The sequence below is a fragment of the Schistocerca americana genome, chromosome 3, assembly GCF_021461395.2.
Source record: "Schistocerca americana isolate TAMUIC-IGC-003095 chromosome 3, iqSchAmer2.1, whole genome shotgun sequence".
Classification (NCBI taxonomy): Eukaryota; Metazoa; Arthropoda; class Insecta; order Orthoptera; family Acrididae; genus Schistocerca; species Schistocerca americana.
In genome coordinates, this window is record NC_060121.1 from 893,230,700 (window position 1) to 893,374,878 (window position 144,179).

The 144,179-nt window shown below is 39.9% G+C and overlaps 1 protein-coding gene across 1 annotated transcript; it reads right to left on the bottom strand.

Moving 5' to 3' along the window:
* Window positions 1–8,056: 8,056 nt before the first annotated feature.
* LOC124606905 (putative sodium-coupled neutral amino acid transporter 10) lies at window positions 8,057–87,297 on the bottom strand. The gene is made up of 13 exons (XM_047139008.1): window positions 87,164–87,297; window positions 86,964–87,081; window positions 85,149–85,322; window positions 73,113–73,219; window positions 64,233–64,354; window positions 61,513–61,661; window positions 60,754–60,890; window positions 59,533–59,763; window positions 43,981–44,146; window positions 30,815–31,158; window positions 20,476–20,778; window positions 15,115–15,688; window positions 8,057–9,460 (listed from the first exon to the last, which is right to left on the bottom strand). Exons 1-13 carry the CDS (start codon window positions 87,248–87,250, stop codon window positions 8,667–8,669), a joined length of 3,306 nt encoding a protein of 1,101 aa, XP_046994964.1. The 5' UTR covers window positions 87,251–87,297; the 3' UTR covers window positions 8,057–8,666.
* Between the last annotated feature and the right edge of the window lie 56,882 nt (window positions 87,298–144,179).

Genomic DNA, 144,179 nt, shown 5'->3' on the forward strand with positions numbered 1-144,179 from the left:
CTTTTGTGATGAAACAATTTTGGAAGACCAAATTCAGTATTACAGCTTTTTCTCTATCATCTTCAGTTTCAATGCCAGTATGGTCATTAAGTGACTGAATACATAATTTCAAACTGCTTACTGAATTAAACTGAAGAGGGTCTTTCCTGTTCCTTCCTCAGAACATACATCCACATCATCATCTTCAACACTGAATAATGACTGTTGAGTACTAAGAAACTTGTATCCAGTCACTGTTGCTAAGCAAAAACATTTTACTATCTTTTTAACAGTCCTTATAGTATCTCCAGTCATAGATGCTACCATAGCCTATGTTCACTGATATCCTTCTCGACGTTAACTGAGTTAACTGATTCAACAAGTACAGGTTTTGCTGTTACTAGGAGGTCTGAGTCATTGTTCTCACAAGTTATCCGTCAACTCATACTAATTTTCGGACAAGACATTCAGAATAATGTCACATGACTCTTGCAAGATAAAGTCTCCCTCCATTACAATAGCATGACCAATAAACTTATTCATGAAATTCTGCAAATACTCTCTGAAGCACTGTGTCACTACAGCGGTCTGTAAAATGCTTAGTTTCACAGAGATTATTTCACACTCAGAACCTCTATTAGACTCACTAGAACTTATTGAATTCTTTACTGAAATAAATAGGCCACCACAACTGATGTCTAAACTATCCTTACAATAAATATACCAATCTGAATTTAGGATTTCGTTGCTGTTTCCAGTTTCACTGTACATTTTGTTCCTAGTACTACCTGGACATTATTACCTAATAAGTGATATTAATTCTGTAATTTACCATGGATCCTTCTGCAGTTTACTGATATCTTCTCTATTTCCAGTCTGCAGGGAAAAAACATTCTTTGAGAATAATCTGCCTCATTTATCTTCGATTTTGGCAGATAGTTCATCAATTCCAAAGGGACGCACTGATTCCAAGGAGATGTGTGCACCACATGTATCCCACTACGCTAGTATCCACTTCCTGTATGCAGTGCACACCTGACTTATTAAAGGTGCTCTCAATTCTCCATGTGACAGAGGAGATCAAGACCATAACAGTGAGGCTGTTGGTACCATTGTTGCAACCAACTTGCTCTACCCCCTCCCCCCCCCCCTTCCCAACAAGATCATAGTTTGCTTTCAGCAAGATACCTGACATGTGCGAAGCATCACATCTAGCAGGTAACTTCTGCAACAGACTAAGCCTCTACCTCCCACCCGTCATCCACCCTTCCTTCCATCTCCCCATCTTCCTCCTCTCACTAACTCTACCTCACACAACGCGTAATAACCTTAGTTGGACTTCAGTCTCTGGACAATGTAGCTGTAGTGCACTCTCTCAAGAAGCTATGCTGACTGAATAACATTTATTTAACTGAAGCTGACTAACTATCTTCAATAGTTTCATGTTCTCATTCTAAATTGTATCAAGACTACTTCATGTGTACACAGGGTATGGCAGTAAAAGATGACAACATTTATTTTCGCAATACTATCATTTTATTTAAGAAGTCTTTGGCACAGATAAAGTATGTGTACATCTAACAGAAAACAACATCCAAAATACACAATTTTTCTAAGTCAAACTTCTAACATCCAGCAGCTAAGTTACGCACTGAAGAGATCATGAACCAAGAGAAATGGGAAAATATGCACATAACATTACAATTACACAATATATTTAATTATACATAGTAGGCAATTTTACGTTTTAAAAAAGCAGTCTCTCATTTTTCTCGCAGTTTAAATCATCGTCACACATATACAATAATCCATTTATACCCTACATAACACTGGAAAAAGTATCTTACAAATCTAAATTAACATCTTTAGAGCTCCTTCAGCATTACAAATCTGTTATTAAAAAATCTGCATTCTGATTCCAAAAACGAATTTTTTTAGTTGGATTCTCTTTACCCATCATAAAAAATGTTGTTCCGTAAACCTTTGATCTATATACAAAAGAAAAATAGTTATTTCCTCATAAAACGACAAAATATTTCTATTCTCTCAATATAATCTGCATATTTTAAAATTTGCATAATATTACTGCCAGTTTCTTGTGAAATTAATGGCGGCACTGATAACACAGAAAAAAATAATCTAGTCACATTTTTCCCACATTACCATCTTCCCCAAATAACTTATATATTTGAAAAACTAATTTCGTAAGTCAGTCCTCAAAACTCATACAGGAAATACTTTAGTGGCAGTCTTAATAGTCCACTATATATAGCAACAATCAGTCTTAGAACTACTTTGCAGCAAAGAATCTTGTCACGTGATGGAATGTTTGATTGTATTTGTAACAATACTTTAAAACTCTCACCGACAGTTACTGATACTGTCAGCGCTTTAATATAGCACAATCTGTGCTAAGGTACACGATATCATTCTTCCTTTTAACACCTTGTTCACATTATTTCATACTTCTCACTAAAATCTAAACATGTGTCAACATTATCAGACACAAGAAAAATTGTGCAAAGGTTTGCAATCACAGTTAGTTTCCATTTCTGAACAACTGTAAATGAAATTGCAAACAAAAGAAACAGTTTGTACAACTGAGTAGAAACAAAGTCAAGAAAATTACTTTTTGAGTCACTAAAAGCTAGTTTACACTTAAAAACATAAAGTAAAATTTTAAATTCTGCAACTATCCCTTTCTTTCAATCTTTCAGCAAGATAATAAGTAAAAAGGGAAAAAATGGATACAATGTATAAGATGGTTAAGCTGGTAAATAGCTGCAACAATAATTAAAACAAAACAAAAAATTAAATGACAAGGAATGGGGAAAACATGGGGAAAATATACATAGAAGAGAGGAAAGTAGTAAGAAAATATGCAGATAAAATCAAGAGACAAATATAGCTGAGAGTGATACCATGAAAAGACATACAGAAATGAGTCAGTTTAAAATTATACAGCTGAAGGTAAACAGACCTAGACAAAAAAAGATGAATTTGTGATGTTAATACTCAGACTGTCCACTGATTATTAAGATTTTCATCATTATAGAGAGCTAAGGGTGACATGGTAGTGAGATCATTTGAATGTTGCTGTGTCTATTAACTCTTAACTATTTAATTATGGCTGAACCACTACAGAATGTAAGCAGATATCTCATGTGAGTGTCTTTGGTGATCTATTTAATGTCAACAACATTGATTCTATTGGTAATGCAAGAGGATATTTTGCAAAAGACAATGTCACACTGCTTTGAAACAATGAGAAGGAAGGGCAGGAGAGTAATGTCGCAGAAAATGATGTGAGAAGTTAACGTTGGAAATATGTTAAACAGTCCATCTTTTGCTGAATCATTCTGCACTGAGACAGAAGAGTCTCAACTCAAGCTATGATAGGATAAGAATTACAATTCAATCAATATGCCATGTTTTGCCCATGGGATCCGGTACCAAGAATGAAGAACATAATTATGTTTGTGATTTTAAGATACCCCTGACCTTACTGAATGTTAACTTTATCCTTATTTTAGACATAAATTAATACCAGAATGTTCACTTATAATAAATTAGCTAGAGCCATATGTTTCATAGATAACAAAGACACTAATTCAAAGGACCTTTTCAATCTTCCTCTAAGGATAAACATGAACCACCACTCATAATGCTTATGATTAGTACTAGTGATGCTGAAAACAAAAGCAGCATTGAGAGTGATGTGAGGGGCAATGGTATAACCATGAGTCTTAGAAGTTGATGCTCTATAAGCACCAGTCACATTGTCAAGTGTCATCTGCATTATCAATGCCAACTCATATTAATCACGTCAGCTAAATAGCAAAGTACCAATGTGGAATTAATCATTAATGCCACTAGTAGATAATCTATGGGACTAAGTCTATGCTTCACAGACACATTGTTTTAGGATTTGATGCAACACTAATTCGTAATACCAGATACCATGCAGGAATTTCTCAGCTTATGGTGAAACATACTGCTGGTAATGGCTCACACTTACTAACAATAACTGTAGATCTTTAACCAAACAGGTTTGCCCCTACCAGCATATGAGACTGTGTGTCAGGACATTCATGTAACAGGCAAAGTGAATAGTAGAAACCAATACTTAGATTCTCTACTTATAGGTCAGTTTGTTTTAATGTACCACAGGAAGTTTTGTTATAATTTTCACATGTTGGGTAAAGTGTTTTAGATTTGTTTACTTCCATTTAATTACTGTGTAACAGTAGAAGTTAATTTGACAATACTGTCTGCAATTTTAGAATATTATTGTTAAAAAATGAAATTCTGATTTGTAGATTTGGGTTCATGCAGATTCAGTGAAGTAAATAAAAACAAATGTTATCAACATACTGTTACAGAAGGGAATTAACTTCCTTGAGGACTGCTGAAACATAATCAACCAGGACAGGGCCTACAGGCAAGCAGATGACTATAGAGAGAAAGGATTTCTAAATTTCCAAAATAGTTCCTTCCTCACAAGGAACAGGCAGATAAAAAACATGAAAAACTGTATAATGTGACGTGTAGAAAGTTGTTCCAAATACCTCATCTGGAGAGACATGAGGTGCAGCACTTACCTCACTGACTTTAACAAAGCACTATTTATGTATACAAGATGCTAAGGATCAGGGGCATGAATGTTTCTCCCTCAAAATGGAAATCAAGTCAGGTGTAAGAACAATTTGCATTCCTCTCCTAGCGCATCATGCAAATTAGATTAGAAATTTTAACTGTGGGCAAAGTGCGCAACCTAAAACCTGAAAAGAGGGACTTCCACAGATGAAGAAGATCCATTTAGAATTCAGTAAGTTCCTCAGAAATGTTATCATGACCTATAACAGCCTATAAAGTAATTACACTGGGCGAGAAGTATGGAAATTATTTATGCATACTATAAGCAAACTGTAGTCAACAAACACCAGTCATCTATCTTTTTTTCTTTATGCATCTTCATATAAATCTTTCACGCACTACCATGTTATTATTGAAGTCTGATAATACTGCAACATGGTTAGAATAAACATCTCTCCCACTGCATTGAGCTATGAAGGCCTATGCTGAAATATGACTCAAATAAACAACCTTGCCACAGCAACAGCTACTAAAAGCTGACTTCTTCCCATACTTCACAGTATGTCTCATAACCATCCGAACTTGTGCAGCAAAGAGCTAAGAGGCTGACTAATACACTGTGTCTGAGCAGTCCATTTATTTCACAGTTTTGGTTAATTATGAGTAGTAAATAACATAATCTACACAGTTAGCCATTAGCACCATAAAACAACATATAGTTTTGATAATGGTGGGGAGCACTGCAGTTAATTTACTGGGCTGTTCAAATGAAGCTGCATTAAAAAGAAGTAGAGAATATATGACAGCAAAGAGACAGCTAAATAGCACAGATGATAAGGCACCCAAATGTTAAAAATCTATATAATGATGATTATATATACACACCTAAAAATAATCCAGCAATACAAAATATGCAACAAACAGCCTCTGCTGCATAATTCAGATTGCCTTATGAGGGAGGGAGAGAGAGAGAGAGAGAGAGGGGGGGGGCAGGGGGGGGGGGGGTGGATTCACTGAACAGATACACTTAGTGAGTGGCCCAAAACCACCACAATGTAATTAGCCATCAACAAGCAAGCTATATATTCTCAGTAACTTCATCTACTGGTACAGTATCAACAAAACAACATATCATCACAGTATAATTTCCTAAATAATTCTATGCTGACAGTTTGAGAAACTTTTGCATATTGAAGGGGGTGGGGGGGGGGTGGGCGGGGGGGGGGGGGGAATCACACACAGTTTGACATGAATAATAATCCCTAGAGTGCAGTACTTAAAATGAGGAAGTAAGGGAGAATTACACTACCTACTGAAAGGGATGAATAGTCTTCTAAGTACAGAATATGTACTGAAATTAAGATGGATGAAAGTACTAAGAAGAAGCACAAATTAGATTCGCAACAAACTTTCAATCAAAATTTTGGATCACGAATAGAAAAAGTAAAAGAATTCTGACATCTTAGGAGCAATGAGGACATAAGAAGCTAACTAGCACAGGCAAAGAGAGCATTCCTTGCCAAAATATGTCTACTGGTACAAAACAATGGCCTTAATTTGAAACAGAAATATTCGAGAAAGTACGTCAGAAACACACCACTGTATGGATGTGAATCATGGAATGTCAGTAAACAGGAAGAGAAGAGAATCTAAGCGTCTGAGATGTTGAGGATGGAGTGATCAGAAACGAGGTAGGTTTTCCACGGAATTGAGGGAAAAGCAACATGCAGAAAACACCAACAGAATAGATAGAATGATACGGCACGTATTAAGACACCAGGAAATAATTTCCATGGAACTGGAGGTAGTAGCAGAGGCCAAAAATTGTAGGAAAAGGGAGAGATTAGAATACACACAACAAATAATTGAGAATGTGGCTTGTAAGTGCTATTTTGAGATGGAGAAACTGACACGGGAGAGGAAATCATGTTGGGCTACATCAAACCAGTCCAAAGATAGATAAAAAAAGAGGAAGAAGCAGTACACAAAGGAAAAAGGAGAGACAAGAATGAAAAATTTGCTAACAAGTATAAAATTATTCTAAAAACAGACATTATTAACACTGTTACTTTCATTAATTCCTCAAATATAAGACTTCATTACTAATGCCAATATTTCATAATTTATCACAATCAAAATGCAATTTAATATGTCATGGCTTATTATTCAAGTGGTCACTGGCTTATTGGACAAGTAGTAAGCTAGGATTTCTTCAAAAAATTGACCACCATGTTTAACAAAAATGGAAACATCCAGAAAGTATAGATCACACATGAAAATGAAAAAGGATAGCATTATAAATATTTCTATTTACCAAATTTGGCAAAATTAATTTAAAATCAGAAAACACAATAAAAAAATGTAAAAAGAAAACACAAAATGTGAGTGACAATACATCACTAGCAAGAATTTTAAAAACCAAAAGAAAGGAACTTTTATAACAAGAGCAAGAGATGAAGATGAGCTCTAATGACAGAACTATGGTAAGATAAATAAATTTTAAAGAAAAGAGGTAAATAAGAAAAGCTTAGAAGTGTAATACAGAGAGCTGAATGACAACCTTAAATTTTGTGGGTGATTCAGTCTACAGATTTAAGACCTGATCGTGAGTCATAAAAACAGTATTTCTGTTAGTAAATTCCATACGCCCACCACAGCTGGTGGGTAAGCAGTTATTACTTAAAGGAACACTCCACAAAGTCATTATCACAAAATCCGGTGTGGCACATTTTCTTGATACACCTGCATCTCTGAAACATGAGTACAGTACCAAGGAGTTTAAGGTACACACAGAAAAGTCTGTTGTACACTGTTGTCACAGGTCAGCTATGCTGTTGAAAGCACCACTGTTTGGATGACTCAAATTGAAACTGCAGGGTGGCTACAGGATAATCATTTCAAGCGAAACTTTTCAGGCATTTCTACAATGAGTTACAACATTTCTGCATCCATACAAAGAGTCAACATTACCTAAAGTTACTCATCAGCTTTCGAATTATTTTGTGACTTCTGGCCAGTTTTCAATGACAGGTTTCAAGTATTTCATTTTATAGCAGCAATGGAACTGCTTCAAACAGTTAATCACTGCGCAAACAGAAATATGTGAGCATTACACATAGAAAGAATTTGTCTCAAAAATACATAGCTAAAAACACAGATTGTTACATGTATAAACACCTCTTCCTGGCAAGCTATCAAGTCACCTTTTAATTAATAACCAAAACTTTACGTACTGGAAGTCCTACCATCTTATAAATGTTGTTTGGTACAGAATTTATGCATCAAAACTCTTATGACAACACCAAAAGGACTGCAATTTCAATTCAATTATAAAAATATACATACTGGTCTAGGCTACTGACCTGATATGTTAGTCTATGTTCTTATAAATTTTGATGGACATTTTGTAATGTAACGCAATAATTCAATGAATGCGACATATTACTATGTTTTTAAAAAGAAAAAAAAGGTGTATATTACTTACAGAAAATACCAAAAACCAATAACTAATTATACTAAGCCCAGAAACTGTCACAAGGTTGCACATATGTTTTCACAGCTGAAATGTTTCGGTCTTGGCAAATGGTCAAAGGCCAGTTTTAATTGTGCATTACATCACAATACCTAAGTACATAATGGGTTTCAGCCACAGGTGTTTCAATACTCGATGGAGATCCTCTTATACAAAATGAGTAAATTGCAGTAGGCTAGGGTAATTGACTAGATTTTCTTTTATCAACAGAGATACTGAAATAAGTGCCCACATTTACGCACTTGGGGGGAGGGGGATACAACTAATTACACCATCATAAATACCTGCTATACAGTAACTGCAACAATAATTGCATACACCATTGCTTAGAATGACAAAAGTCTTTATGGACCTACAGGCCACACACGGCAGGTGTGATATGTCATTATTTGGACAATTTTTGACAGGATAGAGCAGTCTGAAAATGGCATCAACGTATTCTCGGTCATGAAATCACGTGGCCAATTTCATCAACACAGGGAAGTTGCACTGCCACATTTACATACACAAATTTTGCTTTTTCCTCAGAACTCGCGAACACACAAGCAAACATTGTCCTTTATGTGTTGTCTTCTGCCTCATCATCTTTAGCAGACTTCAGATCGCGGGACAGTGGCTTAACACCGGCAGCTGATAGACGGTCATCTGAGTCGACAATTGAAGGAGGAAGACTGACATCAGGAGGTGACAGGTGCTGTGGGGCCTTTATCTCAAAAGGAGCACCCGTGACCTTCTCTGCTTCTACGGCAACATCTGTGTAGCTCCTCATGTGTTGGGGAGCCCCAGTTACACTGCTGATTCCCAACTCTGAGACAGATCTCAGATTAAAATCTCTTGTTACCATATCACTTGACAATACAAGATTACTAGAGTTATCTGCTACCTTCCTTACTACTTCCTCTTCCATTTCTGGTGACTTTATACTCAAAATCTTGTTATCTTTTACAACAGATTCTCTGGACGGATCTTTCGGAACAGAGACATCCTCCACCACTGCAGGCTTTGCACTGTTTTCTGTCGCACTAAGTAATGTGGAAGAATTGTCCCTTTTGTTGGGAGCAATGTGAGGCAGATACATTGAAGACCCATTGTTTTCTGGCTGCTTTACACTGGCTTCTGCCAACACTGTGCCGCCTGACTGTTGAAGATGAGAGCTGGCTGCTTTCTCTGCAATGTCGCAGTTCCCTTCTTCAGCGGCCGCCTCCGTCTCCCGTTTCTCCCTAGCGTGTGCCTCTGCTACTTGCTCTTGTGGTGAGCCAGCTTCTTCTTGTGTCTGTTTTCCTGCACTGTCCTTTTTGCCTGATTTAACATTGCCCTTCAAGCGATCCAAAAGTACAGTGCCTGATGAAACTTCTGCAACACAAATTTAATGCCACACAATACAATACATCTGAAAGTTAAGAGTCTCTTTAACAAAAGTGAACTAGTAATACATAACATAAAAAAACAACTCTATTAATACAAATATAATGAAACAGCAAATTAGTTATTGTCTTACTACTTAGAAAGAAACCAGGGACGAGGGGGTGGGGGGTGGAGCAACGGTAACGCATTTAAATAGCATAAATATCATGAAGGTTAAGAGTTGTTCAAATGTTCTGCTTTATATCAAACATGGCAAATTTTCTTTTGAGTGTTAAGTTTTACACGAGTAAAGTGGAAGGCAAGTCATCATTTCTCATATGTCATAAAATTCCAACACAATATTGAGAGAGACTCATAAAAACCACTTCATCTGCATCATACATTTAGGTAACAGAAGTAATTGGATAGTAATATGCACTTTAGACATAGCGGTAGTAACCCATACACAAGGTATAAAAGGGCAGTGCACTGGCAGAGTTAGACGCATGGGGCATTCCATTTCAGAAATCGTTAAGGAATTCGAGGAGATACAAACAAAGTGTCAAGAGTGTGTCGAGAATACCAAATTTCGGGCATTAACTCTCACCACGGACAATGCAGTGACTGGCAGCCTTCACTTAACGACCGAGAATATCAGTGTTACGTACAGTTTTGAGCACTAACAGACAAGCCACATTGCATGAAATAATCACAAAAATCAACGTGGGATGTAAGACAGCTGGCTGTTTTTGTGCAGTGAAATCTGGCATTAATGGGCTATGGCAGCAGACAACCAACACGTGTGCCTTTGCTAACAGCATGACATCACCTGCAATGCCTCTGCTGGGCTCGTGACCATACCGATTGACCCTATATGACTGAAAAACTGTGGCCTAGTCAGATGAGTCCTTGAGTCCTGATTTCAGTTGGTAAGAGCTGAGGGAAGGGTTCGAGTGTGGTGCAGAACCCATGAAGCTATAGATCCAAGTTGTCAACAAGGCACTGTGCAATCTGGTGGTGGCTCCACAATGGAGTGGGCTGTGTTTACATGGAACAGACTGGGTCCGCTCGATGTTTGGCTACTTACAAACCATTTGCAGCCATTCATCGACATCATGTAATTATGGATGACAATGTGCCATGTCGCCAGACCGCAACTATTCATCACTTGTTTGAAGAAAGTTCTGGACAATTTGAGTTATTGGTAAGGCCACCAAGATTGTGAAACATGAATCCCAGCAAAAATTTATGGTAATTAATTGAGAGGTCAGTTCGTGCACATTAAGCTGCAATGGCAACACTTTCACAATTGTGGATGGCTATTGAGGCAACATAGCTCAATATTTCTGCTACATTGAGATGCTGCGCTATGTCAGGCAGAAGCAGATTCAACAAGATATTAGGAGGTATCCCACAACTTTTGTCACCTCTGTGCTTATTGTCTCCTATTTTCAACTGGTCTCATTCACAGGGTGTCAGTTAAGCAAATATAAAACATCAATGATAGTGCTATGTAGATGTACGATGTGCACCCCAAAAATACAATACAATACTGTCTTGCAGGAAGTAAGTATGATCATCAATTCAGACAGGACCGAACTAATGCTGGAAACACACACTGCCTCAGTATGTGGAAGCAATTGTGCTTTCACCCACAGTTGCAATCCACATAAAAATGCTCAAAGTGTGGTTTCACTATGCGTCCAGATTTTAAAGATGTTATCAATGGGTGGAGACCAAACCATTAACATTAGTAGTGTGGAAACAGTTAAACTAGGTTCAAACATGCATTCCCAATATCTTTAACAATTGCCAGAAATCAAGCTACTCATCCAGAATATGAGTGAGGCTGATGAAGATGTTACAGTAGTATGCCATGAATTTGGGAATGTAGCCTAAGCAAAATGACACATGAGGAATTAGATAAAGCAATATAAATGTGAAACAGATCAATAATAAGGCATCTGGGGATGGCAGCATGTTTGCGAAACATGCAGGTGATGACATAATTAGTAAATACTGACTGACATGGCAGACTCTTTTCATTAATCTTTACCATGTGACTATTAAATACAAAACATTATCAAATGAAACAAAAACTTCAGTCAGTCTACAAATTCTTCCTTTTGTATCACATTGCCAGTTTTCTGTTACCGGTCTTAATCCTTACTAGTTCATCTTCAGAGTTACAGTATTTACGTGTGGAGTACACTTCACACAATGTGGCACTGTGGACAGAAACATTGCTAGCACTGTGGTCAGAAACATTGCTGTGTGGATAGAAATCACATTTGTGCTGCACTGGACGCGGTTTTAACAAGCACATACCATTATAATCATCATCCTAAACACTGAAATACAGGTAAAGTAGGCTCAAGCTTACCAATTCGTATTTTCTAGAACTCATGGCAAGCAGGTTACTAATTTTCTTCTAAGAAATTATTTGCAAAATGACGTACATGTCATTTGACATAGCACATTACCCAAAGCGAGCTTTTATGGCTCCACAATACAAAGCTAGTTACTCTAAAGTAGATACCCTAAAATATCCAAAATACCAGCTGAAATTGAAATGCTGCTTTTTGTTCACTAATCGTACAAAAGTGGGGGAAGGAGCGTCTATTTTCGTCAAAATTCGCAGCTATTTATTTGTTTCTAAATGATTAGACACACAAATTTGAAAGGTTGTCATGCTAAATGAGTGAAGACAAAGGCTTAGTTCTTTGAAATTAGCAGTTTAAAAAGTGCTGAGTGGGAACTTGTTGCCTGAAATGTTTGCTTTGCAACAACTTCAACATCTTTTTGTCCCAAAACAGCCTTTGTTTTTTCATCTGGCTGTGTTTAAGCTTTCAAAAATGATTGTTCTTTTAAAAAGCAGCACCATTTTCCTGCCAGCAAATTGAATGCATCTCTGATTTAAGGTGTTTCTGAACAATATTTGTTATATCCCGCTCAATTCAATGATTACAAAATCTGCAAACTATTAATTTCAACATTTCATTGTCATTCATAGACATGTGACCCATGCTTGACCATGCTACAGGCAGGAACTGACTGCATGGTAACTCTGTTTTAATGTTATGGGAAGAACTTAGGCACAGTGAAAAAATGTTACAGATTCTGTTTTCCAATCACTATGGTGCAGAGAGTGGGCACTATAAGCTATAGTGGTTGGTTGTTTTTGGGGAAGGAGACCAGACAGCGTGGTCATCGGTATCATCGGATTAGGGAAGGATGGGGAAGGAAGTCGGCCGTGCCCTTTCAGAGGGACCAACCCCGGCATTTGCCTGGAGTGATTTAGGGAAACCACGGAAAACCTAAATCAGGATGGCCGGACACGGGATTGAACCGTCGTCCTCCCAAATGCGAGTCCAGTGTCTAACCACTGCGCCACCTCGCTCGGTAAGCTATAGTGGCAGATGGCTGAGAGTGTAAGTAAACTTGAATTTTGACTGACACATGGGAGACAAGCAGTGCAGAGAAACAAGTCACAAGGATTGCCGATCTCTTCTGGTGTTGTAATGGTTGTAAATTTGTGACGGATTGCGATTAATCGCTTAACTTATTTCAAAATAAGAACAGAAAACAGCATGCAATGCCGAACATAAAGCATTCGGGAACAGCTGCTGCACAACTGCTTGTTGAGGTTAGCAGATTATTGTTGAACAATGTAGTTCAAGCCCAACCTTTAGTGGTATTCGATCCAACCACAGTTCAAAAGATACACCACGTATTTTGCCACATAAAAGTGTTCCCATTGTAACATCTTTTGAGTTTTAGCTAAAGACAAACATACATGTTTTTTGCAAGCGGCATACTATGTTGCATTATGCAGTCTGTATTTTAAATAGACCATTTCTGTATTTTAAATAGACCATTCAACCGGCATGGCAGAAGCATTGCACCAGATCACAGAGTACATTAAGATGTTGTTGCATTTGTACATTTTTTTTTTTACAAACTGTTTATAATGCACATTATCTTTCCAAATTGGGCTTCGCCACATGATGTACAATACCAGAACTGGAAACTGGTTAAATTTTCGACATTTATATGCAGAAAATAAAGCCATTTCAAACTATATCTGATAAAATAGTTCATCTGGATACAATTTGCTGTGAAATAGTGAGTATTAAGTAATTTCACGTTTCCGCATTTTGAGGCAAGCTCTCTTACTGAGTCCCCCTTGGAATCTTTCCGAATTTAATACTTTCCTTCTGATAATATTTGTTTCTGGGTCTAACGTTTTAATGTTGCGTTATTTCTAAATATTTTTCAGGTTCTTGTTAATTTATTTTCTCCCCGAGATACTGGAAGAACTCATCTGTCAGCCTAATGTCATTCACACTGCATAAAATATCCAAAAAATATCAGTATAGAAAATGACAGATTGCTATTTACCATAAACAAGACATGTTAAGTTGCAGAATGGCACAATTTAAAAACACTCGCACAACTTTTGGCAACAGCCTTCATCACCAAAAGAGAAACCATTCATACATACAATCAACCACACTTTGCGTACACATGACTGCTAACTCTGGAAGCTTGAGCCAGAATGCAAATATTACGTGTGATGCAAGCAACAATCTGGAGGTGTTGCGACGGGGAAGGGTAGTAGTGTATGGTGTGTGTGTGTGTGTGTGTGTGTGTGTGTGTGTGTGTGTGTGTGGAGCGGGGGAGCGGGGGTGGGGGGGGCTGTTTGGCAGTGACTTCCATCCCCTCTGTCCTATCTTCTCCTCGCCACCCTCTTCGTTTGCCGCCCTCTGCCAATGTGCACCCGCCCGTCTTTCCCTACTCCTCTCCTTTTTTTCCCCATCTCCCTGCACCACAACCTCATGAAACTGCATGTGCTAGCATTATAGCCCTCACAAAAAGAGAGCAAAAGTGGATTCCAGAAGTTACAGATAGGGGGAGATTGAACAATTTAAAAGGAGCTGTACAAACAACTGAATCTTACGGTCCCACTACAACCATTCATAGCTTATCTGCACACCGTGGCAACACGCCATAAGGGAAAAAACTACAACCTAACAATTTTACAATATTCCAATGCACCTGGGAGAAGCGTAATAAAATGAAGGCTGCCTGGTGCCACTATGATGAGGAAAGTACTGTCACTTTTCACTGGGAGTGGTCCTGCACTCAGTTGACTGGCAAACATTGGTAATGCATGACACAAATGCATTCAGAGGTGCTATGTACAATTTATCTCTCACCTGAACCACACACATAGTTATTTAATTTAGAGGAGTATCTGAAGTTTCACGCAGAGGTGCTATGTACAATTTATCTCTTACCTGCACCACGCAGTTATTTAATTTAGAGGAGTATCTGAAGTTTCAGGCAGTCCTCCTTCAGAAGTGCTCTATCCAAAAGCTGAAATATTTCTAGCATTCTCTTTCACTGTGCCTGTATGTGGTGAGTAGCACCCTACCCTTTCTGTATTATTGTTATTCCGTCCTGTACTTTCCGGTGTTTACTTAAGAAGTCAAAATTTTAAAGTTTTTTTTTTTTTTTTGAGCAGAAACTTAAGAATATATTAAAAAATTAAGAATGCAAAATTTCCTCATGGTTAAGAGCCATGGAACTGAAACACTCGAACCTTATGTGTGAACTAGTGAGTGGGTTTAGTTATTAGCTGACAGCTATAACCTGCTCACCTGCTGCATTCTTCTGGACGACGCTATCGGCAGGCACAGGTCGCACCGCCTTCCTGCTGTACACAATGTCTGCCAAAGACGGCACCTGCACTCCCCCTGGATGCGCGCTTGGAATCTGGGGTGACTTCTCCTCCTCGTTATGTTTCGCTGCTCCAGCACTTCCCTGTTTCTGTCCTTCACCCTGTGCCTTTGCCACAACTACTTTCGATTTAGTCTCTAGACTTTTTTGATTTGCTGTGTTTCGATTGACAGCTCCTGCCTGTGCAATTCCACTTTCTGCTGCTATCTGTTTTGGTGCATTTATAGCACTGGCTTGCGAGGGCTTAACAACATTGAGAGCCTTCTGGTTTGGGCTTTTCACTGATTCTGCTTGCAGTGGGTTTGCTATGGATTGTGCAGCTTTATTGTTTAATTCTACTTCATGCAAAGTACGTTTCATACCAACATCAACAGATTTCACCATATTTGACTGAGCATTAGATTCCTTAATTGTTTCATCTGCGGATGGCTTACTCTTTTTACTTAGTTTTTCAGTAATATTCTTGGTTTGATCTTTTGGAGAGTTACCTTCGCCCTGCAAGAGAAAGTACAATCAGATATTAGCCATAAACTACATCAAAAATAAATTCTTTTGAGAAAACTACAAAATTATCAGACATAATCGTTGACTAGTATTTACCATCAGGAGGCAATATTTCAGTATTTCCAATAGGCACAAACACAAAGTCTTTAAAAAGCAGAGAGAGAGAGAGGGGGGGAAAGAGAGAGAGAAGGTTCTAACACACATACCTTAACAGCTACGCTCATCTTTACTACTATGAAACCAGTACACACAGCTCTTACAGAAAGCACTTTAGAGCTCATGTTTATGTTTACTGTTTTTTTCCCCCTTGTTTTGGTTCATACTACCACTTATCAAAAAATAGAAAGCAAACAGCTTGCTGCAAAAGAGGTGTGTTTCACAGCAATAAAGATAAACAAATGCTCATAGCTCTTTTAAAGCCCATGTTTACTGAACATTTTTGTCTTGTTCTGGTCCATACTACCAAGTCACAAAATGTGGAATACTTTCTTTTAGCACCCTGTATAAATGTATGACACAGACCTTGCTTTGGATCTGTATTTTGGCACTTTACCACTGGTCCACACAAATTACCACTATACTGATTTATAGTAGTGTTTATAATAACTGTACCCACTTAAATTGGAAAGAGATTCACTAGTCTGAAAAAAATCTGCTGCGTCCTCATTTCTAGTAGAGAGCGACTGTTTTATATCTCGCTGGTAGCTTAATATGTAGCTGACTGCACAGGTGATTTCTTTAAAGAACATTGGTAGCTATGCCTGTAACAGGTGAGGCTTGTTTACAGTGAACTTCTACTTTCCATACAGCTTTACAGAAAACACTGCTATTTGCCATGTAGCTAATATAAATCTTTGCATTTAGCTGATAATATAATTTATAAAAGGAATTCCTAATGAGGTAAGTTTTTTATTTCCTTCTGAATCAGTAGGGGTTAACAATTTCTTGTTCTGTGTTAGACAGGAACCTAATTAGTACCTTTGCACTAGAGTAGAGAAGTCCACTCAGAAAATTAAACAATCACAAGTCTGGTTTTATTATCAATAAAAAAATCCATCAACAAGCAATATTTAGGACACACAACATCTTTAAAGAAGTTTCTGCATGATTTTCAGTTAGCTAATTTACAAAACATTCTTAATATTTGCTTCTATGAATTGGCACTTTGTTTTAGATACACTGCCCCAAAAGATAATTTCATCAGGCAACAGGGAGCCTATACCTTCATATTTGGGTCAACTTCTAACAGCAAAACAGGCTGAAATGAACTTCTTGATTAGTTTATTTGTGTTGATTCTATTTTAACTTCTTCTCCAGCTGGGCTGCAGGTATTTGTAGACACAGTGGCTCATTTAGTCTATGATCATTAACATTTACTTCCCAAGCTCGCACAACGTTTTTGCTTCTTTGAAATTGCTCGTCTTTGTGAGATTTAGACTTAAAGTGTTTCCTGTGATGCAATTATAAGCTTATTTAGCTATCCCCTGAGATGTGTCTGGTGAGGGCGAGTTTGGAACCTTGATTAGTATGCTTGTGTCATCAGTTTTTGAACTGTCATTTAAAGTCACTGGAAGATCATTTGTAAGTTAAGAACAAGACTGGACCCAATACTGATACTTGAGAGACCCTAACTGCTACACACCACCATTCTTAGAATGATAATTACATTCGTGTGATACAAATACTATCTATCAAGGTGGTTTTCAATATGAAGGTAAGACCCAATTCATGCATGAGCATGTAATTTATGCCATAAAACTTTAGTCTCACAAGTAGAATTTTGTGATCCAAACAATCAAAGTCTTTGCCAAAGACAGAGAATATTTCAACAGGACTTTTTTTTCTCATTTAGTTCTACCACAACTTTATTTGTGGGGTCTAGTATGACCTTCTCTGGAAAGAAACTCCGTGTTCACTTATCGCCATCTCCATCATTTTCGCATCCCTGTAGGGATCAAAAATGGGACTGAAATACAGTGCAACAATACCAGAACACAGATTTCAGAATTTCAGGCATCATCATGTTATGAATCTTGTTCAATCAATGAGTGACTCAACACACAATTTCAACCTGTTAACTGATATTGCTTGTGATCAAATGAATAAATAAAATTCTTCTTTCAAACTCACCGAATGATAATTACATAGTCAGCTTTAGATTGAAATTTCCTGGCAGATTAAAACAGTGCGCAGCACTTGGATTCATACCCATACCTTGTCTTTTTCAAATAATGCTGAGCTATCAATCAGCAGCATAATATCCCACACTCAAACTTTAAATATGCCTATTTCTCTCTCCTATTTCCCAAGCTTCTCAGAAATTCTTCTGTATAGCTAATGGAACTAGCACTCCTGGAAGAAATGAGAGCACAGAGAAACAGTTTAACTACAGCCTAAGGGGTTATTTCTAGAACGAATCTTTATCCTGCAATTGACTCTACGAGGAAAATTCAAATCTGTGCACTCAGAGCTGGGCTAAAAGTTTGTTCTGGATGCCTTTAGGTTAATTCTGATTAACACCTCCAATGTAGCACCTAGGGTTTGTGACATCAATATGAGATGTGCCAACAAAGTTATGAGACAGTGCAGCTCCTACTGCACACTCATAGAATGAAGTTGAAATTGGAATGCAGTTCACCTTGATACCACCAGAACTGCATCGCACTCTAGCATTGTCATCTTGGCTGACTTAAAAGTCAAGCAGGACATTGTAACCCCAAATCCCTTGAGCAATTAAGAAATAACAACTAACAATTTTTTTAATGTTAATGAAGGTGCTTTTTAACGGTAGAAACAGAATGAGAGTTTCACTCTGCAGTGGAGTGTGCGCTGATATGAAACTTCCTGGCAGATTAAAACTGTGTGCCAGACCGAGACTCGAACTCGGGACCTTTGCCTTTTGTGGGCAAGTTCTCTACCACCTGAGCTACCCAAGCATGACTCGCGCCCTGTCCTCACAGCTTTACTTCCACCAGTACCTCGTCTCCTACTTTCCAAACTTCACAGAAGCTTTCCTGCGAACATTTCTGGAAACATCCCCCAGGCTGTGGCTAAGCCATGTCTCCGCAATATCCTTTCTTCTAGGAGTGCTAGTTCTGCAAGGTTCTCAGGTGAGCTTCTGTGAAGTTTGGAAAATAGGGGACAAGGTACTGGCGGAAATAAAGCCGTGCTTGGATAGCTCAGGCTTGCATGCGAAAGGCAAAGGTCCCGAGTTCGAGTCTCGGTCCGGCGCACAGTTTTAATCCTCCAGGAAGTTTCATATCAGCGCACACTCTGCTGCAGAGTGAAAATCTCATTCTGCATACGAGGTGTGATCAAAAAGTAGAGGTAATTTTTAATTTTGCAGGCTTTATACAACTGATTTTCATTTTTTTGTTTATGATGGTACACATGTTCCTGATTTAAGTTTGCATTTTCAGCTGTTTTGAATATTTAGTTTATTGTTAACAGTAGAAAGGGTTATACATGTTTTCAACTACTCAGCAAATTTTTACTTTCAAAAAAGATGGACCAAAGAATTTGCATTAAATTTTGCTTCAAAAATGGAATAACGTGCAGAATAGCATTCGAAATAGACTGTGGCTTTTGGCAAATCTACTATGAGTAAGACAAGAGTTTATGAGTGGTATTAATGTTTTAAGGAGGGTTACAATGACACTGAAGACGACAACCACCCTGAACACCCTAGCACATCAATTACTGATGACAATGTGGAAAAAGTAAAGAAAATAGCTCTGGAAAATGACTGAATGAACATCAGAGAGGTTTCTGACTATGTCAGGATATCCTCTGGCTCATGCCAAGCAATTTTTTTCGCGTCAAACATGTAGCATCAAAGTTTGATCTGAAAATGTTGAATTTTGACCAAAAACGACATGGAATAGACATCATTCAGGAATTTCTAAATGCAGATGACAAAATCAAGAACTCCTTTAGAAGGTTATAAGAGGTTACAAAACATGGTTATACAGGTATGACATTGAAACCAAGGCCCAATCATCCAAATGAAAACTGCTGAAGAGCCAAGATTGAAAAAATAAAAAATTGACAAGTTGGATCACATGTGAAGGTTCTTCCCACTGTTTTCTTCAATTATAAAGGGATAGTGCATCATGAGTCCCTGCCTTATGGTCATACAGCCAATAAGTAATAGTACCTGAAAGTTATGTGCCGTTTGCATGAAGCAGTCACAAGAAAACTACTAAAATTGTGTCAAAACAACTCATTGAAATTTCATCACATAAACACTCCTGCTCACACATCAATGCTCGTTCATGATTTCTTGGCGAAAAACAAAACCGTTATGTTGCCTCAGCCCCCACATTCACTGGACATGCCCCCCCCCCCCCCCCCCCCCCCCCCCCCCGTGACTTCTTTCTATTCCCAAAACAAGACAACCATGAAAGGACATCTTTTTGCCACCACTGATGAGATAAATACAGAATCGCTGAAGGAGCTGAACACCTTAATGAAAAGTGAGTTCCACAAGTGCTTCCAAGATTAGAAAAAGTTCTGGCACAAGTGTATTATAACTGAGGGGTTTATTTTGAAGGGGACAAAACTGATGTGATGCATAAATAAAGATTATTTAAGAGAAACAAAAATTACCCTTGCTTTCTCATCACACTTCACATGCAATAGTGTACAGATAGGAAAGAGAATATGTTGAAGGGGAAAAGAGTTAATTTTTACTTTGCTGGCAATAAATCACGCATCTGACACCAGTGTTACTACTTGATCGGCATGCCCCACACACAGCAGACACCACTGGTACGCACCGCGGCTTGCAGCTTCTCATGCTGCTGCTTCATCTCGTGCAGGATGTGCTTCTGCTCACGCAGCAGCTGCTCTTGTTCCTGCTTGTGGCGAGCCAATGTCTCCAGCAGCTCCGCCTCCTTCCGCTCCTTCTCCGAGTCAGCCTGCCTCTGCGCCTCCGCCAGCTCGCTGTCCTCCTTGCGGATGGCGTCCTCCGCCACTCGCTGCCGTTGTGGACTTTCCTCATGTTTATCCTGCACCTTGACTGCAGCTTCTGCCCGCACCTGCCCCTGTCCTGGGTCTCCAGCTACCGCTACTGCTTCTGCCTATAAATTGAAATTTGTTAACAAAAATGATTTACAATGAGAATCAAATACCAGCTCTTCAGAGCTAAGAAATGCCAAGACTTTACTACCTAGACTATATGTTAATTTTTAAATGAAGACCACTATGGAGAAATGGGCATAAGTCCATGCAAATAAATTTTGCACTAGGTCTATTTCCAATAAATTTGTCACAGAAATTAATACATCAATAACCTACTTTTAGTTTCGATAGTACACAGATATGTGAGTAATTGTACATCCTTTAGTTGTTATCTGAGCATTTTTATAATAAATATGAATCATGGTGGAAACTAGCTGAAATGATCCTATTCAGGAGCCAAAGAGGTAAAATCAAACTACATGAACAAAAACACATCTTCTTCATGGTAGGGTATTAAATATTTATAAAAATATGAAAATAATTAATTTTCTTGCTTACCACAAATCGCTTAAAATTATTTAGTATTTTGAAAGTCTGGATGAGCTAAGTGTAGAGATGGTGAGGGCAGCAGGAAAGGTGGGGATACAATGGCTATATCGAGTAATGAAAATTGTGTGGAGAGAGAAGATGATCGCACGAGACTGGAAGAAGGGAATAATTGTCCTGATCTTCAAGAAGGGAAATAGAAAAGAGTGAAAGAACTATCGGGGGATAACATTGATGAGTCATTGTGCAAAGATTTTTGAGAAAATTTTGGAAGCACGAATTCGGACAAAATTAGGAGGGATGAGAGAAGTGCAACATGGCTTCAGAACAGGAAGGTCCAAGGCAGATCTAATTTTTGCTGTAAGACAACTGCACGAACAGCCCTATGAATATGGAATAGATCTACTAATGAACTTCCTCGACATCGAAAAAGCATATGATAGTGTAGGTAGGATCAAAGTGTGGAGAGCCCTGGAGAACAGAGGAGTAGCAAAATAGATTATTTGGAGGATAAGGAAATGTACTATAGAAGTGTGAGCCATGTGAAAGTGGGAGGACAGAGATCAGCTTAGATTGAACAGAAGAATGGTTGCAGCAGGAAAGTGCATTTTCACCATTACTCTTCATTGTAGTGATGGATGATATAATGAGTACAGTAGCACAAGTAACTGGTGAAAGGAAGATGAAAGCTATGGTGTTTGCAGATGATCTGATGATTTGGGGGAATAAGGAGGAGGAAGTACAAGAGCAGTTGGACGTATAGGAATGAACAGTACAAGAATAACGGATGCAACAAGAATGAAGGAGAGAGGAACAACTGGAATAACAATTGGTGGGGAACGTTTGAGGAGAGTGGAGAGTTTCAAGTACTTAGGAAGCCTGATACAGGAGGATGGAAAAAACGACAGAGAAATAAACGAGCAGGTGAGAAAAGCAGAAGCATTTCGAAAGAGTGTCAGAAGCCTGATATGGAGCAAGGATGTACCCCAAATCAGTAAAAAGGTTATATACCGGTCATACTATGTCCCGATCCTGACGTATGCACCTGAAACCTGGGTTATGAAAGGAAGAAAGAAAAGCAAAGTACAAGCTAGTGAGATGAAATTCTTGAGGAACAGTATTGGATTGACAAAGATAGACAGGTTAAGAAATGAGAGGATCAGAGAGTTAATGAAGGTGGAACCATTACAGGAGGAGATAGAGAAATCAAGGCTGATACGGTATGGACATGTTAAGCAAATGGAGGAGGATACACAAGATGAAACTGGAAGGAAAGAGGCCAAAAGGAAGACCGAGAGACAGATGGCCGAAAGGAGTGGAGGAATGCGTCTAGAAGAAAAGAAAAGACTGGACTAAGATGAAGATGGAGAGATGGCGGCAAGACAGAAGACAATGGAAAGGCCTATGTTCCAAACAGACCTGGCCAGAGGCTGGAAATTGTCCAACATGTTGAGTATTTTGAAAGTCACAATACATCATCATATAGTACTGAAGAGAATACATCATTTACATGGTGGTGGCACATAGTAGTTTTGGGCTTTGGAGGGGCAAATCTGTAAGTCAATGAGCTGATCTTGAGAATCTGAATAATAAGCACTCTCTGTTGAGCCTAATAAAATGGCGGTAGCAATCAGAAAACACTGAAAGTGTATGATTCTTACTTTGGTATGCATTCTGAGGAAGTAACATTCTCCTTTTTAGATTATTTCATCAGTTTCTTCCTGAGACTTCTGATTCTTTGTTGTTATTAGAGAAGCTATCTGTGGTCCAAAACAAAATAACAAACACAAAGTAACTGAGCATATCATTTAAGATTACACAATGGAAACTCCAGGTTGGAATATCAACTATATCAGGAAAAGGGAAGATTGCTAGTCACCATAAGGATGACCCATTGAGTTCCAGACAGGCACAACAAAAAGACTGTTACACATTATAGCTTTCTTGGACACATGAGATGTGCTTGCTCATGTGAATGTGTGTGTGTGTGTGTGTGTGTGTGTGTGTGTGTGTGTGTGTGTGTTTTCTTTGTCAGGAAAGCATTGGCCAAAAGCTATACAGTGCAATAGTCTTTTTCACAGTGCCTCTATTGTGGCTAGCAATCTTATCCTTTTCCTACAATTGGGACAGAAATGAGAGTGAAACAGTTGCCTGTCTAACTATGTTCAGTTTGGCCAACTCAAATTAAAAAAGATTCCGCTGTTGGTATGATGCTGTGTCACAGTTATGAACGTATGTCTTTATTCTTCCGTTTTGCCAGCACACATGTATTAAAACAGTCATATTATCTGTTACTTGACACTTTCATCGCTGAAGCATTTGTGCACTGTAATACACAGAACTTAAGCTCCACAAATGTAGCATAAAAAGAGTCTGACATACAAGTAGCCTCACCTCCTTTTTCTCTCCTGGTCTTCACACAGCCTTCTCACTACTTAAAATTTTGTATATTCTTGTCTTTTTCTGTGATGTTAACATAGTTATGTTTCATATTATAACAGAGTGCACATGTGGAGAAGAGAAAAACATTCCCGGATTCTTCCAGGTTAAAAATACACTATATGCTGTGTGAAAGTACATTTTTTTCCATGTTAAGTGATAATGTACTTTCCCGTGTAGCTGTAATACTTATCAATGCTAAAGGTTTGATACACCAGCAGAGAACTTCTTGGCACTTTAGGAAATTAAACCCATCAAAACCCAATGCAAACCCAGCAAAATCCAATGCATTTTGGAAAGATCATTGTTGTGCAGCAACATGTACACCACATATTTTTGTATCATGAAAGTCTACATACGAATTCCACCAAATACAGCATGGTAGCTTCAGAGGCACTGAAATCAAAATTGCACTGTGTGATGCACTTTTGTCTGCCAATTGTAGCTAAGTCATGTGATCTTCCCAACCAATGACAGCACATATTCAGAATATAGGATGGTGCAGTCAGCCAATAGCAACATCACTGTTAAGTAGCGCGAACACACAAATAGGAAAAGTTAATGGTTTAAATTAATATACAAACAGTATAGCTACAAGAAAAGCTAAGCTTTTACATATAATATTGATCTTTTTTTTTAGCATGTGTTACCCTTTAAGATATATCAAAAACAAATGTGCCTGTATAATAAAGCATGTAAATTTCTGGTTACGAATTATGAATTATTTAGGAACAAAGGAGGTGACTCCCCGAAAGACTGAACCATTGCGTCATCAACAGATACACTGTACCTGAACTGAATTATGATTCTGGGTAATTTTCATCATGAATGCATACAATGAGTATCTGATGGAGGAATATATCTACGACTACATAATACTTCGCAAACCACTGTACAGTGCATGGCAGAGGATACTTTGTTTCAATGCTAGTTGTTAGCCACTTGTGGCTGCAGCAATGGATAAACAGTTTCTCATATACATCTGTACAAAACCATAATCCACCTTATTCTGTGGCAGCAGAATTATTCTACAGTCCATCGCAATGTTAGCTCTTTCAATTTTCCCAACACCAGTCCACAAAAGATCATTTTCTTCTTTCCAACATTTCCCATCTAAGCTCACAGAGTATTTCCATAACAGTCTCACACAGATTGAATCGACCAGTAAAATATCCAGCAGCACTTCCCTGAACTGTTTCGAAGTCTTCCTTTAATTCAACCTGGTGTGGAACACAGACGCACTAGCAGTAGGCCTACTCAAGAATGGGTCACACGAGCATTCTGTACATCACGTAGTTCCAGCTCAAGAGCTCACCCATGGGTGGCAGTCGGCAAAGCTATGCAAACAGTTGGTGGATGGGCAGCCAAACAACCAAGCCATAGCCTATGTGACCGTACTAGCCAAGTGGCTCAAACATGTGCAGAATGTGCACAATAGGGTCACTTGACTATCTGGTGGGCTAACGGGCACCATGCCACATGGGCCGGCTTTGGAACAGCCTACTGTACATGATCTTCTTCATACACTTTCCTCGAACTATTCAAACAAACTGAAGTCCACAATTTACATTTCCTGCAATTCACTTTGTGTGTTCATTCTACACTACATCATTTCACAACATTACACACAGATAGTTACCTAATGTGACTGACTCATGCAGTATGTGATAAATATTATATTTGAACAATAAGGAATGTTTCTCCTACCCATCCTATATGTATGATGAAAAGGAAAAAGACAATGGTCATAAATACCAAGCTTACCTGGAAAGTAAAGATAAAAAGCACAGAAAATATTTCTGATGGATCATAGTTCCGCATTTATTTCATTTACGTGGTCAACTTAAAAAGCACTCAATCAGCACAGATGTCCATACATCCTGTAAGATTTTTTATGCCAACACCTTAAATGTGTCCTACTTGACTTCTCAACCAATTTTACAATCTTACCTCATGACCACCACCACCACCACCGTACGCAAAAGTTTTCCACCAACATCCTTCCTCAACATAAGAAAAGATGCTATCTATTTGGTGTGTTATTTGGATATCAGAATGGATGCACAAAATGTCCCACCTATACCATTGCAATTGATCCTAGGTGGCACTATGGAGACAAAGTAAATAAAATCACGGTGCACAATTCCAGTTGCCACAATCTGTCAGCAAAATGTCGCATTTTGGATTTTTTTGTGTAGAGCTCAAAGAACACTGTGGTCATTTTTCCTGTTGTTCAAAAATGTTCCTGCAATATTACTAAAAACATCGCCACCATTCAATTCCATTTTTATGGATCCATATCTCAACTGGTAAAAACAGAACCCTTACAGGATCACTTTAAAAATCTATCTGCCTGCCCCCTTTACTGCCCCTTTTACTCAGGAACAGGTAGAGGCATCAATTTGAAATTTATGTCGAATACCAAGGTCTAGGGTCATTTAGGGTGTAAAAAATCATGCTTCTATGTCAATGCAATTAAAAGATACGGCCATTTATGTCAATTATCTTGATACTAGCAAACCTACTCATAAAACAACTATACTTAAACTATCTAATACATAATTTAGTTTTTACGAAACCCTGAGTGAGTGTCCTACTTACACTTGTCCATTTCTATCTTTCTTTTCTTTTTTCCAAAACATGTCATGATTACAGCTTTGAGGAAGTGTAGTTATTTCAAAGGATCATGACTCTTCCCTTTGTTTTATGTGTGTGAGATATACTCTAAGACAAAAAAGAATGACACACCATCGACGAATTATCCCAATGAGATGCAAACTGGTAGACGTGATGTACGTGCAGAAAGGCAAATTAATACAATTTCAGGAAAGTTTGATGATTTGAGCAAGTCAATAACACTTTAGTCTACCTCTGGCCCTTATGCAAGCAGTTATCGACCTGAGATTGATTGACATCATTTTTGGATGTCCTCCTGAGAGACATCGTGCCAAATTGTTTGACTGGTTCATTAGATCATCAAAATCATGAGCTGGTGGGAAGGTCATGCCCATAATGCTGCAAACGTTTTCAATTGAGGAGAGATCCGGTGGCCTTACTGGCCAAGGTAGGGTTTGGCAGGTACGTAGAGAAGCAGCAGAAATTCTCCCCATGTGCAGCCGGGTGTTATTTGCTGAAATAAGTCCAGGATGGCTTGTTATGAAGGGCAACAAAACAGGACACAGAATATTGTCAACATTCTGCTGTGCAGTAAGGGTGGCATGGATGTCAGCCAAATTGGACCTGCTATGAAAAGAAATTACACCCCAGACCAACACTCCTGGCTGTCGGGCTGGCATCCCTCTGCTGTCCAAGATATCTCCAGACACACTTTCAGCCTGGAATCTCACTGACTGGAGTACAATTGTGTTCAGTGATGAGCCCTGTTTAGACCTGAGCCCCAATGGCCAGCAAAGACATTCCTCCATGTTCTGCCAATATAACACTGTCTTCAGTTCAACTTCAACACAACATTTTCTATATGATCGGTTCCATTTCTAATTGTACCTAACTGTAATCCCCAGACAGAATGTAAATAATTTAAGAGTACTTGTGCTTTTCTGAGCTACGCAAATGGGATATATCCTTGCTTCAACTTCTTGCTCACACTATGCTTGTTTGCCCTCTTCTATGACTGTTGCTGTGTAGTTCAAGTTCATTACCAGGTAGTACTGACAGAGGACATTCAAAAAGCTCAACAATGAGCAGTTCATTACACGCTATTAGTATTTAAAGGGAGAGTGTGTCACGGATATGATAAGCATGTTGAGATGGTGTGACCTTTCTTTCTGCGTGCACCACTCGACTATAGCGTTGCACATGACGCATCATCATGTGTTGGGATAGTTGGGATCAGGGTAGGTTGCAGATGGGATGGTGTGCATATCACAAGATATGCTTACCCAAACACAGAATTTACGTGTAAATTCTGGGACTACTTGACCTTCTGCCACCTCGAACACGCGATATTTTAAAGATATGTGAGAGAGAGAGCCTATTTACTGCACAAAACATGTCAGTGTGTGTAGGATTACCGTTTATCGCGGGAAGGCAGGAGCTGCGTCAGACGAGCAGCACCGACAAGTGTTTGCCAGTCGCACCTTGGAAGTTGTATTAAAAGGACAAGAAGTGTCTGTGCATTATTCTGTGGTTTTTAGTACTGTGATTATTGTAAAAAAAGACAAACGAACAATTAACTGCTCAATGGAGTATGGCAGATGCCTAAAGTCATGTTCCCCTAATTCTTTTGAGCAATGTGTTGTAAAATTAGCACATCACCAAACCACAGGTTATCTATTTTCTTCCTTCTTCAGTTTACTGCAATTTAATAATTTCAGAAAGTCAACATTTTATTTTAGTGTCCAACTTGATTCCTTGAATCAGGTGTCCATTTTGCCGTGTATAATATACATTTTGTAATATTTTTTTTTTGTATTTAATTTAATTTTGATAGTATAGTCATGAGTTAAAAAGTTGTTCAGCAATTTATTTATTTATTTATTTTCATGATTATTTTTGCAATGAATGTTTTTACTGATTTTTTTAAAAGTAATCATCAATAAGATGAGTAAGAATAGTTGTTCTTCACAGAGTCTTACGAAAGTCTGTTAAACTGAGTAGTTGTTCCGCACTGAGTTGTTTCTATAACAACTTCTACTTTTTTTTCAAATTTTTCCATTTCTATAACAACCTTCCTGTCTTTTTTAAAAGTATTATTAACATCTTTAAATGAGGTAGGTTATGCATGAGTGGGATGAAGACAACACTTGCACAAAAGTTGCCCAGTGCAAATCCAATGTTTACTTCATCACCATCACTCATCACAACACAACTACTGAATGCAAGCATAGCTGCGCGTAACAGCTAGTCTGTAATAAAACCACTTTGCAGTAATAAGTGGATATCACATTTTAAAAGAGATTAGTCACAAAAGTTTACAAAGATATAGCAATTCAAAATTATAGCAGAACTGATCTTCGAGTCAGTTGTGCTGGGACCACCGTAAGCATCAGACACAATAGAGTTGAAGGGTGGCCTACTTCAGAGTTGGATCAAATAACTGAAATGTTTTGCTGGGACCACCGTAAGCATCAGACACAATAGAGTTGAAGGGCGGCCTATTTCAGAGTTGGATCAAATAACTGAAATGTTTAACTTCAGACAGTTCGGTCTTTAATACGTGCGCAAGTCCAGTGTAGGATCTTGTATGGCTTTTGAGCACTGCAATGATGATGATGATTCTGGGTATTTTGTGATTTACCATGGATCAGTACAGGATGCAATGCAGAATAAAAATATTGTGCACAAAAAAGTAATATATTATGCACTGTAGAAAAACTGCTTATCAGTCAAAGACATACATGAAAGTCATTTGAGAACAACAACATGTCCCAGAACAACGAAACAGATGTCACACAGTAAGTGGCAAGAATAGGGTAACATGGCAGTTTCAGCAGAAAGTGTTGAGAAGTACATGTAATAACTGTGGGTGGTACCAGGAACATTAGATACGGCATACATTCTCCTCGCGGATCACACTCGCGCAGTGATACCTGAACGCGCGAGGTATTATAACGAGTGTACAGACCTCCAATTAGTCAGTCTGCATCAGTCTGCATTAGTCTGTACCAGTCTGCAGTCAAGTTTCAGTCTGCGCCTAATAACATTATCATATTCCTGTACATAGTCATGAAGATAAATGAATAGTCACTTTGTCAAGTATCAGAGATCTGTGAGAATAAGATTAACGTACCAAGACCAAAGGAACTTCAGACTGTCAATTGCAAACAGCATCCAGAACCAAGTTAAGTTATTTCTATCCTTTTTATTATTTTAATAAATGTGTGTGAAAATTAATCAAGTTCTGCTTAAAGTTGGTCACCATCAATCTGCTACTCTAAGCGTACAAGTGGCATTTCTATCATCTGACCTAACGGCAGAAGATAAACACGCCACAATAAGACCACAAGACATATTACTGACACTCGCCTATTTCGCTAGAGCGACAAGTCAAATAATCTGATGGTGTGTGTACCGAAGGTCTTACAGTACACTATCGAAGACAGCTAGTTTTCACTGTGGTGAAACAATTGCATGAAATTCCAAGCCACAATTTTCTCCTCCAAGTATCAAAATACTTTGTTTCCTTCCATTTACAGATGGGGAAATGATAATCATGATAAAATAAGACAGATCAGTATTCACACAGAATGATTTGAGTTGTTCTTATTCCTACACAGTATTCAAAAGTGGAACGGTAAAGATATAGTTTAAAAGCGGCTTTGTACATCCTCTGCCAAGCATTTAAGTGCTAACTGCAAACAAACATGCATACTAATAAGGAATAATGAAAATTAGCCAAGTCCTTCTCACAGGAACCAATCTGGCATTAGCCTAAAGCAATTTAGGGAAACCACGGAAAACCTTACTGGATAACTAATGTCTTTTGCCTGCCCAATAAAGCAAGAGCATTATTGGGAGGCATCAAAGATTACCTCGGTTTGCGCAAGGCAGACCTATATCAGGTTATTCGTCAATGCGAAAAGACACATTGGAGAAACAGTGCACACCATCGAAGTTCTTTGTTGAGAACACCAGAGGCACACATGACTTACATATCTCCTGCCCAGACTTCCAAATACTGGGACAACGTCATTAGAGAGGCCACAGAAATTCCCACCAGGGTTGATCTCATCAACTGAAATTGTGGCTATAATCTTAGCAAGGCTTGGGATCCAGCAATGAGTTTAATTAAGAAGACTGCCGACAAACAAAATGATCTGGTGACTACGGCTGACAGAGCACCTGCATCAAAGCAACCACAGACACCAACACTACCGTGTCTGCGACTGCCGACACACAACTGTGGGCATGGACTGCAGTAAGAATGGTTCACGAGAGGGGGGGGGATATAAGTCGATCAGTGCCCTCAGGAGCTCAGTTCATCAGTGCACCTGACAATGGCGACAGTCTGATCCCCAAAATATTGTGCCTGTCGGACCCTGTGAATTGCCAGTACACCAGTGGACTGTTCGATCGGCAAATATGCAGGGAAAAACTGAAGAATCACATTTAAAATTTTGTTCTCTGAAATGTAAACTCAGTGTTTTACAACTGCATAACCTCACTCAGTGTAAATTTAAGGCATTTGGCTTATCCGCCAGCACGCAATACCTTTGGCGGTTCCTCAACTGCTGCTGCTGGTGCCACATCCATGTGGACAGCTGCCACTGGTGCGGCTTCCTCTTTTGGCGCTCCAGCTGTCACTGCCTTCAGAGGCGCTGCAACCGGCACCTCTGCTGGTGCAGCAGGTGGCTCGACGGGCACCGGAGGCTCCTGGCGGGCTCCGGGCACTGGCGGCTCCCGGCGCACTTCAGCCGCTGGAGGTCCTGCCTCGACAGCCGGCTGCTTCGCATCTGGAACCACCAGCTCCTCGGGAGGTTTCTTATTGTTGACAGCAGCTGCCGGATCCACAGCAGCCTGTGCCTTTGCCAGTGTGTCTGCCACCTCACCTGCAACTGATCAGAGTCATTGAAAATAACAAATATGTAACAGCCAATAGTACACAATTTTGTTAACCCTATACAGGAATCTATATAAAGTATTGATCAATTTGTTAGTGCTCCACTGCAAGTTAACTTTGTGGTGATGGATTTCATACATTGCAGAGCTTTAGGAAGTAATAAAATTTAATTGCGAGTAGCGGTTAGTTTTCTTTCTTAGTTACCAAGCTCAGCATTAAATTTATGCTGTTTCTCTCTCTCTCTCTCTTTCTCAATGCAATGTCAGAAGACAGTGTTAATGATTGATGGTCACACATAATGCTATGATCTTGTCTTATTTACTGGCTATTAGAGTATGCTTGGAAGGAAAGTTTGTGGCTAAGTATTACATTTCTGGTTCAATCTGTCCTATAATTGTGCCTGTCTGCAACCTGACATGTCTTTTTTACTGTAAGTAGCAATCCTACATTGCAGACAGAGAATTTTGTTATAGGTAATACAGACCACAAAGTTATTGCACGAGCTCTTCGAATGGCACTTCCATTGGACTATTAAATTGACTGGGAGACAAAAACACATCAAGGGTGCCCATCCGGCTTGTCCCTTAAGTACAAGGGGGCTTGTGGGACCTCCCAGAACATCCCCATCTGCTGACTTTAACTGGCTGCCTGCCTGTCTGTCTGTCTTTCTGTCTTTGCTGGTGACCAAGGGCCCTCTTTTATATACACAATACAGGCCCTTAAATTGAAATGTATTACACATCATCAATTATTTTGCACCTTCAAAATCTGTGATATGTATAACACATACTTCATTATTTTTTGTATTCTTTCCAAACATGAGATGGCTTGCAAATTAATGAAACAATTTTCTGGAGTAGAGCAGACAAATATGACACTGAAATTTACAAAATTTCAAGCTTACAGAATAGAACATTTCTTCCTCTAGAGCTATGAGGCGAGATGAGAGGGATAATGTGTAAAATGTTGGAGAAAGATGCGAGAGACACAAAATTTGTGCAGAACTCTTATGTATTAGAGACATAAGTACAGTTTACAATGAAATGAAATCTGCCAATATCTCCCTCCACGGCCCCCTCCCCCTTTCCTCTTCTATTACCTATTAGTATATTGTCAGTAACAATGAGAATGGAAGATTGGTGTCCCATCAATGAGGATGTCATTTACAGACTGGGTAAAACACTAGACTGGGGAATGATGTGGAGGGCAACCGGTAGTGTATCTTTCAAAGGAACCATCCTGGCATTTGCTATATTCCGTTAATAGAAACCATGGAGAGCCAATATCTGGATGGCTGTGCAATCCCTTGAAACACTCTCGTCCCAACAAGAGTCCCACATCTTAACCATTGTGCCTCCTAACTTGGGCACCATCAGTTTATTGCAGTCTAATATTTGTATAAAATATTTCAGAGGCTAGACATGTTGAAATGCATCAGTCACTAAGAAAACGTGTATTACAAGAACACATACACTCTAATTATGCTGATAAATAATTTGCTAAACTACAGTAATCTTTTACTCATTGTGCGATTTCTTCTTTTGTAAAGTGGATTTCCTATCAAAAAATTTGGGTGTTTTTGGGTGTTTTATGTCGCTAATTATGTAGCTTAGTATTTTGTATCTGCTAGAGGATTTCCTTTCCATACCTCATGATTATCTGATCTCATCACATCATCTTTTCAATAGTTTTCAAAATGACTGAACATCGAAATTAATAATACACAGTTCAGAAATCAATTTTTATATAATCTTGTACTAGTCCTTATTCACAGTCTAGGAACATGTCCATGTACTTTAATCAGTGTAACTTGTTTTTACACCAAATATTGAAACAATTTTTTGTTAATTTTTTTTCAGTGTTATTGAAAATGACTGATACATCAAAATTAGTTATGTCAGTGAATTATTTTACGCAAGCATTTGATTCCAATAAATCTTATTGTTAACCATGATATACAATCTTGTGTGTCCGCACTGTGCTTGAATCTGATCACTAACTTAATTTTCCTAATCCACATGCCTCTGGTCCCCCTATGCCTTAAGTTCACACATTCTGGCAAGAATGCTGCATCCCACGTTGTAGTTCCTCTGTTCTCACACCTAAGGGGATGCTAAAAGATGCATTACACTTCTATAAGGACTTGCACAGCAAAATGGCAACATATGCTTGCAGAAGATAAGAAAATATGAAAGGACCAGGACTGTTCAGGGATTACGTGAGAAAGACATTAATTATACTGACACAGGTGATACAGCAGACTAATGGGTAAAGGGGGGGGGGGGGGGATTTCCCTTTCATCCTCATTCACTGGTCCCACTCTTTCTCTTTTAACTTCACTCTCTGAACGACTTCCCAGTTTAAACCAACATGAGTCCCATTTCGAGAAAACTTCCTTTTCTTCTTCCATATGAAGGAACACTTGCTCCATAGTTTAATTTGAACTTAGTCACATCTGCTTAAGGTTGTCTACATTTTATTATGTGTGATTGTAATGTTGACAGTATGACACTTTCAAGTACAATCAATTTGTGCTGTTGCACAGTGTAACTTTATGAGTTACTGGTGGTACATGTGGTGTCACCGCCAGACACCACACTTGCTAGGTGGTAGCTTAAATCGGCCGCGGTCCATTTAGTACATGTCGGACCCGCGTGTCGCCACTGTGTGATCGCAGACCTAGCGCCACCACAAGGCAGGTCTCGATATACGATAGAGCACTCGCCCCAGTTGTACGACGACATTGCTAGTGACAATACGGAAGAAGCCTTCCTCTCATTTGCCGAGAGACAGTTAGAATAGCCTTCTGCTAAGTCCATGGCTACGACCTAGCAAGGCGCCAATTGTAACAGTGCATGTATCTTACGAGTCTCATTTGTATAGTCAAGAGAGATGTATCACAAGGAGTGAATAAAGTTAAGTATATTCCAGCTACGTACTTTTCTTGCTACCATTCAACAGTTATCCTGTTCCAGAATTCACGCCCGTCTGCGTTAGATAGCGTGCCTATCGGCCCCCTCAAAATAACACTGTGTCGGCACTTCTGTCGACACATCAGTACAAACTATAGCTTATTACATTATATTTTACAAAACAAGAAAAACTACTAATATTACAGATATAATAGTTCCACACATTGTTGCTTGCATGCTCTCTGCTGGTAAGTTGATGTATTTCCAGCATTACTTTAATTGTTGCTTTATTTTGGAGTTTCTTTACAGACATTAATCCAAATTATGACACCCATTATTAGTCATGATCATCAAGTGCACAGGATAGATTTCTGAGCAGTCCACCACACATAGTAACAACTTCAGAGGAGTATTGTAGAAAAACAGCATAGATCAAGAAATGCTGAAAGCCTACAAAACAGGTGAGATGTTTATTAATCTGAAACCAACAATCACATCTCACTGAAACTCTTCAGGTGCATACTATTTGGCATATGCAATCTAATCGTGGTGCACTGAAAGTAAACAAGCATGAGAGACACTAACAAAACCATAAGGTTTTAGACTGAAACGTCCCAGAGGGCTATGCGCTGATGATGCATCTATTCAGGCACGACTCACTAACTGCCCTCATAAATTCACTTCCATCAGTACATCTCTGCTACTTTCTAAACTTCACGGAAGCTCTCCTGCATTCCTTGCTGGACTAGCATTCCTGCAAGAAATGGCATTTTGGAGAAATACGTTGAGGGCCATCAGATCGCTCACTGGGGCAGACGCATGTTGTCAGCTACCTGCAAAGGGGCATTATTTTACTGCATTAAAGCCTCATTCTGTAGCATGCACACAGCCTTTCTCACTGATAATGGCACATCATTAAACCTACATCTTTATCATTGTTCCACAATTTACATCTAAGTGGTTGGCAGAATGTTTAGAGAACCACTTTCAGACTATTTCTCGACCATTCCACTCTCAAACAATACGCGGAGAAAATGAACATCTGAATCTTTCTGTGCAAATTCCAATTTCTCTTATTTTATTACAATGGGCATTTCTGCCTACAACAAAATCTTTTCCCATTCACATTGTAGGACTGTCGGTATTTTTAAAAATATCAGGAATCCGATAAATCAATATGTAAAAAAATATTATTATCGTCAACCGATGTATCGAAAAAGGTATCAATATATCAATATACTGACGGAAAAAATATCAACCTAACTGCCTACAGAAATATAACCTGCACATCTAAATATACTGCTGGTTTTAGAGCTGTATATTTAATTACTGATTTATAATCAGATATTCTGTACATCAACAAGCTAGCAGCCTGTGTCTCCCTCTCAAGGCAAGAATTGAAAGGAAAACAATGCATGCCCACACTTGGCAATAACCACTTAGCCAACAATGGTAACTTCATGTACGTGGCACGGTAAAAGATGGGTCTGTCGTTAGGTTTTGTCACATATCGAAACTGTCTGGAACACCTTATGTCGACTTCCTTGTTTTTACATTTCTACCATTGCCAGTGACCTAGCTGTTGTAGCGTCAAAATTGTGTACTTAAGCTAAATGTTGCAGTTTCTGTTGGTAGTGGCGAGTGCCGATTACGTCAGCATTTTGCCTCACTCATCTCCACCCACCGTAAAGACCAGTCTTGTCATTTAGATTTGTGTCCATCTTTTCAGTAGCTGTTTTTGAAAAATGTTAATGTGAAAAAACATTAAAAGCAGCTCTTTCTTTTTTTTTTTTTTTTAAAAAAGAAAATGGAACTGGATTGCTATTTCTTCACCACCTAAGTATGACCTGTCTGCCCATCCCTGCCCACCTCTATCCAAATGCACTTGAGGCCTAGGGGCTTGTTAGCAGAATCAGTCTTTGACCTGGCAGTGGAGTGTACATAGTTACACGACATTAAGGATGTGTCCTACATGAGCAACAGTCCTACGTGAGCGACAGAAGCGAGACAGCTTCAGGCGACAAAACACAACCGCAGATGTAGTTAAGGAAGTGTCCTACGTGAGTGACATCTGTATTGCTGCCTGTCTCCCGCTGCAACTGACAACGTTTGAATTCAAATGTGTTTGAATCTTGCCGCTGCAGCATGTGCGACAGAGAGCGACAGCCACATGTCTTCTCAGCAAAGCCGTGGAGTGGATGCGACGGCAACTATGAATTACTTAACATCCGATTTTAAGAAAACTATTCGGTAAAAAAATTTGATTCTTCCTCAACCTATAGCTTGATATCTTTAAAAGAAAAAGGTCTGAATTTATTTTTGTTATTCGTCATAGTTACTGTGCTGCGCGAAGTTGAGTACATGGCTGCACAAAATTTGTAAGAATTTGCAGAGGTAAAATCACACTGTGTAGACTTTCCATATAGTTCATTTAAGGCCATACGTTATTGCATATGAAATGTAACCAATATATCTAAATTGTATTTAAAGTTTGAGACTGGAATGATATCTCTTTTAATTCTTGAGGTATTGGTTGTTATATCCGTGGATGGGATGCTTGCGGTGCATCCAAACCTTTCCTGCGCTTCAGGAATCAAGGGTCGGAAAAATTGTCGTATCTCATGAAAGGTTCAAGATATCAAAACGACGAATTTTGGAAATGACAGCACGCAGAAAGGACTATTTTATCATATGATTAACACTTGATACATTTTTGCAAATGCGTGAGCAGAGCGAAACAAGACTCCCTATAACTTACACCATGAGGTTTTGTCCAAATTTTCATAGTCAAACCAAAGGGGGAGAAACAGGTAAACGGGGTATCAAAGCGACCAGCTTGAGGTCTAGTTTGGCATGAAAATATTTAACTGCTTGAAAGTAATCAGGGTAATTAATGAAAACTTAATTAATAAGCTGAGGAAAAATTGAAATATTTCACGAAAAGCTGCTGCCAAGCTATGTAAATGAAGTGTCAAAAATTTCATCTGTTCAAGACCTACCTATTTTGCACATAAAAAGATACACTGGTGCAGTATTTAAATGTCAACAAGGCTTCCTTCGAATCAAGTACGTTAGGAAGGCAAACGAGGAGTCAGTAATATCATGCTTTCTGAATAAAACTTGAAATTAAAAAATGAAAGAAATCAGTCAAATATTTTATGAAATGATTTGTGTAAAAGAACTAAGTAGATCGGAGAAATGTTCTACGTGCCTTTGAATGATGCTCAAAACATGAACAAAAAATGAGTTTCACCAAACTTACAGACTATTTAGAGTAATTGAAACGCTTAGCCTCAACACTGACTGCTGATGAATTACGTTCGTAACATCAAATATCTGTAAAATTTCATGGTTCATTTTAATTTATTAAGAATTAAATGTGTGTGATATACTGGGATTGGTGTGAAGATCAAGTTCTTTGGCAAGATCTTAAAAATATGCTCAGTGATGCAGCGTAAACAGTATACATAAAACTTAGTATACAGAATTGTAACTGAGTCAGTAAAAAAGTAAGAATGACCCGGAATCGAACCCAGAAGCTTTTCCCAAAACTTCTCATGAACTGCATACACTACCCCTACACCACAGCTAGCTTTTGATCATTGGTAACAATCTGTGTACTTATATTTGTATTTAGCATAGTTAGCCATGTAGTAGTCATTCCTCCGCATTTATTGGCTGTTAAAAGTTCTTGTTCATGTAAAAAAACATTTGCATTTAATGTATTGATGAGATAGTCGAATGCTCCTCTGCTCATTCACGTGTATTCGAAGATTCTTCCCTTTGTAAATTTCATGCACAGCATTCCTTTTCACTTTATTTTCTTAAGTAAACCTAATTCTGTAGCCTTACTCTCCAGCTACAGTATTCTACAGGTTAGGGACGCTGATTTATAGTAACAGCTGGTTTGCTCTAACCAGCCATCTTGTAGCACGACACGGTCGCTTGCATGCAGTACACCCAAGCTTTTCGCCCGATGCTGCTGCTTGTGGAGTGTCACGTATCCAGAAGTTGCTCACTTCTGTTGCTCACGTAGGACACAGCCTAAGACTCTGCCTCAACCAGCGATTTCTAGTACTGGCGACAGAAAAATCTGTTCATCTACATCTACATCTACATTGATACTCTGCAAGCCACCCAACGGTGTGTGGCGGAGGGCACTTTACGTGCCACTGTCATTACCTCCCTTTCCTGTTCCAGTCGCGTATGGTTCGCGGGAAGAACGACTGTCTGAAAGCCTTCGTGCGTGCTCTAATCTCTCTAATTTTACATTCGTGATCTCCTCGGGAGGTATAAGTAGGGGGAAGCAATATATTCGATACCTCATCCAGAAACGCACCCTCTCGAAACCTGGCGAGCAAGCTACACCGCGATGCAGAGCGCCTCTCTTGCAGAGTCTGCCACTTGAGTTTATTAAACATCTCCGTAACGCTATCACGGTTACCAAATAACCCTGTGACGAAACGCGCCGCTCTTCTTTGGATCTTCTCTATCTCCTCCGTCAGACCGATCTGGTACGGATCCCACACTGATGAGCAATACTCAAGTATAGGTCGAACGAGTGTTTTGTAAGCCACCTCCTTTGTTGATGGACTACATTTTCTAAGCACTCTCCCAATGAATCTCAACCTGGTACCCGCCTTACCAACAATTAATTTTATATGATCATTCCACTTCAAATCGTTCCGCACGCATACTCCCAGATATTTTACAGAAGTAACTGCTACCAGTGTTTGTTCCGCTATCATATAATCATACAATAAAGGATCCTTCTTTCTATGTATTCGCAATACATTACATTTGTCTATGTTAAGGGTCAGTTGCCACTCCCTGCACCAAGTGCCTATCCGCTGCAGATCTTCCTGCATTTCGCTACAATTTTCTAATGCTGCAACTTCTCTGTATACTACAGCATCATCCGCGAAAAGCCGCATGGAACTTCCGACACTACCTACTAGGTCATTTATATATATTGTGAAAAGCAATGGTCCCATAACACTCCCCTGTGGCACGCCAGAGGTTACTTTAACGTCTGTAGACGTCTCTCCATTGATAACAACATGCTGTGTTCTGTTTGCTAAAAACTCTTCAATCCAGCCACACAGCTGGTCTGATATTCCGTAGGCTCTTACTTTGTTTATCAGGCGACAGTGCGGAACTGTATCGAACGCCTTCCGGAAGTCAAGAAAAATAGCATCTACCTGGGAGCCTGTATCTAATATTTTCTGGGTCTCATGAACAAATAAAGCGAGTTGGGTCTCACACGATCGCTGTTTCCAGAATCCATGTTGATTCCTACATAGTAGATTCTGGGTTTCCAGAAATGACATGATACGCGAGCAAAAAACATGTTCTAAAATTCTACAAGAGATCGACGTAAGAGATATAGGTCTATAGTTTTGCGCATCTGCTCGACGACCCTTCTGAAGACTGGGACTATCTGTGCTCTTTTCCAATCATTTGGAACCCTCCGTTCCTCTAGAGACTTGCGGTACACGGCTGTTAGAAGGGGGGCAAGTTCTTTCGCGTACTCTGTGTAGAATCGAATTGGTATCCCGTCAGGTCCAGTGGACTTTCCTCTATTGAGTGATTCCAGTTGCTTTTCTATTCCTTGGACACTTATTTCGATGTCAGCCATTTTTTCGTTTGTGCGAGGATTTAGAGAAGGAACTGCAGTGCGGTCTTCTTCTGTGAAACAGCTTTGGAAAAAGGTTTTTAGTATTTCAGCTTTACGCGTGTCATCCTCTGTTTCAATGCCATCATCATCCCGTAGTGTCTGGATATGTTGTTTAGAGCCACTTACTGATTTAACGTAAGACCAGAACTTCCTAGGATTTTCTGTCAAGTCGGTACATAGAATTTTACTTTCGAATTCAATGAACGCTTCACGCATAGCCCTCCTTACGCTAACTTTGACATCGTTTAGCTTCTGTTTGTCTGAGAGGTTTTGGCTGCGTTTAAACTTGGAGTGGAGTTCTCTTTGCTTTCGCAGTAGTTTCCTAACTTTGTTGTTGTACCACGGTGGGTTTTTTTCTGTCCCTCACAGTTTTACTCGGCACGTACCTGTCTAAAACGCATTTTACGATTGCCTTGAACTTTTTCCATAAACACTCAACATTGTCAGTGTCGGAACAGAAATTTTCGTTTTGATCTGTTAGGCAGTCTGAAATCTGCCTTCTATTACTCTTGCTAAACAGATAAACCTTCCTCCCTTTTTTTATATTCCTATTAACTTCCATATTCAGGGATGCTGCAACGGCCTTATGATCACTGATTCCCTGTTCTGTACATACAGAGTCGAAAAGTTCGGGTCTGTTTGTTATCAGTAGGTCCAAGATGTTATCTCCACGAGTCGGTTCTCTGTTTAATAGCTCGAGGTAATTTTCGGATAGTGCACTCAGTATAATGTCACTCGATGCTCTGTCCCTACCACTCGTCCTAAACATCTGAGTGTCCCAGTCTATATCTGGTAAATTGAAATCTCCACCTAAGACTATAACATGCTGAGAAAATTTATGTGAAATGTATTCCAAATTTTCTCTCAGTTGTTCTGCCACTAATGCTGCTGAGTCGGGAGGTCGGTAAAAGGAGCCAATTATTAACCTAGTTCGGTTGTTTAGTGTAACCTCCACCCATAATAATTCACAGGAACTATCCACTTCTACTTCACTACAGGATAAACTACTACTAACAGCGACGAACACTCCACCACCGGTTGCATGCAATCTATCCTTTCTAAACACCGTCTGTACCTTTGTAAAAATTTCGGCAGAATTTATCTCTGGCTTAAGCCAGCTTTCTGTACCTATAACGATTTCAGCTTCGGTGCTTTCTATCAGCGCTTGAAGTTCCGGTACTTTACCAACGCAGCTTCGACAGTTGACAATTACAATACCGATTGCTGCTTGGTCCCCGCATGTCCTGACTTTGCCCCGCACCCGTTGAGGCTGTTGCCCTTTCTGTACTTGCCCAAGGCCATCTAACCTAAAAAACCGCCCAGCCCACGCCACACAACCCCTGCTACCCGTGTAGCCGCTTGTTGCGTGTAGTGGACTCCTGACCTATCCAGCGGAACCCGAAACCCCACCACTCTATGGCGCAAGTCGAGGAATCTGCAGCCCACATGGTCGCAGAACCGTTTCAGCCTCTGATTCAGACCCTCCACTCGGCTCTGTACCAAAGGTCCGCAGTCAGTCCTGTCGACGATGCTGCAGATGGTGAGCTCTGCTTTCATCCCGCTAGCGAGACTGGCAGTCTTCACCAAATCAGATAGCCGCCGGAAGCCAGAGAGGATTTCCTCCGATCCATAGCGACACACATCATTGGTGCCGACATGAGCGACCACCTGCAGATGGGTGCACCCTGTACCCTTCATGGCATCCGGAAGGACCCTTTCCACATCTGGAATTACTCCCCCCAGTATGCACATGGAGTGCACATTGGTTTTCTTCCCCTCTCTTGCTGCCATTTCCCTAAGGGGCCCCATTACGCGCCTGACGTTGGTGCTCCCAACTACCAGTAAGCCCACCCTCTGCAACTGCCCGGATCTTGCAGACTGAGGGGCAACCTCTGGAACAGGACAAGCAGCCATGTCAGGCCGAAGATCAGTATCAGCCTGAGACAGAGCCTGAAACCGGTTCGTCAGACAAACTGGAGAGGCTTTCCGTTCAGCCCTCCGGAATGTCTTTTGCCCCCTGCCACACCTTGAAACGACCTGTTGCAGAAAATCTGGAAGCTAAACCCACAGTGATAAATAAGTCATTAAATTAAATGAATTTCCCAACAGATATCATTGAAACTTCTTGTGTGATCACTCTTTTGCTTCGAGTGAGAAGTAAACAACACAAACATCATTATTGGGTTCATCCAACAAAAAATCAAAGATTGTTGAAAGGGCAGACCTACTCTAAAAGAAACTCATTCATGAAACAATGTGTGTGCAACCACAGAATAAGTCATGCTCAAAGGCTGCTAGAATGTACTTTTGACATTTTGGCCAATAACTGGCACACCTTTCACCATCCAAACAAAGTTAACAGACGACACTGCAAAATCATGTTGTGTAGTTCATAACTTTGTCAGAAGAAAAGATGGGAGTGTCTGCTGGAAGGAGTCTCTTGTCTTGGTTACGGGCTGACTTTTCAGGTACTGAAGTGAGAGACTATTTTGCAAATTACTTCAGTTCACCTACGGCTTGGCACTACAACAGCCTCTAACCAGTGGGACATGAATTCATTCATTAGATAACAAATATAAAATAACAATGCTCTTAATAGCAACATATGAATTATTGTAACTATACATGTCTTCTTTATTTTGGGTTGCAATATTTTTATAACAACAAATTTGTTTATTTATTTAAACTTACCTTTAGTTTTCTTATCTTCTGTTGTCAGTTCATTTCTGTTTTGAATCATTTGTGTACAACCTTCAGCCCACAGTTCATTCTTGAAATTAGTATCATTAAATTCTTTTAATTGTTTGTTGTAAAGATCTGGTCTCTTCTTAGTTTTAATAAGTAACTCCGTAGCAGTCACTGTTAATATACGTTCATCACATCCAGTAGATTCCTTGTCAGACATTTTAAAAAAGCAAAAATAGCGGAAAAATCAGGAAAGATGATGAACAAAACAGTACAAGCCAGCTTCAAGACACGGCTACATTATCACAAGTGGGTGATTGTCTGTGCCTGATCATGCGACTCATTCAGCAAAGTGATAGTCACATTGCAGCTAAAACAGGACATGTTGTAACTTTTTAATCACTAAGATTGCTTAGCTGCAAGTGTGTGCACTTGCATTGGAAACAAAGACTTACATTATTATGACTGAAAAATTACACAACTAGAAATTGCTAGTGGAGAGCAAACCTAATTCTTGAAAAGATATGTGAAAAATTGATGTTTCTGATCGTAATACAAGTTTCTAACAAAGTAGAGTACTTATTTCCACAGACCTGTAGCCACTTTCAACCTGCACTGCATAACTGATATAACCAAAGACAAATGCAGGTCCCAGTTCCAGAAGAAACTTGATAAAAGGAAGGGATCAGTTGATAGGACACATTCAGGGACATCAAAAACTCGTCAATTTAATAATGTAGGGGAGGGGGGAGGAGAGGGAGGGAGGGGTGGTGGTGGTGGTGGTGGTGGTGGTGGTTAGTGTTTAACGTCCCGTCGACAACGAGGTCATTAGAGACGGAGCGCAAGCTCGGGTTAGGGAAGGATTGGGAAGGAAATCGGCCGTGCCCTTTCAAAGGAACCATCTCGGCATTCGCCTGAAACGATTTAGGGAAATCACGGAAAACCTAAATCAGGATGGCTGGAGACGGGATTGAACCGTCGTCCTCCCGAATGCGAGGGAGGGAGGGGGGGAGGGAGAGAGAGGAGTAGTAGTAGTAGTAGTAGGGGGGGGGGGGGGGACACAGGAAGACAAAGTGTACAGAGATATCAAGGTACAAATACAGTAAAGAGGTTCAAAAGGATGCAGGATGCGTAAGTTATTCAAAGGTGAGAGATTTGCACATAGTGTAGTAGTGAGGAGAGCTATATCAAACCAGTCTTTAGACTGAACATCTCAGCAGCAGAAGCAGCAAGGTTAGCAGCAGCCATTATACCTCCCGAGGAGATCACGAATGTAAAATTAGAGAGATTAGAGCGCGCACGGAGGCTTTCAGACAGTCGTTCTTCCCGCGAACCATACACGACGGGAACAGGAAAGGGAGGTAATGACAGTGGCACGTAAAGTGCCCTCCGCCACACACCGTTGGGTGGCTTGCGGAGTATAAATGTAGATGTAGATGTAGATGTATTAGTAAAAATCTTAGTGAGTTTCAGGAAAGATTAAAAATATAAATAAGCCATGTAAATTAGTATTAAAATAATAAAAACACAGAAATAAACTCACTATTTTTGCCAAGAAGCTTATTTTTGATAACTCCAGATTGTCCTTCATGAAGAAGTTTCCCTGACTCCAGTGGCACATCCAACTTGGTCGAAGCTGCCTCTGATGCTGAATACAATGTAGCATAGGTACCAAGGAAGAGAATAAGCACCCCTGTAAACAGTACTGCCTGAAAACCACAGCATTCACAATTAAAATCTGTAAAAGGCAAATCAGTCAAACATGTACCATCATCAAGTAATCTGCATCTCCATTTACAATACGAAATGCAACAAAAGCTGAAATTGTTCAAGTAGGCACAGTTTTAGGATTCTGTTAAAATTTTTACAACTACTCGAGCGACCTTATTCGTGGAAACGGTGAGAGCAATGCTAACTAGCTGCTGTTATAGAAAGGGTGAATAACAGAACCACATTTCATCATTAAGGATTCAGTCAAAACCCTATGACTGGTGTTTACTGATAACCAGAATTTCCAGTAATGATATTTTTGCTTTTATTTAAGGAGACCACCACTTTTAATATGAGAAAAATGCCATTCATTCGAAGTAGCAGTAGCCAGTTACCACTGTTCTCACAATAAGATGACATGCTTGTTGTAAATTATTTAATTGTTTCCCATACATCACACTGCATTCCCACCTTCCTCCCCTTTGTCTCCATCCCTTATTCCTGGTAATCACATTCACCAGCCTCTATATTTTTGTCCATATACCATAGTATTGTGAATCAGTGTTCACTTTATGCACTTTTTTTCATTTTTATATTAATGAACTTTTAATCTTTGAATACAATTTAATATAAAAAACTTTAACTAATATCTGATCATATTGTGTAGCACAATATGTTTAGGTCAGTCAAACAGTGGGATTAAGGAGTTATACCCATGTGTTTACAGTCTAAAACATTCAGTACATCATTACATACTATTTCTTCTTTTCTAACCATACAACATTGAAGTATCACAACAAGACGATTCTGCAGCATCCAACAAAGATGCAATTGTGATGTAGGCGACTTGGTATAATCGATATATACCACAACGCCAAGGATTTTACATCTTTGAAGTAACTGGCACTGTAATAATATTAAGGTTGTCCATAGAGGGCACAGCTATCACACATCGTAATTCACTGTTTTTATTCAAAATATAAATAAGTTGTAGATACAACTATTATCTGTTAATCAGATATTTAAATGAATCAATTTTATGTTATTAGTGTATTTCCTACTTTTATACTTTGACGAAGGCGTCATATTATGAACGCTGATTGGCAGTTACGAAGTAGTGTGACAGGAAGTAGGCGGAGCCTCTGCATATTTAAGCTCATGCTTAGCACTCATAACCATCAGTTGACTGCACAGCAGCAAGGAGAGCTCCACCTACCAACCCAAAGGAGCCAATGGGTATAACTAATTTTATTTTATTTTGTTAAAAAATTTTGACATCATTAGACTTTTTCATTCATTTAAAGATTGGTATCTAGTATTTCTTAAAATTTATTCACAGGTCTGATGATGGTTTTATAGAAAAAACCGAAACCGGTTACTCATTAAAACAGACATAACGTGATCAAGACTGAACTTTAATCTAAATATAACAATTAATTGGTCACTGAATTCCAAAAATGTTTACCAAAATCTTCAAATCATCCTATACCTTTGCAAATAATAGCCATCGTGCAACTACAGGCTCTCATTGGTGTGTGGACTGTCTAGTCAGTCTTAAGTTGTCTGATAATGTCCAAGAAAGCTGAAATATACCTCACAATAAAATATAAATAGCTATTGTGGAACATCAATATCATGCATTTCAGTTTTTAATATAGCTAAGTAATAATGGCATATTCTATTTGGAAACCAAAGTTAGTCTCCCTGAAATTGGCATGCAGATTCTTTTCTCTTATACTCAGTAATTCAAAATTGATACCTCCATTTATGAAGATGATTATGTCATAATATATTTAAAAACAAAGATGATGTGACTTACCGTACGAAAGCGCTGGCAGGTCGATAGAAACACAAACAGACACATACATACACACAAAATTCAAGCTTTCGCAACAAACTGTTGCCTCATCAGGAAAGAGGGAAGGAGAGGGAAGGACGAAAGGAAGTGGGTTTTAAGGGAGAGGGTAAGGAGTCATTCCAATCCCGGGAGCGGAAAGACTTACCTTAGGGGGAAAAAGGACGGGTATACACTCGCACACACACACACACACACACACATATCCATCCACACATATACAAACATCTTGCTTGTGTCTGTATATGTGTGGTGAATATGTGTGTGTGTGCGCGAGTGTATACCCGTCCTTTTTCCCCCTAAGGTAAGTTTTTCCGCTCCCGGGATTGGAATGACTCCTTACCCTCTCCCTTAAAACCCACTTCCTTTCGTCTTTCCCTCTCCTTCCCTCTTTCCTGATGAGGCAACAGTTTGTTGCGAAAGCTTGAATTTTGTGTGTATGTATGTGTCTGTTTGTGTTTCTATCGACCTGCCAGCGCTTTCGTATGGTAAGTCACAGCATCTTTGTTTTTAAATATATTTTTCCCACGTGGAATGTTTCCCTCTATTATATTGATTATGTCATAACATATACTCATTGGCTGCTTTTACTGTAGTTGAAGCATTGCTGTTTTATATATTTAGATTTTCTTTTTCTGATTTATGAATGACACATAAACATGGTGGCATTACAAACGTAAGTTAAATTACAGCTGTGATGCAGCTTTAGTAGTCACCAGTAACAGTACAGCTATAAGAGAAAGGACAAATGGGAGACACATGACACTACATGCAAAAACAAGTGAGAAACTACACAAGAATCAAATGTGGTCAGTTGCTCAATACAAACAGAGAAATGTCCAAATTGATGGCCTCACAAAAAGCATAAACACTACTGCTTGTTTTTTATTTGTAATAAACCTAAAGAAGTTCCTGTGGTGAATGTTGGGCAGCAAATATAATGAATGCTAAGTAGCAGTATAAATACCTTAGGCTTCACTCAATGTTGCTACACAAAGAGGCTAAGCAGCTGACAGGTCTGTGACAACATGCAAAAGTACGTATAATTTCACATTTCGGCACAATGGGCTGGAAAAAGTGCCAGCTGTGCGAATAAGAGTTCGTTACAGAAGAGAGTCTGGCAGCTGTGTATCATCCTTCATCTTGTGGGCTCTTATCGATGCTCCTAGAAGCTTCTCTAAGATTCAGGAACACATGTGAAAGTGAGAGTGCCTTCAAATAGCAACTGAGTTTGTTTTCAACTAGGGAGGGGGAAATGGAATACAAAATAAGTGCTTTCATGCATAGTACCAATAAGGATACCAGAACAAGAGCAGTAGCAACAGCTAGTCATCAGCAGTGAACAACAGTCATCATCAGAAGCCATTGCCACCATCGCAAAATGAAGTTTTGATTGCCAACAAGTAACAACAGCTTAAGTTCAGTCCATAGTGCTTGATAATGCTTGACATCCATCTATCCACAAGAGGAGGTGGAGATTCCCACTTGCCTCTAAATGTTATTTAGAATTACAAGGTTGAGTACATGGGTGCAAACATTATCTATAACATCACCATTTGATTAAAATAAGTGGAAAAGTTAACCTCATGACACTTGTTTCCAGAGAAGTCACAGAACTGTAAATCAGTTGCAAAAACAATAAATAGATTGCAGTTCTTAGCTGAACCGTGACTTGTGCATTCTATGAGCAATCAACCAGAGAAGAGTATATGTAAGGCAGAACAGAGCACTTAACAATATGCATTCAGGAATCATGGCAGGCAAGGGAACAGATAGCAACTCCCTTCTGATTAATTATGAAATTGCTTTTGTTACCCAACATTTTCATTCTTAAGTCTTTCTTAACCTTGTCATCAACAGTACATGAGAAAACTTTCTCCTTCTCATTCATTACACTCTGCTTTGGTAGTTAAATCAGCCTACAGCTGCTCAATCTTGACCTATATCAAGATGCAGTTATGGATTATCACTACACCCCATTGGCAATACCAGTTGTTATGAATGTTTCACTACTACAACAACTAATAATAATGAAATGAAATGAGCGTATGGCATTGTTGACCAAGAGGCCCCATGCGGGGGAGTTCGGCTGCCGTATTGCAAGTCCTTTTTTTAGTTGACGCCACTTCAGCAACTTGCGGGTCAATGACGATGAAATGGTGATGAAGGACACACAACACCCAGTCCCTTGCCGGGAATCAAACCCAGGCCCCTGTGTGGACACTAATAATAATGATTTGGTGTGGCTCTACGGCCTGGAGCAAATCTTTCTATTGGACACCACTTCGGTGTCTTGGATGTCCTTAATCTATTCCGGTTATCCAACCGGGAAAAGAGGATCTACAGTTCAACATGGAATTCGAACCATATGTCATTTCTGGAGACTCTTCACATCATGGAGAGATGAAGGTTACATTAAAACACAGACCAAAAAATCTGTTGTCTGATCAGGATTCAATCCCATGACCTCTCGGTTTGCAGACAAGCACCTCATCACTAGACTACCAGGTCAGACATTTCACTTACTGTTCTGCACACCAAACAGTGAACAAGACGAATTAGTTATCACAGAGAACTGTCATCAAGGGACTGTGACATAGAACGGAGGTCACTGAATCCATGCTAGGAGGAGACTATAATGTTATGGTCAGATAGGAATGTCTTCCAGACTCTTTAGACTGTCAACTGTTTATAATTGTCATTAATAGACAAATAGTGTATTTACAATCGAGAAAAATAAGCCTCATATCTGTCCGAGTGTGTGGTTTGGTATTTGAGATGTTTGTTTCCTAGATCTGTATATTCCATGTTAGAAAATTAATGTTGAGAATTACATGCCTATGGCAGAAACACTGAATTCAGCCTATTGGCAGCAAACAAGACAATATGTATGTGGACTTCACACACAATGCTGCATTACCCCATTTAGCCTAACTGAGCACCTGAAATAAGTCAAGTTGACAGCCCTGCAAGAAGGTTTTTTTTTTAGACCCACTGGATTTTTCCCTTTCAGAATACCTTTTGCAAAAATAATACTCCACAAAACATCATTTGAATCCACTGGCATCCAAGATTATGAAGGATTGATAGCAAGTCTTCAAATGAAGCACTTGTGAAACTGAATTCTCAACATCCAGTGACATATGGCACTGTACAACACTATTGTTTATTTTGAGAGATGTATATGGGGCCTGAAGATGGCGTAGTGGAATGCCGAAACTGGTAGTTGACAAAATTAAATAAAACAAAATTGCAGAATTTCACTGATGTTGACAATTAATCGTAGCTCGTGTCATGAGGTCTCCCCAGCCAGTGACAGCAGATATCACTGTTAAGTAGTGCGAACAAACAAATAGGAAAAGTTAATGGTTTAAATTAATATGCAAATAGTATGGCTACAAGCAAAGCTAAGATTTCACAAATAATATTGGTCCTTTTTACATGTGTTACCCTTTAGGATATATCAAACACAAATATGCTAGTAAAATTTTACATACTGACAGAAATGGCTGGTCTTCTGGGCCCAAAATTTTTCTAAGTGGCTGAGCCTCAAAGTGTTAAGTTTTGAACGCGAGGTAAACGATCTGCTATTTAAGAAAATCATCGGACCTTCTCACACATAATGTAATTCACCTTGTGTAAAAGGAAATTACTTTGAAAGTAACACTTCTCAAACCATCATTTGCAATACTTCCCAACGACCTGTTACAAACAAGTCCATTTGAACAGTTATCAGGGTGACAGAAAACAGGTGTTACTGTGCAAGCATAACTACAGTAATGTAGGAAGCCCGTGCTTGGTGTTTTCTCCGTTCATATGCCTTTCGTCGCATTTTCGTTCGGAACTTTGTGTGTAGTGGGGCATCATGTGACCATGTGCAGCACTGCAGCATGTTGTTTGTTTGGAGGGGATTTACAGAGTTAGTGCACTTAGGGCAATTATTTTATCATATCCTATATGGATAAAGAGTGCAAAATAAGAAAGCAGTCCTTGAATAATATTCATTTCGAAACTAGACTATACACCTCAAGGTACCTTAATATTTTCCCTTGTTGTGGCTTTAATATAGATCTTTTTTCATTCATGCTCTGCAGTACTGTTTCCTAACATTTCCCATCAGGTTTACATCCACACAGCACTGCAAAAAGCTAGTAAGCACGAATACAAATTTCTTACAAAAAAAAACTGTTGTTTGTATATGCCAGAACTAAGGGCATTAAAAATATAAGTTTTTCACGACTTTTTCAAATGGTATAAAAAATCAACAAGGTTTCTGTGAAGCCAAGAAACTGTATAACTGGCAGTTTATATTCTAATCCAGGGTAAATATAAAGCCTTGTGGGGAGTTATAATGATACAACACAGTGTGCCGCCAGTCTATAATTTAACGAAGAATGACACATTGTAAATTTAAGACTAAACAACACAAATTCAGAAATAACGTCAAGCCTACAGGAGACAGCAGACAAGTTTTGAATTATGTCTTGTGATAAAAAAACATTGTGTTTCATGAAAGGTAGATTCGTAATACCAGTACTGTATTATCTCAGGCTTAGTTTCCTATTATGGCAGTATGCCATACATGCCACAAGATGAAAATGTGCACTTGAAATTCTACCAACAGTTGAAACATGTCAGTAGGTGGAATGAAACACTTCATTTCAAATAAATTAACTGTCTGTGCAGAAAGGATTAATAAAAACCACGTTTCTTCAGCAAGCCAACAAAACTAACTTCATTGTTATGCACGATGATTAGCTTGAGTGTCAAAAATTTGGAAATAAAATAAAATCGTAAGACTGAAACTAACAACATATTTTAGTCCTCTGTAGTTAACAGCCACATTTCAAGTAGCCAGAAGTGGGAGAAGGCACTGCTCACACGTGACTTCAGCTCTGCGCTTTCTGTGAGCCCACTGGCAACTGATCAAGCAAAACTAATGTAAACACCTGTGATATCACGCTCATCAAAAGCAGTTTGTTGTTACAAAGCACTGCATAGTTTTCGTCATAAAGCCTCTGACACATTTTGTTGTAGGCAGATGCTTGAGTGTGCACTGTGTTTTGTTGTTGTAAATGACACACTTTCTTTGCAATTTAAGTTTTATTTTGGTGTTTTTCTCTTGTTTATGTTTTATTGTGACAATATTATTCTGCAGTAGTGGGCTTCTATAAAATTCTTTGTTAGAATATCAGTTTTTACCAGTCAATATTAAAAAAATTTAACTGAAAACTGAAACAATGAAAAATTCTCCTGGATGAAAAAGTTCCCAGGTTTTCTCCCAGATTTCCCGGAGCATACACACCTGTCAATCCAGTCACAAATTTCACTTGGATACACGATATGATTGTATAAGGGCCGTTCAAAAAGAAACGAGCCAGAGGCATAATTACAGAAACCAGTACCTGTATGTTAGAAGTATTGACACTGGCTGTTGAGACAACTGTCCCACTGTGACACAAGGTGGTGAATGGTTGTCTCATAAAATTCCCAGGGCTGCGATGTTAACCAGTTCCGCACGCACAGCTGGATGTAGTCATCCGATGTGAATCAAGTACCCTTCAAAGCCTTTTTAAGGGAACCAAAAATGACATAATCACAGGGAGAGAGGTCCGGACTGTACAGAGGGTGGCTGAGAACCTCCCGTTTGAATTTCTGCAGGAGCGCCACAACTGTGTTGGCCGTAAGAGGCTTTGCATTGTCATGGAGCAGAATGACCCCACAGGTGAGATTGCCCAGTCGTTTTGATTTGATCGCTTGGTGAAGGGTGGTCAAGGTTTGCATGTAACGCTGGGCATTCACTGTTGTCCTGAGCTGCAGCAAGAGAATCACAAGGGGGCCAACTTGGTCAAAGAAGAACATCAGCATAACCTTTCCTGAAGTCGTGTGGATGGCCTTGGCTTTTGTTGGTGGTGGTGACCCTGGATGCTTCCACTGGAGACTTTGTCGTTTTTATTCTGGTTCGAAGTGATGACACCATGACTCATCTCCAGCCAGCCCTTCTTGAGCATAGCGCTGCATATGATCAAGACAGTGGGCCGTTCAACATGTTTTCTGGTGTGGTTGAAGATTGTGGGGCACCCATTGGGCACACACTTTGCATATGTGCAGTCGTTCCTTCATTATTGTGTGAACACTTCCGATGCTCAATTAACCACGGCGGCTATGGTTTTCACTGTCACTCGACAGTCATGGGTAATGAGTGCATCCACCAGCTGGACAATGTCATCGGTAAGGAAGTGTGGTTCTCCAGACCGTGTATCATCGACTAATGACACCCATCCTTCCCTGAAGCACTTGTGCCATGCCTTGACCCTTGCAAGGGACATGCAGTGTTCACTGTACACTTGTAACATTCGTCAATGAATGTCTGTTCTTCCTACTCCTTCCGGTGTCAGAAAACAAACAACACCTCTTTGCTCTTCTGTTGACGCCTCCATGTCTCTGTTCGCAATGCAACTGGCAGCGTTGGACGATTGATGCACGTTGCTGCTAGCTCTCTATAGTCATGTGACATGCACACGTGCCCTCTGGTGATGAGCTGTGAACTTCCACGCTCTAGTCAGAACCACACCTCATTTCACAAGCCATGATATTACCCTCCTGTCATCGGTTTGCACATTCCAGAGTCTGGCTCATTTCTTTTTGACTGCCCCTTATACTTTTAACAGTAAGCATAGGTGTGGTACCGAGTCAAATGCCTTTCAAAAATAAATAACTACTGCATCTATATGACTGCCTCGATCCAAAACTTTCAGTACATAATGTGAGGAAAGTGTGAGCTGGGTTTTACACATAGATGTTTTTGGAATTCATGTTAGTTGTCATGGAGAAGGTCATTCTGTTCGAGATGCCTCATTATGTTTAAGCTCAGAATTTTTTCTAAGATTCTACAACAAATCGATGTCAAGGATACTGGACAGTAGTTTTGTGGCTCACTTCCGTTATTCTTCTTGCAAACGAGTGTGATCTGTGCTTTCTTCCAACTACTGGACAAGGTTTCTTGTTTGAGGGATCTATGACAGATTATAGTTTGAATAGCGGCTAACACAGCCACAAATCCAGAGTAGAATATGACAGGGATTCCATTGCAGGGTGTATATGACCCGGGACAACAAGGAAATCCAGGAAAAACATGGGAACTTTTTCATTCGGGAGAAAACCAGGAGAAACCCGGGAATTTTTTGGAATTCTGGGAATTTTTCATTGTTTTAGCTTTCAGTTAAATTTTTGTAATTTTGACTGGTAAGAACTGATTCTCTAGCAAAAAATGTTACTGTATCCTGCTACTGGAGAATGATACTGCAACAATAAAACGTAAACGAGAGGAAAAAAAAACTTTATTAGCAAAGGAAATGCACCATTACCGTGCATGCACAAGCATCTGCAAATAGCAAAAATATGTCAAAGGCTGTAGAGCGAAGACAATAAACTGCTTGCTATGAGTGTGACATCACAACTGTTCACATTAGGTTCGTTTGGCCAGTTGCCAGCGGGCTCATGCGCATGCGCAATTGACTCGTGTATGAGCAGTACCTTCTCCCGCTTCCCGCTACGTGAAGTGTGGCTGTTTGCTGTATCGGCAGTAGCAGCAAGCAGCCAAATGCAAATGAGAAAAATTTTTCTCGCGCACCCTAGCTGCCAGATTCGCGCATGCACAGAGTTGCCTGAGCTATAGTGGGGAGGGGTTAGTCTCCACGTGACCCATGTTTGCGTTAAGTTATCTTCTGCCATGTATGGCATTATGCCATAATAAAGAACCAAAAATGAGATTGTACAGTACTGGTACTCCAAGAAAATTTACATCCCAAAAACCACACTAAAACAGCTTGATATCAGATGAGACCTACTTCATTGTGAATCTGGAAAAAACCAATGTGCACTTCAAGCCGAATTATGCATTTTAGTATGGTTTAAGAAATTCCAGTGCTCTGCGGAGTATCCTCTGATGCCCTGTTTTTTTTTATGGTGTAATGTAAGCTCTCTTAGTGCTTTATACATATGAAAATGCGGGTTTCCTACACCACTACAGCTGCACACGCACAATAATGCCCATTTTCTGGTGCTTTATGGCAACTACTACATCAAACCTATTTCTAACCATTTCCGGATAGTATTGTGAACAGTGGTTCAAAAAGCATTACTTTCAAAATAAATTTCTTTTCACGAAAGATGAATTACGTTATGTCTGGGAAAGTAGGATGAATTTCTAAATCACAGAGCGTTTAAAACTGAACGCTTTCAAGACCAGCCACTTACAAGAATTTCGAGCCCAGAAGACCAGACACAAAAAAAGATTAATATTACATGTGAAAGCTTAGCTTCCATTGCAACTTGTTAATCTTAGAGACCAATATTATATGTGAAAGCTTAGCTTTTCTTGTAGCTATACTACGTATATTAATGTAAACCGTTAAGTTTTCCTCTTTGTGTGTTCACGCTACATAACCAGTGATCTTGCTATTGGCTGACTATAACACATGTCCTATTTTCTGAATATCTGCTGTCATAGGTTGGCGAGATCACATGGCATGAGATATGATTGAATTACAAAAGGACATAGCAATCACGGTTCCAATGCTCCGGAAACTAACGCGCTTTGTTTGGTGCAATCCGAATTTATACTTTTGTAATACGAAAATATGCAGCATATATGCTGCTGCAAATCAAAGGTCTGTCCAAAACTTCTCTTCCCTTTTTTCCATTAAAAGTCTTTCCAAAACTTCTCTCCCCTGTCTTCTCTTTTTCTTCCGGGATGTTCTATGCAAGTGTATAAAATGTTAACCATTCAAAGGATTGATAAGTTCTGCCATTCCGAGGGAAAATCTACGGAAAACCTACTGTCACTCATCACAGAAAAAGTGTATTTTCACCTGGGAAAAAGCATATTTTTTAAATGGGATATCCGGGAAAAATCGGGGAATTTTTTTCCTTGTCCCCGTACACACCCTGCATGGGGTCCTGGAGCTTCAACTACACTAACACTTATTTCACTCACGTTTCCAGTGGTACAAGGATTAAATTGGAACAGTTCTCCTAAATTTTCCCTAGTAGGGATTATTTGAAAATAGGTTTAAGCATTTCAGCTTTTGCTTTGCTACCCTCAATTTCAGTTCCTGTCATTTCCTAGGGATTAGACACCAACTTTGGTGCCACTAGCCGTCTTTACATATTGACTGCCCACCACTAATAAAACTGCAATTTCCACAATTGATTTCTGGATGATTTAAGTCTCCACCAATGATTACAGTATGATTGGGAAACTTATAAGCAGTGAACTGAGATTTTCTTTTTGGTCACATCAGGAGAAGAGTCTGATGGGCGATAGAAGGCTCCAGTTATTATTTTATGTCACACCTGATACTGGGTGTTGCCCAAACAACCTCATGTGCAGCTTCAATTTCTTTCTCATCGGATCTGAGTGTCTTGTCTACTGAAACAATTACACCACCTCCGTTTCCTATTAGCATATCCTTTCAATATAGTTAAATTTTCCCCAAAAGTCTCACTGCTATCAATGTCAGGTTTCAAAAAGCTTCCTGTGCTTTGGGTTATGTGAGCTTCCCTGCATTTCTGGAGCATTTTTAACTCTGGTACTTCATTGTGAATGCTTTGACAGTTAACCAATAAGGGTTTAATACTCTCACCTCTTGGAAGCATTTCTTTCTATTTTACACTGATACTTCTGTGTTGCCTACAACTCTTGTTATCTGGATTGGATGCAGAGTCCCCTAATATAAAAAATCCTTGTATGCACCTCACACACAGTCAGTTACCTAAGTAGCAGCCTCCGATGTGTACTGCACACCTGACCCGTTTGTGGTGACCCTACCATTCTCAACCCTACGGTGCAACTCCAGGAAGGCACAGCCTAGATTGACACAGAACCTTCGCAGTCTTTGGTTCAGTCCTTCCCCTCAACTCAGAAACAAGAAGCCATGACAAATTCTGGGTGTAAAGCTGCAAACTGTGAGCTTCATTAAATCTCCGTGCAGAAAGTTGGACTTCTCAACCTTCTCCGCCAGTTGCTGGAATGACCCAAGAATGACCTCGGAGACCAGACGACAGGCATCATTTGTTCCAATGTGTGCCACAATCTGCAGCTGGTTGCACCCTGTTCCCTCAATAGCTGCCAGAACAGCCTTTTCAACATGTTGAATGAGTTCCCCAGGCATACACACTGAGTGCACTTAAGTTTCCTTTCCCGTCTCTTGCTGCCATTTCCATAAGGGAAACCATTGTTCATCCGAACTGCCGATGATTAATAGACCCTTACCCTTTTTCGTTTGTCTCCTCTTGACATCAGACAGAACAGGTGAAGTGAGTCCCACTGTCTCAGTTTCACTTAAAGAGTGCACCTCAAACTTGGTTAAGGGGATTAGTATAATACCCCGAATCCTCCCTACTCCCAATCCACCCTGTTCAGGGCGCCTAGGCCTACCACTGAAATGGTACTCACAGTCAAATGGATTAATAAAGACAGATTCTATACTTCCTGCAGCAGAGACAGGATCCACAGATGAGGATAGTACTTGAGGTACCTTTGGTACTGATATCACAGGTACATGGAACTCAAGGTGATTTGCAGCCACATACAAATGCCAACCAACTCATCCCATGTTCAAGAAAAGCATTCACTGTGAGGCTGCCTTTTGGCTCATGCAATGTACACACATCAGAAAAATTTTTTGCATCACCTCAGCTCCGAGAGTTTTAGAACCTGTACAGAAAATTGGACCAGAGATCAACATAAACACCATTTCTGCCCTTTTTATTGCTCATGAAAACCACACATTGCATGTTGTACAATCATACAGCGAGACCTTCAGAGATGGTGGTCCAGATTGCTGTAAACACCGGTACCTCTAATACCCAGTAGCACGTCCTCTAGCAATGATGCATGCCTGTATTTGTTGTGGCATATTATCTACAAGTTAATCAAGGCAGTGTCGTTCCAGATTGTCCCACTGATCAATGGTGATTTGGCGTAGATCCCTCAGAGTGGTTAGTGGGTCACATCGTCCATAAACAGCCCTTTACAATCTATCCCAGTCATGTTCAATAGAGTTCATGTCTGGAGAACATGCTGGCCTCTCTAGTCGAGCGATGTTGTTATCCTGAAGGAAGTCATTCACAAGAAGTACACGATGGGGGCGCGAAATGTCATCCATGGAGACAAATGCCTCACCAATATGCTACCAATATGGTTGCACTGTCGGTCGGAGTACGGCACTCATGTATCGTACAGCCATTACGGCACCTTCCAGGACCACCAGCAGCGTATGTCGGCCCCACATAATGCCACCCCAAAACAGCAGGGAACCTCCACCTTGCTGCACTCGCTGGACAGTGTGTCTACGGCATTCAGCCTGACTGGGTTGCCTCCAAACACGTCTCCGATGATTGTCTGGTTGAAGGCATGTGCAACACTCATCGGTGATGAGAACGTGATGCCAATCCTGAGCAGTCCATTCAGCATGTTGTTGGGCCCATCTGTACCACGCTGCATGGTGTCGTGGGTGCAAAGACTGACCTCACCATGGACGTCGGGAGTGAAGTTGCCCACATTGCAGCCTATTGCCTACAGTTTGAGTCGTAACACTACTTCCTGTTACTGCACGAAAAGCATTATTCAACATGGCGGTGTTGCTTTCAGAGTTCCTCTGAGGCATAATCCGTAGGTAGTGGTCATCCACTGCAGTAGTAGCCCTTGGGCGGCCTGAGCGAGGTAGATCATCGACAGTTCCTGTCTCTCCGTATCTCCTCCATGTCCGAACAACGTCTCTTTGGTTCACTCCGAGACGCCTGAACATGACCCTTGTTGAGAGCCCTTCCTGGCACAAAGTAACAATGCGGACACGATCGAACTGCGGTATTAACCGTCTAGACATGGTTGAACTGCAGACAACACGAGCCGTGTACCTCTTTCCTGGTGGAATGACTGCAACTGATCGGCTGTCAGATTCCCTCCGTCTAATAGCCGCTGCTCATGCATGGTTGTCTACATCTTTGGGTGGGTTTAGTGACATCTCTGAAAAGTCCAAGGGACTGTGTCTTGTGATACAATATCCACAGTCAGTGTCTATCTTCACGAGTTCTGGGAACCAGGGTGATGCAAAACTTTTTTTGATGTATGTGTTGCAGGTCAATGAACAAGTAACTTTGAACTAAGCCTACTGATTACCTTTTAATCCGTTCAGCTAAAAAATTACTAATTCCCTGTAAGAATTGAACCAAATACACAAAACATCTGTCAACTCAACAGAAAAACCTATGGTACAAATTACTAGTTTGGTTAGTCAATCATGATAAATGATATATCTAAAAAAAAGATTAATCATCAACATTAAAGAGCAACACAAATGAAGAAAAGAAGAAGAATAACACAAGAAAAAATAAATGTGTGCCCCCTAGTGAAATGAACTCACAATTAGAGAATTAGAATTTTACATCTGTACCACCGATCAGTCTCAGTGTGGTTTCCATACAGATCTTCACAACTATTTACAGAAATATTTCCTATTCACAAAGTTACACATAGAAGCACAATATCTCCCCTTGCCATACAGCTAATTACTACAGATAAATCCACTCGTACATGCAACATAGGATTGAGTTTTGGAGTGGGGCATCTGCAGTTTAGGCTGATACAGTATACAGGCTCCAGAAGAGGGAAGTTAAGAGTAAATGCCACTGTATGTGAATATCAATTCTGTAGGGACTATTTTACTGGTTATAATTCACTAACTGTGAACATTGTGCATGTTTGTAAAATAATTATGTTCATAAAAGAGAAAATAGCATAATGCACCATATAGCGGAGACACTGAGCTGCAGATACGCATAACAAAATGACTGTCACAAATACAGCTTTCAGGTCTTCGTCAACACACACAAACACACACACACACACACACACACACACACACACACACACACACACACAAGACTGCCACACTGTGGCAGTGCGGCTTCAGTTGCATGACTGCAATCACGTGAGTGTGGGTTGTGTATGCGTGAGTGTTTGCATGTGCGTGCACACACGCACTTGTGTGTGTGTGTGTGTGTGTGTGTGTGTGTGTGTGTCTTCTGTTTTTGATGAAGGCCTTATAGGCTGAAAGCTTTATTTATGACAGTCTTTTTGTTGTGCCTATCTGCGACTCAGCATCTCCGCTAGATGGTGAGTGGCAACTTTCCTTTTCATAATATTGTTTGAAAATAGCATAACATACAAATTCATCATTATGAGACATGAAGCAGTGATAATTATCACATGAGGAAAAAAAAAAAAGAAATAAGAAACTTTTTAGTGGAAGTAAGTTACTACAGGTTTCCGAAAACTGTACAGCGCTATATGGAAATATTTTTTTGGCTTTCATGGGCAAACGTTTTAACATCTGAGCCATTTAGGCATGGCTCACAACCCACCCTTACAGCTTCACTTCTGCCATTATTATTCTGAAGACAAGTGGTAATATGTAAGTAATAGCATTTTGTGTGCATAATCAAATTTTGTTGGTATTAACATACCTGTGCTGCAAGTCTTTCACTGGAAGCCTTTGGTGAAACTCTGATGAAGGCAGCAGCAGGAAAGATCACACAGATGATAACACCTATTGTTGATCCAACAAGTCCCAACACAAGTTCTATGTTAGGGATAAGAAGTCCAACACCAAGTGACGCACCAACTAGAAAAATTGTGATCCATTTGAATCGATTTTCTGGAATATGACTGCTAGCACCCTCATGGTATACTATGGCCTACAAAATAGTGAAATTACAAGAGTGTTACACAATATGAAAGAGCATAATTAAGTGAAAATAACATTACTTTGTTTCCTCCACACTTAAAATAGCCAATATCAACAATTAATAGTGATATAACAGTAACTATACACTTGCCCCATAGTTTCCATAAGTTTCATAATACTATAAACAACACATACAAGAACAGAAGAGGAATGAACAAATATCTTGTAAAACATGAGAAGAAAAACTTTAAAGAAATGTTGTATACCTGTGGTGAGTTGCAAACAGATATACGAATGTCAAAGGGAGGAATGTTAAGAGCTCACCCTCCTACTGATATCATGGCTTTTACAGATGACAGCACTAGCAAAGTGGAATAAAGATAGGAAAGGAAATCAGCTATAAATCATTTAAGGGAACCAATCCCACATTCCTATGAGGTGATTAAGAGAAATAATGAAAAACGTAAATCTGAATGCATTGTGCAAATATTAAAAATTTCCTTCAACATGTATCAATACTTTAAATCCTAATCAAAGACAATGTCTGGCACATTTTAAAGTGTAATTTCAATCAGTAGCAATAGCTGGCTGTTTTATAGATATATTCTACACCATACCTCCTAAATATATATGCAAACTATCAATTCTTGTATAAGACGTACATTAATTTAAGTGTGATGTTTATTACATATTCAAAATGTGCTGATGATTTCATTAAACATACCCTTTCATTCAGTAACATGTAGATGGTATACATTACACAGGAGGTTTCTCAAAACAATTCAATATTTAGAATTTGAAAAAAGGACTACAGAGTGGTGGGAGGAGGAGAGGGAGGAAAAGGGAGGGAGGGAGGGAGGGAGGGAGGAAGGAAGAAAGAGGGGTAGGGGGGAAGGCTATATGGTTATCACCTACTGCAGATTACGAGAAGCTACTGCAATGTTACTGCACAGTATTGAAAAACATCTGATTTTCATTCATTAATTACACAAATACTAACCCTGCGAAACAGTAAAGAGTAGAGGCTGGCACGGCAAGGGAAGATGACAAGTGGGAAGCTTACAGCCACTGACAGGACAAATCCCAATTTGAAAATCTCACTTGAAGTCGTAGGCGCTAAACTCATAAGTATGTTACCTGTAAGAAAAGGATTTAAAAAAATCTTAAATGTAAGTATCTTATGAAAAATAACATTAAAGCTAGGACCTTCATTCAGTTAAAATACACATTTTAAATGTTTTAAGGTTTTGAAATTAAGTGAACATGAGTAGAAAACATTACAAACAGAATTCCTTTGTAAACAGTCTTTTGGTTCTAAATATTTATAATATGGATAGAGAAAAACCTATTCATGAACTGATAGCAGATTAAAACACGTAGAGAGGCATAAAACTCTAGCTTTTGGGATCAGCAGCTCCTTTATCTGGCCAAAGAGACGAAAAATGTTTCTCTCCTATCCTCTGTGGTAATCCTCCTCCGACTCGGGGTCATGGGTGACTAAATCCTGTGACATTTCTTATATCCTTAAGCCTCACCAGTCTTTCTTCCTCTAACTCCTTCTTCTTTACTGCTAAAATAATAGTTTCCTGATTCCAAAAGATAGCAACTTTAAGCCTTTCTGTAAGTTTCAAACTGCTGCCACTTGGTGAGTTGCTTTGTCTCTTTCCACATCATAAACATTCACAATGTCTTTAATACTCAGCAGAACCACAAATTTACAAATGGTCAAAAAAATAAAAAAATAATCTCACAAACTCACCTGTAAAATTCTGGGTACAAAATGCAACATATCCAAAGAAGCCAACACAAATGTAGACTCCGGTGCACATATTGATGGCAGCCTTTATAACATCATTCATGCGGTCCAGTGAAGCATTATAAAGAGATTCATAAATTTCAAATAGTTGCCTGCAAGTGAAAGGCAAATATTTCTTTAGTGAGTAGTTGAGTGATGTATAACAAAATAAACAAACAACTCTGAGGTAAACTTAAGTTATTTTGCAGAAACCATGTGAAAATGTTATTTAAGGCTTTTAAAATGTTTCATCTATGTTAAGTAGGGGAATTAAGCATACTTACTGATAGTTTGAAACACTACGAGTGCATCCTATATACTATCTCCACATCAGCATTATGATACAAATACTGCCTTGTCTGCTATTTTTATTGTTGTTTCACTTATTTAATCAATACTTGACTGCATGAAAGAGGACAACTTAGAAAGAAATACATATAACATTAAAAACAAACTTCCAAAAACCATGCTACAAGAATGAAACACTGGACTTTAAAGCAGGAACATGAAGTAGCTTTTGGTTCATAGTAAGAACTTGTCAGATAAAGGTATGAAGCAAGAGTCATTAAAGTAGTTAGAAAGTAATTACTAAAAATTAGCCGACTAACCAGACAGGAATAAAAATAAAGGAAGGAGTAATGGTAACCATTCATCATATGGTTGAGGCAACGAGCTGTTGACATGCCCATAACCATGATTTAAATTGTCACTAAGTTTTCAGACAGTGTTGTCCTTTAGAGCTAACAAACTAACAAAAATTCAGCTACACTGTCTCAGCACTGCAGAAGGTGCTCATCAGACTCTAGTGACAGATGCTATGAGGTTGGTGTTGTGCATCAGGGAGAGATTTATTGTTAAAAGTTGAAGAATGTACACACCAAAAAGATCAAGCAACATGCTACTTTCCCCTACAGACACATAATGGTCATGATGGTACAATCAGAGATGCCTGAGTTCACATGGATTTTTATCTGACGATTAATATTCATGCAGACCATTTGTGAACATAACACGAGAGGAAGTAAATGACAGGACACAGTAAGTAGTCTCTGTCACATATCATAAGGCAAAACTACGTAACAGAGATGTAAATGTAGATCCTATTTCCTCAACCATTTCAGCTGGGAACTCCCCATTTGCACCCCCCACAGATTTAGTGGTAAGATGGCCCTGTGCACTTAAGAAGTGCAATATCGACAGAAATTGAACATCAGTTGTGCCTTGGTTAAGTGGTTATGATGTTGGACTGTAAACTGGACGAGTTGTTTTCAAAACTCGCTCGTGGTTTTTATTCATTAATTTTTCTTTTATTTATTTTTTTTTTTTTTCCTCATAACATTACAAACTGTCTGTCCGGTCCCTGAAACATTTGTTCCCTTTCTGTAGCCTTGGCAGTGTTATACTGTACACTGATATATGAGCCATATGGTAAAAATAGATTACCATAACAAGTAAATGTGAAAAATAGGGAGAGCAGGTGAGATACCACCTAGACATGTCACAGAAATGAAAAACACAAATACATGGGTGTGAACTCCATTACAACAAAGGAAATCAAGAGTCAAAACTTCCAAAATGGAATGCACCTTCAAAAACGTTAAAAACATATGTTTTGACACAGAAACTGTGTGACTGTGAAACTGTTACATTCATTTGTTCCAGCTTATGTGGGTGTGATCACATTCATACAAACACCTAAATTGGGCAAGAAGTCATATCTCACTCACTTACCAGTCATACAAATTAGATGCAGTGATACGAGATTCCTATCATACGACTCACAGACTGTCACTAATGCCATGTATGACACACCAGATGCGTTTTCCAGAGAAGGGTTTGGTTGGCTTGTCGCCTAGCGTCATCAAATGTTTGTGGTTCCCGTTTGAAAGCCACTTCCTTTTGGCTGTGACAGGGTAGTTGTGCAGAATCAACTGTCATTATAGGTTCCTACCTTACACCTCACTGTTGCAAACTGATGTTGCACTATGACACAGACACCAATTTCAATACAGCAAAAAAATGGCACGAGGGAGATCTGAACACAGCTAACCAAAAATCTGAATACAGAAAGCAGTGGAGAAAAAAGAAGAAAGAACTGGCAAGAGGGAGGTTTGAACATGGCTCGCCGCTTCGCAGTCCAACACCGTGACCACTTAAACAAGACGCCATTGCTGTTTCAGGCTGCTCTACAGTGCACTTGTAGTTCTTGGACAGTTCACTGTTTCTATTTTGCTTTTTTGTTCACAGTCCAGTACACCTTCTTCCTGTATCCATGCTTGATCTGAGTTCAGTTTTTGGCAGGCTGTCCACTGGGCTCTCTTGGCACTAAATCCCACAGAGGTGTAACAGGGAGTTTCCCTTGTGAGAATAGACTGCAGATGTGGCTGTTACAATGGTAGGCACATTATATTAATAGGAATCCCAGAAGATGGTCCACAGCTGAGGTATAAACTTAACTGTACACAACCTCCCCACTCCATCCTTTCAACAAAAGAACACTAAAGATAATATTAATTGAGGAATTTCAAATTTAATTCAGGACTTCAAGAATTCTACAAGCTTTTCATACAATATTTTTGAAGCTTTTATAAGAACACAATATGCGTAACTGTTTGACTGCAAATGATCTAAGAAACAGAACACAGCAAGATTTTAAAATACGTATACAAAGTGAACTCACTCACGTTTGGCAGGACAGTGCCATGGAGAATATAGGAATGCACTGCATGATCCCAGATGGCCGCCAGAGATGGACTTTCTCCATCCAGTCTCCAGCCAACAAGTGAGGCAGTGCTTCAACAACAACCTATAGTAACAATTAAGTGGTTAAGTAATAGGTAACTACAGGTAGTAAACACTGAGCATAAGTTACAGTAATTGCATACATAATATAATGGAAGAGCAAATTTGACAGACCCATAGGAAAATATGGTTCTCTGAAAGACTCAGCAAGGATTCATTTCACACCACTTCTTCCACATATCCCATCTAGCAAGCAACAGACTTAGGTGTACACCTTTAGTCAGTTCTTTAGGGAATTCCGAAAGGCATCTCAGACAATACCATACTGTTGGCTGATAAAAAAGACGTGAACATCTAAAGTAACACAGTAGATACATAAATAGCTTGAAAACCTCAAGACTAACTGAATGCAGTAGTTTCTGCTACACTGCCTGACAGAGAAAGTGAAGCAACGAGAAGACATTATCTGATGTCACTGTAACTTCATACACATATGCACCATCGGCCGGTGAGTAAATGATTTGCAGTCCACCAGGACTGGCAAACAAGCACAAGAGTTCATTAGTGTTTTTTGTGCTTAGTGTTGTTACCAGGCCTGGAGGGGTTTATAAGTGGCATGAACAGCATCAGATATTTAGTGATCACTGTGAAGGACACGGAAATGCCACATATTCATGTGAGACAGCACTTCTTAGCAACTGACACAAGTTTGAAAGAGGCCTCATTGTGGGTCTCCATTTGGCTGGCTTGTTGAATCATGCAATATTCAGATTTGGAAAGTGTTTGGATGTAACTGTGGCTAATGGCAACATGAGGGCAGGCACACTTCTCATCTACGTTCCGGTCAACCACGTCTGACCACCATAAGGGAGGATAGCCTCACTGTGCACCGAGCACATTGTAACCACTTCACATCTGCACCTGCTATTGGATTCCTTGATACATTCTGTGTCATTCTGCACCATTGGTTGGACACAAGAAACAGTCAGACTAAGAAATTACTGTCCCATGCATAGGCTGCCATTAACACTGCAACACACCAGCTGCATTTGGAGCAGTGCTGTGACCAGGAAGCACAGACTGCTTATTAATAGTGTCACACTGTTTTCAATTAATTGCAGTTCTGTACTATCCTGGATGATCATCGTCAGCAGGTGTGGCAGCAACCTGGGGAGATGTCTCACTCTTCCAACATTTAGGAGGGACACCACAATTTTACTCCTGGTGTCATGGTATGGGGAGTCACTGGGTTCAACTTCATGGCGGGTAGTGACACATGGAATTCTGATAGTACAATGGCAAGTAATGGACATCCTAATATGCTGTCTGTCATGGTGCCATTTTTTGAACTGTCTGCATGATGTTGAGGTAATCCCATGGCTAGCACAATCCCCATATCTGTCCCCAACAGAATATGTGTGGGACAGCTTGTGTATAACTCTGCTGCAGCGTCAGTATCCAGGATGTCAACATCCAGTTACAGTTGTGATCAAGCTTGCCTCCGAAGAGGAAACAACAGCTTTATGAGATGCTTCCCAAACAAATAGTTGATGCATCCAGGCCAGAGGGGGTGCAACATCATACTAGTACGTGGGCTCATATTGCCAAGTTCTTTGTTAATTTGACCCGATTTTGTAATCACTGAAATAATGTCACATACTCTCTTAAACTGTGAAATTCCTTTTGTTTTCTCCTCCCCTTCTAGGTGCTTCACTTTTTTGTCAGGCAGTGTAGATGGCCAACAATCAAAGGAACTAAAAATAGAATTAAAAAGCAAGGATGGAGTTTAACATCGTGTTGACAATGGGATTTTTTGAGTACAAGCTCGGATTAGGAAAGGAAACTGACCATGCACTTTTAAGGGACCATTCGATATTTGCCTTAAGCAATCTAGGGAAACTGGAGAATACCAAATCAGAGTGGCTGGATGGGGATTTTAACTGCCATCCTCTCAAATACATGTCCTACATCTTCTCACTGCATCATCTCCAACAGTAACCTAAGTGAGCACTACTTAAGTGTAAAAAGTCCAGTAATGCACTGAATCTCAACACATGGTTTATAAGACAGTGGCAGTTGTACTCACAGATTTTTCAGTAATGATGCTGCTTTCTACTGGAGAGTGTCATCACTGGATGACTATACAGAACAACATAAACAGCTTTTTTACTTCATATTAAACAGCAGCTGTTTTTAATGTGGAAAAATGCAAGTTATGGTCCATAAACAATAGAACAAACTTGATAGTAACCAACTGCTAAATTAGTGGTAAATTTCAGGAATCTATCACATTGTTTAAACATTTTGAAATGATTAAATGAAGTGGTACGAAGCAGAAAGAACATGTAAAATCAGTAGTAGGTAAAGCAAACAGAAGACATAGATTTGAAGGAAGCCTCCTGGGAAAACAAGCCACATCTGTTAACAAAACTTCATACATGACATTAGTGCGGAAAATTACAGAGCACTGCTCTAGCCTTCCAAGTCCGCAGCAAACAGGTATGACAGCATATGAACAAATTCAGGATCAAACACATCAGCAATATAGAGGTGTAACAGAGATGGTCAGAGAACTAAACAGAAATTTTTAAACACTTCCACACAAACCAAACGAGTAAATTTACAAAACAGTGACAGTGATACAAGATAAACAGTACAACAAATTTTCTATTTGCGTAAAATGTCACACAAAGGAATCTTCTTACTACGTAATCATTACCTGAATGCAGTATATAGATATTTTTCCCTTGCTAAAACTACATACAGGACAGAGCAGAGAGTGGCTACTCTTGGTATGATGTACCTTCCTCCATGCACAGCACAGCAGCTGGCTACATAAATCCTCAGCAAGTCATTGTACAGTTCATACTGGAAGCATGAGGAAACTTTGTTACAAAGCATCATGTTGTAGCTGTTCTGTTTCAATGTACATGTCAACACATTGACTTCTGTGTGACACCACTCTTTGTTTGCAGGTAGCTTGGTGAGATTTACAATGAATGTGAGCCCCTGAATCATTCACATACAGACAGGAATGTGATTCATCTTAGCAGATAACATTTGGGGTGCCCTTCATGGGCTGCTGTTGGTGGCTTTTCATCCTCTGCAAACTTTCTGTGGGAAGGAGGAAACATGGATCTCTCCATCGCATATGAAACAAATTCCTCCACAGTATTCATTGAGAAACAGGATGGGAGGCATCAGTGCTGAAGCCTACAGGCATTTTTAACTCAGAGGGACAACAGTTTTCAGTGCTCTCTCAAATTCTGTTCACAGTATCATATCTTCCATATCATCTTCACCCACTTCCTCTCTCATTCTATAATACTGTCTTCAACTTCATTTCCCTTATATTGCCCTTCTATAAATTCCTTCCACATTTCAGCTTTCCCTTTGCTCAGTACTGGTTTGCCATCTGAGCTCTTGATATTACTTAAGCTGCTGCTCTTTTCTCCACAGGCTTCTCCAGTGTTCCTATAGGCGTTGTCTACCTTTACTCTAGTTATGAATACTTTTACAGCCTTGGATTCTCCTCTAGCGATTCCCGTTTAGCATTTTTGCTCTTTCATCAATCTCATTTTTTAGACATCTGTATTCCCTTTCACCTGCTTCACTTGCTACATTTTCATACTATCTCCTTTCATCAAATACATTCATTATCTCCTGTGTTATGCGACGATTTCTACTATGTCTTGTGTTGTTACGCATTTGTTCCACTGCTGCCTTCATATTTCATTTCTCAACTTTACCCATTCATATTCTGCTAGATTTTCTTCTGTTTCAGTCAAATGTCGCCTAGTGCTCCCTCTAAAACTTTCAATAACCTCTGTTCTTTTAACTTATCCAGGTCTGATTTCATTAATTTCCTACCTTTCTGCAATTTCTTAAGTTTTAACTTATATTTCAAAACCAATAATTTATGGTCAGAGTCCGTGTCTGTTCCTGGAAATGTCTTACAGTTTAAAATCTGGTTTCAAAATCTCTGCCTTACCACTGTAAAATCAATCTGAAACCTTCCAATGTCTTTATATCTCTTCCGCGTGTGCGACCTTCTTACATGATTCTTGAACCCAGTGTTATCAATGATTAAATTATGTTCTGTGCAAAATTCTAACCCGTGGGTTCCACTTTCATTCCTTTCCCCTGTCCATATTCACCTAAAGTTTTTCCTTCTCTTCCTTTTCCTACTATCAAATTCCAGTCCCCCATCATGATTACATTTTCGTCTCCCTTAACTATCTGTATAATTTCCTTCATCTCGTCACACATTCTTTCAATTTCTTGATCACCCACACACCTAGTTGGCATATAAACTTGCACTACTGTGGTTGGTGTTGGCTTCATGTCTATCTTGGCTACAATAAAGTGTTCACTATGCTGTTCAGAGTAGCTTATTCACACTCCTTTTTTCTAATTCATTATCAGACCTGCTACTGTGTTACCCCTGCACCAGAAGCCCTGTCCCCATGCCACCACTATTCTCACTATACCTAACTTCCACTTATCCACTTCCCTTATTATTGAGTCTTCTAGCTAGTCTACCCAATTAAGAAATCTACCATTGCACACAGGAGGCTACTTTTGTTTTTCCTGATGACAACAGCGAATGCCATCAATGTCATCATCTTTTAAACATGCAGTACAGCAGTATGTCCTCAGGAAAAAACAATATCTGCAGTTTCCCCTTGCTTTCAGACCTTTACAATACCAACATAGCAAGGCCTTGTTAGCTGATGTTGCAAGACCACATCAGTCAGTCATCTAGTCTGTTGCCTCTGTAGCTGCTGAACAGGCCGCTGACCCTCTACAAGAACAATGGATTAGTGAGGCATCTCCACAAGTACTCCTTTGTTGTGGATGCACCTATGGTATGGTTATCTGTACAGATGAGGCACATAAGTCCCACCCCTCAGCAATGTCCATGGTTCATGGAGGATGCAGCAATACAACATCCAAAATCCATTACTTAATTCACTAGAAGAGCTTCAGTATAATGGAAGTAATAGTTCTATTTTGCCACACTATTAGTTTACACTGCCACAAGGCATACAACACAGGGAATGGACAATGGTCTAGACTTCATGTACAGTTGCCTCTCTCCACCCCATTCCAGGAAAAAAAACAAGAACAAGAAGTTCAGCTTTGAAAAGCCAAGCAATTATGTTTTTTCTTCACACAGCTGAAATCCTCTGCAGCAATATTGTAAACAGTGCTGTAATTCAAAAGCTCACCAAGACTCATCTCAGCACTTAAGGGTCTTCTTGAAATCACATGCCAAGTCATTTTCAATACAAACCTGCTTTCCTCTCCACCTATCAACACATAAAACTGCTCTGCACACAGCATGGTTGGTCAAAGCATAGGATTACTGCCTACATCTTATTAGAACATTCTATGGAGAACTGCCCCAACCCTCACTCCATGAACTACGGACCTTGGCATTGGTGGGGAAGCTTGCGTGCCTCAGCGATATAGATAGCCATACCGTAGGTACAACCACAACTGAGGGGTATCTGTTGAGAGGCCAGACAAACGTGTGGTTCCTGAAGATAGGTAGCAGTTTTTTCCGTAGTTGCAGGGGCAAAGGTCTGTATGACTTATTGAACTGGCCTTGTAACATCAACCAAAACAGCACTGCTGTGCTGGTACTGCAAATGGCTCAAATCAACGGGAAACTACAGCTGTAATTTCTCCTGAGGGCATGCAGCTTTACTGTATGGTTAAATGATGATAGTGTCCTCTTGGGTAAAATATTCCCAAGGTAAAATAGTCCCCCAATCGGATCTCCAGCCAGGGACTGCTCAGCAGGGCATCAGGAGAAACAAACTGGTGTTCTACACATTGGAGTGTGGAATGTCAGATCCCTTAATCAAGCAGGTAGATTAGAAAATTTAAAAAGGGAAATGGATAGGTGAAAGCTAGATATAGTGGGAATTAGTGAAGTTTGGTGGCAGGAGGAACAAGACTTCCAGTCAGATGAATACAGGGTTATAAACACAAAATCAAATAAGGGTAATTCAGGAGTAGGTTTAATAATGAATAAAAAAAATAGGAACACAGATAAGCTACTACAAACAGAACGGTGAACGCATTACTGTAGCCAAAACAGACACAAAGCTGATTCCTACCACAGTAGTACAAGTTTATATTCCAATTAGCTCCGCAGATGATGAAGAGACCGAAGAAATGTATGGTGAGATAAAAGAAATTATTCTGATAGTTAAGGCACACAAAAAATTTAACAGTAATGGGGACTGGAATTCAATTGCAGGAAAAGGAAGAGAAGGAAAAGTAGTAGGTGAATATGGACTGTGGGTAATGAATGAAAGAGGAAGCCACCTGGTAGAATTTTGCACAGAGCATAACTTCATCATAGCTAACACTTGGTTTAAGAATCGTGAAGGAAGGCTGTATACATGGAAGAGACCTGGAGACCCCGGAAGGTTTCAGACTGGTTATATACTGGTAAGACAGAGATTTAGGAACCAGGTTTTAAATTGTAAGACATTTACAGGGGCAGAAGTGGACTCTGACCTCAATTCATTGGTTATGAACTGTAGATTAAAACTGAAGAAACTGCAAAAAGATAGGAAGGAATTTAAGGAGATGGAACTTGGATAAACTGAAAGAACCAGAGGTTGTAGAGAGTTTCAGAGGGAGCATTAGGAAACAATTGACAAGAAAACGGAAAAGGAATACAGTAGAAGAAGAACAGGTAGCTTTGAGAGATGAAACAGTAAAGACAGCATAGGATCAAGTAGATAAAAGGATGAGGGCTAGTGGAAATCCCTGGGCAACACCAAAGATATTGAATTTTATTGATGAACAGAGAAAATATAAAAATGTAGTAAATGAAGCAGGTGAAAAGGAATACAAATGTCTCAAAAATGAGTTCGACAGGAAGTGCAAAATGGCTAAGCTGGAATGGCTAGAGGAAAAATTTAAGGATGTAGAATCATATATCACAAGGGGTAAGACAGATGCTGCCTACAGTATAATTAAAGAGACCTTTGGAGAAAAGATAATCACCTGAATGAATATCAAGAGCTCAGATGGAAAACCAGCCCTAAGCAAAGATGGGAAAGGTGAAAAATGGAAAGAGTCTACAGAAGGGCAAGGTACTTGAGGGCAATATTATCCAAATGGAAGAGGTTGTAGATGAAGATGAAATAGGAGATATGACATTGCATGAAGAATTTGACAGAGCACTGAAAGACCTAAGTCGAAACAAGGCCCCAGGAGTAGACAACATTCCATTAGAACTACTGATAGCCTAAAACTCTTCCATCTTGTGAACAAGATTTATGAGACGGGCGAAACAACCTTAGACTTCAAGAAGAATGTAATAATTCCAAAGAAAGCAGGTGCTGACAAGTGTGAAAATTACAGAACTATCAGTTTCATAATTAATGGTTGAAAAATACTAACATAAATTCTTTACAGACGAATGGAAGAACTGGTAGAAGCCGACCTTAGGGAAGATCAGTTTGTATTCCGTAGAAATATAGGAACACGTGAGGCAATACTGACGTATGACTTATTGTAGAAGATGGGTTAAGGGAAGGTAAACCTACATTTCTTCCATTTGTAGACTTAGAGAAGTCTTTTGACAACGTTGACAGGAATACTTTCTTTCATATTCTGAAGGTGGCAGGTGCGAAACACAGAAAGTGAAAGCTTATTTACAATTTGTACAGAAATCAGATGGCTGTTATAAAAGTCGATGGACACAAAAGGGAAGTAGTAGTTGAGGAGGGATTGAGACAGGGTTGAAGCCTATCCCCATTGTTATTCAATTTGTATAATGAGCAAGTAGTGAAGGTAATAAAATAAACTTTGGAGTAGGGATTAAAATCCAGGGAGAAGAAATAAAAACATTGAGGTTTGCTGATAACACTGTAATTCTGTCAGAGACAGCAAAGGGCTTGGAAGAGCAGCTGAACAGAATGGGCAGTGTCTTGAAAGAAGGATATAAGATGAACACCAATAAAAGCAAAACAAGGACAATGGAATGTATTTGAATTAAATCAGGTGATGCTGAGGACATCTGACTAGGAAACGAGACACTTAACGTAGTATATGAGTTTTGCTATTTGGGCAACACAATAACTGGTGTTGCAAAAAGTAGAGATAATATAAACTGTAGATTGACAGTGGCAAGATGGGTGTTTCCTTAGAAAAGAAATTTATTAACAACAAGTATAGATTTAATTGTTAGGAAATTTTTTCTGAAGGTATTTGTCTGAAGTGTAGCAATCTGAAACATGGACGATAAAGCGTTTAGACAAGAAGAGAACAGAAGTTTTTGAAGTGTGGTGCTACAGAAGAATGCTGAAGATTAGATCGGTAGATCATGCAATGAATGAGGAGGTACTGAAGAGAGCTGTGGAGAAAAGAAATTTATGGCACAACTGGACTGAAAGACGGGTGATAGGATGCATCAAGGGATCACCAACTTGGTATTGGAGGGAAGTGTAGGGGGTAAAAACTGCAGAGGGAGAGCAAGAGATGAATACAGTAAGCAGATTCAGAAGGATGGAAGTTGCAGTAGTTACTCGGAGACAAAGAGGCTTGCACAGGATAGAGTAGCATGGAGAACTGTATCAAACCAGTGTTTGGACTGAAGGCCACCAACACAACAACAACAACCTGGATAACTGAATTAAGCATAGTGAAAGGAGGATGTACCTTACTGTTTATTCAATGAGGCTATTCAGTTAACACATTAAGATAAATTACTTGGATGAAATTTCAAGACGGTAAAACATATGTGATTTGATCATTACTTAACATTAACATACCTTATTGTGCATGTCACTCACCTTCAAAACCAAACATACATAAAACCCAATTGTTGCCATGGAAATAGCTGAAAGACTGTCAACGTTTCTTAGCAGTCCAAGAGGCAGTACCACAAAGAGAGCCAGACCTGGGCACAGAAGCATAAAGATACAAACTGTTTTCAGTAGATTGAGCTGATGACAGCATGCTTGACTGTAAAGTGGAGTACCTGAATCTTAAATATGATAACATGCACCAACATACTATATATTACTAACTAACTAATAATGTATGGAAAGTTCTGGTTGAGAATTATGAATTATTGAATAATAAAGGAGACAACTCACTGAAAGGCAGAAGCACTGTGTCGTTGATAGGTACACAAACAAAAGGTACAGAGCTTTCCTACCTTTTGGAATGAACTTCCTTTCTCAAGCTTGTAGGGAAAACATACACACACACACACACACACACACACACACACACACACACACACACACACACACACACGTCTCCCTACATTGAGCTCAGTCAGCTGCCAGCTCTTTCCTAGCCCATGAGGAGTGTACTGGCATGTGGCATGAGGTGGGGGTGCAGGGTGGGGTGGGGTGTGGGATGGAGAGAGGCAGGGAGGGGGTAAGGGGGGGGGGGAGGAGTACCTAGCAGCTTGGGGGAATTGGGGAGCTGTCTGTGGGCTAGCTAGGGATGCAGGTAGAGGGGGTAGATTGCAAGTTACCTTAGGTTTAGACCAGGGAGGTTACGGCAGCGAAAGATATGGTGTGATGATAGCTCCCATCTGCGCAGACCAGAAAAGCTGGTGGTGGTCGGGAGGATCAAGATGGCATGGGTTGTGAAGCAGCCATTGAAATCTCACATGTTGTGCTCTGCTGCATGTTGGGCCACCAGATGATCCACCTAGTTCTTGGCAACAGTTTAGCAGTGGCCATTCATTCTAGTTGACAGCTGGTTGGTTGTCATACCAATGTAAAACAATGTCCAGTAGTTGCAGCAGAGTTGGTATATAACATGGCTGCTTTCACAGGTGGCCTGGGGTCTGGTGGGGCAGGATAAGGTTGTGACAGAACTGGAGTAGATGGTACTGGGTGGGTGGATTGGACAAGTCTTGCATCTGGATCTTCCAGAAGGCTATGATCGCTGTGGCATGGGACTGGGAGTGGGAATGGCAAAGGGGTGGATTAGGATATTGTGGGGATTGTGGGGGCGGCAGAACACCACTCTGCAAGGGGCTAGAAGTAACTTGGGTAGGATGTCTATCATTTCAGGGCATGGTGATAGACAGTCAAAGTCCTGATGAAGGATGTGGTTCAGTCTTTCCACTCCCAGGTTATATTGGGTGACAAGGGGGAGGCACTTCTTTGTGGTTGGTTCTTGGGATGGATGTGAAGATCAGGTGTGTGGGGATACGGCATGGGAGATATGTTTGTATATTAGGTCTGGAGGGTATTGCCTGTCTGCAAAGGCCTTTGTGAGGCTTTCAGCATACTGGCCGAGGGAGCTCTCATCACTGCAGATGTGTCTTCCACAGGTGGCCAGACTGTACAGGAGGGGGTTGAAGTGGTGGCAGTTATCAAAGTGCAGATACTGTTGGTGATTGGTCGGTTTGATGTGGACCGAAATGTGGATGGAGCCATGTGAGAGTAGAACGACACCTAGGAAGGTGGCACGATAGGTAGATGAGGACCAGGTGAAATGAATGGGAGAGAAAGTGTTGAGATTGTGGAGGAATCAGGATAAGATGTTCTGGCCTTGGGTCCAGATTATGAAGATGTCATCAATAAACCTGAAGCAGAGCAGGGGTTTGGGGTTTTGGGAAGCTAGGAATGTTTTCTTCACGTGGCCCATGAAGAGGTTGGCGTAGGAGGGTGCCATGTGGGCGGCCATGGCTGTGCCACGAGCTTGTTTGTATACCTTCGCTTCAGAGGTGAAGTAGTTATGGGTTAGGATGTAGTTGGTTAGGTGCATGAGGAATGAAGTGGTGCGTTTGGAATCTGCAGGGCGTTGGGAGAGGTAGTGTCAATCACAGCAAGGTCATGGGCATGAGGGATGTTGGTGTATAAGGAGGTTGCATGAAGAGTGATGTGTAGGAACCGAGGAGGTAAGGTTGTGGCGATGTTGGGGAGCCAGTGCAGGTGGTTGGTATCTTTAATGGCGGAGGCAAGGTTTGGAAAATTGATTGCAGATGTTGGTCAACGAGGGACGAAATTCTTTCAATGCGGGCACAGTAACCAGCCACGATGGGGCATCTCGGATCGTTAGGTTTGTGGATTTTGGGGAGCATGTAGAAAATGGGTGTGTGGGCTGTTGTTGGGGTGAGTAGGGAGATAGATTCAGGCTCTGGGAAGGACCTAACGATTTCAGCAGGTATTGGAGGTTATGTTGGACTCCTGGGAGGGGGTCACTTTGGCAGAGCTTGTAGGTGGAGGTGTCGAACAACCCCTCAGCCGGGTAATCCCTCCAGTTCATTACAACAGTGGTGGAACCTTTGTCTGCCAGGAGGATATTAAGGTCAGGATCCATTTTTACGTTGCGTAAGACAGTCCTTTCTTCTGCTGAAAAGTTGTTGTTGTTGGGGAGAGACCTGGGGAAGGATGGTGAGGCCAGGTTGGAAATCAGGAATTCCTGGAAGGTGAGCAGGGGGTGGTTCTGAAGAAGCATGGGTGGGTCACAGTTGGATGGTAGTAAGAGTTCGGACAGGAAGAGTTCAGTGTTAGGATTAGATAGGCTTTAGTTGGAGGGGTTGGTGGTAAAGAGTTGTAGATCTTTCATTAAGTCCAGCATGGTTAAATCTGCGAGTAGGGCTAAATGTGCAGCCTTTGGATAGAAATTAAACTGTCGTTGGGCTGAAGATTTTGGTGGAAAGGTTAACAACAATGTTCTGGGATTGTTTGGGTTCTGGATTTTGCGGAGTGTTGGTAGATGGCTTTGGAGGATGTGGTAAGTTGAAAAGGTCAGCTAGGCACGGTTTCGGTGCTGTGAGGGGTTGATGAGGAGGAACACCTGGGGTTGGATGATGGTGTCCCAAGGTGGGAGTAGGATTTCAACAGAGTGAATAACATGTGGAGGTGGTGTTTAGAATGTTCTTCTAGATGTTGGAGTGTCAGGATTTCAATTTGGGTGATGAAGTATAGGTAGTGGGGATTGCATGGTAACAATATTTTGCGGATGGAGTGGAGGTGGTTCAGGGATGGCTGTGCTATGGAGATGTGTTTTTGTAGAATCAGGTTTTTGAGGGAATGGGGCTGGCGGAATCTGAAAAGCTGAAGGTCATAGTGGAAGGAGAGGTGCAATCCAGAATTAGAGATTTTTATGGTTAGGCAATTGACCGGGGGAGGGGGATTGCATGACTCGGGCAGCAATTGGCTCTGAGCACTATGGGACTTAACATCTATGGTCATCAGTCCCCTAGAACTTAGAACTACTTAAACCTAACTAACCTAAGGACAGCACACAACACCCAGTCATCACGAGGCAGAGAAACAGGCAGCATTTAAGGAACAGGATATGGGACAGGGTTTTGGCTAGGGGTAGGGAAACTTTTCTGAACTGATGCAGATAAATAGAGCAGGGGTCCAGGGTCCACTGCATTGGGGGAGGGGAGAGGGGGGGGGGGAAGAGGAGAGGGGGGGGGGATGGCACTGGGAAAGGAAACGGTGCTGAAGTGGTGGGTGAAGGTTTCAAGCCATTGCAGGGGGAGCTGAATAACGTTGACAGGTGTAAGGAGTGAAAGAAATTGTGTTGGGGGCACAGGTCAGTATTGTGACAGGTATATCTGGCCACACATGATATATTGTCATGTGTGCAAAATAAATTCAATAGCACATGATTTATCGTCACGCATAAGAGATAAAAAGAAAACAAGAACAGGCAGATTGGGAGCGATATGTGAGAGAGGGAAGGATTTTGTGTTGCTAGAACTGTGTGATGCTGTTATCGGGAGTCACATGGCACGTGGAGTTGTGTGCGTGGCTGTCATAATGGGTTGCGTGCATGGCTGTCATAATGGACGCAACCGTAACTGCAGGGTGTAACGAAAGTCATGTGCAACCACTTGTATTGTGGCAATTACAGAGTGTGTCATAGTGACAAGAGCGAAGAAATGTAAGAGAAAGAAATGGACAGACAATAGAAGGCATCTAAATAAAGGAGACAGTAACGAAGGATGGACAACATGAGATTTGGATGGAAGTGAGCCACTAGGTGGTATAATAATGTACAGAAAGTGCTGGTTGAGAATTATGAATTATTTAAAAATAAAAGATACAACTCACAGAAAGACACTAGTGTTGCATTGTCGGTATGTAGACAAACAAAAAGTACTGAGCATTGCTAACTTTCAGAATGAAACACACTTAGATGCACATACTTGTTTCCCCACATTGTGCTCAGTCAACTGCTAGCTCTTTCCTGGCCCACCATCAGCTTTTCTGAGCTGCACAGATGGGACCTATCCTTACAGCACAGCCTTCACTCCCATAACCTCCCTGACCTAAACCTATAACAACACGCTGCTTCTCCCCCCCCCCCCCAAATAGAGTGTGTGTGGGGGGGGGGGGGGGCACCGTCCTCTGCCCCAGTATCCCTGCCCAATTCATGTCAGCTGTGTGCTGCTACCTTAGTCTGTGAAATCGCATGCCCAGCTGTCTGCCACCTGCCCCCTCTACCTGCAGCCCTAGCTAGCCCACAGACAGCTCCCCACTCTCCCTGGAGCTGCTAGACACTCCCCCCCCCCCCTACCCCTTCCTTGCCTCCTGCCTCTCTCCATCCATCGCCCCACCCCAGCCTGCACCCCACTAGACTCACTGTGGGCCAGGAAAGAGCTGGCAGTTGACTGAGCACAATGTAGGGAGACACGTGTGTGTGTGTGTGTGTGTGTGTGTGTGTGTGTGTGTGTGTGCGCGCGCGCGCGCGCGCGCTACACGTGTGTATGTGTGTTTGTGTGTGTGTGTGTGTGTGTGTGTGTGTGTGCGCGTGCTTTTCCTACAAGTTTGAAAACAGGAAGTTCATTCCGAAAGCCTCCTTTATTCTTAAATAATTCGTAACTAACTAACTAACACATTAATGCCCAAATAAGCTTCCATCAACAACATGGATAACTACTTGACGAAACATTATGTCTAGCATTTTCAATAAATAAACTGTAGATTTTAAGAACATATAGTAAAATTAGTCACTGCTGTTAGTTTGGTACGAGGGCCGTTCAGAAAGTAACCTCCAGTTGATTTAAAAAAATACAACAAGTTAAATAAAAATATTTTAATATATACATCTTACAACTACATCTTTGCACTATTTTTCTACATAGTCTCCATAGCGATTGAGGCACTTATCGTATCTCTTCACAAGCTTTGAAATTCCTTCTGCATAAAAATCACCCGCTTGTGCCTGGAGCCAGCCTGTGACCGCATCTTTGAGCTCTTCGTCGTCATCAAACCGCTGTGACCCGAGCCATTTCTTCAAATGCATGAAGAGGTCTGGGCTGTAAGGTGGATGGTTGATAACGTCCCACTTGAAGGACTCAAGAAGGGCCGTTGTTCTGCGAGCAGAGTGAGGACGGGCGTTATCGTGCAAAAAAAACGATACCGGAAGTCAGCATACCACGGCGTTTGTTCTGTATAGCCCGTCGTAACTTTTTATTGTTTCACAGTACACGTCTTGATTAATGGTCGTACCATGTTCCATGAATTCAACCAACAACACCCCTTTGGCATCCCAAAACACCGTTGCCATCAGTTTTCTGGCAGAAAAATCTTGCGAGGCTTTTCTTGGTTTGGTAGGCGAATTTGAATGTGCCCACATCTTTGATTGTTCTTTTGTCTCAGGGTTCACGTACTTAATCCAGGTTTCGCCACCGGTCACGATTCTGTTTAACAATGGTTCTCCTTAGTCCTCATAACGTGACAAAGTCTAATGCAGAGGCCATTCTTTGAGTTTTGTGGTGGTCGGTAAGAATTTTGGGCACCCATCGTGCACAGAACTTACGGTAACCCAATCATGCTGTCACTATCTCGTACAAGAGAGTCTTAGAAATCTGTGGAAAACCAGTAGACAACTCCGACATTGAGAAACGTCGATTTTCACGAACTTTTGCATCAACTTTCTGAACGAGTTCGTCAGTCACCAATGATGGTCTACCACTCCTCTCTTCATCATGAACGTTTTCTCGTCCACTTTTAAATAAACGTACCCATTCACGGACAACTCCTTCACTCATAACTCTTGGTCCGTACACGGCACAAAGCTCACGATGAATAGCCGCTGCAGAATATCCTTTGGCTGTAAAAAAACTTATGACAGCACGCACTTCACATTTGGCGGGGTTTTCTATTGCAGCACACATTTCAAACTGCCACAAAAACTAAACTAGCGCAGGTACGACGTTCACTCGACCACGGCTTGATGCCGACTGACCTGTTGAGTGCGTGAACGCACAGATGGCATCGCTACTCCCCCCACAACCCGCACTGTGACCAATCGGAGGTTACTTTCTGAACCGCCCTCGTAGTATCATTTCAGGACTCTGTTTCTGGTTTGTTTTCTTGCTAATTCGTCTTCTTGCATCTTTTCAACAACCGCTTGCCTCGAGTCATCTCACCATCATCAAGGCTGCTTCGAGGCATGATGAAGATACTACAAACACTCTAGAATTCACAAAGTGACAAGCTGTAGGTAATCTACAGTTATCTCCCAGAAATAGTTTCCTAGTGACTTGGATTACAATAGCATACCATAATTATTTGTGAGTTTCATGAACCACAACTCTGACCTCTGGCTACGATGCGGAACATGTCATTTAATTTACAAATGTAATGCACTTTCTCGGTGAAAAACATGGCAACATGTTGATCACCCAATGTTTCTCAGAGTGTTCCAAACATTTGGAAACAGCTCAAGGTAAAGATAAAGTGTGTATGGTGGGTATATATGACCCTCAAACACCAGGTCTGAAAGTGTTGCACCAGCCATATGCAGCCATGCATTATTATTCTGTAAAAGAACACCTGCAGACCACAATCCATGTTGTTTAAATATGACTGCAGGTCGAATTGTTTCAATGTGACTACATGTCGAACTCCTAGTTGACACCTTTTCCTCCCTAAAGACAGTCAGCTCACCTGTCTTCACAAATTTAAATGGTTGTGTTAACTAATTGACAATGAGAAACTGAGTCAAAGGCTTTGCAGAATTCAAGAAACTAGTGTCAGCCTGTCTGTCAGTCTCAGTGTTATAACTTCAAGTTGAACAAATATATTTCAAGGAAGACGCAATACATGAAAGTCACAGATCAAGTAAACAGAGTGTACACTTTAACAGTCAAATCATAACTGAGTCCAAGTCTAGCGGCCGCTGGCTGGCTGGCTGCTTAGGTGGCGCTGCTGCTGCGTGGCTGGCAGACAGCGCCGCATGTAGAGGACGCGCGTAACTGCGCGGCGGCACTTTGAAAGATCGGCGAGTCACAACACTCAGCCACCTACTAGACACTTCGAATGGAGGAAACTGCTCTGCATTACCACTACTTACAGAATCAAAGCTGGTGCTTATAAAGGAGGTGCATAATCTCAAATGGAGTGCTGATACAGTCCCAATCACAGTTTATCATAGTTTTCAAGGTTTGCTGTGTTATAATCATTCCACTTCTGGATCCAGCAATATGCTGGAATTTCCTATAAGATTTGATACATCAAGTGCACCATTCTGCAGAGCAGGAGGTAAGCTTGACTCAATGGAAGTCATGTTCCAGATTTAGCGCAGCCAGTACAAAGCAAGCAAGATAAGGCTGAAGCATGGAGGACAGATAAACAGAGGAAAGACACTTTATGATAACATTATGGAAAGAGAAAATGAAACGCATGGGAGAATTTCACAAAACAATAAATGGTGTAAGTTGAACCTGGAGGAGACATTATTCCTTCAGAATTATTATGATCCTTTGGACAATCAAACACTGCAAAACTCTTCCACCCAGTATGCAAGCTATATGTGAAATGAAACGCAAAATATCCTCCAATTACAAGAAGAATGTCGTAACCCCAATACCAAAAAAGGCAGGTACAGCAGGTATATTAACAAACCTTTAGTTTAGTAATTCATGGGTGTAAAATGGTAAACTGAATTACCTACAGAGGAAAAACGAGGGAAGATCAGCCTCAGCTCCAGGGAAATGTAAGAGTATATGAAGCAATATCACTTACATTGAAATATAGGCAGAGAAAAAGTTAAATCCACAATTATAGCATTTGTAGATTATGTTAAAGATTTTGGCACTGCTAACTGGAATACACTCTTTGGGTTACAATACTACCAAGGATAAAATACAGGCAGCAAAAGATTATTTACAATTTGTACAAAAATCAAACTGTATTTGTACGAGTCAAAGGACGTGAAAAAGTGGTAGTGCTTGAGTATGGAGTGATAGAGTTGTAGCCCAAACCCATGTCACCTAACATATACAATGAGAAAGCAGTAAAGGGATTAAAGAATAAATTTCAAAAACAAATTCAAGTTCATGGAGAAAAAATAATTCTGTCAGAGACGGCAACAAATTTGGAGATCCATTGAATGAAATGAATGGCATTTTGAAGAAAGAATGTGTGTGTGTGTGTGTGTGTGTGTGTGTGTGTGTGTGAGAGAGAGAGAGAGAGAGAGAGAGAGAGAGAGAGAGAGAGCTCTGCATGAAAGGGGCTGCAGTGACCAAAATTAAAGTTCCTGTTTCAATTCTAAATCATATTTCTCCACTTAAGAGCCATTCATTCTTATGGTGCTCTTGCTGAAAACAACTCAATCAGTTTACTGGAGTAGGTAGTATACAGCACACCTGGTTAGTGCCAGTTTGGTGAAATCTCTTTGTGTCAGGGGCTGCTCAGTTTCACTAGGAATCGTCAGCACATATTTTGTCATGTTCCCTATGACATGATCTATCACTCCTTTATGTTTCATGCAAAGACTTTAAAACATGTTGTACATACTCATGTATTAGGAAACATCTACACCTATACTCTGCAAACCACCATGAGGGGCATGGCAGAAGATACAGCCCATTGTACCAGTTACTAGGATTTCTTCCTGTTCCATTCACATAGGGAGCACAGGAAAAATGATTGATTGAATGCCTGTGTGTGTGTGTGTGTGTGTGTGTGTGTGTGTGTGCAGTAATTATTCTTATCTTATCTTCAAGATCGCTTTGTGAGCAATACGAAGGAGGTTGTATGTATTCCTACAGTAATCATTTAAAGCCAGTTCTTAAAACTTTCTTGGGATAGTTTATGTCTGCCTTAAAGAGTCTTCCAGTTCAATTCCTCCAGTATCTCTGTGACACACTCCCATGGATTAAACCAGTCTGTGACCATTCGTGCCGCCCTTCTTTTTACATATTCAATATCCCCTGTTAGTCCTATCTGATATGGACCCCACACACTCGAATAATATTCTAGAACCAGTTGAATGCGTGATTTGTACGAATCTCCTTTGTATATTGACTGCAATCCCCCTGTATTCTACCAATAAACTGAAGTCTACCACCTGCTTCACTCACAACTGAACTTACGTGATCATTCCATTTCATATCCCTACAAAGTGTTACACCCATGCATTTGTATGAATTGGACGATTTCAACAGTGACTCACTGATATTACAGTCATCGGACACTAGGGTTTTTTTGTTTTGTGAAGTGCAAAATGTTATATTTCTGAACATTTAAAGCAAGTTGCCAATCTTTACACCACTCTGAAATCTTATCAAGATCTGACTGAATATTTATGTGGCTTCTTCCAGATATTACTTCATTATATATAATAACTGCATCACGCACCATGCATTGTCTGCAAGGTCATTAACATACAAAATGAACAGCAAGGGTCCCAACACACTTGCCTGGGGGACACCCGAAGTTACTTCTACATCTGATGATGATTCTCCATTCCAGATAACATGTTGTGTCCTCCCTGCCAAAAAGTCCTCAATCTAGTCACAAATTTCACTTGATATCTCATATGATCATACTTTTGACAATGTGTATAGGTGTGGTACTGTTTTAAATGCTTTTCGGAAATCAAGAATACAGCATCTATCTGATTACATTGATCCAAAGCTTTCAGTATGTCATGTGAGAAAACTGCGAGTTTGCTTTCATATGATCAATGTTTTCGAAATCCCAGCTGGTTGGCATTGAGAAGGTCATTCTGTTCAAGATACCTAATTATGTTTGAGCTCATAATATGCTCTAAGACTCTACAGCAAATCAATGTTTTGTGGATCACTTCTACTACCCTACTTGCAAGCCTGCCCAGCTAGCCACACGGTCTAACATGCCGCTTCCTGAGTGGGAAAGCATGCAGGTTCCCGGCATGAATCTGCCCGGTGGATTAGGTTCGAGGCCCGGTGTGCCGGCCAGCCTGTGGATGGTTTTTAAGGCGGTTTTCCATCTACCTTGGCGAATGCAGCCTGGTTCCCCTTATTCCACCTCAGCTACACTATGTCGGCGATTGCCACGCAAACACTGTCTCCATGTATGCGTACACCATTATTACTCTACCACACAAACATTTGGGATTCCATTCGTCTGTATGAGACATTCCCCCGGCGGTTCACTGGGGGCCGAACCGCACAATAACACTGGGTTCGGTATGTGGAGGGGGGGGGGGGGGGGGGTCCTGCTGTGGGCTTGTGAACCACTGGGGGCTACAACCACTGGGGGCTACAGCAGGACACACACACACACACACACACACACACACACACACACACCTTCTTGTAGACAGGTGTGACCTGTGCCTTTTTCCAAGAACTGGGCATGGTTTTTGTTTGAGGGATCTACGATAGATTATAGTTAGAAGAGGGGCTAACTCAGCTGCAAATTCAGTAAAGAATCTGACAGAGATTACATTGGGTCCTGGAACTTTGTTCAGTTTTAATGATTTCAGCTGTTTCTCAACACCGCTGACACTAACACGTACTTCATTCATCTTTTCAGCAGTATGGGGATTAAATTGTGGCAATTCTCCTGCCTTTTCCTTCGTAAAGGAACATTGAAACAGAGTTAAACATTTCATCTTTTCCACTGCTACCTTCAGTTTCAGTTTCTGTCTCATTCATTAGGGACTGGAAACTAATTTTGGTGCCGCTAACAGTCTTTATATAAGACCAGAGTTTCTTTGGGTTCTGTGAAAGGTCACTTGACAACATTGTGCTACAGTAGTCATTGAATGCATCACGCATCGCTCTCTTGACAGCAAAATGTGTTTCATTCGGCATCTTTCTATCTATAGCTGTGGACTTTGTTTTACACCTATTATGCAGTAGTCTCTGTTTCTTTAGAAGTTTCTGTACATTCTAGTTTGGTGTGGTGATCACCATCAAACCTGTCTTAAAAATGATGACAACCTATACATTTTTATGGTTGAATCACAACCACAACCACAACCACCACTAGGTGGGAAGCATCTTTAACATAGGTGTTTCTAGTAGCATGTGTCAGCAATTATTTGCAGCAGCTTGTGAGGAAACAGTTTTAGTTCTCAAAGCTCAGTCCATAATGGACCCAGTGGGACTGAAGGAAGACATCAAAGCAATGCAGAGGCAGGCTGCTAGATTTGTTACTGATAGGTTCAAACGACATCTAAGTATTAACAGAGATGTTTCGAGAATTCAAATGGGAATCCCTGGAGGGAAGGCGATGTTGTTTTCAAGAAACATACGTCACGCATAAAGACCACAAAGATAAAATAACAAGAAATTTTGGCTCATACAGAGGCATGCAGGCAGTCATTTTTCTCCTGCTCTATTTGTGTGTGGAACAGGAAAGAAATGACAAGTAGCGGTACAGGGTATCCTCTGCCACACACCATATGGGGCTTGCGGAGTAACTATGTAGATGTAGAATTGTTAAGTGCGTAAAGTGAAGCAAATCATCACACTGAAGCAAAGTTATGCCATCTGAACAGACAAACAAAAGAAATTTTCTCGTATATAATGCAGAATTGTTCAGGATATGTGGGCTGTAAGCTATGCTACGACACAAAGTAATTAATGTTAACTTGTCTTTTGAGGTGTGATTACTTACCAACAAGAACAGAGGATCTCAGTCTGGATGAGTCATCAACTCCTAGTGTCTTTGCAACAATTGCAGGTCCCAAGTCACCAACCACCACAAAGAAAGCAATACATGTGCCCATCAGAAAACCTATAATGCAGAGCTCAACCAAAAATTTTCCTGTGGGTCCATATGCGTGGAAGGCTGAAAAAAGTCAATGTCAAAGAACAGATATATTTTGGCGACGTAGAAAAAATAGCGCAGAAACATAATGTCATAACATATGTAAAACTAGTTTATTATTTACTGATAAAACCATAGCTACCACTGACTTTTATCCCCCAAGCAAAAATTAAAGTAACTCAGATAATAGAACATATAACGTATCATATTCACTCTGGTTCATTTATATGCGGGGTTATTAAAAAAAAGACAGTGCAAAAGTAAGCTGATTTAATTTGTACATGACCTAAAAAGTATACTTGAAAGAAGACGTTCATGAGTTTGTCATATGTATAAAGAGTAATAACTGATGAAACAATCAAACAGATATAGAGGTGCCACATAGGATCACACAGCAGATGTCTGCATGGTAATTTACTTCTTACTGGATGTGTCCCATCACACTGTAAGCACACCACATACACTCACACTTAACTGTAGCAGGCTGATGTACCTTTTCTTTCTCCAATGGCAGCTGCTCAGCTGATGCGAGTCTTGGACATTGATGTTTTGTGGAATGACAACAAAAGCTTTGGAGTTCAGCACATATTAGCATTGTAAGAGGAGAGTCAGCACTGTGCATATCGTGTTAAGTATGTGATACTCGTATCACTAGAGTAGTAAGTGTCACACAATATTTCCATTTTGGTGAAGATTAATGCCCTACTAATATATTGTGAAGTGTAAAGTATTGCAACTGCATAAAGGAGAGAGATTTTATTGGAATTATTTTAAGATTTTGTTGAAATACATGTAGCAAATGATATTGAAGCAGGTTGTTGAGCATAGAACATTGTGACCATGACAAATTTCATATCAATTAATCTGAAATAGCAGCTACACTGACACATTTGCATAATACCAGTAATGGAGTAAACTGATGTGGAAGACAAAGACGTCGTTTTAAAAACAAAGTGTGTGACATTTTTCGGAAAAAGTAAAATTGTTTTTTGTACAATGAACCTGGAATAATCAAATTTAGCTGACACGCTTTCTTTCATTTCAGTCTTCTAATAATTTAGACCAATGTTTTATTCTGGGGTTTTAAGCATAATCCTGTTTGTCTATGGCACATGATACTTTGTTAGGCATTATTACCCATAACGGATGTAAGCTCTCTTTATCAACAAATAACCCAACTCGTAATTTTTGATAAACAGTATGTCATTTCTGGGATGGGGCTTACAATATCACCAGTTATCTCCTCCATTTTGCATGAGAAACAATTTTTCAATTTATCTATGGCTTGTAGTAAAGACAAAACAAACAGTATCACTGACAGCTCCTAACAAAAAGAAATTGCTTGGTGTTCAATCAGATAATGGTACAAGTCAGAACAGCACTGGGGCATCCACCATTGCTGACAGGGGTAATCCACTGCTCTAGAAGGCATGAATTCAGGCTTCATGAACCTTAAATAAGCATATGGATAAGCTTACACGGAATGACTTGAGGAATAAACGCTGTCACAGAAAGGGATGAAGATTACAGTTTACAATCTAGTCTATGATGAGACCATTATGTTTATTGTGTTTCACTTAGGAGACACGAAACTAGCAGTCAACTAGCAATCAACACGATATATTAATTTAAGGTATGCGTGGAACATATAGGCCTACTTACCTAAAAATTCGAAGTTCCTCCTCCTGGCCATTATTGCTGCTTTAAGGAGGTAGTGACAAGCGTAACGTGACAGCATACTACTTAGCAGAAGCATAACTATTGACAAAATTATTCCGCACTGCAAGGAAAAGAATTGCCATTTTATTTCATTCTTCATTTTGGGCGGTAATAGTTTTCCACAAACTGATTAAATATCTCACCTGTTTGAAACAGAAAGGCATTGCTAAGACACTAACGCCAATAATACTGTTGGCTAGCGTCATCGTTATGCCCATACTGGAAGTCATTTTTAATATCTTTTTGAGAACCCCACAACTACTTAATACAACTTTAACAATAAACTTCCTCGTAGATGCGCACAAGCAAGATTTTTGACAGCTTGGGGGTTATGTGTACAGTTCTCATTCAAACTTCTATTTGCAATATCACAGTTACAATGACCAACCGGCCTCACTTATGGTTTCACATAATGCACTGGGAAAAAAGTATACAAAAACGTTGCCACATCACAAATTGCAAGCAATACAATACGAAGAAGGTCACAACACGTTCTGCTACTCTGTCATTTCGTTGTGTTGTGGTCGGAGTACCAACAAATGCATAAACAAATATACTTTAAGTGGCATCTTACTACTCTTAAACCGAGCTCCACGCCACCCCGTCTCGCGTTAACCCCGTCCGTTGCCATGACAATTTCATTAGGTTGTCTGCAACAAGTTACCATTCGTATTTTGTTTCAACCGATGAGTGGCTTGAATTTGGTGCGTATTGTGTCTACAGTGTTGGCTGCCGTGAGTACGTCCGGGAGTTGCAGTCATTTGCACAATTAAGCTTTAATCGGTAGGTGTGAAACGGTTTATATTATCATTATCGTACATATTAACTTACAAATCCTGTCAGTAATGACAACTACGTTGTTATTGCGCGTATTTTTTTATTTATGATTTGAGTCAATAAAATTCGGCGAAAATTCAATGTATCTACAGGTTATGTGTACATCACTCTTGACAATGGAAACACACCAACAGTTCAGGTAATATACCGAACGTGTATATATTGTCGCTTATTCGCTTTGTAGAATATTGATCAGTAAATGTTTTCTTGAATCAACTAGTTATTAGCCGATTTATTTGATTATACGGACGTAATTTGCACTCCCCCCCCGTGTTATGCGTATTGCAATATTTATACAAATTGTAATTTTCACTTGTACCAAATTCATATGTAACAACACACAACGGAATTTCTGGGACTAATTAAATTCACATCAAATCAGAATATTTGCGTATGCCAAAATGTAACAGGGACACAATTTTTTTTTTAAAAAAAAAACTTTGCTGTGACCAGAGATGATTTAGAATTTTTGAAGGTTTAAAGTTGGATTAAAGTACTGTTGTTACTGTATTGACGGAAGATATATTTTGCTGTCGTTTAGCAACCAGTAGTTTTCGCATTAGGTCTGTGTACTTCTACCAAATTGTTATACAATCTTTTTGACGTAAACCTGAGAAATATCTGCTGTATATGCAGATTAGATTACTGGTAGATTCAGTAAAAGGCTCGAGAAAACTATTTGTTAGCTTGGTAAGCCATCCACCATGGTAGTAAAAACACTGTAACCAGTTCTGACCCTAGTCACTTGCAGATTTTAAGCCTGAATATTCAATGCCTTAGAAATAAATCACTAGAATGTGAGGTAGCAATGAACGGTGCAAACATTGATTGCATGTACATCATGGAGCATTGGTGCAGAAGTTTTGAACTAAGTATCATTAACATTCATCCATATATATTAGCAAGTCAGTATTGTAGAAAAAATGCCAAAAATGGATGTGTATGTATCTTCATCAAATCAAGTATCCGGTACAAAAGAGTGGGTGAAGCTGAATCATTGAGTGTGGAAAATCATTTTGAAGCAGCAGCTATACAGTTGTATGACATACAGGGTAAAGTCATAGTCATAGCAATATACAGTCTACCTAATGGGGATACAGCCTTATTCATTGATCTATTAGAAACACTGCTTAACATTCTTTATTTTAAAAGAGCCACTGTAGTTGTCTGTGGGGATTTCAGCATAAATCTTATGAATGAAAGTAGGCTAAAACCAGTTCCTAAATCTATTATGTAGTTTCAATCTGTTTCCACATATATACAAACCCACAAGAATAACCTACAATACACACAGTCTTATCGGTAATATATTTTCAAATGTATGATCCACAGAAGTAGAAGTAACAAATACTGATTTGGGATTATCAGACCATAATGTTCTTATCCTCATAATTCCTTCAGTGCCGCTGCAAGGAAAAAAAGTGTACTTCATGTATAAAAGAAAATTTTCCTCTGAAAACTGTGTAGAATTTACAAATATCCTAACTAGTGAGTCCTGGGGGGAAGTGCTATCCCTAACAAATACGAATGATGCAAATAACACTTTTTCTTCAATTTTCATTCCAAAGAAGCTGTCAAGAATCACGTCACAATAAAAAGCCAAGTGCTTGGATCACAGCTGGAATCAAAACTTCTTGTGGAACTCTAAAGTAAATTAAAAATTGAATACATCTACAGATCCACAGTTCATAGAAAATGTTAAGAATTACAAGAGGTTATATTGAAAAGTGATTGCCAAGGCAAAATTTATAAGTAATGACAACTTGATAAGACAGTCTTATAACAAACCGAAAGCCATATGGGGTATTGTGAAGACTGAAACAGGAAAGAGATGTGAAGACCAGGATATCATTCTCAGAAACACAGAAAATGTCAATATTAGAAAACAAGATTTGCCAAATTACATCAACAATTATTTCATAAATGCAACAACGTCATTAAGGTCGAAATTACTTTCCAAAAGCTGTTCATAGCATGAGGATAGATCCAATAGATAAACATGAAGTGTTCAAAGTAATAAAGAGCTTGAAACCTAAAATGTCAGCAGGAGTAGATGAGGTGCCTGTTTATATCATAACAATGACAACTGCACAAATGACAAGGGCCGTGGCATACATAGCTATCTTATCATTTAGTGAAGGAGTGTTTCTGGAAAGGTGGAAAGGATGAAAATGTCAAAAGTGAAACCATTATTCAAAAATGGCAACAAGCATAAGTTAGAAAACTATCGGCCAATATCCCTCCTTCCAGCATTTTCCAAAATAATAGAAAGTTAATGAAACACAGAATCAACAAATATCTAAATGACCATAAGTTACTAAATAGAAATCAGCATGGCTTCCAGGCAGGTAAAAATACAGAAACAGTACTAATGTGCTACACCGAAGAAATAATCAAAAATCTAGAAAAATACAAGCGCATAGTAGGAATAAATTTAGATCCCTCCAAAGCACTGTCAATCATGGCATTCTTTTAGAAAAACTGGAAGCATTAGGTATTCTTGGGGCAGGGAAAAAGTGGTTTGAAGCATACCTACAAAACAGAACACAGATTGTAGGACTGATGTCAGATTACTCCAAACACAAAATAAATTTAGTATCAGATGCAAAAAAAAAAAAAAAAAAAAAGTGGAAATAGGAGTGCCACAAGACAGTATTCTAGGTCCCCTATTGATCCTTATAAATGACTTTCACACCTCAGATGGAGCAGCAAAGGCCATACTGTTCACAGATGACACTAGTCTGATAAGAGGTGCACCAAAGCAAATGCTGCAAACAACTACTGATCAAGTAATAATGAATGTCCACACTTAGTTCAGTGCAAACCTGTTGACATTAAATGCAAATAAAACAAATTATATGCAGTTTGGGAAAAAATATGTCAAAATGTAAATCTTAATCTGTTGTTGGGTGACAAGGCTATAGACAGGGTGGCATCAACAAAATTTCTGGGGATTCATGTAGATGAAAATCTTAATTTTAATGACCATGTAATGAAACTTATGCACAAACTTAACTCAGCCTGTTCTGCTCTTAAAATTATTGCAAATGTTTGTACTGCAGAGGATGCCAGGATGGCATATTTTGGCTATCTTCAGTCTCTTGCAACCTACTGAATAATATTTTGGGGTTCCACCACTTGCCATCTATAACAAATCTTTCTGTTACAGAAGAGGGCTATACAAATAATAACACACAGTCATCCACAGAAACAATGCAAACCCTTATTCAACAAGTTTAACGTTCTGAAAATACCATAAACGTGTTTCATTTGTTAGGGCCTACCTTGCAGATTTTCAGACAAATGTCAACTTGCATAACTACAATACTTGAAATAGAACAGCACTCCATACTCAGCGAACAAAAAGCACACGCACACACAAAAGCATGTGAGCCACATTGGTACAAAACTCTACAACTTACTGCCAGCCAACATCATAAAGCTAGAAGATGAAAACAAATTTAAAGTAGAATATAAAGAATTTCTACTTGAACAGTGTTTTTACTCAGTAAATGACTAGACCAATAAATAATTCCGATAATGTTTATATTAAGGCAAAATTGAAAACACTGTCTTTCATCCCTCAAAGTTTCTATTAATTTTATATATCTTATGGACAGCTGCTGAGTGTGGTAAAATCTGTACTGAAATGTTGTAGTGAATATAAGGGCTTCCTGTTTAGGGAAGACAAAAGTAAAGCCTTAGGGCAAACAGACTATGCAGTTACAATACTTTTAGTATACACGTATAAAAAGTTGTATTACTGTGTCTTGTATGAGGGTAATCTCAAAAGTAAGGTCTCCTATTTTTTTTATAAGTACGGGACACTATTTGTGTGGCAGTTGGTCACACTGTTATGAAGAGTGCTTCACGCGCTGTATGTAAATATGCGCACGCTGCACTGAGGTGCTCAGCCTTGACTTGGCAGCTGTTGAGAATGGAGCTCCTGTTGGATGTTACCGCCAAGTGCGAATTGCGTGCAGTTATTCGGTTTTTGAACGCAAAGGGTACTGGGACCACAATTAATGCTGACAGGTACTGTGAGACTCTGAAAAACTCAAACGGACAATTCAGAACCAGAGAAGAGGAATGTTGAGCAAGGGCGTACACATTCTCCATGACAACGCTCGCCTACACATTGCTCGGCAAACCGTTGATCTCCTGCAACAGTTTCAGTGGAACATAATCACCCCCACCCCTCCCCACCCTATAGTCCTGACTTGGCGCCCAGTGACTATCACCTGTTCCCTAAGTTAAAAGAACATTTGGCCAGAAAGCAATTCAGCTCTGACAACGAGGTGAAAGAAGAGGTTCACGACTTTCTCTACAGCATGGCATACAAAAACTGCCACAGCATGTACAAAAATGCATCGACAGAAATGGTTATTATGTCAAAAATAGCTAAATGTTCAAGCTGTAAACTGATGTAAACCATTGTAGAAATAAACAGGTCTATGTACTTATAAAAGAAATAGGAGACGTTACTTTTGGGATTACCTTTGTATGGCTTAGTATTATTCTTTGTACATTTTTTTGTACAATTTTGTATGTATTATTCTTTGTACTACTTAATGTAAAAAATTGTATGCTCCTTTTGCTCAAATTGTTTCCCATAAATTTACATGAACTTTTGGACAACACCCATACAATATTTATTGTCTACAGATGGATAAATAAATAAATAAAATATTTAACCACCCACCCCCTTTGCATGGTTCAATATTGCGTGGTTTATTAGTAGTAGTGTCACTACTGAAGTTTGGCAAGAGGCACCCGACCATTTGAGTAAATGACTTCTTGATGAACACCTACACAATCAGAAACGTGCTTAATGATCAAACTGTAGAACCGTGGTGAATCTATAGTTTTTTATTGTTTATTTAGTTTTTGTATAGATGTAATTTTTGTGAAGAAAACTGTCTTGATAAGGGGTATGAGAGGGGAGGAAGGTTAACAGAATTTTTTTGCTGAATACACATTAGTCATTGCAAACACAATTTTTGAGAATTTCTTGAGAAGGAAAGTACATGGAAGATGCCAGGGGATGTGGCAAGATATGAGATGTCATTTTGATAAATAAAGATTTAGAAATGAAGTTCAACATTGCAAAAGCTAACTGGGTGTTGACATTGATAGCAACCGTAAATTAGTAATAATGAAGTTCCAGTTGAAGTTAAAGACAAAGCAGCTGAAATGTTCTAAACTATACAAGTTGGAAGGAAGCATAAATTCACCCTATTTTGGAAGCATATGTCACAAAAGATAGAGTGATGTTGCAAGGAATTATTGGTGTTGAGGATCAATGGAAAAGTCTTGTGAGAGCTATTGTAAATGCTGCTGAAAAAGTAAGCTTACTAATATTAAAGCACAAAATTTGCATCACAATTTTACAATAAACTGATGCCAATGGAATACTCCTGTAGTTTGATATGTGAGTCATATGACATTTATTGATAATGATGTGGTATACTTTTAATTCCATGCAGTGTTTTGCTGCTTTATTTGTCCCTGCTTACCAGCAGAATGTTGAGCAATGTTGGTTCTCTCGCACACATTAAAAACTTGGTTTTAATCTCTCTAGTTTCTTAGCAGCTTTAGAAACCAGTTTGTGTAGTTTAATGTGCAGCATCAGCTTGCCAGACAGGGAGGTGAACCAATCCTGCATTGAGAACGTGCAGCAGATTGATGGCGGCTAGTATTGACCACTGACCAGCTGGAATGTGGCTTCTAGGCAGTTTTGTATGCATGTTTAGGCAAATGCTTAGCTGGTCCTACATCCCTACTACAGAAAATACAATAAACAACCAGTTAAAAATATCACAAAACTAAGTTTACATGATTCACAGACTGATGGTGCACAGGACCTCCTGTCCTTAGTTTAAGTGAAGGCTGTGATGACAAGCCACAAAGTTAAATTAAATAAATATTCCCAATCAAGAAAACTTTTGACCACGTATGACAGAATAAATGCTAGGACAGGGAGAGCAACTGTAGAATTTAATGCAAACAGGTTTATTAATGCTGAATGCAATTTAACAGAGAATTCATCAGATCTGCTGTGGCACACTGTGTCTGTGGGCTTTGACGTGTATCAGTTTCAAACATTTGTATCTCATCTCATAGGAAACAGAAGTACAACTGTAATTAGCAGATGAATTATGAAAATCTGAATTCAGAACTCCCAACAGCTGAACAGATTATTTTGCTCCTTTGGCTGATCACGTACACAACCACAATTTCATTGAATGTTACCAAGTGGGGCACTGGGTGACATAATGGGTTCACATTTGGCAAGAGCAGTGGTCAAATCCCTATCTAGCCATCCAGATTTAGAGTTCCCCTGGTTTACCCAAGCCATACAACACATTCTGGGATGGATCTGTCTGAATGGCTGTGGAAGGTTTGTTGCCTCATCATTGTCGAATCTGAACTTGTGCTCAACCTCTAATGTCCTCCTCACCAAACTTGACTTTAAGCAGTAATCTTCCTTACTTCTCTAATTGAGTTGGTGATCCCTGTGTAGCTAAGAGGTTCTTCCACAGCATATTGGCCAAGTTAAAGCAGGCCATGGTTCAGACATTGAAGTAGTATCTGAAAGGTGCACAGCTAATCAAACCGTCCAGCCATCGCAATGTAGGTTTACCATTGTTGCCCTGGCCAACAGCCTTGCCGCAGTGGTAACCCCAGTTCCCATCAGATCACACGAAGGTAAGTGCTGTCAGGCCGAGCTTGCTTTTCTGTGGGTGGCCACCTCGGTCTGTCAAGTGCTGTTAAGTGGTGTGCACCCAGACCACGTGAGGCCAATTGAGGAACTAATTGATTGAGAAGTAGCAGCTCTAGTCACAAAGACTGACAACAGCCGGAAGAGCAGTGTGCTGGCATGCCCCTCCATATCTTCTTCGAGTAATGCCTATCGGCTGAGGGCTGAGGATGACACAGCAGCCGGTTGGTTCCGTCGGGCCTTGGAGGCCTGTGTGGACAGAGAGAGAGAGAGAGAGAGAGAGAGATATGGAACAAGGAGGGAGGAAGAGGGAGAGATTATTGTCCTAAATCTTCATTGGTAAATTATTTTGGAATTGGCCCTTTATCAAGAGTTTCCACAAACTTGCCTGATTAAGATAGTGCTTGATCACTGATTTTACTTTATTTGAAAAGATAACTTTTCCAGTTTTATAACTATAGTTATATATATATATATACCTGTGTGTGTGTGTGTGTGTGTGTGTGTGTGTGTGTGTGTAAAGCCAAAACTGATTACTTGCAGGTAGACTCAAAGGTGCCCAAGCCTGTGAATTCTACAGTTTCTTTAGATGATAGGGTTACCATTCTCCTCTTAAGGTCAAAGCGGCCTCATGATCTGTGACTCACTTAATTTTGATATGATTAATTCCTTTTTTAAAAAAAGAAGAAGAAGAATACAGATGAAGGGAAATTGCAGAAACATTTCATTCTCAGTTTAAATATGTTTTCACTGATTTAATTGTTTCTGACAGGACTTCAATTTTTATCAGTCAGTACATTTTGAGAAAAGAAAAAAAAACTGTACTGATACAGAATGTAGTCAGATTCATCTTGCCAGTTTCTAGCTTCACTTTAACAAACAAGTTATTAAACTATTAGAACTCGTGGCATTTCCCCTTCACTGGTGTTATAAAATCATGATTTTTAAAGCCATTTGAAAATTCTGTACTGGTCACATATGTAAGACCCATACCAAATAGGACTATCAGGGGATGTAAAATGTATAAAAAGAACAACAACACATACAGTCACAGGTTTGTTTGACCCATGTGAGAATGTCACTGAGATTTTTGAAAAACTTGAACTGGTAGACGCAAAGCCTACTTAAAGTGTTTCAAGGACCACCATTAAATGAAGAATCTAGAAATATATCGTAACCTACTATGGATCACTCCTGTGAGGACTGTGAAAACTGCACTAGACTACTTGCAACATGCACAATGACATCATTTAAGTTGTCATTCTTCCTGCTCTCCACATATGAATGGAATGGGAAGAAGCACTGTTAAGTGAGACAGTGGAAAGTACCGCCCATTGTGCATTTCACAGTGGTTTACAGAGTATAGGTCTAGTTATAGATGCAAGACTCTGAATTAGATTGTTGTTATTGTCATTATTATTATTATTGCTACTGCTATTATTTTATACTTGGATTTATTTTAAAATTCAAATAATGGTCATGAGACAGTAAACTCTGTGCATGTGAATTCAAGATACGGGAAACAGTTTTTGCGTGAAAAATCCTAAAGTTTTTGGGAAATTTTTAAATGTTTCTCACTTAAAGCAATGAATCAATGTGTTTACTAATTTTGTTGTTGAATTTAGTTGTCTTACTTTCCCTAGCACCATCATTATGTTGCTCCTGATTCAGTTTCTATAATGTGCATTCCAATCTCCTACCTTTTTATATGTACATTTTACAAAATTCACAACCATGTATTTGCCCGCATCTCGTGGTCGTGCGGTAGCGTTCTCGCTTCCCACGCCCGGGTTCCCGGGTTCGATTCCCGGCGGGGTCAGGGATTTTCTCTGCCTCGTGATGGCTGGGTGTTGTGTGCTGTCCTTAGGTTAGTTAGGTTTAAGTAGTTCTAAGTTCTAGGGGACTTATGACCACAGCAGTTGAGTCCCATAGTGCTCAGAGCCATTTGAACCATTTGAACAACCATGTATTTATCTGCACTAATTTTTTGCATGTTTTTCTGTTGCAGACATTTTTCCCTGTAGATGGCCTCATCCTGTTTTGTAATACATAGAATGGTAGCATTTGCAAATGCTTCTGTGTATTAATTATGTGGGTTTGCCTGGATATTTCTTAATGCCAATGGTAGGCACAGTAATAGAAGTGTGGCAGACTCCATAATTTATTTCCTGTAGATTTACTATACAAATGCCTTCATACTCAGAGGCTCTTATTAAGGTAAATGATCACAGGAAATGCTGTACTGCTTCAACAGGAAACTGAAGTTAAATGGCTCCATTTGGTGATGGCGCCATTTGGTGATGAAGGAAGTGCCGCTTCAGCATGATTTCATGCCAGTACAGTCATTTGGAGGTGTTGCATTATGAACTGCTGTTGCTACCCCCTATTCCCCTGACCTTGTTCTCATGAAATTTGATTGATTACAAACATTAAAAATGTGGTCATTGTCAAAACATAAGTCTATTCTAGAGCCCTTGACATTTCCTGTTTCTTTAAGGGGACGAGGTTAAAAGTGATCGGGGTTTGGGAATATATATCTGTAAAATGGGACTGTGTTGAAAAATAATTTGTTTATGAAGGAAATTGCATCTTCATTCCTAACACAGATACTTACTGAACCACCCTCATGTATCATCCATGGCATACTTCTATTCTCTGATACCTTTTGGAAACATCAAACCACGTTTAGTCTATTTGATGCACATATTGTATTATGTAGCATGCATCATACCCCCATTTTTTTTAGTTGGCTGCATTTACAACATAAATTCAAGATATGTTTCCAAACATTGTAGATAAATTTGATTTCTTTTAAAATAATTTATTTATTGCAGTAATGAATACTGGTACATATTTTTTATCTGTATCTTAACATCCGAGGTTTACAGAAATTAATCAAACAGTTGTGATAGAGAAGGCAAATCATTCTCCATTTGCAGCTATCGCTCTCTTCCTTATCATAGTGAGTTGATTATTAGCAATATTATTGTGCCAAAGAAAATATTAACGATCTCTGTAATTGCGGTGCACACAAATTACAAATTGTGTATTACGAATTGTCTTTTTAGACTCTTTCCATGACACTGTTGATGGTGTTGATGTTGGGAAGTTATTTAGAGGGACACTCCAAAGACCATATTAACTTACAAATTGCAATATGACATTTAATTCTAGAAATAACTCATTTTCTCATCATTTGCATAGCTTGTACGTCCACATCCATACAGCTTGCATGTAAACACCAACACCATCCTAGAAACAGGAAATTAAAAAAAAGAGTTCTGCTGCCATTACAGGTTGAATTACGCCCACACTGCCCACATTGTTGCATGTTACAGTCCTTTACCAGTTTGTACATAGTTGAAACCTCGATCCTTGCACCTAATGCTTATTGCAGAAACCTGTAGGTATCACAGTATAAATAGTTTATGAGTAAAATTCACAACTCACATGATACAAAGAGTGTTCAAAAAGTTTTGTACAGTCGTCTCAAAATTTTTTTTTTTTTTTTTTTTTTTTTTTTTTTTTTTTTTTTTTTTTTTTTTTTTGCAGAAGGAGTATGAAATTTTTTGTGAACTTACTTGGAACATTTAACTATACATTGAGCCTACTCAATGTAGCCTCCATCAGCTGTGATGCATCTGGCCCAACGTTCTTTCCATGATGTAAATGCACTTTGGTAAAATCCTGGGGATTGGCTTTTACAGTATCGCTTGACACAGGAAATAAGGTCTTTCTCACAATCAAATGTTTTACCATACAGGTGGGCCTTCAGACGACCAAAGAGGTAAAAATCAGATGGAGCCAAGTCCGGACTGTAGAGGGGATGGGGTTTGACATTGTCACGGTGCAGTCTGATGAGCTGACCCTGAAGCTGTGGTCTGTGGGTCTTAATGGCACGTCGCAGTTTGTCCAGTGACAAACAGTAATGGTCCTGGTTAATTGTGGAGCCAGATTCCAAAAAGTCAATGAAAATGACACCACACTGATCCTAGAACGAGGAGGCCATCACCTTTCGGCTTGCTGTTCATGAAAGTCTTCATTTCTTCTTCCGAGGGGAACCTGGATGACGTCACTCCATGGATTGGGTTTTGCTCTCAGGTTTGGACAAAAACAACCATGTTTCATCCTGGGTAATGATGCCATCAAGACATCGCCAGTCTTGAAGAGGAACTCCATCAGTGACCAGTGTCGCAACCTGACATCCACTTCATGGGCCATTGTGGCTCACCTGTAAATAAAAGAAAATACTTTTGTATACCAACTTATAGCTAAATGTTCCAAGTATGTTCACAAAAAAATTTCATTCACCTGCTGCAAAAAATAAAAAAATTAGAGACGACTGTGCAAATCTTTTTGAATGTCCTTTCTACTAGAGGCACTGAGTCATCAATTGGAACTTAAACGAGATGGAAAACTGTGATACCTTTGAGACAAAATTTTGTTTAAGTTGGGGGAGGGGGGGGGGGGGGAGGAGGAGGAGAGATCCTCCATCCCTGCTCTACATGTAATTTGACATGATCACAAATAATCTGTCGGTATTGAATGACTCGTGAATAAAGTAGCAAGGGCACAGAGTCATCTGAACTGGAATCAGTAGCCATGATGTGCACTGTTTGTCATGCTTGCTTAGTTTGTCACTAATAAATCAAGTCTTGTCATTGGTTAACATGGAATGAGTGAAGCACAGTTCACAGGGTAAAAATCCCTATCTGATATTAAAATACATGTCTGGTGAATACATAAGCACGTTAAGTGCCCTACTGTTTCTCCCTTTGTCCATTTTATGAGAAAGAACATTTCAAAGACTGGAAGCTGACAAACATTGTATCTCCCATCTTACAGTCACTTGGATGAATAGTGAGGGCCAGCTCTTGGTGTTATTCAAATTGTCATGGTTTGGGATCTGAATCCCTTGTAAAAATCCTTACATTTTTCTATTCTATTAATAAATCTTAACTTCACAGTGTTTTGAATAAAAATAAAGATATCTTACACTGAAGCACCAAAGAAACTGGTATAGGCAAGAATACTCAAATACACAGATATGTAAACGGGCAGAATATGACGCTGTGGTCGGTAACTCCTGTATAAGACAAGTGTCTGGCATAGTTGTTAGATCACTTACTGCTGCTGCAATGGCAGGTTATCAAGATTTAAGTGAGTTTGAACGTGGTGTTATAGTCGGCACATGAGCGATGGGACACACCATTCCCAAGGTAGTGATCAAGTGGGGATTTTCCCGTACAACCATTCCACAAGTGTATTGTGAATATCAGGAATCCAGTAAAGCATCAAATCTCCGACATCGCTGTGGCCAGAAAAAGATCCTGCAAGAATGGGTCCAATGACGACTGAAGAGAATTGTTCAATGTGACAGAAGTGTAACCCTTCCACTAATTGCTGCAGATATCAGTGCTGGACCATCAACAAGTGTCAGCTTGCGAACCATTCAACGAAACATCATCAATATGGGCTTTCAGAATCAAAGGCCCTCCGTGTACCCTTGATGACTGCATGACACAAAGCTTTGCATCTTGCCTGCACCTGTCAACACTGACACTGGACTGTTGATGACTGGAAATATGTCGCCTGATCGTACAAGTCTTGTTTCAAATTGTATCAAGAATTGCTATAGAATGTCTCCAGGAACATTCTTTTGAGTGCAAACAGTTCCACTGTCCACCAAAATCCCCAGACATGAACAGTATTGAGCATATTGGGTTGCTTTCCAATTTGCTGTTCAAAAGAGATCTCCACCTTCTCGTACTCTTACAGATTTATGGACAGCCCTACAGGATTCATGGTGTCAATTCCCTCCAGCACTACTTCAGACATTAGCAGAGTCCATGCCATGTTGTGTTGTGGCACTTCTGCATCCTCGCAGGGGCCCTACACAGTATTAGGCAGCTGTGCCAGTTTCTTTGGCTCTTCAGTGTATATTGGGTTAATAAACTAATGCAAGCCTGTTCAACACAGTAAGTAATGTAAAAGATGGAACTAAAATTTGAATCCACAATGCAAATAAAACGTATTACTCCCTGCCAAAAATCTTTAAAAACAGAAATACCTATCAGCAAACCCAAATGTGCACCTATGTTACTTATACAACCAGTTCTAACACATACGTGTGAAAACTGGACTCGACAAAAAGATGAGGTCTTTGGGATGTTAGAAAGGGAAATGATCTACAACATATGTAAGTAGTTAAATGCTGTGTCAGTGTATAATGGTGAAACTGGAAGGAAAAAAAGAACCTAACATTGTACCAAAGCAATTAAGTACATCCTACCCTACCTTCACCTAATCATATCCTATTTTGTATATGTATATGTACGAAGTCTGTTCGAAACATTCCAGAACATTCATAATTTTGTGCCAATGGTGTGTTGGAGCAAAATGTGGTTGGAATCCCTGCACACACCTGTGTTTAATGTGTAACTACTGTAAGTTTCATTATTGTATGCCTGTTAGTTACTGTTCAGTGCTGTTTTGAGTAGAATATTGTATCACACAGTTTGCGAATTCTGAGATTGCAGAGTTAAGAGGAGCAATGTGTCTGCATTAAATTTTGCATGAAACTCAAGGAAACCTGTACAGACACACACCAAATGATGCAGGAAGCCGACGGTGTTGAGTGCTTAGACCATACTCGATGTTACGAATGGTTCATGTGGTTTAAAAATGGCCGGACAAAAGCTAAAGATTATTCTTCAGGATGCCCTTCAACATGTACCGACAATGCTTGTAACAGGAACATCAATGAAATTGTGTGTGCCAATTGAAGATTGACTGTCTGAGATATTGCAGGAGAATGTAACATTTCAGTTGGGTTATGTCATGAAATCCTGACACAGCATCTTGGAATGCATCGTGTTACTGTCAGGTTCGTCCCATGGCTCGTGAGTCAAGACCAGAAAGACCTTTGCCTTGCAGTCTGTGAAGAGCTTTTGGATCCCACAAATGAGAACGAGATGTTCCTTAAGAGAATCATAACTGGTGATGAGACATGGGTCTTCAGTTATGGTGGTGAAACCAAGGTTCAGCATTCACAATGGGTTGGGAAAGGTTTTCCAAGACCAAGAAAAGCTTGTCACATCAGGTCAAATGTCAAAGCCATGCTGATAATTTTCTTTGGCTTTGAAGAATTTGTTCATCATGAATTCATACCACAGGGACAAACTGGTAATTGCTGGTACTATTGGGTCGTGTTGCAGTGCCAGCAACAAAATATGAGAAGGAAACAGCCTGATATGTGACAAGACAATTCACGGCTCTTGCATCACAATAACGCACCCACACATTGGTGTGCGACTATTGCACAAAAAACAAAATCACTGTGTGCCTCATCCTCCGTACTCTCCAGACCTGGCCTGTGCGGAACTTTTTTTTATTTCTAAAGTTGAAAGTTCCTTTGAAAGGACAAAGATTTGCAACGATAAACGGGATAAAAGAAAATCCACACATGCCGCTTCACATGCTCCAGCAAGAGCATGCCAAGATTACTTCAGGAAGTGGAAACAGCATTGGGCACAGTGTGTCATTTGTGGAGGAGAGTATTTCGAAGGAGACCATGTTCAACGAATAAAAGGTAAGCCTAGGAAAATGTTGTGTGCGAAGTTCTGAAATTTTTTGAACAGACCTCGCATGCATCTGCTATTTCTGTTATGTATTAAATGTGTGCTATATTGTTGTGCCAAATGGTTGAACGACAAATAAATAAATAAAATAAACAGATTCATCAAGACAGTGCTAGAAGAATACTCACCACAGGTAGGCCAAGAATAAGAAGAAGTTTAGATAATGTGGATGAGAACAAACATATTTGAAAGTTACTTTTTAGGAAGGCTATTGTAATAATATTCAACTTGTGCTAAAATATTGTTAAGGCAGCAGCAAATAGCTTACAAGTCTTTTATGTGTTTTATGATAGAAATTGCAATAAAGTTAAGAAGTGGAAGAGTTCTGAGATAAAACAGTTCCAGGAAGGTAGCGAAGAAAACGGTCAGCAGAAGAGAGGAGACAAAAAAGTGAACAGATATAATGGAATATAGGAGAAGGCATAAAGATAACTTAGCAGCCTACAGGTGGCCCTTGGCTTGCCTGTAACAAAAAATAGCAAAACAAGAATAAGAATGTACAGAAAATAATATAATGTGATTGCAACACAAAATCTTACATGAATGGAATGTGACTGTAAAATTCCAATGAATACTTTCCTCAGTTTGCTTCAATTATTCCAATGGAAATAGTATTTTAGTCCAAGTTCATTGTCATTCACAGCAAAAAAAAATAAAAAAATAAAAAAAATGAACTGTGCCCACACCACCATTTGCATCTTTTAGAACAGAAGAACTGTACAATCATCTGATGAGGATTGGCTTTTGGCGGAAGCCACTCCCATTGAGTTTCTAGACTACAGTCAGTTTTAATGTGCTTACCAACACACGTGACACTGTTTGGTCTCTAGCTAAAACAGTTTCGTAATGTAGAAATGTGTTTGTGTTATGTCTGGTGCTGGTTTTTGTTTAGAAGCATGTTAGACACTTTTAATGCCAAAAGAATGCTTTTCTTGTAGCATAAAAATGTTGTTCCAAGCTAACTTAAAGCTAGAGATCTCGGCAGGATATCACAGCTACAGCTGTAATTTGCAAATCTCTCTGTCAGAAACTACTGCATTGTGTTTGTACAAAATGGTGCTGTATCTTCATGAAATAACTGAAATACTTAAAAGATTGTAGAAAAACTTTTTTCAGATAATATTACCTCATCCAGTCTCCCCTGTGAAACTGAAAATTTAATTTCAGCATGAATTTGTAGTGACACATGAACATTTATGCCAGACCAGGATATTGTGTCTTCTTTAGTTTCATCTTCATTCATTTTATCACAGTGCATTTAATTCATTTCATGAATTTTGCAGTTTGTTTGTACCAATGCTGATCAGCACTTTAAATATGGTTGTGATTTTGAATGCACCAAATTTGGTGTATTTAAGTATATGAGGCATGTTAAGGAAGTAAGTATACTGTGACCATAATGGGATGTGGTTTTTATTGTTGGCGACACCAGCGTTAGAGGCGGTTTCTATGACCTGAGCAAACAGTACAGGAGCAATAGTAAGTAAACTCATGTTGGGTCCAGTTGTGTGAAAGATGTCAGTGAGAAATCTTGTGATGTGTGAGCCACATGCTGTGATGCACTTCCTTCCTGTGTAAGGAGTAACGCTTGCCAACATTGTTTCATGAATCAAAAAAGTTTACAGTGAATGTGCTACAAACAGAATGACTGTGTTTAAATGGTGTATCGAGTTTAGTGGAGGTAGAACAAATGTTCATGATGAAGAGAGGAGTGAAAGACGTTCCATTTTGACTGATGTGGGAAAAAAAAAGGAAACTGTTTGTGAAGATTGTTGTTTAACATTGGATGACATTTCTGTGATGTTTACACAATTCTCCAGAACTCTTTTGTATGAGACACTAACAGAAATGCTGTTTAACTGGAAACTATGCACAAGATGGGTCCCGAAACAGCTGACAGAGCAGCACATGAAAACTCAAGTCGGTAGTGCCAGTGCATTTCCTGAGCGACTTGAATTGGAAAGTGAGGATTTTCTGAGCTGTGTTGGGCTGGAGATGAAATGTCGGCAGCTCATTACACAGCCGAGGCAATAAAACAGTCATCATACCAGTTCCCCGCCTGCTAAAAAATTCAAAACCACAGATTCGGACAAAAAAAATCAGGGCCACAGTGGTTTGTGATCAAAAAGACATTCGTTTGGTCGAATTTCTGCCTCAGGGGCAGACCATCAATGCACAGTGATGTTGTGAGACCCTAAAAAACTCAAAAGCAGCATTCAAAACGAAAGGATGGGAATACTGATAAGGGGAGTGTGCTTAGTGGATAACAATGACTGTCATCACACAGCCTTAGCTACCAAGTTGCTCTTGGAATCATTTGGGTGGGATGTTTTGATCCTCCCCCATATTCCCATGACTTTGCACCTTCAGATTATCATCTTTTCACCTTCCTGAAGGCATACAAATGAAATTAAATTTTCAGCCAACAAGCAGGTGCTGAAGGAGGTTCGAAAATGGAGGAAGCAGCTGCCAGGAGAGTTCATTGAGGAGGGCATAAAGAAGCAATAACACTATTACTGGTGTTCATTTGCGTGTGCTACACTGTTTCCAAACAACGGAACTTACAAGCTTGCCACAAGGAAGCCAAGTATAACACTACCACTGCAATTTGCCTAAATACGACTTAAACGCACAGTATGTATTACCTTCTGGAAGGAATTTTAAAAGTTTGACCATGTGTTACCTAACAGACAGAGGGAATCGAACATGAAGTTCATAATAGTAGCAGTTGGTAGATAACAGAAAGACTAAAATTTTGTAAGTTTTACAGTAACAGAATTCCGGTAAATAAATATAAAATGGTCGCCAGTCTAATTAGGCATAATAATGTGGAAACATCATTTTTAATGAAAGGAGTAAATTCATGGTTCGAACACAAAGTTCAGCAGTATTTGAATTATTATTGCAAATTAAATCCCACAAACACTCTGGTTCATACTGTTACATACAGTTCTAACCTCTCAAATCTGATGAAGTGGTGGCGAGCACGTGTGGCTACCTGGTCTCTCCTTTGGCAGTAATATGCTCTCTTTAGTTCTTCTGGGTGATGTGAATATCATTTTCATAGAGCCATTTCCAATGTGAGAGCACCATTTTACAGCCACAATTACACCCACAGGCCATTCCATATCAATTTAGATACTGAACGCCTCGCTCGGCACCTGCGCTGTTGACTAATCATCTGCTGGCTACTGACTGCCTACTGTGCTCTCTCGCTTACCACCCCTTTGGCAGTAATATGCTCTCTTTAGTTCTTCTTGGTGATGTGAATATCATTTTTAGAGCCATTTTCCAATGCGAGAGCGCCATTTTACAGCCACAATTACACCTGAAGCCATTCCATCTCAAATTAGATACTTAACGCCTCACTCGGCACCTGTGCTCTTGACTGATCAGCTGCTGGCTACTGACTGCCTACTGTGCTCTCTCGCTTACCACCCAGATTGAGCGCCATTTCCACCTTCTAGCTCGCGCCACACCTCTTCTGTAGCAGAGGGGAATCACTAAGTCTTTTATATTATACAATACAAAATCCCTAAGTATGAACCAGTTTTTACATTGCAGATTTTCATACATAAACAAACATATTTAATAAAATTCCATTATTTAAGCACACAGTTATAATTCTACAAAACATATTTCACTAAACTCCACTTCCTTACAGTAATGCAAAGACATTAAGCAGTAAATAGTAAACACTTTACACTTCACATAATAAATTACACTGTATAAACTACTCACTATCAATCATGGTGTTACACAGCTTATGGCACAGCTTACTATATGCATTGAACGGCATTGTGATTATGTGGAAAATAGTCAACAGGTGTATCTACATCTCCATGTACATCTACATAGGTACTCTGCAAGTCACCATACAGTGCATGGTAGAGGGTACCCTGTACCACTACTAGTCATTTTCTTTCGTGTTCCACTTGCAGGTAGAACAAGGGAAATAATTTCTCATATCTTATCTTCTTGGCACTTTCACGCAACGTATGTTGTCGGCAGTAGAATCGTTTGACAGTCAGTTTCAAAACCGGAATCTCTAAATTTTCTCAATAGTGTTTCCAGAAAAACATTGCCTTCCCTTCAGGATTCCCAATTGATTACTTGAAGCATCTCTGTAACACTCACGTGTTGTTCAAATCTATCAGTAACAAATATAGCAGCCCACCTCTGAATTGCTTCAATGTCTTCCTGCAATCTGACCTGGTAAGGATCTCAAACACTCGAGCAGTACTCAAGAATAGGTCGCACCAGCTTCCTATATGTGGTCTTCTTTACAGGTGAACCACTCTTTCCTAAAATTCTTTCCAATAAACTGAAGTCCAACATTCGCCTTCCCTACGACAGTACTCACATGCTCGTTCCATTTCATATCACTTTGAAACATTACACTCAGGTATTTAAATGACTTGACTGTGTCAAGCAGGACAGTAGTAATGCTATATCCAAACATTACAGTTTGTTCTTCGTACTCTTCCGCATTAACTCAGGTTTTTCCACATTTAGAGCTAGCTGATATTCATCATAACAATTGGAAATTTTGTCTTAAGTTGTCTTGTATTTTCCTACAGTCACTCAACTTTGACATCTTACTATACATCACAACATCATGAGCAAACAACCGTAGATTGCTGCTCATCCTGTCTGCAAAATCATTTATGTACATACAGAACAACAGCAGTCATATCGCACTTCCCTGGGGCACTTCTGATGATACCCTTGTCTCTGATGAACACTCGCCATTGAGAACAACATACTGGGTTCTATTGTTTAAGAAGTCTTTGAGCCACTCACATATCTGTGAACTTATTCTATGTGTAAATCTAGAAATATTGAAATCTGTCTGTTGCCCTTCACTCATAGTTTGTAGTATATCATGTGAGAATAGGGCGATGCTTTTTTAAACTATGCTGATTTGAGGACATGAGCTATAGTATCCTGTAATTTTTTTTTTTTTTTTTCAAATGCACTTTTCCTAAAAAAAATATAAACATTTAACTTACTGTTTGAACATGCACCATACATAGAAATTTTAGTGATTAACATAAATGAAGACAGAAGCAGGGGAACGAAATTATAATGAACATGCATGGCCTCCAAAAGCTTACGTCTTAAGTATCTCACACTCAGCTGTGGGTTATAAAATTGGGTAGATAATTTTATTTGCTCACAAGTCTGGTTGTTGCATTGGTGGTGAATGACATTTGTTTATCACATGATTGCATTAAACCCATAGTATTATTATACAGCAATTTACCACTTACTGGATTAAAATAAATTCATTTCCATAGGATATGTGAAATGTGTTTTTTTTTTCTCATTGCACATTGTTTTCAAATCATTTGAGATCTTGAATATTCTTCAGGTATTCAGCTGGGTAGCATTGTTCAGAAGGCGCAATATTTTGGCAAGCTGACTTCTTGCCCTCTTCAGGCATTCTTGATGTTTGCCATCAGAAACACTTGAAGATGGCAAGACATTGGCTTGCCAAAATATCACACTTTCTGGACAATGCCAACTGGCTGAATACCTTGTAAATATTCAAAATGTGCCCATGTTTGTAAAATCTTAAATAGCACATTTATGATTTGATGTATAGGAGACATGTCAAGTTTTACAGTAAGAACATTTTTAGGAGGAATACAAAAGTTTACATTATTGATAAATACTCGAATACTTGACTATGGTTTTCAAGACCCAAATGAAATATATAATTCACTTGTTCAAACTGACTGGCTTAAAAAGAAATGGAATGGATGTTTAGGGTATCCAGGTGACGCTACAAATAAAATAATGAGTCTACCATATAATATTGCAAGCACATAGGCAGGGTGTGATTGTGACATGATCGGAAGACATATCAGGAATTTAGAGATCTTGCAGCCACAGAACAGGATTTGTGCTATGACGTATTTACTATCTGGTAGTTTATGCGTGACTTATGAAGTTGGCATTGGTAAGACGAACTGTCTCAGGATTTCAAACATAAAGAGTGTTAAATGACTGTGGAGTCAACTAATAGAGGGTAGGTACTGAACTTGATGAGGTACTCGTTAAACTCTCATATCAGTTACATGAAAGAGCTTATGTCTCTCCCATCAACAGTTCAGTATAAATCTTAGGAACAATGGATTCTGGTATAAAAAATATATACAACAGAATATGTATTGCACTCACATATGAAGTTTTCAACCATTCTGTAAGAAACAACAAGGCTTTCACAAGAAGCAATCTGTCAAATACAGCTTTCTCTTCTTGTTTTAAGTAGTCTTTAATATTCCAATAGCTTTCACACTAAGACCATAAGTCTATTTTCAACTCTCATATATCCTGCATAATGGCTATAGGATACTTTAATTTACTTAGAGCTAAACAGTCTATTTTTTTAATACAGCAAATCAACGGAATATAGTGCAGTAAACTTAAGAATAGTTTGACAAGAAATAGATCCTGGAATCTAAGGAAGTTTGTGTTATTGAGAACTTCCCCAACCACAGAATTCCGTTCATGGGTTTTTATTGTGGCATTGCATGCTACAAATTTGAATTTTATTGGGCATAATATGTATAGCTTAGCATTTTTCTGCACACCTTATCTGTGGAGCAACTCACACTATCAGTGTATTGTAACACTGAAATTCAGGTTGACATGGCATGTACTCAATACCAGAAAACACACCTTTCCATTTATGTCAGTATCAGACAGTCTCTTCCAAAGTGTACTGCCGTATATCTGAACAGTGCAAACAACAGATTCATGTTATTTTACATCATTCTTTGGGGGGAAAAATCACTTCAGAAATCTGTTACTAACATATCACTAAAGAAAAGTTCTGTATACACTGAAATGGACTGATATTGCAGAGAAAGGTATGTCTTTCACTTATTACAATATTGTAATAAAAAGGAAATCTGAAGCAGAGTTATAGCATTTTGCAATTTGTATGCGTAATCTGAATAAGTGTGTGTACTAAAGTTTTAAAAAAATGGAGACAAAGATGAAGACTTGTATCATATTCCACACCAGTTATTGAGAGGCTTACTGTTCAGAGGTATTTTATTGGTATAAACTGTCTATTCAATAATTATGAGCAATTAAAATATTGTGTAGAGTACTAAACCTATTCAGAGATTTTGGAACTGCTCTATTCATTAACCAGTGCATTTACTCTACTCCTTATTGTATTTACAACTAATAATAGGAATCACTTTATGGTGAACTTGAGTTTACACAACAACAGTTTAAGATTTCATCCATATTTCACTTTTGTGAATGGCATTCAGAGTCTGTTAGATTTGTGTTACGGTCTTCAATTAGCTGTCAGCAAGCTCTAAAGCCAGAAATGGGGGATAGTTGCAGTCTTGAAAGAAAGTAAATCACAATTATCTATATTTAGTCACTCATACAATTTAACCAAAGTGTCTTTGCTAAGATGATGAAAAGTAATGTATTATACTGACTATAAGGTGCTATGGTCTATAAGATGCACTGTAATTTTTAAGCAATTTTTTTAAATAACATTTTTATTATTAGATTTCAAAACCAGACTAAAACAAATTCTTAGTCTATAAAATCGAACTTATCTTTAAAAATCCCTGAAAATCACCATCATAACTTTCTCCTCGTCCTCCTCCTCCTCCTCTTCATTCTCATCATTGTCCTCTTCATGTATGAGATGGTCTTCACTGCCATCAGGAGAGTTACCTATGCCACACTTGAAAGATTTAACTGTAATGTCTTCTCTAATTTTTCAAATGACTACTAAACTGATCTAGCACAAGAAGAGAACTCTTTCTTTATAAAGCACTTTTCCTTCTCTCCCACAGTCTGTTAACCCATAATTTAATATCAGCCATTTCCATCCAACACTTGTCTTGTACATGAACACCACCACTTGCCGGTATTTCAGAAGGTTTTGGCATTATTTTGCACTTGAAAATGATCATTGGATTAAGTTAAGTACCATCAGCACAACATGAAGAGACAGCAGTGTAGTACATTTTTTGATGTCCACTTGTTTTTATAGTTAAAACTTCAGCACCTTTCATGGCAACAGTTCTGTTATTCGCCACATCAAATGTCAGAGGAGTTGTCCATATTCACTATTTGGCTTACTTCCACATTGGTTTTCTTTCGATGTTGAATAATAAAGCTATGAAAGTATTCTTGTTATACTCTTGTGGCATTTTCTGAGATATTTTGGTTTTGGTTCACATGCTAAACCCCTAATGCTACATAAACTTGTAGCAACAACCAACTCCTCACTTGAAGCCCATTAAGTTCCATAGTAGCACTAACTTCTGAGCATGTATTTGAATCATTTTTGTATTAATTCCAGTGCAATTTTTATGGTGACCTTTAATCTATGTTAATACATCATCTTCTAGTTTTGGCTGTTTTGCATTCTGTCCTCTATTTGCACATTTAGTCTTCCTCAGTTTTTTTCAGTTCTTTACCAGCCCACCAATCACAAATGGTTTTTTCTGTTGGTGGAGGACCAAAATGCTGCTCAGCTGCTCTGGTTTCATGGTCTTATGCTTGTGCTATTACTTTCAGTTTATAGCATGCAATGTATAAATACCTTTTATTTTTTCCATTACTAAACTATTTACTAACAAAAATATTGTACTGTTCTGGATAACACAAATCAGTTTCAATTCAAGTTCATTGGCGCCATAGACTGCAGTGACGCATCATGGGCTACACAGTGTTCTGGGCTTGTGATAGTGGGGCAGGAGGGAGACAGTGTTAGCAAGCTTGTGAATCCCAACAATTCATGTTCATCAATTGATGCACTGCTGCTGCTACTTGAATCCAGTGTTGCGAGACAGAGGAAGATTTCCCTTGGCAATGAATAAATGGTCTTAAGACTGGCAGGATCAGACAGTGGACATTTTTATATTAATTTGAATATAAGAGGCACCTGAATTTTGGAGGCAATTTTTCAAAGAAAAAAGTGCATCTTAGTGTCTGTAAAATATGATAACAATTTTCTTTGTAAATCTTTATTGGTGAAGCTTTTATAGAACTGCTATGCTTTGTTAAATATCAGTGTAGTGCTATTAACATTAAGAAAGATGTAGTAAACAAACAGTATGTACTCAGTATAAATGAGGGAGCACCAGCTCCCCCTTCCCCTCCACCCCCTTTCCCTTCTGTTCCCTTCTTGGTAATTTTGGTCACTCTTTATGTGATACATGTAACCACAACAAAATTATAATACCTTAATGATAATACCGTAGTACATAATTAGTTTTTATTTTTCTTATTCCACAGCCATGAAAGCTTTTCTTCATGATGGACTCTAAAGATCATGTACACTCATGCATGATTGAAATACACACACTTATCTAGTTGCATGTAGCACCCGTTTTTCTTTATTCTGACATATACATATTGTTGCATGGTAATCAATAGACATGAGAGCACCAAGGTATCTATACATTCATGTATGCTCAAGTGGCAGCCACAGATTGCGGGGAATGGTCAGAGCTGGTATCTCATTCTGTGGGTTCTCAGACATTCTCAGTATGATTGAGATCAAGTGACCTGGGGGATCACACTGGCACCATGTCATCTGTGGATTGCTCTTTGAATTACTCTGGCACAATTCAGCTGTGATGGGGTGGTGCGTTCCCTGCAGGGTGCTGTAGAGAAGTAAATAGGTACATTTAATTTGACAGTAGCTGAATGGGTATTTCACCAGTGAGACATGATGACAGATGTAGCAGCAATCCCAATTCCTCTTGCGCAGTCCCCTCCCTCCCCCCCCATACACACACGAAAATACCTACACCAGAGTGTTTCTCAGCCTTTCTGGACCATAACCTCTGAACAAAGTTAGATGTCGGTGAAGGCCCTGTAAGGAGTTTTTACCACGTAACACTGGAAGAAAGTAAATAATCGATCTAATTTTAAAATTGTGAAATATAAAGATAAAAAGTCAATGTTTAAATAAAGCAAACTCACATGTGTTTGTGAGTGTTTTATTAAATAAAGAAGCAACCATTACGTGAGACAGTTGGTACGGCTAATTTCTAACACTTTATTTATATTCAATTTGGTCTCGGCTAATGCATATCATACAAAAATCTACTTTCACATCTTGAAGTTGTGATAAGTGGTTTTACTGATAATAGTGATACATTGAATACAAATGTTTTGTCAAATTGATGCTATTTCTGTGTCATAAAATCATTTTTTAGTGTATTGACACGACAGAATCCAAATAATGTACTTTGGTTTGAAATTTACTACCTGAAAATATTTATTTATTCATTGAAAATTGTCTTAGAGCCTAGGCATTCATTTGTCCATTTTCCGAAACAGAAAGATTGTTGGTAATGCAATTTATTGTTGACAACAAGTGCTAGTATTTTTCATGTGTGCTGGCATTGTCAGTTCTGAGGACATGGAAGTATTCTCAGGTTCATTCCTTCATAGATAATCCTCCAGTTTGCAAGGAAAACTGGCAGCCTCCATTTCTGCTGTTGAAATAACATATTTCCTCTGAAACTAATCAAATATATCCCTAAGGTTTGTCTATTTTGGAATAAATACAGCGTATTTCAAAAATACATTCACAAGACTGTTTCTTCTACCCTGAAGATGAAAACGTAGTGACAAATTTTAACTCACACATAGAACTACAAAGTTTTCATCATCAAAAGAAGTATCTGATTTTACAAGGGTAAATCTTTTACATGTGGCACACATTACATTCCTAATAAGCTGCAGATAGCAATATAAAATTTTGGCATCAGTAGTAGATATGTTTAGGCAATAAGAAACATATGTTAGGTACAACAGTATGTTTAAAATAGGTAACAAAATTTCCCAAAAATTCTCTATAACTAAGAGACTAAGACAAGGGTGTTCATTAGCTCTGACTTTAAATAAAGTATACTTAGAAGTGTCTTCCACGCATTTTCGCTACCAAAGCATGGGGTCCTGGCTTCGATTCCTAGTGGGGTCAGGGATTTTCACCTCTCGAGATGGTTGGGTGTTGTGTCTTCAACATCATTCATCCCCATTACGGTCGGAGGAAGGCAACGGCAAACCACCTCCATTAGGATCTTGCCCAGTACAGCGGTGCGGGTCTCCCGCATCTTTCCCCTACGCTCTGTCAAGAAGCATGGGACTTCGTTTCCATTCCATACTTGGAAGTACTGTAGTTTTGCAAAATTTGTTTTACTGTACACGTCAGTCATAGAAACGTGGCACTGAAATGTGGGAGCTAACCAAACAGGAGAATTCCCTTGGGATGGATTTTTTGATGACGTCACATCTCCAGACCAAAACATGTCGGAAATGAAAGAATATGGAACATTATAGAAGAAATAGACAATATTTTTATGCCATAGATTGCAAAATATTAATTTGCTATGGTTACCCCCAACCAATGGTTGATAATGATGCAACTTGAAAATGACGTGACTCTTTATGTGTACTTAAAATGACGTGACTCTTCTGTGTACTTTCAAGAGCGGGTAAGATTATGAAATTGCTGTTTTTAATGTAACTGATTATGTAAGTTTGAGAATGTGTTGTGTCCTATGAACTAATTTACCATGAGGTATGCAGTACTTACTGAATGACACATTTGATAATTAAACAATGAAAACTGGAGGTTGGAATATCAACAATATTAGCAAAAGGATAGATAGCTACTCACCAGAAAGATGATCACGTGTGTTACAGCCAGGTGCAATAGAAAGACTTCTCGGTATGGATTTTTTGTCCCATTAAAAGCTCTCCCCGTACGTAGTTCAGTGTTGCACCACCCACCTAACACTCAGATACCGTGCTCCGGCACCCATTCTCCTCATTCTATTTCCACCGCAACGTGGGATTTAGTTCGTGAGTGTTCTGCCCTTGTGGACAAGATTGTGACCTGCGTCACTAACCTACTTTCAGAATACGACTCAGCGGTGCACCTCCGCCAGGAGAACGATGAGCTGAAATGACGCATTGCTTACACTTACAACGAGCTCGCTGCAGCCCGCACCTCACTGTTGAAACTGCAATCTGCAGTTCCTTCACCAGATTGAACTTCATCGCCAAGCATCAGTTCGAACACTCATGAGGTTAGTTCAAAAACATGCATTGCGTGTGACGATTTGCGTTCAGTGACCACGCTACCCAAGCGCCCACTATGCGCAGTGCCTCGTGTTTCAATCAGTGTCTCTAATAACAGTCGGACACCGATGACCACGCAGTTGAGCGCCCCACAAACTGAACATCATCACCTAATAACAGTCGCTCGCACAGCACGACCACGCCCACGACACAGGTAGCCAATCCGCTTGATAAACATTCCCCCTCTCCCGTACACCAGCCAAGCAACTCGGCGACCATCGATGTCCCAAGGCAAAGTTAAAAACAGACAGTTGCTGCGCGTCCCACTTCGCTCCGTGCTGCACGTGCAGCCCACCTCTACAAAAAAGCGCACACCACATTCACGTAATAGGCATGTGACTTTCGTGCTGCCTTTTCCGTTTCATGCTAACGGTTACACCTCATCGTGCCCCACTCATCCCAAAACTCCACATCAGAACGTTACTCAGCCTTGTGTGCAGTTCTCAGTCTCTTCCGTCACTGACGGAATGACACACAAGATAATTACCACTGCCAACCCTCCTATTAGACACAAGGTTAGACGCCTCAACCCCATTAAGTTGCGCGCGACCTGGCAGCAAATTAACGAACTTCTGGAGGCAGTCATCCTACAGCAATTGGTCTTCATCGATTCACCTCGTCACCAAACACGACACTTCTTTTTGAATGTGTCGTGATTACAGACGTTTAAATGCTTGCACTGTCATGGACAATTGCCCTGTGCCAAACATAAACGATTTCACTCATATGTTATCGGGCGCCACAATCTTCAGTATGATTGATTGCAAACGTGCTTATTACCAGAGTCCTGTAGCGCCGGAAGACATTCCAAAGACTGCAATCATCATGCCGCTCAGTTTGCTCCATTACAACTTCATGCCATTCGGTTTAAAGAATGCGGCACAAACATAGCAATGTTTCATTGACTCAGTCTTACGACTATTCGAGTTCTGCTTCGCATACCTGGATGACTTACTCATTTTCAGAAAATCAACTGAAGATCATTTATCCCAGGTCCTCCGGACTTTGGCATCCAACGGTGTTGAGGTCAACAAAGAAAAATTCCAATTGCGTCAGTCTTCTGTGACATTTCTGGGTTACACTGTCTCCACAGATGGAATACAGCCTCCCAAATCCCGCGTACAGGCTATCACGTCATTGCCACCCCAGCTACGTACAAAGAACTCAGACGTTTGCTAGGTAATATAAATTACTACCGCCGTCGTCTACCTTCTGCCGCCACTGTGCAGGCCCCGCTGACGGACTCGATCTCTGGCAAACAAATTTTGGGCGCTAAACCAGTCCGTTGGACTGAAACCATGCTAGAGGCTTTCAGGGCACTTAAAACAGCTTTAGCTCATGCAGTCGTACTCGCCCACCCTGATCTGTCTGCCGATATGTTCATCACTACGGATGCCAGCAACATCGTGGTCAGGGCAGTATTACAACAGAGCAAAGGTGACACAGTTTCATCACTTCATTTCTTCTCTAAAAGACTGTCTACAGCACAGAAGAAATATTCTGCTTTTGATAGAGAGCTTCTGGCGGTGTACGAGGCTGTCAAACATTCACGCACTGACATCAAGGGCCATCCTTTCTTCATTCTTATTAATCACAAACAGCTGGCAGATGCCTTCTGCAACCCACCAGAGGATCCATTCCCCCCCCCCCCCCCCCCCCCTCCCCACGCTTTCATCACTTCGATCTGGTCTCTCAATTCGCTACAGACGTATGCTACATCAAAGGCATGGAGAAAATCCCTGCTGATTTCCAGTCGCGGATCAATGCTGTTTCAGGTATTGTCGATTTATCCGACCTCGCCACTCTACAGGCTTCAGACGAGGACACTCAGGATCTGCTCACGAACCCACAGTCTTCGCTTGTGTTTACCCTAGCATTTTGGACGAAGTGTGGTGCAACTCTTCTACGGGCATTCTGCGGCTTTGCTCCCGCCCACACTGCGCCAACAGGTATTCAACGCCTTGCTTAATCTCACCCACCCAGCATCACCGAGCGTTTTGTGTGGAAAGATGTGAAACGGGACTATCAAACATTGGCACGCAGCTGCATTTCTTGTCAACGAAACAAAATAGGACATTACACCTCTTCACAACTTGGCAAGTTTGACATCCCTAAGGGATGTTTCTGTCACGTACATATCGACCTTATCGGTCCCCTGCCTCTGTCGGAGGGCCACAGGTATATCCGTCCACAATAGACCGAATGTCTTGTTGGGTGGAAGCTGTCCCCTAACTCACCATCACAGCTGAAATGTAGCCAAAGGATTCGTTTCTTCTTGGATCACTAGGTTCGGCTGCCGCTCTACCATCACAACCGACCAGGGTCGACAGTTTAAATCTGCACTTTTTACGATTCTCTGTAATCTCTGCCGGTATTAAAAAGATCCATACGACTGCCTACCACCCACAAAGTAATGGGCTGGTGGAACGATGGCACCGCACCCTTAAAACTGCACTCAGGTGCCACGACTGTCTCTGGTCCGAGGCACTTCCTTGGGTGTTGCTGGGCCTACATTCTACATTTAAACCAGATTTACATGGGACGATTTCCAAATTCGTTTTCAGCGAAAATCACATTTTACCTGGGGAAATAATTCTCCCCCAAGATCCCCGGGATTCCCCCTCCTTCCCAGACTTTATTGGAAGGATGCATGCACCCTTTAGAAACACCTAGCTACACCCACCTGTCAGCCATTCCCCACCTGACACTTATGTGCCAACCGCACTCAGCACTTGCTCACACGTCATGCTCAGGGATGACTCTGTCAGACAACCCTTACAACCCCCTTACCATGGCCCCTTCGAAGTATTCCGGAGGGGTGAAATGACGTTCAACATTATGATAAAAGATCACCCGCAAACCGTTTCTCTACACAGGCTCAAGCCTGCCTTCGTAGACTCCAAAACCTCTCTGCTGTCCCAGTCGGACTGCCCGAACACATGTTCTTTTGACAAACCCACTACCGAGTCCGTTCAACCTACAGTTGGGTCTCCTCTGTCCAGTGAGTCACCACCGCAGTTCGTGGGTGCCTCAGGCATGTCATCATCATCCCCATTCACAGGTTTTGAAGACATTTCAGGTACCAGAGACGCAGATGCCCCATCCTTCGTTTTGCGCTGCAACGTACCACCTGAACGCATCGATGACATGTCGATTATGCTGTTAGACAAGGGCTGGGCAGGAATCCTGCACGTGTGTGGTGCACTTGCACGTGTGCAGTTAACAGGTCTTCTGCGTGCACATGGGGGCAAACTGGCCACCCGCTTCTCTCCTCTCCCCACCATACCGTCTCTCCACTCCATTCTCTGTAATTCGTTTTGTTTCCTAACTTGCTTTATTGAATGAAGGAATAAGGTTAGTAGGAGTGCTTGAAAGAAATCATGGTCTGAAAGAGTACCTATTGCCTACAATACGTTTTATTTAATGATCACAGGTGGAGTTTACAATATGTTTAATGTCTGGAACAAAATTTCTACACACAAACACAAACAGTTACGTAAATTTTCATCACTGATGTTTGCTCTTAACCGAGACTTATTAATTTTCATAACAGAACAAAATCTCTCACAGACATACATCGAGCGAAACATTGACATTATCTTCGCGGCTTCGCGATGGAGATGAGGAAACTCTTGCTGTTGAAAGTCGTGATAAAAGTCTATTACACATCTTCGCAAAAGGAACTTATCTCTCAGACGAGAATTACACTGTAGATCTATTAATTCAATTTGCAAATTGGGATGAATATCATCTACAGAAACAGAAAATGGTCTCAAGAACCATTCAAAAGCTTGAGATAAATGTGATATATCCCCAAATCGCTTGAGGAAGTCCTCTTTTATTGCAATAAGTACGGAAACATATTCTTTGTAGTTCTGTTCTCGCACAGTAGACAGAATAGGGAAATGCACTGCGTTCCCTAACGAGAGCTGTCATTCCCACAGCTCAATCCTGCTAGTGAAAGCTTTCACCTTTTCAGCCATTTCTCAAATTAGCTGATTTTCTCCTTGCAAACTTGTGTTCCATGCATTCATGTGTCCAGTAATGTCCACTAAAAATGCAAGGTCAGCAACCAACTCTGGATCTTCTAACTTGGGGTCGTACCCTCCTTTGTTCTTTAAAAACTGATTTATTGGTATTCTCAGATTGAAAAATCTTTTGAGTGCATTACCGTGGCTAAGCCAGCGGCCTTCACTGTGGTATGATATGTCACCATACTCTTCCCCAATTTCAGTTAAATAGGTGTGAAACTGTCTATATGCAAGCCTGTGGGATCTCAAATAATTAACTGTCTGAATAACCACTTGCATGACGTCCCCCAGTTTTGCTGCTTTTGCACAGAGTACTTCTTGGTGCAAAATGCAGAGGATGCTGCACAGTGATTCTTCTGTACGCTTAGTAATGCAACAAATCCCATTTTTCCTCTTTCATTGCAGGTGCTCCATCTGTTGTCACTGACTCCAAATGTTCCCATTTTAAGCCAGTTGAATCGACAGCTTCTTCAACGGCTTTTACGATGTCCGCACCGGTGGTCATGCTTCTTAAAGATATCATATCTAAAAAAAATCCTGTGTTATGTGCAGAGCAGTGTCCACACCGTGAACATAAATCACTAATTGCATGGTATCTGAAATATATGTGGAGTCATCAAGTGTGATGGAAAATGCAATAAAGTCCTGCACTGCACTCCTTAATTGACAATAAATGTCACCTATCATGGCAGTTATACGACAACTTACAGTCCGCCGAGAAAGAATGATAGCTCGAAACTGATTTGCATTCAGTGAGCAAAGTAAATCAGTAGCATCATTGACGTACTCCTTTATAAACTCACCTTCAGCAAAAGGTTTTCCAGCTCTCGCTATATTAAGCACAGTCGTATAACTTGCACGTACCACTGGGCTATCATTGCTATCGTCCTGAATAATTGAAAACAGTGTTCCATAAAATGTTAAATCAGTTGGATGAGAGACATGACGGAAGAAACTCGCAGATCTCTCGTGACAACAGTGACTTACGTCAGATTCATCTAGGATCGTGAGATCGCTCTTCTTAAGCTCAGTCAATTTCCCCATCCGCTCAGAATCCGACAGTAAATTGTACTCGTCCTTATGAAACTTATTATAATGGCGTTCAATAATAAACTTCCGCTGACCAGTGAGAATACTGCCACATATTAAACATTTCGAATTTTCACGTTTTTGCACAAAGAAAAAATGATTCTCCCATTCCTTTTTAAAAGATAGGAAATCTCCACTTCTCTGTTTCCTTGATTCACTCTGCATTTTACGGTTCTTGAAATACAACATTCACTACGTAGTGGTCACTTCGCATCAGCGTCCGAATCTTAGCCTGGTACCGCGCTGCCACAACCTACCGGCTGTTGCCACTGCCCCGGTCGATGATTGCACACGTGCAGCGCTGTGTGCTCATGAGCCGTGTGCAATGTTTGCCCGCCCCTGGTGTTAGATAATCGTGTGTGTGTACTGTTCACCGACAGTACAGACCCAATCCTCACCGAGGAACTCAGCGTCAAGATAGTGCACAGCTTGTCCCTCCCACAAGAGTGTGATCTGTAATGTGTTCGAGCTTTCATTTCTTTGGATGGCTCACTATGCATCGGGAAAGGCATGCTCACACGCTGTCTCCTCTCCCATACCGCTACTCCTGAGTTGGCTGACGCATCATTCCCCCCCGCTGGTTTTTGGATTACTAGTTGGACCGGTGGCCACCCGCCGCACATTCACACACTGACCCGACGGAGATGGAGCTTCCGGTCATCCACCTGTCACCTCACACCACTCACGCCGACACTGACACCCACACGACCCCCCCTCCCCCCCCTCAGGGCTCATAGGCCGTACTGCAGGGAGGGGGGTGTCTGTGTGGCGTCGATAGGTCACATCGACCACACAAATTACAATCTTCGGAACATTAACTGCTCTGACAATCCGCCATGTTTAATTCAGTCTGCCTTTGTACTTCATGCAGTGTTCATGTGTTTCAGTCTTTATGGTAAAATATATGTGTATATAGAAAACTTGGGAACTGTTTATTACGTATATTACGATCTGTATCCAGAATCCTATAGACTGTTACATATTATAGTTTTCAGCCAAAGCCTTCTTCAGCAAAGAAAAACCCAACGTTCACACAAGCAAGCACACCTCACATACCCATGACCTCGATCATTGACATATCTAGAATCCAGTTGCAGCTGTTTGTGGTAGCAGTCTTGTTCATTTGAGGTGTGCTTGTTTGTGTAAATATGAATGTGTGTGTTTTCTTTGCTGAACAAGGCTTTGGCCAAAGCTATAATGTGTAACAGTCTTTTCATTGTGCCTGTCTGCAACTCAACAGGTCACCTTTCCAGTGAGTAGCAAACTGTCTTTTTTCTAATTTTGTGAACATTTGATAATTAGCCACTTAATGTATTTGTGGAGGTACATTACTTTGATACCTGAAAGGTAGACATATATTTATAATACATCATTTGATACTATAAATAGGGATGCCACCTTTTATGCTTAGTCATCTGCAGTTACATCCTCATATGATTCAATAACCCATATCCAACAAATTAGGAAATGTTGAGAAACACCATTTTTATTGACATGCCAATAATGTTGGGGTTGATACTAAAAATTAAAAATCAAAAGTAGAAAAAAAAATCAGATCCATTAAAGAAATCCTATTGTTATGAATAAAAGTAGTCAGAAAAACTGCCACCAACTGATGGATCTCAAAGTAGAGGAACAGAAAGTTGAATAAAATGTGTTTTGAAAGCTACATTTTTGAGTTCTTTGGGTACAGTGTGCTACAAGTAGATGAACTGAGAGAAACTTCCTAAAGCAACCCTAAGATTGGACTGAATCAAGACAGTCTTCATATCTTAGTTTGACACTGCAAACTATACTGTAATACTGCATACTGAGCTGCAGGCAGTTATGTATGGTGAGCAGTGTGCACACAGTGCCAGGGGAACAGAGTGCTGTGCTGGTGTCTCCGGCGTGGAAGGAAAGCTGAGGTAGCTGGTTGCAGTCAAGGGTGATCACCACGTCTTGTCTACTGCAAAAGGTCGCAGCATCCAAGCAGCATGGCAACGGCATTGCCCCGAGTTGAAGGCTGGACCCTGGACCAACACTGAAGAGTAGGGACTGGCAGCTGGACGGGAGTTGGCTGCCTGGGCTGGGCAAACAGGCAGTGGTCCTTCATTTGCAATGCAGTGGTGTCAGAGTTTATGGTGAAGACTCCCAGCTGACAGGGCAGGTGCTGTACATGGCCGTGCCATGCCAAACATGACAAACTCGGCTAGGCTAGCATTTAAATTCTGGTTCTTGGTACTGAATTCATGAGGGGCTGCATTTGTTAGCCAATGCAAACAATCTGGAACAGGAAGATGGCTGGTGTCTGGCAGAATTAGTGCGCATTGACGACACTGCTTCTCGGAGGCTGGTCACAGTGCATTGACACCTGGAATGGTGTCATCAAAGTTGTGCTGCTGCTGAGGGGTGCTGATCAAGCATGGGTGACTGCTGACTGCAGCCAATGTCTGTGACTTGTGACCTGATTTCAGCACTTGTAGTCTGACAACACAAGAGCTGATCCCACAGTTCAGTGACCAGCACCTGGCATCAGGCTGCGCCATCGTTGCAGTTCTGATCTCTGACTTAAGGTTCCAATTTCACTGGAACACACATTGGTTTATATACAATTATTTACAGCTTATATTTCCACTTCCACTCGCGGTATTATATTATTTGTCTGGGTTCATGTATCTACATTTTTTCTGTCACTGAGTCCATATGTTCTCATATGCACACTTTTTACTTTTGGTCCCTCTTAACCTGTTGACAGCTAAATCACCTCATATCATTGGTGGGGAATGGGGTTCAGGAAAGATATCCTGCCTGCATGAGCTCATTTGTCTTTCCACTTTATATTTTCACACTAAAATTCCCACATCCTACTATCATATACATTGCACACGTCTAGTCGTGGACAACTGCAGGTTATTATATCAGTAGGAGCAAAACATTTAGACATGATAATTGTTTTTACAATCCCAGACTTTACTTTTTCCCACCATTTATGTTTTTTCTGTTGGTCCCATCATAAGCCCTATACTGTCGATCAATTTTTTCTTGCTATTAAAAAGTTTTTGAGCGCATGAAAATAATTTTTTAATGTTTGTTTTGCATAATATTCACTCCAATTGGATTTAAATTCACAGTTAGGAGAAAAACAAGGTATTACACTCAATTCTGTAAAGCTTGTTAAATTTAGTATAGTTGCAGTGAAAGCTTCGTGGAACACACTTAACAATGCTATTCTACAATTACGTTGTGTAGTAAGTGTGAATGATTGTTTCAAGTGACATTACTCTATTTTGGAGTATGCATGTACCAAGTGTTCCTGCACTGATTCAGACAAGACAAAAACTGCCAAGGCTACGCAACACAGTCTTCCAGCGAGCATTACTCACTTTGTACTTCATTAGGGTTGCTAAGTTGCACCATGAACCATTCATCCCACCCTTCCTCTAGGGATACAAGATGGTGGCAACCAGTTATTATCTTTCCTGTGGTACATCTCGAAATGGATCGTCAGGACGTATTAAAGAAACAAAGCCTGGAAACACGAGTGGCCCTGTGTGGCTGGTAAGGGATTGAGATCACTCATTTCCAAGTCATTGCCATTTCAACTTATCACATTCAAGTTGTCATTATCTCAATAATTATTATAGTTATTAGTAACTTATCAATTACCATCATGCCATTTTGTCAATGCCTGGATAGTTAACCCCATGACTTGGTGTGTAATATTGAAGTAAATGCTAACTGGCAATATGCATGTGACGTTCATGAAGATATGTGAACCTAGTGATGTTGGAATTGGAGGATCACTTTAGTTCCCTTGCAAGTAAATATTTCTGAGATGGAACTCTCATCATGGGTATCCTTAATGGTACATTTATTTATTTATTCTTTGCCCATGGACTCCAGCTGAAAATCCAGCTGAGAGTATTGGGTGTGTCATACAATAGCCTATTAACATCAAACTTGATTTCAATATATATATAAATGAAACAAATGATTAAACAGAAATAGTCCATAATCATACAAAGGTTTTACATGTTTCACATTATATGTACACACAAATCAAAAAAACATACAGAAATGATAATTTTTACAGGTACATTTCAGTAATGATATATTTAAACACATCTTAGTATTCACTCAAACTGTATATACATTTCTCTGTGAGATATAGTTTCAAATGATTTTTAAAACATTTTAGATCTGTTTCTTTTTTAATGATTTTGGGGAGTTTATTAAAAAACCTTTTGCCTGCTTCTTCTGGGGCAGTCATAGACAGTTTTAGATTTCTGTTTATCATGTAGTAATTTTCATTTCCTCTTGTACCGTGTTTGTGTACATCTTTATTTAGGAGGTGTTTATCACTTGACCTTACCACCATTATGCTTTGGTATATATACAGTGAATATACTGTCATAATATTATAGTGTACAAAAGCTTGCCTACAGGTCTGTCTTGGTGGTATTTTTGCAATGCATCTCACTGCCCTTTTCTGAATTGTGAATATTCTTTTTAGGTAGCCAGCTTGTGCATTTCCCCATATATGAACCGAATAAGACAAATGTGGGAAGACAAGTCCATAATACATTGATCTGAGGACTTTATCATCCACAGTCTTAGCTGTTTTATGCATGATGAAGATCTGTTTGTTTATCTTTTTACACAGTGCATCTATGTGCTCCCCCCATGCCAAATGTTTGTCTATTATAGTTCCTAGAAAATTTGTGCTGGTTACTTCTTTAATAGTGTTTCCATTTATATTAACATTTATATTATAATTTTCACTATGCTTGGTCTGAAATACTACATTCATTGTTTTAGACTGATTCATAAACAGGTTGTTTTGTGTTAAATATTTATTTGCATTTTCAATAGTCAGGAGTGCTTCCTTCTCAAGCTCCTCCTTTGTGTCAGCTGTGCAAATGATTGTTGTGTCATCAGCATACATTATAAGTTTCTGATTTATATAGTGAGGGAAGTCATTTACGTAGAGTATAAATAGTATTGGCCCAAGCACAGACCCTTGCGGCACACCGTGTTTAACTGTTTGTAATTCTGATATGTAGTTTGTTATGTTTCCCCCACTAGTATGTCTGATTTCTGTGCATTGTTTCCTATTTGTAATGTATGATTTAAGTATGTCATAGCATTTTCCTCTAATTCCATACTGATATAATTTCATCATTAATTTTGAGTGGTTCACACAATCAAATGCCTTAGATAGGTCCATAAAAATCCCACAAGTCTTTTGTTGCCTGTCAAGTAAATTAAGAATGTGCTCAATTATATCTGTTGATGCTGTTTTTGTTGACTTCCCTTCTCTGAAACCATGTTGTGATGAATGCAGTATACTGTACTTTGTTATAAAACTTACAATTCTATTCTTTATTATCATTTCATAGATTTTAGCAAATGTTGAGATCAATGATATTGGCCTGTAATTTCCTAATTCATCCCTGTTCCCTTTCTTAAATATTGGCTTCACTTTACTTACTTTCAGTGAATCTGGAAATATACCTTCTTCTATCGCAGCATTCAGCATGTGTGTCAATGGTTTTAACATACATTCTCTGCATTCCTTTATGAGATGTGATGTGACACCATCCAAGCCAGAAGAATGTTTAATTTTAAGTTGTTTTATTAGGTTTGACACTTCTGCATCTGTTGTAGGTATGAAAACCATAGTATGATTTGTATGTGGGGGGTTTAACAATTTACTTACTGCATTTGTTTTATTTTGACTTATTAATTCGTCTGCTACAGTAATATAATATCTGTTAAAAGTATTGGCTACTTCTAGAGGGTTTGCGTTGCTTTTCCCACTCATCAGTGGGCAGATGTCCTCTGCCCGATTTGTTACTTTTCCTCTCTCTCCATTAATGAACGACCATAAACCTTTTGAGTAGTTCTTTCCCTTATCTATAGACATCCTGATGAATGATGCTTTAGTTTCTCTGATAAAACTACAGTACTCTTTCTTTTTTATTTTATACAGCGTGTTGTAGGCCTCATTATTTTTTTGTTTGGAGAGGTCATAATACACTCTCAGATTATTTCTGGCATGGATTACTTCTCCAGTCACCCAGCTTTTCTTTTTTTGTTGCTGTTTGACAAGCCTTTTACTAACAGGACATGTAACATCATAATAATAATTGAATAAAGAATAAAACTGGTTCCATTTGGTGTTTGCATCTTTAGCTGCATATATTGTTTCCCAGTTTTCTGCCTCTAACATCTTTTTTAGCAGATTTATGTTATGTGGGTAGTTCTGTCTTCTCATCTCCCATATCTTCTGCACTGAATCACTAGTCTTTATATTTATGTCTATCATGATTGCAAAATGGTCTGCTAATGTGGAGTTTATTACCTGTGTGTCACAATAGCATGTAGGAATATTTGTTATTACATGATCAATAATAGTTTCACTATGCTTTGTTACTCTGGTTGGTTTATCTATTTTTATTTTTAGATTGTATATGCACAATAAGTCCAGTAGGGTCTTAGTATTGTCTGTATTTTTACTCGTGTCTATGTTCAGATCTCCTATAATGATCAAATAAGCATATGTTTTTGAGAGGTGTTGGATTATATCTTCCAGCTGTTCAAAGAAGGTTTTAATTATACCATTTGGTGATCGATACAAACCTAATACACAACATAAATTCCCAGCAATTTTAGTTTCCAGTGCTGTAGCTTCAAAGCTCAATTCTATAGCATATTTTGTTATATTTATGGCTTTAGTTGATTTATAGTTAGAAAAAATAGCAACCCCACCACCTTTATAGGAAGTTCTGCAAACACTGGCTACTTTCACATAATTCTTCAAGTTGTACATTCCTATGTGATTTTCTTTTAGCCCATGTTCTGTAACTACTAGAATGTTTGGCCTATACTCCTGTAATATTACCTCTAGTTCCTCTGTTTTATTGTTTATGTATTGAACATTTTGGTGAAGTATTCTAACAGTTGGCTTTAAATGTAATAGTTCCCCTTCCTGTAATATACTAAGCACTTCACTTGCTCCCTTTGCTTCTGGTACTATGCAGTGATTTTTTTCAGTTTGTGTCATTAAACCTGGAACGTATCTTTGTCCGGTGTTTATATTCCTCTCACTATTGTCACACTGGTATTTAAAATGGACAGTTTTACTTACATCTTTTTCCATGTTCTCTTTCTGCTTACTCGGTACCATAAAAAATTGTCACTTAGTGTAGCAGATCTCCTAGTTCTCAGGCATCTGTCTTGATTGGAAGCTGCTTCTGCTGTTGATCTCTCAGGCCTCAGGCACCTCTTCTGTGTGGTTGCTGTTGCTGGTGGCTCCTGTGCTCGCCGACTTGGTGACTGCCCTTCTTTGTTAGCTGCTGCAGCTAATGACCTTCGTATGTTTTCCTCACATGCATTTTCATTGCCTTGAGGTAGTATTATGTGGTCTGCTGTTCTGGATGCTGCTGCTGATGACGACAGCTCTGCTGATGATTGTGGTGATTCTGCTGCTATTGGTTTATCAGACACTGCTGCTGAGAACATCTGAGCCTTTGCTGCTGCTGGTGGTGTTTGTTGTAGCTCTACTGCAGATAATGATGGTTCCACTGTTACAGACAACTCTTGTTTTGGCGGAATTGGGATTGGAGACACTTCCATTACGGATGACTCATTAATAAATTTAAGTATTTCGGCACTAATAATCTTTTTCCCTTTTACGTTCATGTGGAGACCATGTCTTGTGAAGTGCTCTCTGTGAACACTGTTTATCTCTACAAAAGTCGTATTCTGGAAACCTCGACATATTTTCTCAAATAGCCTGTTTGCTGTAACAATCTCGATGTTTACGCACGAGTTTTCCATCAGATCGTGCCTCCTGGGGATACTAACAATGTAGAAATGCACTTGAGGCATCCTTTTGATTGTTTCCTTTAGGATTCTCGTTGCACGCCAAGTTTCATTACAGTAAACATCATTTGCGCCTCCTATTATGATGCAGCTGTTACCCGTCGTTAATATGTTGTCACTGTTTGTCAGAATTTCGCGTAATGGCGCGCCTGGTTTGATGATGCCTGTTACATTAAGGTCTGGGTGATTTCTTCTCATAATTTCCGTAACTCCTCTCCCATGACTATCTGCAAAAATATATGTCTGTTGCTTGTATCCTTGCTTATGTATAACGTGGTTGTTTACTTTTTTTTCCTTACGAATATTTACCTTGTGTTTTTCTCCGTTTAATCCACTTGTATATTTTTGTGTGGATAGTTTGTTCATATTTTTATCCATAGATGCACTATTAACACTTTCTTTTCTTGCGTTTAATTCACTTGTGTCTTTTAGAGTGATCAGTTCGTTCATATTTCTAGTTACAGTCGTACTGTTTACACTTTGTACATTTGGTTGTGCATACCTACGAATTTTATGACTAGCATTAATGAGATCTTGTTGCCTTGACGATTCAGACAGTTCCCGTATGGTTAGTACCAAATTTTCCATTGTTTTTATATATTTTTTTATAATGTCAAGTTCTTTTTGAAGTTCGTCATGCACGCTATCTTCTATTCCCGCGTAGCACTTTTCACTCGCGATCTCGCGGCCGTTACACTCTATGTCACATTTACACTGTATTTGTAAATCTTCTTGAGCATAACAGCGTGAATGGCACCATTTATGTTTAAACATGCATATTCTAACTCCATTTAGCACTGTTTCGTCACAAACAACACACTTGATTGAAATTAAGTCCTCAAAAACTGCAGAGCGGTTTAAAGTTACGTGTACACTTGCCGCCATTATTTTCAGACATGGGACCACTTCTCTTCCTTGTACACATAAATGACTTACCAGGAAATATAGATGTAAAGACATATATGTATGCAGATTATACAACTTTCTATCTGTAAACCACGTATTTGATAACCTTGTAAGTGGTATGAAATTGGCAAAAGAAAATGCAACATTGTGGTTTAAAGCATATGGTCTACTATTAAATATGTAGTAGTTTCATCACATAGTCAACTGGCAGCTTCATTTCATTATATTACAGTTTGTTAGTAACATGTGGAGGTTGTTGAGATGTAATCTTTCTTTCTTTATGAGCTATGCAGTGCTCACAAGTAATAAGAGCCCGAATATTTGCTGTAGGAAAGTAAATTTAGTCTTGCATTTTTGTCATGCCTATATCTTATGATGATTAATTTTTCAAGGGTGATGCCATTTTTAAGACTTTACTCCAGTTTTTACATTTTTATGTTTAATGCTCATGTATGACACAACAAGACAGTCTTTTAATGTTGGCGGAATGCACAATACATGTCCCTCTAACAAGAATTCAGTAATGTTGCTCAAGAATATAATTGCACATTGAAAATACACTGGTGTGCAAAACTTAAGAACAAAAGTAACTTTCATATTATGTGCCTATGCAAAGTAAAATAGCCCAATGTAACATGGACCAAACATAGAAAGAACTGCTACAGGATAGCACAGAAGGGAGCTGAAACAAAATACACAATGGGATGAACAAAAATGACAGTTTTATTCACAGACAGTAATTACACTGAAATCATTGCGATATGTGATGGTCTCCTGGACATTGCTGACGTCAGGGTATGGTTCTTAATAAGGTGTGGGATCATCATGGATGGCAATGCATGTTCTGCAACATGACCTGTGCTTTCCAGAAGGTTGGTATGGAGTCTTTGTAGTAAGGCATTCCATTCCCTCTGTAGTGTAGTTGACAACTGCTGGATGGTCTTCGGAACATGTGGAAGTGCTGCAGTACATCTCCCCAATGCATCCTACACTTGTTCAACTTGATTTAATTCAAAGGAACAATAAGGCCAATCCATTCAATGAATATGCTCTCATTGTGAGAGCTGCTCCACCTGCACTCTTTGTCGTGGTCATGCATTGTCATCCACAAAAAATGTTCGTGACTGAGTACACCCCTGAAAAGACACACATGGGGAAGGAGTACAGTGTCACAAGAATGTTGAGTAGTGAATGTGCTGTGTTCAAAGATTTGAAGGTCAGTGAGCCAATGAACTTAATACTTTCCCACACCAGGACCACCAAAGCGATCATGTCTGACAATGCTGGTTGGACCTTCATATGGCTGTTCAATGGCACATTTGGCCCTAGCCTTATTTTTATGGATGACAGTGCTCAACAGCATTGAACAGATCAGGAGGAGTAGTACTTGGAAAAAAAGAATATTCGGCGAATGGACTGGTGTGCATATTCTCCTGACTTAAATCTAATCGCGCATGTGTGGGATGCACTGGGAAGAGGTATAGCAGCACACCCACGCTCACCAACTGTTGTCTGGACAAAAATACACTCATCGGTACAATGGTGGTTCTTTACTTTGCTCCGGGAGGAGACCAATTGTGTACTATAACACACAACATATTAGTTCACTTTATTATAACATAGACAAGAAAAATTACTTAACTTTGCACAATCCATTTCCACAGGAATGTCATAGGGGTATTTACAGCTGTCTCTGAACATTAATGTATCATGTGATACCGATAAAAAAACTGTAACATAGAGTTCTGCCTAATGCATTGATCACACAGCTGGCCTACTAGATGATGACGCTGTCATTTTAGTCAGTGATCATGGGCTATGGCTGGGTGATACCGTGCTTGGCCATACGTAGAAGAGCGGTTGCAGTGGCGTAGCAAAACGTTTTTTGGTGTGGGTACACCGTTGTAGCTCATTCGTTGACACGGACTGTATTTTCTTGTGGTTATGTTGTGAGGAACCAACCTTGCTGTGGCACTTCGCTTTTGGAACGACACCACACTAACGACCATCTACCAGTTGAAATGGCAGTAGTGGAGGAATGGAATGACCTTTCATAAGAACTCGCTACCAACTATGTGACCAGCGCGGGAGCATGTTGCATTGCTGTCCATGGTGATAACAAAACCCTAAGATCCGTGTCCCGCCTGTTGTAATGTCAAAGGGATTGATCAATGGAACACGTAACCAGCTAACCAACTATCATGTATCTTGGTGACCTAGGTGTAATTATTATCTTTGAAAAAAGCGACATTCTTGTTCATCTCATTGCGTATTTCTTTCCCTTAGCTTCTGTACTACACTTTAACAGTTCTTTCTACATATTGTTGGCGACGCGAGGTAGCCACGCGGTCTATAGCGTTTTGCCACAGTTTGTGCGGCTTCCCCTGTCAGAGGTTAGAGTCGTCCCTCGGGCATGGGTGTCTGTGTGTTGTTCTTGGCGTAAGTTAGATTAAGTAGTGTGTAAATCTAGGGACCAATGACCTCTGCAGTTTGGTCCCATAGGAACTTACCACCGCTTTCTAAATGATCCAAATTTCATCGAGCTACGTTACTTGTCAGTGACACATCATGTGTGCGTTACTTTCGTCCTTAATTTTCACACTCCATTGTAAGTTGATGGTTAATCTGCTTCTCATAGTTTTTGCGTTACTTACTATTGGTAACTATTACCAGGAACGGGTATTGAACCAAAAAGTCGATGGTTTCTATCGATATTGTGCGAAACAAAATAACCATTTGTGAAATATCAATATTCACGTGTCGGTTTTTAGATTCTCTTTTGTAACTAATGGAAAATATTAAAAGTGCGCCGGCCGCGGTGGTCTAGTGGTTCTAGGCGCTCAGTCCGGAGCCGCGCAACTGCTACGGTCGCGGGTTCTAATCCTGCCTCAGGCATGGATGTGTGTGATGTCTTTAGGTTAGTTAGGTTTAAGTAGTTCTAAGGTCTAGGGGACTGATGACCATAGATGTTAAGTCCCATAGTGCTCAGAGCCATTAAAAGTGCACGCTCCGATTGTGTCAGCAAATGTTGAGGGATTTTCTAACTACAATTACGTTTCCTCACTTTCGAGAACGTCTGCATTCTGACAGTCATACACTGCAATAGCTGTGCGAGGGTTGTACAATTTTCGTATATCTTCAACAAATGATTTGTTAAAAAAAACATAGCAATTTCAAATTATAATTATCTTTTTAGTAACATCAATTCCAACATCCTATAATGTTTTTCATAGCCTACACTAGTTCGCTATGTAAGTTATCTCACTTAAAGCCGGGTTCACACAGGCAACACAAGTATCGCCACTGCTAATGGCGAACTGCAGTTGCTTTGTAGTTGCACGTGTGAACGCCTAGTTTTCGGTGGCGCCATTTAAGAAGCGCAACTTTTGTCGCGCCACAAAAAGTTGAACTTGGTTCTACTTTGTTGCGCCATTTTGCCTTCTCCACAATCGAATAACGTCATTCGATTGCTACCTCACAGCTGGATTCAAACCTTTCTAGTGTGTATTCGTTCGCAGATAGAGCTTTTGTTTGTGCGTTTGCTATTAATATGTCGAAAACGTGGTCAACAGCGACAATTATGAGATTCTTGGAGGTATATAAAGAACGAGAATGCTTTTGGAACCGCAAAAGCGAATCATACAAAGACAGAAATTTGAGAGATGCTACATTAATTGAAATAGTAAACAGTATGTGTGAATATGTACCTGGAATTGATGTAGCTACAACAAAATTAAAAATTCGAAGCATTCGAAATGCTTACATGAATGAATATAAAAAAGTACTGAAATCACTTAAGAGTGGTGCGTCTACAGATGGTATTTATAAACCCAGCCTTGCTTGGTTTGAAGCTGCAGACCGATTCTTAAAACATGTAGTCGAGACAAGAGAGACGAGAAACACTTTGGTAAGTAATATTTTACATTTATTATGTTTCCAAAACATCTTATTTAGTAATATGTACAGCCGTTTAATCAGCTGAGACAGGTGACGCCATTTTGCAAACTGCGCAATTACGAAGAATTTGTGGCATCCTGTGTGAACGGTAGCTCACAGCGCCACTCCAGAATGACTTGACTTGTGGCGATACTTTCGTTGCGTGTGTGAACCCGGCTTACATCTTTTTATCGATATTTTCAGGTCGCTTTAGTGATGATTTTCAAAGGATTTTAGACCATGCTGCCGTTGCAGGTTCTGTTTCACATCCATAAACTAATGTAGTTCTCATTATGGGCAAATGCACACTGCCCCTCCCCTCCCCACCCCTCCCTCTGTGGGCACGTAACTAATAAAGATTAATCCGAAAAAATTCTCTTATATCACGTTCAGATATATCCTACATTTACAAAGCAGTATTATACGGTTTCCAGTGTTGACACCAAAAAGAAACCAGGCAATCCTTTATGTTAATCTGTATGTTTACCACCTTGTTATCATTATGATCTAAATAAGTTATGAAAATTTTCTACAAAATAAAGTGGTCTTTGATAGCATATCCGTTATCGTCTTCTTAATCGTATTAACTAAATAAATGAAATTTTGGTGATCCAGAAGAAAGCAGAGTAATGGCAAAGATAAATAATTGGACATATTGTAAACCATTGATTATTAAATATGGAATACTAACAGTTATTAATCTATATATTCTTTATAGTGTTAACCATATGTTGCTGAACTCACATATTTCGGTGTAACAGATAAAAGGCACGACTACAGCACAAGAATCTGCACTTCTCTGATCTTGCCACTTAAAATAGATCAGCAAAAACTAACAATACCGCTAGTCATAAGTACATGGCAATTAAAATATATAACAAATTGCCTAAACATGCCTCAAGTATGGCAATCAAAGAATTTACGGAAAAGTTAAACAACTTGTTGTTAACTAACCCTTTCTATTCATTAGAAGAATTTTGAGAAATGCCTAATGTCAACTTAAATACGTAAAAATGTATTTTGTAAACCTAATAAGTTAAGTGAACTGCCGAAGCATGTAATAATGCTGAGTGATGAATAAAGAATCTGAATCTAATTGCGCAGAACTCTAAAACGAACACAATTCTCAAACTTCATTCTCACAACACATCAACAAACGTGCATATTACTTCATCATAGTGATAATTTTAACTTCTCTCTTCACTATAAATCCCCAATACTTCATAGTAAACCTTGATATCTCCACAAACAGAAACCCTTGACTACGTGAGAAAACAAGTAGTCCAGTGCTCCACTTCATTGAGTTCTCCGACTCAATGGACTTACTTCCTGGGTCACAGTCGCTTTTCCAGCTATCTACCTGAGCCGATAATACATACTGACCTCTCACCCTGAGAAACTACTCACTGAGCTCTTTGCTGCCCGTAACACATCCTTGTAGAATTTCATGCAACTTGCCAGTCATGTTTCTCACGTAATAACGAATTATTGCCGATATAGTTGGCAGATTTGCTGCTATTGTCTGCATTGTGTCTCAGCAGACCTGGATCGGTTTAATGGACGACGGCAGGGCCTGGTGACTCGTCCCGCAGCTGTGTGGTGCTTCAGCATAAAACCTAGTTTACATGACGACATTGGCTTGCGCCACTCGTTGAGTGAAATGAGCTGCACGCAAATGATTTCATATATGACTGTAGACATGGTGACACCAGTATACACTTCAGTTTCGTCGTTTTGAGTCATGTGTGAAATGAAAGTTTTGGCAGCTGCACGTCGCACGAGTTGTAATGGAGTTAAAGCTTGTTCCGTGGAATCGCTGCATAATAAAAAATAAGAAACGTGTTTCAATTCGTGACTGGATGAAGAAAAGACGTCAGCTCGGTTGCTCATCATACTTGCTGAAATAATTTATACCGAAAGATCCAAGAAGTTCTTTTAATTATCTTAGAATGTCTCCAGAACTGTTCACATTTCTTCTAAATAGAGTTACTTATGCGATAAGGAATAAAGGTACTGTAATGCATGAAGCACTGTCACTAGAACTGAAATTACATATCACATTGTGTGCATTACACTCGAGAACACTCGGCATGCTATTAGATAAGGTTGGAGTTGGTGACGACACTATTTCATTAACACCAATAATTATTAACATTGACAGTAATAATTATTAACATTAGCAACAATAATTATTCGAAGCAGGCCGCATTAAAAAGAGAATGGTTTGCAAACTACTCTCTTGAAGATAGATCTGTACAATGGCAATATTTCAAAATTCTAACATACGTGAATGGGTAGCACTGCAGCGACATTTTAAATAGATGAATATTGAATAAAGAAAGCAGCTTCTTGAATTTGTATAGCCTTGCCTCATGCCAACAATATTCCTTATCAAAGAGTTGTCCAACTCTAATGATGATATTTTAGTCTTGTAGACGAGAGCATTGCCACAGCTGGAATTACACTTGCTTGTATTTGTCTTAATTCAGTTGTGTATGTGCTCCTAACTCAACAAATTTTGCCCTGCAGCTAAGATATTGTCAAACCATTTATATTATGATCGCACATGACAGTCTCAGCGGCAGCAGTATGTTGCTTATTTTTGTAATCAGCATCACTGAAATCCTACAAACACCTATGCAAAGCATAGGTATCCAAAAATCTATCATTTTTCTCCGTTCCCCACTTCGTATTTCAGTTTGTCTACACTCTACGAACACACATAACCTCAAAACTCATGCAACTAGTGTCGCCAAAGTTGGAACACCCCAAAAGTGTTTAGTTTCACCAACGAGTTACGCAAACGCGCGGCGCGCATGCGCAGTGGCCGGTAGCACAATTGCCTGCAACCTAGTGTCGTCGTGTAAACTAGGCTTAACGTAAAGACAAAAAAATCTTAACCAACTGATTCTGTTGCAACTCTCAAACCATACCGTACTTTGTCAGCACTTGTTAACTCTACCTTATTATTAGGCACGCTAGGTTTCAACTACAAATATTCCACGCAACCTGAGTCTAGTCTAAAAGTATTTCTAATCCTGTAACTTAAACTTTAACTATTCACAGGTATCATTCTACTCTATAAAAGCAATACTTATAGTTACTTTGGTCTATTAAGTCTTCTTGGACTCGTCTAAGCCAAGCACACTCCCAGCACTGGCTTGTATAATGACCTTTTCAGTGGCAGACCCAACATACTACAGGATGTGACTCAGTGCATAGAGTGGAGTGCCTAAGTAAACTGCACTGGGTGCATATTACTGGAGTTAATGGTTAGGCCCTGGTTCCTTTCATCCACACCAGAGTGCTAGCCAACCTCGACATAACAGAAAAAAATTAGGCAAGTTCAAACCAGATGTTATAGAGAAATGCATGAGTGACAATATAAAAGGTTTGTGCTACTACTCACATATCTAGCTGTCCCTGTTGAATCACAGCTGGTGGTCTTCTGCCATCAGCATTCTGTGTATTTTCTTGGTTGTCGTTGATCCATTGGTCCCCAAACCATCTCAGTTCTGACACCAAATATAATAGGTGAATCCACCTTCAAAACACAGGTTGTTTTAGTGACTTGCCCTAAACTGACTCCCTAGGTAGGGTTGCCATATCTAGCTCTGACCTCGTCGGGACACTTTGAGATTGGGTTGTAGAAATGAAGTAAAAAATTATTTAATAAAATTAGTTTTTATTGAGAACACAGGTACAAGGAACTTGCTGCAGCAGAAGTAGTTGGTACACATATTTTTCAGAAGATTTCACCTTCTTCAGCAAGTCTTTTTTCCCTTTTACGTACTAATAAAACTCCATGCAGGTCAGCTTGTAGATAAACTGGCACTGTAAGATTGATTCCACAGTCTATGGTTCCAGTAGATTTCTTTCATCTGTCCACTGGGCCGACATCAGCGAAAATACTCTTTCCACAGCGGCATTGTGTGCAATGATAGAAAACAGGTACTGACATAATTTTAGTAGTTGGCATTTGCGTTCAAGATTTTCGGTTTCCTTAACAAAGTAAATCCATCTTTCTTCTGAGGTCTATTTAGACTTCTATTCTTCCAAGTCACGCTTAGTTTCTAAGAAGCTCACCAGCTACATATTTCTGCAAACAATTACTGCCTGAAATCTTCACACCATTTTAGGTCAGGTATATAATATTGTTTCCAACCATCACCCAATCTGGGGTTTCATATACCATACTCTAATGAAATACTTGATATTTATTAACAAAAATAATCCAATTCTCTGAGTAATCAAATGCTGTAGTATAGAAAGCCATTGTCTCTACCTCAAATTTCGAAATTAAATTAATTATTTCATGGTTGCGATTCTCATTCTTTAATTTGTTCAAGTTTATCTTGGTTTTTGTCCGCCAGTAAATCAAGAAATCTTCCTTTCATTCAGACATCTTTGAATGTCGATTAGTATATTTCGTGTTTCAGTCATCGAGATTTTATTCGTCTCCACGCTTTTTAAATTTTTTTCAAGCAGAACCAAGTTTGGCTGCAGAAATATGAAGTAAATTTCATTGATAGGACTACTGGAAAAAATCTGAAATTATTTTAGGTGGCCAGTCTCCGGCGTCAAAAAATTGTTTTAATGGAATCCAAAGCTTAAGAATTCTCTCAGCTGCAAGCCATAACGACAGCCAGATTGTTTTTGAGCGAGATAGAAGAGTATGATTGACTTCAATGTGCAAGCAGAACTCTTTCAGCTTCTCTGTCCTTATCTTGTATATTGAAAAATAATTAAATATTTTCATGACGATTATTTAAATGTTGACAGTTAAGACTCCCCCAGCGCTTGCTATAGTGCTGTGGAGAGTACGAGCACGGCACCAAATTCCTTCTACATGTTTTTCTAGTTCTTTCATTCTCGCCGATGAAGCCCTCAGAAGATGGTATTGGTATTGTCTCCATAAAAAGCGATTAATTTATCTAACGGAATTCGCAGTTGTCTCTGATATTTCTTTACTCGACGAATCAAACTTCAACAATTTCTCTTGGATTCCGTCAGTTTCAGTAAAGTATTGAACCACTGGAGGAAACATCCTGTCAGCCTTGTGGTTTGATGCGTCGGAGCCTATACCGTAAAATGAAACTTCTCGCATTTGTTTATGCATTCGGATATGGAGTGTGGTGCGAGAATATTTTTAACAATCGCTGTAGCTTTGTTCCTGGCTGTAGACTGGTTTGCGGCGACTTGGGAGTCAGGATACTTGAAGCTTTCATTGTTACGGTACAGTCAGTCAAGAGAACTGAAGGATTGATGCTGCTTGGGATGGTTGTGTTTGGCGGTCCAACAATGAAGGTAAGGCACGTGTCGCGCTGGACCGTGCGTGTTCAGTACGGACTAGGCATCAGTGCAGGTTGTTTACGAGTAGTGCACACTTTGTATCTGCATTCAGAAGCCTAGGTCGACGTACTATGAAAGACCTAACACAGTTAGAAAGAGGGAAGATTGTGAAGGCCCAATTAGCTGGAGCATCAGTGACCAAGACAGTCACCTAATTGAATGTTTCAAGAGCCACTGTTTCAACAGTCATGACAGCGTACACAAAACATGGAAATACATCATCGTGTAAACATAATAGTGGGCACAAATCAAAACTAAATGACAGAGATCGTCGTACGCTAAAAAGAATTGTGTCAAAACAACACAATAGTATGACGGCTGAAGTGACAGTAGAGCTCAATAGCCATCTCAGAGCCCCCGTATCCATCGACTCTCCACCGAGAACTGCATAAGCGTATATTCATGGACGAGCTGCTATACCAAAACCATTAGTGACGACAACCAACCGAAAGAAGCCTAAAACATGGTGTCAGGAGCATAAATCCTGGACGGCTGATCAGTGGAAACGTATATGGTCCGACGAGTCAACGTTTTTGTTATTTCCAAAATCGGACCAGGTTTACATCTGGAGAACGCCAAAAGAAGCCTACAATACCGATTGCTTGATTCCGACGGTTGAGCGTGAAGATGGAAATGTGATGGTGTGGGTAGCCATATCTTGGTATCCTGCTGGTCCCATCATTACCCTCAAAGGCCGTGTAACAGCCAACGATTATGTGAACATTTTAGGCGATCAGGTGCACCCCATGATTCAGATGTTGTTCCCAATAATGATGCCATATTTCAGGACGATAATGCATCCATTCACACAGTCAGGACAGTACTATCATGGTATGAGGAGCATGCAACTGAACTGCAGTGTCTTCCCTGGCCAGCACATCTCTGGACGTGAACATTATCGAATCCTTGTGGGCGGTGTTGGAGCAGACTCTGGAGTAGATTTCAGCATCCTTCGTCACAACAGAAGTTAAAAGAGGTCCTGATCGAAGAGTGGCATAACATTTTACGGGAGATTATACAGTCATTATATGCCAGTATTCCAAGAAGAATTGCAGCTGTATTACAGGCAGATGCGGGTCCAGCCTCTTATTTAAAACCATTCCCAAGTACGTACAGGTGTTCTCATTATTTTGCCTAATCCTGTATTTGTAAGTTTCTTCGTAGAAATGTGATGCCTCACATCTGGCTTAGCTCTGTGAGTTACTGAGATGAAACGGCTACAAGTCTCACACAACGTTTCCTGATCTGTATGTCCATTTTTGACAATAGACCACTCCTTTATATAATCATTCAAAACGCGACTCTCTTTCCATTCTTAGGCGTTTTCCTAAGCTATGATAACTTTATTAGACGGTAAACAGTAGACAATAATACTTTAGTCATCGAAGCACACGTCACGCCCTATATGCCCGCAGTAAACACTTATGACATTACTAAGTTGCGCTCGTTGGTCGTATTACGCATAGAAAGAATCGTCTTATCAGATCGTTATTCAAACGAGAACTGCCCGATTCTTCCGTGTGGTGCTAATTAAGTAGTTCCAGCCCCGTACTACTGGCGAAGTCTGGTATTTTCTCGAATGATGGCACTAGTATCAGAAGATGCTTCCATCTTCGATACAGGATACGCAACGTGCAACGCCATCTGTGAGACGACCCTGCCAACATAATCTTGTTGACATAAATTAACTGAGGCTGCATTTACATGTTACACTAACACCTGGCGTTACTTCAGTGCTTGAGCCAAGCTCGTAACAGTATTTTGAAAAATCGGGCCAAAATTAGGACATGCCGGGACATAAAGGTGACGGTCCAGATATACAAGGTGAAACGAATTTCGCGCACTCTGTCTTCGCAGCGCAGCTCCTCACATGCCAGTGATAAAAAAATGTCTGTCACAAAATTTCATCTGGCGAGTAGCCTACATCCGCCAGAAAAAGGACGTTAAAGAGTGGTAATCTGGCAAAACTGTAACCACATCTATAGTATCTAGCTCTGTCAACACATCGTAGTTGTGCTGTACAATTGGTGCAGTGGCTAGAGTTTAGGTTTAGCATGCAGGAGGTCGACGGTTCGATCCTGGGTTCAAGCATGTGATCTTTATTTTGTAAATGTAGTCCAAGTGGTACGGTATTGTCAACAGCGATTGCAGCGGGTCTTCTGGAAAAAAATTTGCACGTACATACGACAGTCGTAGAAATGGAACATTGGTCAGCTTTGAAAGATGCCCTTTCCACGTCATGAGCTCAGCTCGAATTTATTCGCACCACCTCCACTACTAGAAGCGAAATCTGTTTTCTTTGTACCCTCCTCTAATGGTCACATAGATTAGTACCAACTATTATTCTTGCCTCGTTCAGGTCCATTACATTTCGTTAGGGCCTTACATTACCAGTAGGACTAGCAACGTGCTTTGCAAATAATTTCCAAACTCGGTTACTATTTGTATGTGTTATTACCATGGTCCCATTAATTGTTTCAACTGTCTATTTCTTATTTGTCTAACCGCGTATTTGTTTTGTGCAGTTACAAAATGTTGTAAATTTAGGGTACATGTGACATAAGAAAGGGTGTATATTACAGTATGAAATTAGCAAACTAAAAAAATGCACCCCAACCCAGGATAGACGCTGTACCCGTGAAGGTGCTGTCGAGACATCTTCGCAGGTACCGGGCGCGGTTGGGCCACCCTCTCCCCAAGGGGCGTGGCTGGTTCAGCGGCATTCGCAGCGCACGAGGCGGAGGGTCAATGTGGAGGCTGGCCGTGTGGCATCCCCCGCTCTGCCTGTGAGTGGACATGTGGCCGCTCCTTCAGCAAGGTCCGGGCAAGCACACGGGGGGAGGAGTTTATTAGTTATTGGGAGCTCCAACGTTAGGCGGGTGATGGAGCCCCTTAGGGAAATAGCGGAAAGGTCGGGGAAGAAGGCCAGTGTTCACTCTGTCTGCTTGCTGGGGGGTGTCATCCGAGATGTGGAGGAGGCCCTGCCGGCGGCTATAGAGAGCACTGGGTGCACCCGACTGCAAATTGTTGCTCATGTCGGCACCAATGACTCCTTCCGTTTGGGTTCAGAGGTCATCCTTAGTTCGTACAGGTGGTTGGCGGAATTGGTGAAGGCGGAAAGCCTTGCTCGTGGGGTGGAATCAGAGCTAACTATTTGTAGTATCGTTCCCAGAACCGATCGTGGTCCTCTGGTTTGGAGCCGAGTGGAAGGCTTAAACCAGAGGCTCAGACGATTCTGCGGAGATCTGGGGTGCAAATTTCTCGACCTCCGCTATCGGGTGGAGAAATGTAGGGTCCCCCTGAATAGGTCAGGCGTGCACTACACGCCGGAAGCGGCTACAAGGGTAGCGGAGTACGTGTGGCGTGCACATGTGGGTTTTTTAGGTTAGAGAATTCCCTCCCTAGGCCCGACAAGACGCCTCCTGAGACGCGGCAAGGTAGGAGAGGCAAAATGCAACAGGGAATAACAATATTAATCTGCTAATAGTAAACTGCAGGTGCGTCTATAGAAAGGTCCCAGAACTGCTCTCACTAATAAACGGTCACAATGCCCATATAGTACTAGGGACAGAAAGTTGGCTGAAACCAGATGTAAACAGTAATGAAATCCTAAACTCAGATTGGAAGGTATACCGCAGAGACAGGCTGGACAGTGAATGGGGAGGTGTGTTTATAGCGATAAGAAGTGCAATAGTATCGAAGGAAATTGACGGAGATCCGAAATGTGAAATAATTTGGGTGAAGGTCACGGTTAAAGCAGGCTCAGACATGGTAATTGGATGTCTCTATAGGCCCCCCGGCTAAGCAGCTGTTGTGGCTGAGCACCTGAAGGATAATTTGGATAATATTTCGAGTAGGTTTCCCCACCATGTTACAGTTCTGGATGGAGATTTTAAGTTGCCCAATATAGACTGGGAGACTCAAACGTTCATAACGGGTGGCAGGGACAAAGAATCCAGTGAAATTTTTTTAAGTGCTTTATCTAAAAACTACCTTGAGCAGTTAAACAGAGAACCGACTCGTGGCGATAACATATGAGACCTTCTGGTGACAAAAAGACCCGAACTATTTGAAGCAGTTAACGCAGAACAGGGAATCAGCGATCATAAAGCGTTTACTGCATCAATGATCTCAGCCGTAAACACAAATATTAAAAAAGGTAGGAAGATTTTTCTGTTTAGCTAAAGTGACAAAAAGCAGATTACAGAGTACCTGATGGCTCAACACAAAAGCTTTGTCTCAAGTACAGATAGTGTTGAGGATCAGTGGACAAAGTTCAAAACCATCGTACAATTTGCGTTAGATGGGTATGTGCCAAGCAAGATCGTAAGAGATGCAAAAGAGCCACCGTGGTACAACAACCGAATTACAAAACTGCTGCAGAAGCTAAGGGACCTTCACAGCAAACATAAACATAGCCAAAGCTTTGCAGACAAACAAAAATTACGCGAAGCGAAATGTAGTGTGAGGAGGGCTATGGGAGAGGCATTCAATGAATTCGAAAGTAAAGTTCTATGTACTGACTTGGCAGAAAATCTTAAGAAATTTTGGTCTCATGTCAAAGCGGTAAGTGGGTCAAAACAAAGTGTCCAGACACTCTGTGACCAAAATGGTACTGAAACAGAGGATGACAGACTAAAGGCCGAAATACTAAATGTCTTTTTCCAAAGCTGTTTCACAGAGGAAGACTGCACTGTAATTCCTTCTCTAGATTGTCGCACAGATGACAAAAAGATAGATATCGAAATAGACGACAGAAGGATAGAGAAACAATTAAAATCGCTCAAAAGTGGAAAGGCCACTGGACCTGATGGGATACCAGTTCGATTTTACACAGAGTACGTGAGGGAACTTGCTCCCCTTCTTGCAGCGGTGTACCGTAGGTCTCTAGAAGAGCGTAGCGTTCCAAAGGATTGGAAAAGGGCACAGGTCGTCCCCGTTTTCAAGAAGGGACGTCGAACAGATGTGCAGAACTATAGACCTATATATCTCTAACGTCGATCAGTTGTAGGATTTTGGGACACATATTACGTTCGAGTATAATGACTTTTCTGGAGACTAGAAATCTACTCTGTAGGAATCAGCATGGGTTTCGAGAAAGACGGTCGTGTGAAACCCAGCTCGCGCTATTCGTCCACGAGACTCAGAGGGCCATAGATACGGGTTCACAGGTAAATGCCGTGTTTCTTGACTTCCACAAGGCGTTTGATACACTTCCCCACAGTCGTTTAATGAACAAAGTAAGAGCATATGGACTATCAGACCAATTGTGTGATTGGATTGAAGAGTTCCTACATAACAGGACGCAGCATGTCATTATCAATGGAGAGAAGTCTTCCGAAGTAAGAGTGATTTCAGGTGTACCGCAGGGGAGTGTCATAGGACCGCTGCTATTCACAATATACATAAATGACCTTGTGGATGACATCGGAAGTTCACTGAGGCTTTTTGCAGATGATGCTGTGGTGTATTGAGAGGTTGTAACAATGGAAAATTGTACTGAAATGCAGGAGGATCTGCAGCGAATTGACGCATGGTGCAGGGAATGGCAATTGAATCTTAATGTAGACAAGTGTAATGTGCTGCAAATACATAGGAAGATAGATCCCTTATCATTTAGCTACAAAATAGCAGGTCAGCCACTGGAAGCAGTTAATTCCATAAATTATCTGGGAGTACGCATTAGGAGTGATTTAAAATGGAATGATCATATAAAGGTGATCGTCGGTAAAGCAGATGCCAGACTGAGATTCATTGGAAGAATCCTAAGGAAATGCAATCCGAAAACAAAGGAAGTAGGGTACAGTACGCTTGTTCGCCCACTGCTTGAGTACAGCTCAGCAGTGTGGGATCCGTACCAGATAGGGTTGATAGAAGAGAGAGAGAAGATCCAACGGAGAGCAGCGCGCTTCATTACAGGATCATTTAGTAATCGCGAAAGCGTTACGGAGATGATAGATAAACTCCAGTGGAAGACTCTGCAGGAGAGACGCTCAGTAGCTCGGTACGGGCTTTTGTTAAAGTTTCGAGAACATACCTTCACCGAAGAGCCAAGCAGTATATTGCTCCCTCCTACGTATATCTCGCGAAGGGATCATGAGGATAAAATCAGAGAGATTAGAGCCCACACAGAAGCATACCAACAATCCTTCTTTCCACGAACAATACAAGACTGGAATAGAAGGGAGAACCGATAGAGGTACTCAAGGTACCCTCCGCCACACACCGTCAGGTGGCTTGCGGAGTATGGATGTAGATGTAGATAGAACCCTCGACCTCTTCATGCTAACCCAAAACTCTATCCACTGCGCCAACTGTGCAGCGGTATTAAAATGTCCTGTCAGATGTAGTTACCGTATGTGTTGTTACAGTGTTGCCAGATTGCCACTCTTTAACGCCCTTTTTATGCCAGGTACACTCGCTAGACGAAATTTTGGGAGAGACATATTTTTTATCGCTGTCATGTGAGGAGTCGCGCTGCGAAGCCCGAGTGAGCGAATTTCGCTTCACCCTGTATCTGAACCGAGGACAACCCTAGCCCTGGAACATATGACAGCACTATCTGCAGCTACTAGCGCCAGCAACACTGGCCAGCATAGCTGGGCAACATTAATAAAAAAATTAGCTTCGC

Bases quoted from the DNA above. Each gene is read 5' to 3' on its own strand.
- LOC124606905 (XM_047139008.1), bottom strand. From the start codon at position 87,250: ATGACTTCCAGTATGGGCATAACGATGACGCTAGCCAACAGTATTATT. The intron at 73,220-85,148 runs GTAAGTAATCAC...TTCTGTGCCCAG, and splicing joins GAGATCCTCTGTTCTTGTTG to GTCTGGCTCTCTTTGTGGTA. The intron at 31,159-43,980 runs GTGAGTTTATTT...GACTCTGATCAG, and splicing joins TAAGCTTCTTGGCAAAAATA to TTGCAGGTGAGGTGGCAGAC.